This window comes from the organism of the source record quoted next, unplaced genomic scaffold (genome assembly GCF_019419815.1).
Source record: "Pyrus x bretschneideri cultivar Hongxiangsu unplaced genomic scaffold, Pyrus_bretschneideri_v1 Contig51, whole genome shotgun sequence".
Taxonomy (NCBI): Eukaryota; Viridiplantae; Streptophyta; class Magnoliopsida; order Rosales; family Rosaceae; genus Pyrus; species Pyrus x bretschneideri.
Window position 1 is genome coordinate 2396977 of NW_025999789.1, and position 144179 is coordinate 2541155.

At 36.9% G+C, this 144179-nt stretch overlaps 13 protein-coding genes and 2 pseudogenes across 20 annotated transcripts in view; 11 read left to right on the forward strand and 4 right to left on the reverse strand.

Annotated features, from left to right (window-relative positions):
• Positions 1-4035: 4035 nt before the first annotated feature.
• Positions 4036-7812, forward strand: LOC103952258 (leucine-rich repeat receptor-like serine/threonine-protein kinase RGI4). Its single transcript, XM_009363810.3, has 2 exons — positions 4036-7052; positions 7162-7812. The coding sequence occupies exons 1-2, from the start codon at positions 4229-4231 to the stop codon at positions 7623-7625; spliced, it is 3288 nt and encodes a 1095-aa protein (XP_009362085.2). The 5' UTR covers positions 4036-4228; the 3' UTR covers positions 7626-7812.
• Positions 7813-10196: 2384 nt separating this feature from the next.
• LOC103956960 lies at positions 10197-15326 on the forward strand (annotated as a pseudogene).
• A 7974-nt stretch (positions 15327-23300) lies between these two features.
• Positions 23301-31551, reverse strand: LOC103956933 (kinesin-like protein KIN-14F). Its single transcript, XM_009368998.3, is given in 21 exon segments — positions 23301-23495; positions 23498-23625; positions 23718-24427; positions 24598-24789; positions 24879-25042; positions 25150-25403; positions 25501-25665; positions 25779-25957; positions 26061-26153; positions 26155-26168; positions 26366-26545; positions 26625-26720; positions 26848-26929; positions 27095-27322; positions 27482-27550; positions 27675-27740; positions 27742-28032; positions 28154-28297; positions 28731-28894; positions 30720-30933; positions 31305-31551. Coding segments are annotated over 20 exon segments (3405 nt in total). The 5' UTR covers positions 30883-30933; positions 31305-31551; the 3' UTR covers positions 23301-23472.
• A 12132-nt stretch (positions 31552-43683) lies between these two features.
• On the reverse strand, positions 43684-44550 carry LOC103956961 (N66 matrix protein-like). The gene has a single exon (XM_009369018.2). It carries the CDS (start codon positions 44548-44550, stop codon positions 43684-43686), a length of 867 nt encoding a protein of 288 aa, XP_009367293.2.
• A 4364-nt stretch (positions 44551-48914) lies between these two features.
• LOC103956963 (uridine kinase-like protein 3) lies at positions 48915-54613 on the forward strand. Its single transcript, XM_048569988.1, has 15 exons — positions 48915-49071; positions 50089-50249; positions 50364-50455; positions 50628-50697; positions 51047-51165; positions 51363-51459; positions 51849-51928; positions 52342-52536; positions 52630-52713; positions 52840-52900; positions 53000-53060; positions 53390-53483; positions 53602-53674; positions 53831-53913; positions 54021-54613. Exons 2-15 carry the CDS (start codon positions 50093-50095, stop codon positions 54198-54200), a joined length of 1446 nt encoding a protein of 481 aa, XP_048425945.1. The 5' UTR covers positions 48915-49071; positions 50089-50092; the 3' UTR covers positions 54201-54613.
• Positions 54614-55131: 518 nt separating this feature from the next.
• Positions 55132-57558, forward strand: LOC125470668 (fructose-bisphosphate aldolase, cytoplasmic isozyme 1-like). Its single transcript, XM_048569989.1, has 4 exons — positions 55132-55290; positions 55760-56032; positions 56164-56573; positions 57099-57558. The coding sequence occupies exons 1-4, from the start codon at positions 55263-55265 to the stop codon at positions 57459-57461; spliced, it is 1074 nt and encodes a 357-aa protein (XP_048425946.1). The 5' UTR covers positions 55132-55262; the 3' UTR covers positions 57462-57558.
• A 1839-nt stretch (positions 57559-59397) lies between these two features.
• LOC125470685 lies at positions 59398-62995 on the forward strand (annotated as a pseudogene).
• On the reverse strand, positions 60599-62643 carry LOC125470686 (NDR1/HIN1-like protein 10). The gene has a single exon (XM_048570041.1). The coding sequence runs from the start codon at positions 62636-62638 to the stop codon at positions 61838-61840; it is 801 nt and encodes a 266-aa protein (XP_048425998.1). The 5' UTR covers positions 62639-62643; the 3' UTR covers positions 60599-61837.
• Positions 62996-67379: 4384 nt separating the features above from the next.
• Positions 67380-68392, forward strand: LOC103931498 (heavy metal-associated isoprenylated plant protein 47-like). Its single transcript, XM_018643564.2, has 3 exons — positions 67380-67578; positions 67900-67978; positions 68077-68392. Exons 1-3 carry the CDS (start codon positions 67573-67575, stop codon positions 68355-68357), a joined length of 366 nt encoding a protein of 121 aa, XP_018499080.2. The 5' UTR covers positions 67380-67572; the 3' UTR covers positions 68358-68392.
• An 8146-nt stretch (positions 68393-76538) lies between these two features.
• Positions 76539-77358, forward strand: LOC125470662. The gene is made up of 2 exons (XM_048569971.1): positions 76539-76868; positions 76933-77358. The coding sequence occupies exons 1-2, from the start codon at positions 76539-76541 to the stop codon at positions 77356-77358; spliced, it is 756 nt and encodes a 251-aa protein (XP_048425928.1).
• Positions 77359-85520: 8162 nt separating this feature from the next.
• Positions 85521-86604, forward strand: LOC103931499 (heavy metal-associated isoprenylated plant protein 47-like). 2 transcript variants are annotated; one of them, XM_009341011.3, is made up of 3 exons: positions 85521-85644; positions 85863-85941; positions 86061-86604. In XM_009341011.3, the coding sequence occupies exons 1-3, from the start codon at positions 85639-85641 to the stop codon at positions 86312-86314; spliced, it is 339 nt and encodes a 112-aa protein (XP_009339286.2). In that variant the 5' UTR covers positions 85521-85638; the 3' UTR covers positions 86315-86604. The 2 variants fall into 2 exon arrangements, with proteins under 2 accessions (XP_009339286.2, XP_048426068.1); XM_048570111.1 differs by lacking the exon at positions 85521-85644 and having other exon boundaries at positions 85857-85941.
• A 14819-nt stretch (positions 86605-101423) lies between these two features.
• LOC103931496 (heavy metal-associated isoprenylated plant protein 47) lies at positions 101424-102424 on the forward strand. Its single transcript, XM_009341007.3, has 3 exons — positions 101424-101558; positions 101751-101829; positions 101949-102424. The coding sequence occupies exons 1-3, from the start codon at positions 101553-101555 to the stop codon at positions 102200-102202; spliced, it is 339 nt and encodes a 112-aa protein (XP_009339282.2). The 5' UTR covers positions 101424-101552; the 3' UTR covers positions 102203-102424.
• Positions 102425-116079: 13655 nt separating this feature from the next.
• LOC103931497 (BTB/POZ domain-containing protein At1g55760) lies at positions 116080-118535 on the forward strand. The gene is made up of 4 exons (XM_009341008.3): positions 116080-116801; positions 117048-117193; positions 117398-117516; positions 117693-118535. The coding sequence occupies exons 1-4, from the start codon at positions 116683-116685 to the stop codon at positions 118293-118295; spliced, it is 987 nt and encodes a 328-aa protein (XP_009339283.1). The 5' UTR covers positions 116080-116682; the 3' UTR covers positions 118296-118535.
• A 5470-nt stretch (positions 118536-124005) lies between these two features.
• Positions 124006-129583, forward strand: LOC103931494 (subtilisin-like protease SBT5.4). The gene is made up of 11 exons (XM_009341005.3): positions 124006-124206; positions 124308-124417; positions 124506-124603; positions 124697-124861; positions 125650-125758; positions 127013-127562; positions 127874-127971; positions 128044-128289; positions 128379-128493; positions 128567-128780; positions 128870-129583. The coding sequence occupies exons 1-11, from the start codon at positions 124006-124008 to the stop codon at positions 129409-129411; spliced, it is 2448 nt and encodes an 815-aa protein (XP_009339280.2). The 3' UTR covers positions 129412-129583.
• An 8841-nt stretch (positions 129584-138424) lies between these two features.
• The window catches only part of LOC125470681 (endoribonuclease Dicer homolog 3a-like), a 10327-nt gene continuing 4572 nt past the window's right edge, over positions 138425-144179 (reverse strand). Inside the window, exons 2-9 of one of the 7 annotated variants that reach the window (XR_007252988.1) lie at positions 141420-142022; positions 141027-141298; positions 140803-140934; positions 140563-140704; positions 140318-140449; positions 140130-140231; positions 138750-140054; positions 138425-138634 (exon numbers count right to left, since the gene is read on the reverse strand). Coding sequence is in view for 1 of the 7 variants with exons in the window: in XM_048570022.1 (XP_048425979.1) it covers positions 140155-140231; positions 140318-140438; positions 140563-140700; positions 140803-140916 (450 nt within the window). In the remaining 6 variants the exon portion in view is untranslated. The other 6 variants (XR_007252987.1, XR_007252989.1, XR_007252990.1 and 3 more) reach the window with 6 other exon arrangements.

Consider the following 144179-nt stretch of genomic DNA (forward strand, 5'->3'; position numbering starts at 1 on the left):
TCTTTTTAGACGTTCTTAATACCAAATGTTTCTTTCCTAACTTTTCCTTTTCCCTTTTATCGGTAACTTGTATTCACGTCAAGAATGATGTAAGTTCACACATACAGTTACTTGGTGGAGGAGAAACTATTGTGTTACAGTAGAAAAATTCACAAAGACATTTCAAAATTTCAATGGTCATCATCATGTCATTCATTAGCGTCAAGAATCGAACCCATAAGATGTCGTGTGAAATAAGAGTTTAAAATTCGTCTCCAACCACTAAACCATCCCGTAATGATTATGATAGTGAAATACATCAATGTGGAATAACTAGTTTGCTTGTTATATATATTTACTGATACCATATGGATTGTTTATACGATATGACATTATCTCAGTAATATGAGGCTTTACTTCCGGACATGAGTTTCATACCCTCAACATATATACTAATTCTATGCATGTACAAGTACCCATCAGACATGGCCTTAATGTGCACAAGATGTTCATATATGTTGCTTTTGATGAGTTAAACATAGAAGGAGAGAAACTGGAAGTTTCCCATCTTCCTACAAGTGAAGCACACATGAGGACCATAATATTATATCATGGATGATTTTCGTTTCATATAATGTAAGGTGTACAATAACTTATAGAAAATGAATGACAATTTACAGTTGAAATGTGGTAAGGAGATCTCTAATAAAATCAAGAGAGTATTTGTTCTAAAAGTTGTCCAACGTTTGAAGGGTCTATATCAGTAAATATTTCTAAGGACCATGCATGATTAGCTACAAGCAATTAATATTAGGTGTTGATTGGTTTGGAATCGTTTTTAACATGAATGAAAGCACTCCTAGTGAAAATGTTTTTGGAACCAATCCTTAGTATACACAAATGAACTTCTTACATGAAGCACTTCAAGTGTTTTGGAACGCAAAAACATTTTCTTTAAAAACGCTTACAGTCATTTTAAAAGCACTTCCAAACGAACCATGCATTCTTAAACTATAGCAGTACATATGCTCATGTTTCTGTCATTTTAAGGAGAGAATTTATTGATAAAAGTAATTTATGAAAGTCCTAACATAAGAGTTCAGCTTAACAATTTGTTGTTATGGAATTTAAATCTCAATTTACAGTTTAAAAGACTGACCCAGTTGATCAATATTCTTTAACAAGTTCAATTCTTAATCATTTTTTTGTTAAACATGAAAATATTGCAATAAAACTTCTTCTAGCATAAATATACTGAAATCATATCCACACACAAATATTAATCTTTTTCTCCGACTGGGTAGCCACTATCATAAAAAAAAAAAAAAAAATATGCACGACAACTTAGTTATATATGAAAAGAGAGACAAAGAAAGCATGTTACCACCACCCCATTGATCCCAAGAAATTAAACAAGGCACTAATTATAAACTCCAATGGATGCGCCGTGAGCAATAATGCAACATTAGCTTTGCTTTGTGTAGGTAATTTGGGTTTGATTTGTGAATAAATACTAATTAATTACTTAAAAACTCTGAATTGATGCGACTTTGTTCCTTCCAAATGAGGCCAGCATTCCTTTCTTTGTTTTCTTATAATACTTCACAGAAAAGACCCCGACAGCATAACCAGATTTGCAGCTTATTAAAATGGTTAAAAAGAACCATCTTAATTTTCACATATTCCTCAATATTCCATGTGCACTTCACTGTTCAACGACGTGCTTTTACAAAATTACTCTACATTCCCATGCTGTTTCTGCAGAATGATCTGTCCAGATCCCTGAAATTCAAGTAAATTTGCGTTAAATATAAAAAAATTTACTTTCTTTTTGTTTAATTTCTTATTTAACCAAAACCCAGTTGACCTTTTCTAATCATGTTCAATATTTCCACCAAAACCCAGTTGCTGTCATTTACCACAAGTCTGCTGCAATATATGCAGGCCATGCATCTGCTATCAAAGATATGAGTTTACATATTTGACGAAGTCATTAGTTCAACCAAAAACGTGGGGGTAAATTTTAACTAAATAAATGAAATTTTAACAAAAATTGAGTCAATGTTTAAAATATGCACGAAATTATCGATATTTCCGTTGAAATATCCAAAAAATAAAGGATCAATAAATGGGGTGAAATGCAAATTAACTTCACTCCATATTGACGAGATAAAAAAAAATCAATGAATATCGATAAGATATTTATTGATTCACCACAGAGATTTTGCCTAAACACATTGCACATTTCAAACATTTGAATTATTTATATTTTTTAGAAAATTTCGTTGAATTTGAATGCTTATATATATATATATATATATCGACCAATTTGCAAATTTTAATAATTTTCGTCGAAGACAATCGATATATCTATTGATATTTTTATAAATTTGCATATTTTAAACATTGAACTCAGTGGACCTTCACTAATCTTGTTTAATATTCATTTTTGTCTTTCTTTTGATATAACCGATATTAGGATAGTAAAATCGAAAACAAGTGACAATACCTCAAATACAGTAGTAAATGTTTTAACCACTTGAGACTTGGTTGAAATCTGTTGCTACTTGATGAAGTTATTAATTCCAACCAGAATGTGTTTCCTCAATTGAGTAGGAACATGGTCCTCCTCAGCTCCTTCAATCACCACAAAATTGCTGTTTGAGAAAGCTATCAAATTAGATATGGCTGGCTCAGCAAATGTTGCCGACCACTAAAATTCCTGGACCACAATTTTGGGGACAAGAAAGATGTTGTCCTCTTGATTAACAATTCCAGAGCTAAATACATCCAGTTGGTTTTGGTCACTAAGCTATCATAATCTGAAGACTCTGAACAGTGTCATTAGATAATGGGAGATTTGTAAATGTAACGAGAATATGCGCTTTTTTTTTATCTCACTTAAGTGTGATGAGCGAGATAAAAAGAATGGAATACATCATTGGCTACACTTAAGTTTTTATCTTTCTATAAGAGTCATGGGCAGATTTTACTCTTTAACTGTATCAGTCCCACTAAAAGCATGTCCGTTTTTATCGAACTAATTAATACCTGAATATATGGATGAAAACAAATGCCTCAAAAGAGGAAACAAGATAATATAACTGTCAAAATGAGCAGTAAAAGAAAAGGGCAATTGTTCTTTCATGACATTCAGCAACATCAACGTGAGTTCTGACTGTTACAATTACACTTGGTTAAAGTAAGGCCATTTCCAACCGAGTACTGATCAGAAAGCTCGTTTTAGCTCTCTGGTCCTTTACGATATTAATATTTTAATGAACAATACCTGACCATATTTGCCTCCGTCTCTAACCGAGGGCTAAATGATCATAGGACCAAACATAATTTATTATTTAAATTTAAAAACTACAACTTATATTAAAAATTACAACGGTAACTGGCCTAAAAAACCAAAAAAATTAGAACTGAAATTTAATGAATGGTTTAGGTATTTATAGAAAGAAAAAAAAAATAGAATTTTTAAGAGTTTGAAAAAAAAAAAAAAATTGGCCCGAAAAACCAAACAAAAAAACAAAAAAAAATTTGAATACAATGGCTAGTCAACTAGCCGTTGGATTCAAATTTTTGTTTAAGCATTCCTGTCAGTTATAACCGACATGATTTTTTGAATTTCTGGCTAGTCCCGGGCTAGCTGGCTGGCTGCATGCTGCTAACCCTTTGGTATTTTCAGATTCTGTGGGACCCACGAGCCATCTGGCCTAGTCCTCGGTTGAAGAATGTTTTTAGACTACTTTCGGCCTTCTGATCCTCTGGACCCTTCGGTTGGAGATGGCTTAAGTTACTTGTGCACACAAGATAACAACTAGAAGTCTATATATCTAGGAGAAGAACTTATTTACAACAGAAATGTCATTGTAACGGTATTTAAAGTCAATTATGTATTCTCATACTTTTAACTTCTGATGTAATAATATATGATTGGTTTGTGATACCTGTCACAGTAACATTTTCGTTTAAATAGCCTAATTTGAAAGCAAAAACAAAAAAAACTTTCTGCCAATTAAAAGATAAACCACTTACATTTAAAAACCAAAAGACCCCATCTGCATCACCATCTCTAAAATTAAGAAACAATATTAATTAATAGAATAAGAAGTCCTTGGATCCAGATCTTCTGCTATTTTCTTCTATAAACAAAACATGGGGTTCCTCCCTCTACAATCCCAAAACAAATCACCTGCTGCTCTCTTTCTCTCTCTCTCTCTTCTCTCTTCTCTCACTAGCAATGCCTGCAACTCTAAGGAATCTCTTGCTTTCTCCCAATATCTTCTCCATCACCTTACTTCTCTCAATAAACTCTCTCTTCTTCTTTTCTTCTTGTTACTCCATTGACGAACAAGGCCAAGCTCTTCTCTCATGGAAGAACAGCTTAAACGGCTCCACGGACGCATTGAGATCATGGAATCCTTCCGACACAAGTCCATGCAGCTGGTTCGGGGTTCGCTGCAGCTCCAATGGAGAAGTGGAGGAGATAACCTTGAAGGCATTGAATTTTCAAGGTTCATTGCCTTCGAACTTTCAGCATCTCAAGTCCTTAAAGACCCTTGTCCTCTCTTCGACGAATCTCACTGGCACGATTCCAAAAGAATTTGGAGAGTATCGCGAGCTTAGTATCATTGATCTCAGTGACAATTCTCTCTCGGGTGAAATCCCGGAAGAAATATGCAGCCTAAACAAGCTGCAAACTATATCTCTCAATACAAATTTTTTCGAAGGCAAAATCCCTTTCGGCATTGGAAATCTTTCGAACCTTGTGTATCTTACACTCTACGACAATCAACTTAGCGGTGAAATTCCAAAGAGTATTGGAGAATTGAGAAATCTAGAAGTTTTCAGAGCAGGTGGGAACAAGAATCTCAATGGTGAGATACCTTGGGAGATTGGAAACTGCACCAACTTGGTCATGTTAGGCCTTGCTGAAACCAGCATTACTGGAAGCCTTCCCTCGTCAATTGGAATGCTGAAAAGACTCCAAACCGTAGCCTTGTACACATCTCTGCTATCCGGTCCAATCCCTGAAGAAATCGGAAACTGCAGCGAGCTGCAGAACCTGTACTTGTACCAGAACTCCATCACCGGTCCAATCCCAAAGCAAATTGGAGAGCTCGGAAAACTTCAGAGTCTGTTGCTGTGGCAGAACAGCTTGGTCGGTTCAATCCCAAGTGAGCTTGGAAGCTGCAGGGAGATCACAGTCATGGACTTCTCCGAAAATCTTCTGACAGGCCAGATACCGAAAAGTTTTGGTGAGCTTTCAAACCTTCAAGAGCTTCAGTTGAGTGTCAATCAGTTATCAGGTACTATACCTTCTGAAATCTCAAACTGCACTGCCCTGACTCATTTGGAAGTTGACAACAACGACATCTCGGGGGAGATTCCTGCTCTCATTGGCAACCTCAAGGGCTTAACTCTATTTTTCGCATGGCAAAATAGGCTTACAGGCAACATTCCTGAGAGTCTCTCAGACTGTCAGAATCTTCAGGGTCTTGATCTTTCTTACAACAACCTTTTTGGTTCAATACCAAGACATGTTTTCGGATTGCAAAATCTCACCAAGCTGCTGCTGCTTTCCAATGATTTATCCGGCTTTATACCGCCAGATATAGGAAACTGCACGAACCTGTACAGGTTAAGGTTGAATCATAACCGGCTTGCAGGTACTGTTCCATCGGAGATTGGCAACTTGAAGAGCTTAAATTTTGTTGATTTGAGCAACAACCGCCTCGTTGGAGAAATCCCTCCATCGATATCAGGATGTCAGAACCTCGAGTTTCTTGATCTCCATTCAAATGGGATCACCGGTCCTGTCCCTGGCACTCTGCCTAAAAGCCTGCAGTTTGTTGACATCTCTGACAATAGGCTCACCGGCCAGCTTCCTCACAGCATTGGATCATTAACCGAATTGACAAAACTCAATCTCGGGAAGAATCAGCTCTCTGGAAGCATCCCTGCTGAGATCCTTTCTTGCAGTAAGCTTCAACTGCTAGACATTGGCAACAATGGCTTCTCAGGTGAAATTCCGAAGCAACTTGGTCAAATTCCTTCGCTCGAAATATCCCTCAACCTAAGCTGCAACCTATTTTCGGGTGAAATCCCATCAGAGTTCTCTGGTCTTACCAAGATAGGAATCCTTGATATTTCCCACAACAAGCTCTCCGGAAACTTAAACACTCTCACAAGCCTTCAAAACCTTGTTTCCCTAAATGTCTCTTTCAATGACTTATCCGGTGAATTGCCTAACACCCCATTCTTTCGGAAACTCCCTCTTAGTGACCTTGCTGCAAACAAAGGTCTCTACATCTCCGGCGGAGTCACAACTCCAGCTGATAGGATGGGATCAAGGCACAACAGATCAGTTATGAAGCTGATCACATCGGTTCTCATTAGTGTCAGTGCTGTACTTCTCCTGCTCGCAGTCTACACACTAGTCAGTGCGCGTATAGCCAGCAACATTCTCAGGGAAGATGACAGCTGGGAAATGACCTTGTACCAGAAGCTCGATTTCTCTATTGATGACATTGTCAGGAATTTGACATCATCGAATGTGATTGGCACCGGAAGCTCTGGAGTTGTATACAGAGTGACAATTCCGAATGGAGAAACACTAGCAGTGAAGAAGATGTGGTCATCAGAAGAGTCAGGAGCATTCAATTCCGAAATTCAAACGCTTGGATTAATTAGGCACAAGAACATCATCCGCCTCTTGGGTTGGGGTTCAAATCGAAACCTGAAAATTCTGTTCTACGATTACCTCCCCAATGGAAGCTTGAGCTCACTACTACATGGTTCAGGAAAGGGAGGAGCAGATTGGGAAGCTAGATACGATGTTGTTCTAGGCGTGGCTCATGCGCTTGCGTACTTGCACCATGACTGCGTGCCGGCTATTCTGCATGGTGATGTGAAAGCCATGAACGTTCTGTTGGGTCCTGGCTACGAGCCTTATCTTGCTGACTTTGGGTTAGCTAGGATTGTGAACAGCAATGGTGATGATGAATTTTCGAAAACAGGTCAACGGCCTCAATTAGCTGGTTCATATGGATACATGGCTCCAGGTAATCTTTACTTTCAACCATGTATAGTTAGTTCCTAATCTTCTTACCGAATTTTCACCATTAAATCGCTAACTATCATTTTCGCGCTTTCATTTTGCGGTGATTATAGAGCATGCATCGATGCAGAGTATCACTGAGAAGAGCGATGTGTACAGTTTCGGTGTTGTTCTTTTAGAGGTACTAACAGGAAGGCATCCATTAGACCCAACTCTGCCCGGAGGTGGCCATTTAGTTCAATGGATTCGAGATCACATGGCGAGCAAGCGAGACCTAATTGACATTCTCGATCAAAAGCTCAGGGGAAGATCTGATCCTACAATGCACGAAATGCTGCAGACACTAGCCGTGTCATTTCTCTGTGTCAGCACTCGCGCTGAGGAACGTCCAATGATGAAAGATGTCGTTGCAATGCTCAAGGAAATTCGACATGTAGACAGCGCAAGGCCGGAACCAGAGTTGTTAAAGGGAGGAGGGTTGCAATCAATTCTGGCATCCCCTCCTGCTAGGAGAGCAGTTTCACAAGGCTCTTCTAACTGCTCATTTGCTTTCTCTGAAGATTCAAGGTCTCGATGAGAAGCTAATGTGCTTCATAGTTCATCTACTAATGTACATATATCTTTAGGGAGAATCAAAATCCCATAGAGCAAGGAAGAATATTAGAGGATTATTAGTGTAAATTTCCCTTTTTTTTTCATTATTTATGGTTAGATTGAAATAATTAATTGCCTCCCCACTAAGAAAGAACGGCATTTAAGGGAAAGTGGCTTAACTGTCTTTTGGGAGGACTTACATCAGCAGAGACGTCAAGGCCACGGTATGCCCAAACTAATTCAGCGACTTCACATGAGAGAGTTATAGCACACGGCGACGCTTGACAAGTTTCTCTTGTATTTATGAGTGTGAGTAAATGTGGGGTATGTAGAAGTTTAAACAATGATTGGCATTTATGGATTTGAGTAAAATTGCTTATGTAAGACTCATACATGTGTCACATCATTATACTAATTGAGTTTTAGACAAAAGTTAACGAGAATAACCAGTGATGCACTGTTTGGTTAAATTCAAGGACCTCAATTAATGAATTTTTAGTTGAAAAACATAATCTGAACTAGGGCGAAAATTTGAAACTAATTTTAGATTTTACTCATTTGGATTTATGTAATTACATTTAATGTAAGGATTAGGGGAATGAGATTTCATTCCATGACATGACATATTTTTCTTTCCAACGAAGCACTCACATGGTCCCCCCTCCATTCCAACTCCACATCGCATGTCCATGTGCTTATCTGAAAAAACAAGGCTTTCCAGCAAAGAAACAGTACTAATCTTGGATTACAAGACTTGGTGTGTCACGATCAGAAGCACATGTATAAAAAAGCAGGACCATTATACCTCTACATGTACATATAATATATAAATATATATATACTTATGTGTGTGTGTGTATATATATATAATACACCAAACCAAGTAAACTGTTCCAAAACGTTACAACTGCACATGAATTAGCATCCACTTTTTGAGCACATTGCTGAGATATACATTTAGGGTCAGTTCGAAAGTGCTTTTCAAAATAGCTAAAAGTATTTTCATATATTCGGCTGCAAAAGTTAGAAGTTTTTATGGTTGTAATTGTAAAGCACTTGGAAGTGTTTTCTAAAAAAGCACTTAGAAAGTGTTTTCTTGTAATAAATTCGTTATAAGCAAAATAATCACTTAGCTTATGAGCAGAAGAGTTTTCCACATGGGCATTTCCAAATGCACCCTTAGATACTTTCTTAAGAGGTACAAAAACAGGCAAAAGTATTGAAACAAATAGAACGGTTCGAATTTTCGGATTTAGCAACACAAAAAACTGAATTTCATTGAGCTAATTATTCATTTCACAATACATGAAGACATGAGAGTTCCTGATTTCAGCCAGAAAATGTTGGAACCCTATCAAAAAACAGCTAAGTAGTGCCCACTTTTGGGTTGTCTACAAGCTATGTTGTCATTAAGGTCGGCTTCACCCACCTCAACTAGGTGAAGCCAGGCTAGGCTAACGCAACATATGTCCGGCACTGATAACGGTTAAACCGCTAAAGCGATTGTTTTTTGGCCACAGCAACAAGTAACATTACAGACCAAAACACTATCCATACTGTTGAGAATGAGAGGGATCTTACGTGGGCTTATAAGAGGTTAAGCTACTCCTCATATTGCTAATTGGTTTATGATGGAACCCCAATTTCTTCACATACTACACAACTAACATTCCAGTTGAGGGTTTTGGACAGTACCGTTTTGTTCTTAATTACGTGGCATGGAAAAGTTAGGACCTCATTGTGCTCTAGGGTGGGTACTGAAACTCCAATTTCTTTAATCTGAAGTTGATGACACCCTTGATTTCCTTGTTTGTTTAGGCACTTCTAGACCTCTGAGCCACTGCCTTGAGGCCTGAACAACTAAATTGTCCAATGAGAGCTTCGACAGGCCGTGAATTAGCTCCTTATCTTCACCTGGTTCTCCCTCCTCAAAAACCAGTTTAATTGCCTTCTCAGCATTAACAGTACTCACTCCCTTGTTGAAAAGCGCCTAATCCAACAATAACGATTCTTGTTAATTACATATAATCAGACATTTTACCCTTGCTAATGTGGATGGTGGACTCTAGCGATTACGCTTGCTTATTGGTCTTAATTAGATTTTTAAAATAAAAGACTCCAACAACGGCCAACAACCTAGTGCAATATGAACATGACTACTCTTGCTTAAATGGGACGTCACCAAAAAAAAAAAACGAAGTTTAGCTTGTCAATCTGAGTCCTTGAACATATGAATCTAACGATAGTCATCTCTGTCTACGACATTTCTCTTTATACAGAAATAGTGGCTTACTTGCTTTATTTGCGTTGGTCCCCAACTTAAGGAAGACCATCTGGAACGAGAAAATGCTTCCGCATACAAGCTATCATTGATTAGGCCTCTACAATAAACTTCAAGGTCAAACTCACAGAAGATGTAAATGAAAGAATAACTCCAGAAAACACAAACACATGATTGGAGATCAGTTGACTCCTGCATACGATAACACAATTGCAAAATCGATTATATGGTGGTACGAGTCATCCAATAACGACTGGTCCAAAGAAAATAAGGATGGGAATAGATATCCAGGTAATTAGAGAGCCCCTGCGGTGTTACACATGCCATTTTTTCAGATGTTCTTTCTTTTACACAGTTTATACTCTATTTGTTTGAAAATCTTCAACCTCTAGCTAATGAGATTTGATTTTGACAATAATGATTGCTAGCAAGAAGAACTATTTAACGTGTAACAGACTTTCGCGCCACTTGGTTTTCATATAATTGGTGCTTCCAGATCCATTTTATTCTTTTTTTTGGGCTTATTTTAAGTGCTAATAAAGTCATTTATACTCATACTCAATCCTGATCATTGATTTCATTTGATTTATTCAATTTGATGACCATAAATAAGGAAAGGTGTGTGAGAACTAAGAAAGGTAACAGGGTGTGAGAACCTAAGAAAGGTGTACTAAATTGTAGTGTGTGAGATATAAACTCATGTGCATATGAGAGTGTTTTTCTTAATACAATGATAATTACATTAAGGGGTAGAAGATTTAAGCTAAGCCACATAATAGGTCAACTATAACAATTTGATTCAAACTCGTCATCAACGAGAACTGAACCTAAAACCGAGAACTTACAAATGGAAAGAAATACCGCTGCACTGTAATGTTAGTGACTACAAGAACACATTTATTTTAGCCAATGATAAGTCACACAATTTTTTAGCATCTAAAAACACTCATGCTTAATTCTGGGCGTTGATTCCATATGATTTATTCAATTTGATGACCATAAATAAAAAAGTGTGTGTAACTAAATTGTAAAGAGTAAGACACAAACTCGTGCATATAAGAGCATTTTTCTTAGTACAATGATAATTAAACCAAGGGGTAGGGCATTTAAGTTAAGCCACATAATAGGTCAACCATAACAATTTGATTCAAACTTGCCATAAACAAGAATCGAAACTAAAACTTTTCACTATAAGTGTAGAGGAATACGACTAAATTGTGCTAGTGACAATGAGAGCACATTTATTTTAGCCAATATCATGGGCTCAGGTATGCGTTTAACTTGGAGTTTCAACACTTGTATTTAAATTCGAAAATTGATAAAATGTTACGTGACGCAAGTCCTAACATTTCTATTAACTTAAATAACTTGGCGTCTTTTTTTTTTTTTTTTTTTTTTTTTTCAAAGATTTATAAATATAGGCACTTAAGACTCAAGAGCTCCCTTTAGCAGTTCAAGACCCCTCTCGAGTTCCTGCAGGCAGTGCTCGATCGCCCCTCGAGCATGCTCAAGTTCCTCAGACAGTTAAAATTGTAAACTTCTGAAAACACTAGAATAAAAGTCTTTAACATGTTTCCATTTAGGATTTGGATGCAATACATGTTTCTATCTATGTTTTGGTTGCAAACTTATTTTTATTTGGAATTTGGATACAATACTTACATATTTTTATTTGGAATTTGACTACTTTGCAAAATTTCAAAAAAAAAAAAAAAATAAAATCAAATTTTCGAAGATTGACAAAGCATTGTTATAAAGAAGGGAAATCAAGATTTAAGACCTGCAGTATATAAGTAGGGCCATTTTTGTTCACTACCATAAATTAACTATGATGTATACTCACCTTAAAACTTAAATTCTATCACGTATTGTTTCATAACCTGATTAACTTCTATATACTAATGTTGTCACATCCCCGTCCGGGGGGGGGACCACATTCTGGGCCCACTCCACCACTGTAGCATGATATTGTCCGTTTTGGGCTTACCATTCCCTCACGGTTTTGTTTTTGGGACCTCACGAGCAACTTCCCAGTGAGTCACCCATCATGGGATTGCTCAAGCCCTTTTCTTGCTTAACTTCGGAGTTCCTACGGAAGCCGAAGCTATAGAGCTCCCAAAAGGCCTCGTGCTAGGTAGAGTGGGAATATCCATATAAGGATCACACCCCTGGCGATATGGGATGTCACAATCCACCCCCTTTAGGGGCCCGACGTCCTCGTCGGCACACCACGGCCAGGGTTAGACTCTGATACCAAATGTCACATCCCGGGCCGGGGTCCACCACATCCTGGCCCGGGGTCCACCACATCCCGAGCCCGGGGTCCACCACATCCCGGGCCTGCTCCACCACCGTAGCACGATATTGTCAGCTTTGGGCTTACCATTCCCTCACGGTTTTGTTTTTGGGAACTCACGAGCAACTTCCCAGTGGGTCACCTATCATGGGATTGCTCAAGCCCCCTTCGCTTAACTTCGGAGTTCCTACGTAACCCAAAGCCAGTGAGCTCCCAAAAGATCTCGTGCTACGTAGAGTGGGAATATCCATATAGGGATCACACCTCTGGACGATGTGGGATGTCACAAATGTTCCTTATTTTTAATTTTGAAATATTTATAAAAAACAAAACTAAAAAGAAATTCAACAGTAAAAAAGTTTGGAGAAAGTTCCAGCACCGAGAATGCTCAGAAACGCTCGGATCACTGTGGAAAAGTGAGAAGAAACCCCTTGAGAGAGAAAGCTTCAAGGAGGTATGAAAGAGAAGAGAAAGAATATCAGATAAAACCCCATGAGAGAGAGCTTCACGAACTACCCAAGTGCACAAGGATCCCTCTCAATAACTCTCTCTCTCTCTCTCTCTCTCCCTGGGTTTTGGGAGGAGGGAGTCACATTTTCTGTGGCTTTTTGCTTTATTTTTTCTCTCTAACAAAACTGCTCACAAATTCTCCTGCACGCATCTGCTTCTGTTTGTTTTTGTTAGAGCAGAATATAATATGGGAAGAAGAAATTGGCAAAGGATAAATTTGGAAGTAACTAATTGTGTGTGTATATACAAAACTGCCCACCAATTCTCCTGCACACCTCTATTTACTTCATATACGCTCTTAATTTGTAGCCGTTGAATCAACTGAATAAAAGAATATCAAAGGACGAAATTTAATAAGATGTGTGGATAGCACACCCCTATATTTTTTATTTTTTTATTTTTTTTTAATGATTTTAGCTTTTTTTTTTTTTTTTGGTTGGATTTGATTTTTATTTGTTGGATTTGGATACAACAACAATTGAAATCCATATCTACCACTACAACGGACTACTATAGTTTTGGAATAGGACACTTCACCGTCTTCCCTATAAATACAATCATGCACGACTCACTCTCCCTTCTATTCTATTCTTTGTAGTTATAACTCACACTCCCAATCCAACAGATGGTTTAGAAACAAATTAATCGAGAGAGAAATTTATAGGCTTCAATCATGGAGGTAAAAGACCAGCAGAACGAAGTCCTGTCCATGCTGGATACCGCCAAAACTCAGCTCTACCACCTAAAAGCAGTTGTGATCTCCGGCATGGGCTTCTTCACCGATTCCTATGACCTCTTCTGTATCTCCCTCGTCACCAAGCTCCTGGGCCGCATTTATTACCATGTGCCCGGATCTTCAAAGCCGGGCAGCCTTCCTCCAAGCGTGGCGTGCGCTGTCAATGGAGTTGCCCTATGCGGAACCCTAGCCGGTCAGCTCTTCTTCGGGTGGCTCGGGGACAAGCTCGGCCGCAAGCGTGTTTATGGCTTAACCCTAATACTAATGGTGGGTTGTTCTATTTGTTCCGGCCTTTCTTTTGGCAACTCCCCAACTACTGTCATGGCCACACTCTGCTTTTTCCGGTTTTGGCTAGGCTTTGGAATTGGCGGCGACTACCCACTTTCGGCAACGATCATGGCGGAGTACTCGAACAAAAAGAACCGTGGGGCATTTATAGCCTCGGTTTTTGCTATGCAAGGGTTCGGGATCTTGGCTGGTGGGTTGGTGACTCTTGTGATTTCTTCTATCTTTCGCGTCCTATACCATGCCGAGCCCTACTCGGTTGATCCACTTGGGTCGACAGTCCCTCAAGCGGACTATGTCTGGAGGATTATTCTCATGTTCGGAGCAGTTCCAGCCGCACTAACTTTCTATTCGAGAATGAAGATGCCGGAGACCCCTCGTTATACTGCCTTAGTAGCCAAGGATCAAAGCAAGGCGTGCCAAGACATGGCAAAAGTGTTGAATCTTGAAATCAAAGAGCAATCCCAAGATAACAAGTCCTCAAGTTTTGGTCTATTTTCCAAAGAGTTTCTTAGGCGTCACGGTAAACATTTATTGGGCACAGCTATGTGTTGGTTATTGTTAGACATTGCTTACTATAGCCAAAATCTTTTCCAAAAGGACATATTCAGCGCAGTCGGATGGCTGCCGTCAGCAAGCTCTATGAGTGCCCTAGATGAGCTTTTCAGAATCGCAAGGGCACAAACCCTAATAGCCCTATGCGGCACAATTCCGGGGTATTGGGTCACGGTCGTTCTCATAGATCGCATTGGTCGGTTGGCAGTTCAGCTAATTGGGTTCTTTTTCATGACTGTTTTCATGCTTGCCTTGGCAGCTCCATACCACCACTGGATTAGACCTGAAAACAATATTGGATTTATTGTCATGTATGCTCTAACATTTTTCTTTGCCTAATTTTGGACCCAATGCTACAACGTTTGTTGTGCCAGTGGAGATTTTCCCAGCTAGGTTTCGGTCCACTTGTCATGGGATTTCAGCGGCTGCGGGCAAGTTGGGAGCGATTATCGGGGCTTTCGGGTTTTTGTATGCTGCCCAGAATCAAGACCCGGCTAAGGCTGATCCAGGGTACCCAGCTGGAATTGGAATGCAGAATGCTCTCTATGTTCTTGCAGCGATCAACGTTATTGGGTTCTTCTTTACATTTTTGGTGCCAGAGTCGAAAGGAAAGTCACTGGAGGAGATGTCAAGAGAGAATGAAGTTGAACTTGAAGAGCAGTCCAGCATGGTTTAATTATCTAGGTTACTGTTTAGGAATGTGACTGTTAAGAATTGAGTTCAACTTTTGGTGTTGTTTTTTGTTAGTTCTCAATACTTTTTTATTTTATTTTTTGTTTTGAGTACATTGATATTTTTACACTAAGGGGAGGAGGAGTTCGGTAAAACTACATAATGGGTAGTCTAATTTAATATCAAATACGTCATCCACAAGATTCAAACTCACTTCCAAATGAAGAGGAGTACCACCCGTAGTATTGAGTGGCTTCAAATTTTTTCGAACTTTCTATCTTCAAAAACTAAATTAGTGAATAATTTTTTTATGCATTAACCAATTACAAACTTTTTAATCAAACATAGAATTGGAAGAATATTGTGTTAGACGAAGTCAAAGTCAAGAAGTACTCACCGCACTCTGAGTTTGATTCTGATCCAACTCTTATCCTTTCTGTTACTCCTAGTTTATAGGACTTGTATTTCAAATATTTGTTGTACGCAAGCTGTGTATGTAATCTTTGGGTTTCTGTTTGTATTTTGAAAAGCTCCTTGTATCCAGGGTTTTCAAACCCATATTGTAATCCTGAAGTTGTTATAAATACATGCATCTCATTGTTGCATGGGTATGCAATTGAAGTGAAACAACCTGTGTCTCTAAGTTTTACACATTGCACAAACAATAATAATACTAAACCGTGGTTCATGTACGGCTCAAAAACTCTCACTCCATTTTCCTGGCAGAGAGACAATGGCATGCAACCCTCTTTTGGTTGATGAGCTCCCCTTTTCCTTTTGGTGATTTATATTGGCTCTGTGGACTGCCTAAGCTACCAGATGCTACCCGCTGTACATCTAGCTTGCCAGCCTTGAAAAAGAAAAAGTCATGGCTTGTGCCTAAGCTACTAAACAACCAATCATGCATGTCCAAAAGTTTCAACTAGCATTTCATTCAGCATCACAGTTTCAGTCCTTCTAAACCTCCAATTTAAGTTCATAACGAATCTCATCCAAACTAATCACATTTCAGGATCGTTAGGCTCGGGCAACAAAACTTCAATCACAGTGTCATTTTCTTTTTTTCCTTCATCCAACACGGCTTTAGTGCGAAGCAATAATTTCCTGCCCACATTTTCCTCCATGTACATCAACTTAGCCTTTTCAAATAATGAGCATTGCTTCGTTGTACCTTTCAGTTTGTATGTTACACCCGTCCCTGCTTATAAGTATAATTCTGTAATTCTCCCTAAAAATTTATAGAATTATCACTTTAGTCCTCAATTTTTCACCCAATCAAGATCTGGAAATTTAATTTTGACCCTTATCCCTAAGCTACCACGTGGTAGCACCCCAACTCACTTCTCTTTTCTCTTTTTGTCCCCCACATGCCTGTGACTTTCATTTCTTTCTTTTTCTTCTTTTTCTTTTTTTGTCTGCACTCTTTCTTACCTCTTTCGAAACCCTCTCATTTCTCTCCCTCTTCTACACCGTGACAGTGCACATGCACCAGCTCAAGGAGACAGTCACCATCATCACCATCAAACTGCATCTCTCTCTCTCTCCCTTGCTCTCGTCGCTGGGAGGACGTAGGAATCGAGCACCTCCGGTGAGTTTTATTGTTTTTCCGGTTGGGTAAGCTTTGTCTCTTCCCTTTTATTCATGTTAGTCGTTGCCTGGATGTGTTTTACTGAGTTTGGGCTCATTAATTCCAAGGTTTTGGAGTGAATTTGGCATGGGTGAAGGCACACTCATCTCCGACCACCACACGTTGTTTTACGGCGAACCAAAGGTCTAAAAATACTTCTCTCGTCTAGTGCTTCATTTTGGTACCTAGATCGGGGTCTTGTTTGCATGTTTGAAGTTGGCCGGAGCTGTGGAAGCTCTGGCGTCCTCCTCCGGTTCACACCAGGCCTTCAGGTCGTTTCCCCCTCCAGAGGCCTTAAGCCTGTTTTGGTTTTCAGCCCAAAAGCCCAAAAGCCCAACCCTTTTCTTTTTTTATTTTTATTTTATTTCTTTAAAACCCAGGCCTTAGGGCTGTGTTAGCAAAACCCAATACCCTTTATATTTGGGCCTTTGGGCCGAGTGGTTTAAAACCCTAACCCAGCCCACCTAAAAACCTAAACCCATTTTCCCAAACCCAAACCCAAACCCTAAAGCCCAAACCCGGATCCAATACCCAAACCCTAAAGCCCAAACCCGGATCCAATACCCAAACCCTAAACCGGGTTGACCCATGACCCGTTGACCTTGACCCGTTGACCGTTGACTGGGACAACAGTCAGTGTTGACTTTTGACTTCGACCAGTCAACGGTCAATGTTGACTTGACCGTTGACTTTGACCTTGAGGTTGACTTTTTGGGTTTTCGTGCGGGACCCATCGTAGGCTAATTTTGACGTTCTAAACCTGTTTTCGATGTCCCTTTTCCCAAATTCAATCGTTTGAGTAGAGTTTGACTGAAAGTACCAATTGTGTGTTTAGGTGCGATTCTTAGCAGTGATTCCGTTATTCCTGTTTGGTACGTCTTGCACCAACGATGTACGGTGAGCAGACCCCTTCTAAAAGTGCATGTTTTAATGGTAGAATTGCATACATAGAAAAGCATGACTTCACAATTATGTTTTACGAAACGCTTTGAGATAACATGCTTACTGAGGCTAGTTTGAATTATTACTATTTTTCCTATAACTCATGTTCTTATAGAATATCCGATGGACGACGATATGATATTTAGAAAATGTTTAGAACACCTCTTTATAGTATAGATGATGGATGACTTTATACTATGAAGTTGATTTTCAATATATGTATGTTAACTGGTTTTGTACTGACCTAGTGGTCCTTTCGGCTATGGGACGTAGGGATAGATCTGGTCCATCCCGGGCGATGGTTTGGTGTTGGCATAGGGCCTGGAGTGTGTTTCCTCTGGCTATTTAGCACAGGGACGGGGAGCTGGCATGAGGCCTAAAGAGTTATATCGGACATTCATTAGTGTTTATTATTTTATGCAAATTATGATTTGAGGCATTCCACATCATGCTAGGTTTCGGAAAACCTATATTTATCATTATATTTGTGTTTTCATAAAACCTGGGGGTTAGTACGTTGATAACTATTTTTTCTATATTATATATATACTTGCTCCACTCATGTTTGTTTTGCGCCTCCTTCAGGACCTATGAACGAGGAATACGATCTGAGCTACGAGGCATTCTCATACCAGTGATTTTGTGTTATATTCGCTCCGTTTCGCCATCTATTGTAATAACACTTCTCTATCTTAGTTTCTGCTTGTACTCTGTGATAGACTTATGCTTTGGACGTGTTGTGTATTTATCTAATTTCAATACTTAGAAGTTGAACTTTATTCGTGTGATTAGCCCCAATTGCATATTTTAGCTTATTTCTTAGTCTTCATTTTAATTAAATGGCTTTCGTCACCCTTCGTGTGTCGGCCAGCACGTGACCATCTCGATGTCCCTAGGACCTCGGGGTTGGGGCGTGTCATTGTACCTCGTAGTTTCTATTTTCTTATTATGTCTGAATTGAAATCTAAATGGAACTTTTGGTGTATAAAGGTGTCATTGAGTTGAGCTAGTGAATCTCAAGAAAAGAGAGTTAGTATCAAAATTTATAGTCGTAACAAAAGTACTGTACGAACTTTTATGAGAATATAAGGTTATAAGGTTTGGAAGACTTATTTATGGAAGAACAGATTCTTTCTTTGATCTTTCGAAGATCTTCCTATACTTTGAAGAAGTTTATATAAAATAGGGAAACATACTCAAATAGAACTAGTTACAAACTTTTAAAATAATATCAAACTAGGTGGACATTGAACTAACAATACAGAGTGCTTAACCGTAATTTATATATATACACGGCTCAGAGAGTGTCAATCGGTTTTCCAAGCATAGAGAAAGTGGCAAAATCCTCCTATGTTTGATGAGCTCTCTTTGCCTTTTGGTGATTTAACGGAATGTGCTGCAAACTGCAACCGCTGCAGCTTCCATCTATGCAATTTCTACTCCCACAATCATAAACTGAGGATCCTTCTGATCAAGTCCATCGGGCCGTTGTAATTTTATTCAACGGCTACAATTATTATAACTTTTAGAGGGCCCCCCCTGTTTGTAGCCGTTGAATAAAATTTCAATGGCCTGATGGGCTTGGTCAGGAGGATCCTCACCCTTAACCAGGAGAGGATCTTGATCCATATGTTTTGATATGGGTCTAATGTATTACACAGTCATAGATACGGTCTAATAAGTAAAGCAATTAAAGTGTCCATAATTTGAAAACAAAATTGCACCGATTGTCGTTGAATGTTTTATCATGACTCTTCCAGAATTAACATGGAACTTTAAGTTACATATCAAATCTCATTATTTCATAAAAAACTCTCATCTTTTTTAGTGTAAAATATATCGTTGAATTAAAAAAAAAAAAGTTACTCATCAAATCTCGTCGTTTCATCAAAAACTCTACCCGACTCATGTTTTGAAATTTCCTTGCAATTCCTGCAGATTAGTATCCAAATTTGAATTTGAATTCGTATGAAGCATGAGAACTACAAGTAATTTTACATGTTTTCGTTGAGTCGTTTACAACAGTAAGCTTCATTTTTGCTGGTATTTGTTACATGATTCTAGTCTACATGATTCGCGAGCATTATACATTGATTGTCTTACGTAAGTAATTGCTCAAGAGGCTTTTGACATTGATTGTGTTAGCTTCGGGGGCTTTTAACATTACCAAGATGGAGGACTACATCTTACTGTTAGAATCATGTAAAATTACTTATTCCACCATGATAGGTAGTTACAATACGATAGGTAGTTTAGCTTGTACAAGTACTTATATGGCAGGTAGTTTAGACAGTCAAAGTACTTATATAATAGGTAGTTTAGATTATAAAAGATCAGTTGAAATCTAAGTTTATACCGACTAATATTATAATATGATAGGTAGTTTAGCTTGTACAAGTACTTATATGATATGTAGTTTAGAGTGTAAAAGTACTTATATGATAGGTAGTTTAGATTGTAAAAGATTAGTTGAAATCTGGATTTATGCCGACTAATAGGGTATCTGAGTTGAAAAAAACAAAAGAAAAATAATACAACAAATAGCGAGGCCCCCCAAGAGATTTATAGATGTTCGAAATTTTGGAAATGTCCTAAATTAATTTTAGGAAATATGTGGTGCACATAGAATGACTCTAACTTTGGCTTATAGCACATAGTTTTTTGTGAAAAAAAAATTGAAGTTTTTAGCTTTAAGAAATATTTTACGCTGGAGTTAAGGAAAATATTGCAAAACCTTTGGATGTGATCCTACTGATTATTAGGTCCTGAAACTATTTTTTATTGATTCTTAAAGTGAGAAAATAGAAAAATATCTTTAAATTTAGGTTTTAAATCATTGATTACAAGTGTTTAAAAATGAATTATAATATATTTTGCATGGAAAAAATATATTTTGAAAAACACGAATATGATAGTTTGTTGTTATGGTAAGAGAAATAAAAGAAATATTAACAAAATAAAAAATAAAAATAAAAATAGAAAAAAAATTGAAAAGGGCGTGATCGGTATGAAGATAGCGACTCTTTTTCGTATTAGTCGCTAACTTTTTAGCGAGTGTTCTGAAGAAAAATCGCTAAAAAAGTACTGATCGTATCATTTTCTATTTTTTTTCTTTTTTCTTTTTTATTTTTCCATTGAATAGTTATAGTAAAGTAAAATAGTAATCACAATGCAAAGTATCAACTTAACAACAAAAAGTGCTGAGACATGGAGTCCTATTCATGGACCTAAATAAAAAAACAACTAAAAATTGGACTAATCTAATTGTTAGGCCATAAAATTGGGAAATGGATCATTTCTGGATCTCTTCCACCAAATCCACCAAATCACCTAATTCGGACCCTTGAAATTTAGTCTAACGACAAAAGTTATTATAACTTTTAAAGAGACCCCTTGTTTGTAGCCGTTTGATCAAATTTTAAGGGCCTGGATTGATTGCTTGGGTGAATTAGGTGGAAGGGATTCGGAGAGGATCTCTTTCCATAAAATTGGATTTATTTCAAGTTAATTTATTTACACATAACAGATTTGTAAGGAAGAAGTTATTTTAAACCACATATTAATGAAACTCTTTTTGTCAACTATAAGAGGGTGAAAAAATATTTTTGTCTTCTATCACAAAATAAAATTATGGACAATAAAGTAATTTCCACAAACTAAATTTTACAGTTGTTTTTAAAAGCATCATCTACATGTAATCCTAACAAATCACCTACAAGAACTCCGGATTTTTATGGGTGTATTGTTTTATGAAACTTCGAATTTCTATGGCACTTATTTTCAAAACTTCAAGTTTCGAGTTTAAGTACGAACTCTAGGTTCATGATACTTGCAAACAAACACAATATACATATGTAGTGAACGGGAATAGCTTTGGGACTTATGTGTGAAAAGAATGAGTGACGACCCAAAATATGGGGCTGTCATGGCTTGCAGGCCCAAAAGAGTGGTTGTTGGGTTACTATGCAACAAAGGAGAAGTAAATGGGTTAACGGATTATATACCCAATTACTGGGCTAAGAAGGAAAAGTGAAAAACAAGGCCTAACCCATGAATTTGTTATTTTATGCGAGCCAAAAATAAAACAAGGCCATAAAGAAAAAAAAACAAGTGGGACGATTTGGTGCATATGCCTAATTGGGTTGTGGGTCTACTGCAGGCAGCCCAGGTCCGTAAGAAATGTGATACAAAACGCCTTTGTTTTGGACCTTAGAGTTTTGGAGTAGGAATGACTGGGTGGCTCGGGTAATGCGACTTCAGGCTGTGGCTCACATGCGTGTAGGGTTTGAAAAATCCCATTTTTTCATCTCTTATTCATGCATATTCAATTCACCACAATTATAAGAACAATAAATTTAAGCTGAATCTATAATTTGAAAAAAAAAAAATGTAAAATTAGAGTTCATGCTTCATGGTGAATGTTTCATGCAGTCATTGTTGAAAAAATATCGGAATTGAAACCATATTTTATAGATTACTTGGATTGCTTGATGAATATTGTGAACGGCTTTGTAGTAAACAAGCATTCAGTTCCTTAGCTCAGTATCAGGAGCGTGTTTAACAATGCGTTGTGACCTAAATTTAACTGAAGGAGAGAGAGGGGTGAAGCTGCATAAAGAGAAAAGATAGGTTTGGGAATTATTGTGATGATATTTCTCCGTACCTTGTGCGCTTTTTAAGAAAAATAATGGGGTTACTTGCCCTACATGTAATACAAAGTTGTGTCTTTTTGTTTTTTGTAATTAATTCTTGAATTGTTTCTTACTAACATTAGTAGTTGTTGAGACTATAAATACTCAAGTAATAATTTCTGTTGTGAATATGGTGTGAATGCCTACATAAAGAAAACAATCACATATGGCTAAGGGTGGAAAGTGGAAGAATAGAAGTCAAAATTATATTGCTTAAATAGTAGAAGTTTGGTTTTTATTGTTTTGGTGTGTAAGCCTTTTACATGCATTAAAAGAGACGTATGTTTGTATCGTATGGGTAGTACAAAAAGATGAAAAGCATAAAGTAATAAGCATGTTTTCCACATTTGTCCCGCTCTACATTCATTTCTCTTATCTGATATTAGTGAAGAAAATAAACAGAATAATAAATGGCTCCAGTTTCACTTCAATCTCTAACAACTCTAATAATATATATAGGTACGCATCATCTGATAATAACATGTTTCTAAATGCTAAAGGTAATCATTATCTTGAATTAGACAAAGCTCCAAAAGACTCCAAAACAAAACTGTCGAACACTCTAATGTTTTAGCACATTCAATCATATATATTAAACATTAGTCCGTTCTATCAACTATATTTTTCTTTCAAGTGAGGCATAAATATAAATATATATATATATATATATATATATATATATATTATATAGCCCTTTATAATCAAATATATCTCGGGATACTAAACCTAGTTAGAAACAAATTTATTTATTTTTAAGTTTTACATATATTAAAATAAACGGTGATATGAGTATCTGTTTATAACGGCGGGTAATACCCATAACCACCCATTTAAATTTTACGGACAAACGGTTATACCCATAACCGTTTATTTATCTAAACGGTTACCCATAACCGTAACCGTCAAATTTAAGTAGGCGGATAACCGCGGTTACCCATAACCAATGGGTATTTGCCCATCCATATTCATAAAAATTGACATTAGATGATTCCCAATCTACCCTCCCTGCCTTAAAAGTGAAAAACCCTTGGCTTGTGCCTAAGCTACTAAATAACCAATCATGCACATCCCAAAAAATTTCAACTGGCATATCATTCAGCGTAACAGTTTCATTCCCTCTAAACCTCCAATTTAAGTTCATAATCCGAATTGCCACTGTCCTGTCTACGCTAATCCACATTTCAGGATCGTTGGGCCCGGACAACAATTTTTCAATCACAATGTCAAGTTCCTCCTCATGGTAATACTAAAAATTTCGTGTGGACCGGCTCCTTCTGATTTCAGACACGGCCATGTTGCCGCCTTCTTTTTGATTCCGTGTTACACCATTTTGAAGCTTGTTTTCGGGTTTTCCAGCCAATAAAGGTTCTGATGCTTGCATTAGTCCTCTGCATAAAACAGAACATAAGTAACACTGGTTCAGAATGAGCATCCCGAAAAAATAAATTATAAAGGAAAACCATTGCTTTGTCGATCATACCGCGGTTCAAGATTTATGTAGTTCCTTGGCAAGGGTTGCCGAAGCTTTTTTGCCATCAAAGGATTATGCACGGGTGAAGAAATGAGGATACGCTCATTTTCTGGCTCAGAGAAGTCACTCGTTCGAGCCTCTTCCATCTTTTCACCAGCATCCAAGTTAGGAAACATTGTTATCACTGCATCCGAATTTTGAATTCTACCTGGTACCCGGTTCTGCTTGGCCTTAGCTGCCTTACTCTCATTCTTGATTTTTCTAATACCGCCTTGTCTTACGTTAAGAGTTTGCTTAAACTGCTCGTCTTCATGTTCTTGGTAAACTTTCTTGGTGTTGGCCTTCTGGAGGCTGTTTAATACACCGAAAATGTCCTCATGCCTTGTTGGTTCTTGCGAACTGATGCATTCCCTCGAGTTGTTGTCGGTTGATGGGAACACTGGCATAGTTGCAAGGGATTTATTGACAGGTACTCTAGCTGGAAATGGTACTTTCGCAATAGGTTGGTTTTCGGTTGTGTCAGCCTTAACTCTACTTTTGATGAAGGCCCCTCTATCAGTAGATATTGATCTCCTAACTGGAGGTGATGGTGATCTGAGATTTCCAGGGATGACTAATCTGTCTTCAACTAGTAATGGCATCTTCGGTGCAATCTCTTTGTCCGCAAATGCAGAGGGAAATCTCGACCGCCTTTGCTTGCCCGAAGAACAACTTCTAGCCTGAATGCCACCAAATTTAAGCACAAAAATGAGATGAATTTTTATCATCTGCTACCAAATTATTTCATTTGTTTGTAATTAAAGAACCTCCCAAGTCTAATGCTAACATTAGTTCTCAAGAAAAATATAGTACCGAATTTCAACTATGTCATTCGCATGACGGAATTTACCTCAGAAATCTTAGTACTATCCAAGGGTCGATGACAGTTTTCAGGCTTTGAACTGTTTCCAGTACCATTTCTCGGAACACGGAAAGGTGAAACAGCTCTTGACTTGTGGGAGTCCATGGCGTTTTGTGTGGCGCCTTTGAATTGCTCAAGCTCAGCTTCCTTTCTCTCTAATGCCAGTTTTAGATTTGAAATCTACACAGATACAAATTAACTTTTAAGCAAGCATTATAACAAAAATTAGTTGAAAATTTAGAGTAAAACTGAAGAAATGAGAGAGAAACCTCGTCTTTAAGTTCACGGATTTCACCCGTTTCTTTATTAGATCGAGCTGCCCCAAGTTCGATGGATGCAACCCTCTCAGCAAACTTGAGGGTACTGATCGTCTCCCCGAGAGCATTAAGTTCAGGATTTATATGCACAAACATCATGGTCTTTGCATGACCACCTAAACACGGACAAAATTAAGATCATCGACATTTCAGCTCAAATCAAATGCTAAGCACTTGGAATGGTGGATTCTATCAATAAGACTTAATATGTTCTTAAATTTACCTAAAGAGTCTTGCAAGACTTGAGTAAGTTTGCTATTTCTGTAAGGAACATGTGTACTCTTTTGTGCAAGAGCAGATATGACATCTCCGAGTGCAGAAAGCGATCGATTTATGTGTTGGGCTTCCTTTAGCCTCTCGCCAACAGCCTCGGATTTATCAACTCTCTCACTCCCGGCCAAATCCACAAGATGGAGACAACCCCTTAGAATAGATCCAGTAGCCAACTCCTTTCCAAGTACATGAATTGTTAAAACACTGCAGAAGGAATAGCCAATCCAAAAGTCACTAGTTAGAACATAAAAAAACACAAAATGATGCTTAAACTTCACGAAAAGAAATATAAATCATCCACCTGTGAGACCGGCTGCTGCGCTCATTTAGAGCTGTAGCGCCAACAGTGCGATTCTTTTGGCCGATTTTCATCAACTCAAGAACATCTTGAGTACATGTCACTGGAACCAAACTTGCATCAGGTACATTGAGGCCGTTCAGTTGAGATTTGTTTCGTATATCTAACGTACCATATAAGTTAAGGAAATAACATGATAACATTGTTTATAGAGCTTGGGAATTTGTAAGACCTAAACTTGGATTCAAATTGGAATAAAAATAAAGGAAGGGCAAGGATATCTTCTGCTAGAGCCATCGCTGACTAAAAGGTCTCTCACTTGTTCGTTGTATATTTCAATCATCTGAACTGCAACTTCATATCTTATTATGTCTAGCCTCGCCTTCGATATTTGAAATAAGTCACGAAGGGCTCTATAGTTTACACCCCATGTCTCTTCTGTTGTTAAATCAGGGCCACTCTGCGTAAGATAAGGATGAAATACGTATTCAATACTATTTGAAAATCAACATATGGAAGAATGGTCACGTCTATTTTCAAAACTACAATGAGATTGGCATTACCATTGTGTATGTCTTCCCTGAGCCAGTCTGTCCATACGCAAAGATGCATGCGTTATAACCATCTAAAACCGACCTGATCAGCGGCTGAGTGTCACCAGTATATTTGCTCTGCAAAGAACAGTTGAGAGAGATCATTAATAATGTCTTGTTCATGGTTGATGGTATAAACTGCATATTTTTGTCTTTCGGAGACAATAAAAGTAGTAGTGCAGTAACATTTGTTCATTTTATTTCAATCAACATTAACTCCAATTTCCAAAATCATTTTACGACAGCGCTTTGAACACTTTGCTACAATAGAATACCTTGTGTGACATTTGTTCTGAAGACTTTGTTAAATGTAAAAACCCTTCTTTTATCCTTGCTCTGTTTAAGGGGATTGACAATCATTATGGTTCCATTTTCTCCAATATAATCCACAGTCGACTGTTCGTTTGATTGCCCCGGTAAGAAGGGTCTGATTCTGCAATAAACTCTGATTGATCCTGCAGGAAGTCAAATCTTCTAAATAAGCTCCATATCTAGAATGCTAAATAATTAATTAAACTGGGATGAAATGAACACCTTTAAGGTCTTGCACTTGATTGTAAAGAACTCGGTTCTCTTCGATAACTTGTTGGTAGGACGAGGATGCCACTTCGAGGCCTTTAATATGATGCACTGAGACGGAACAAACTGAAAGTGTGAGGTCATCCAATCCCTACTAGTAACATAATGCAACTAAATGAATCCTTTTTGTATTTGAAAGAAATATTCTCAAGGCAGATCATATCTTCGGAATTATTACCAAGCCTTCTGAGTTCCTCCTCCCAGTTTGAATGAACTTGTTTGACATCGTATTTCGTCTCTTGGAAAGATAATTTGAGCTCCTAAAGATATCCAAGACAGACAAAGAAAACACTTAGCAAGAAGAAAATCCATGTCTTGCATTCTGCCGAACAGGAAAGGGAAGAAAAGCTATGTACTTGATCTATTAATTCACCTGCTAAATTTTCGTAATTCTATTTGCAGGAAATGGAACGTTGTGTGCTCACCTCAAGCTGTTTCTGTTGAATGTTAATCAGTTCTTCATGAACAGACGAGTGACTACTACTACGCTGAACAGCTTCTCCACCTTTCCCACCACAAATACAGAACTTGGATAGATCATTTGACACCAGACCCCTTCGTTGACCTAGATATTGTGTAATAGCTTCTACAAATTCAGATTTCGAAAGACCACCCAAGTCTCCTTTCAGTAGTTTCTTTAGAAAAAGGCCAAGCTGCAGAAAATTTGTAAAAACAGACAGGGATATAAGATTATTTCCATGCGCTGACGAATAACATCTGCTTAAGTTGAAAAGATGATCCAGTGAAAGTACTTCAAGAATCAACACAATGATAGTAACAGAAATACCGTGGGGTGAAGATTCTTAACATACCTGAGTGGCTTGTGAAACAAGCAGTGCTGAGAAATCCTTGACTACCTTACTCAGTAAAGTATCGATTACCTATACGTTTTTTGTCACTAAACTGAATCAGAATCTATTTAGCAAGTATAAAAGAAGTATGCAATATACGCGTGTTCTATAATTGTGAAAATAGAATCATATTAATGGTAAGGATCTTACCTACCATTGCATTCAAGGGCAAGTCTTTGATTCCATTAGCCTCTCGAAGGTAAGCTTGTATAAGTACCAAGTCCAAAGCGATCGAAAAGGAAAGCCAGAGCATTCGCAGTTCTGGATTCTTCGGTTGACACCTCACTGGAAAGATGAAGAAATTCCAATAGTTGTTCAAACTGTGATGAGTCCGATTCGTCTATTGACTCATCAGCACTTTCACTCCCTAAGGAGGAAAGTGACCCTTTTGGGAAGGATGTGATCCTCACAGTCCCTCCATACCTCCAAACTCCAATTCCACCGGCTTGCTTCCATTCATAAAATCCTTTGAGACAAAGAATGCAGTCTACAACTTTGCTCGACGAGCCTCCCTGCAAATCCAAATCCTCAAAATCCCAAAAAAGAGACAGTAGAAGCTATGATTTATTACGAAATGTTGCAAACTATGATAGAATCCAACCCTTCTGCAATTTTTCTACAAGGAAACCAAACCTTTTCGAGATCAGATGCTTCGAATGTCAAGAGCTGCATGTCCTTAACAGCCTCAAGGAAATTCCTCATGTTCTCAAAATACTGAATTGCAGACTGTGCAGCCCCCTCCGTTGACTGAACGGCAATGATAGGATTTTCCACCACCTATTTGAAATCCAGCAAAGAAAGCAACCCAATTAGAACTGCGAAAACTCAAAACAAACCCGCCACAAAATAACAACAACAAGCTTTATTCCACTAAGTAGGGTGGACTCTATAAATTCTAGAACGCCACTGCATGGTTTTGTGAAAACTCAAAACAAACCCGCCACAAGTTCTAAAACATAATCAAAGTTGTGAATTATGATGACCATAGATGTAGGACAATTCCTTGCAAAATGAAACAACTGGGGGTCATGCATATGATATAACACCTTGTTTGGTATCTAGGATTTGACTGGAATGGATAGCCATTATATTCGCGCAATTTTTTCATTTCTTTATTCAATATATTGAATATAGTGGACTCTGTCCATTTCAATCAGTCCAAGAGACCAAACGAGGCCTAACTGTCTAAATTGTGGATACGTGCAATAACCTTAAGAACAGCACCAGGATTGACTTTGTTGAGGACGTTGCAGAGAATAAGGCCATTGCGGAGTGCAAGGCGGAACTTTTCTTCAGAGGGCTCTTTGGAAAGTGTTCCGGAAGCGCCATAGTCCATCTTCCGCAGCCATTCTGCTGCTTGGTATCTCCTTGAAGCTAAAATAACACAAACACGATCAATGTTCTGAAAATCGCAAGCTAGTAGTCAGGCAGCGGTTAGGCGGGTCTAGGCAGTTTATAGGGCCTAGACAGGTTTTTATTTTAATTGAACTTAATATATAAGATATAAATAATTGTCCACCTATACTTAAAAAAAATGAGAGTTTTAATGAAAAGCCACGGTATTGTTCATTTCATTTAACGAAAAATCACATTTTTACACTAAAAAGTCGATCATGGTACTATTCACTTTACCCTTTATTTTGTCTTTATCATTAAAACTCAAAGTTGTCAAGCCTTTTTCATTAGTTTTTCTTAAAAAAATATGTACTTGTATTCGTAAACGTGAATTACCAAATAGAATGATACATAAATTATAAAGTACTATAATATATTGAAACTTAGGAAACAAATATATAATAAATATTATTCACCAAAGTATCTAACAAGTCTATTACAATTTAACGAAAACATAAAATGCAAAAATGCAAGCACCTAGGCATTTCCAAACGCCCTTTTTTTTTTTAATTTTTTAAAATGCCTAGGGATTAATCTAGCTGTGGTTAGTGGCCTAGTACCTAGGACGTCCTAGGCGAGAACTTTTAGAACAATGAACACAGTTAATCACCATTATTGGAATTTAAAAAACACAAAGACACAATAACAAACGAAATTTAGGTTAAGACTTAATTGCAGAACAAAAAATTTATTTAGTGAATTTTGGATTTTATTTTCTTTAAATTTGGATTGTTTTTGGTAGTTTGTAAGTTTCCACAGCAACTTCATTTGTAGTTAGTAGAGTAAATTTTCAGCGTTACCATCACCCTCCGCTTATTACACTCTCGTTTAAGTCGATGACATATCAATCATGTCATCTACTGTAATATAATGTGGATTAATAATACCACATAAGAGTGTGACCATCACACTAAAAATTCATGGCACTTCCAAACTTCCTTAACGCCACCTCCAGTTCATATCAAAACAAATTTTATGTCCAAGATTTCAGTCAATTTTTTTTAACAAATTACAATTCGTCTCAGTCATTTTTCAATCCTGAATTTCAAATTTGAAACAAGTTCACACTATGGCTATCAGTTGAACTGTTATTTCCACCAACCCCACTAAAAAATTAAAAATAGTGATGCTTGAAGAGATGGCCTTTCCCGCATAATTAAAGAGTATTTTTGCAAATTAATTTATGCTAATCTAAATCCTTCTTTCGGCAGATCAATATGTATATATCAACAAAGATGGGTAATTTTGAACCCACCCAATATTGGTAGGTCCAAATCATCATAATTCGTAAGTGATCGATATATGAAATCACTACTTACAAAATACTTCATATTGGCTCTTCCTTTTACTTTTTCTATTTTATCACATACTTTATATTTGGTCCCAGAGTTCACAAATTTTTTAAAAAATTGTAACATGTATCACAATGTAGAAATGATATCACATACACCGTCCGATCAAAGATCCAACTACTCAAACATTGTAACATATATTTTTATAAACTTCTTATTTAACTATCTAACCTACAAGAAAATGTTTAGTGTAACCGATTGTGTTTCTGGCACAATGAAAAATCTCTCATAACCTACCTCCGCATGAGTCAAGTTTTAAAGATTCCAAACCGCTGCTCCCAAAGCATAGATGAATTGAGACAAATTATTTATTTATTTTAATGAAAGAGCTAAGACAAATTTGAAAGTAGGAAAAAAACCACTACCCCAAAAACATTAATATTTTGAACTAAAACTCTGGAAGAGAAGTCTCCTAATTTTTTGGCTAAAATGTAATTAAAGAACAAATATACCTGCTTCTTCAGCTTTCCTTTGAGCCAATTCATAGTCATTGATGAACTCCTCAGTGTTTGCAAATGGAGGAGCCTCAATGTTGGAGACTAGACCCTTTAAGCCTCTTATGTTCTTGCTAGGTGATGTGAAGAATATTGAATTAAAGTTGCTTTCTTGTGGCATTTTTTAGTTCTCCAAGAAATTATATACTACTTGTTCTTTATTCTGCAACCACTGCATAATTCAATAAAATAACAAAAAAAACATAGTTAGAACTGCACAAACAAGGAACCTTGATAACTAAAACTTTTTTTTTTTTTTTTCTTTTGATACAAGCGACATTGTCGAGGAGATTCAAACAAGGAACCTTGATTGCAGCCTAAGTGCTCGTAATCATTTCAACTACAAACGCATTGCGTGATTAAGAGAAGGGTAGTCAAAAATCACTTCCGTTAAGAGAACTTACATTCTTTCAAACAACGAAGGAGTGAAAGAGGCAGAGTTTGGTGGCATAACTTAGTGAAAGAATGTATCACACAGAAAATGAAAATTTAGAAACATTGATCATGATCTGAACGAGTGCAGTGCGTTTGTGAGGCTCTTACCTTAAAAGGGTCTTGAAAACTCTGGAAATTAAACCAACCCAGGAAATTAAAATGGTATTTTGTGAGTTGGATCAGTAGTTGAAGTTGAGCTCAGCTTGGCATTGAATACTTTAGATCTGATCCGAGTCAGAAATGGAAGGTGAAAGCAAGCTTCTCGTGTGCTTGTGATAAAGAGCCTTCAAAATTGAGTATGACCTCACTGGATGCTTTTCTATGTGAGAGGAAGAGAGAGTGAGAGTCCAGTTGAGTGAAATATTAAAAAGACTCTGCAAATTGAAACGTTGTTGTCTCATGGGGTTGAGAGGGGTTAGCTTAGCGAAAAATATAAAAACATATCAAAGTTTGAGGGTGAGTTTGACTTGGATCTTGTCCCTCCGTGTGGTGAAATTACTTATATGGAACGTGTTTACCGTCACTGTGGTGTCATGTTTTAATAAAATAATGATATGTGTAAGTTTTTCAACACATGACATTGTATTATTAAATTAGGACGCCACATGACGGTAAACTTGTTTTATGTAAGTTGCTCTTCTCCAAGTGGCTAGGGTGAACCCAAATCAGGCTATGGGAGTCCCAGACTTCACAAGCTTTGCTATCAATACAGTTAAGTATTTATCTTCACTTGTAAGTAGATTGTCTCAGGTTCAACTGCTGTGAAAACAATATTGATACTTGATTAGAGCTATTACATTAATTTGCAAGTATTCCAATATCCTAGTGGACAAGGTATTGAGTTTCTACCCATGAGTCCCTGTTTAAAATTCCCCTCTCCCGTAATTAATGTAATTAGAATATTTCTCCCTCTCCTTAATAATAATAATATTTAAAAAAAAAAGTTATGTAGTTTTGTCCAAATCCTCTCAGTATCATAATATTTAAAAAGAAAAATGATAAACACATATATATTTTTTTAACCTCTGACACACACTTGTTTAAATTTATCAGTTTGATTATTCTATCCGATAACCAGAAATAAATTTAAAAAAAAAGTGAGAAGCTAAAAAATTTGTGTGAAATCACTTAAAAAAAGAGTAGTTTGTTGTGGGATCATAGGCTAAAATAAAACTACTTTTATGAAAGTATTGTTTCTTTGTCGACTTTGGAGGTACCATAACTCATGGTTTGGCCTCTATTATCCTTCATGGTGCTGTTGGCCATATACGTGGCCTTTTTTTTGTTTTGAATATGATATGATCGCTCGCTAGTGGTAATAGTGATACCAATTATATGTCTTCATCATTAAGCTTGTAGGTTCATTAATCTTAATTTTGCCCATAATCTAGCCGACTTATCCATTTTAGCGTGACTTTCAAGGTTGGTCCTGTGGAGTGGAACAACGATAATTCAGGTCGTCAATACAATCATAGAGTATATAGTCATTATTTGAAGAGAACTTATCTCTTGTTAGGTAGCCATCTACTGGAGAGTTAGCCGTTTCTACTCATTCTGAGCAAAATGACAGTAGTTTATTTTGTAGTTGATGGCTAATCTCGGAGTCTTGATTCTTTCTAACCATCTTGTGTGGGTTTGGAGAAGAATGCTACTATTGTAGTTTGATGATCAAATCTTATGTGTAGTTCGACTCGTTTAATCGGTTATCATCCTTTAAAAAAACAGTCATACAAGTTATGTTATTAAATTTCAGGTTTAGATTGTTGATCAAGTTTCCTTTTAAATGTACGGTACATATTAACAATCTTACAACACAATGTACCAAATTAATTAAGGAAATCTGTGTTTTAGTGAGCCCCATTATTTTCTAATTAATTGGCGATAATTGTTCTAAAAGTTTTGAGCTGCAGGACCTGCCAAATATGTCCATTACTTTCTTTAATTTCACCGATATCCTAGTGTTTTGTGAAAAAGAAAAGGATGGTTTGATGAACAATCCCAGCAGATTGTTCTGATTTAACTCAGAATAGATCAATTAATTATTAATTTAATTGTAAGTTACTATTCATTCATTTACATAGATTTAATTATTTAACGTGCATCTTAATCAAATGACACATTTGCCATATTGATGTAGTTGGTGTCAATCAGGAAAAGCAAGTATCAGCTTTCAATAAATGTCCTCAGCTGGTGGTGGCCGGGTCACGTTTTGATGAAATAAAGGCAAAAATTATTGAAAGTATACGTTCGGGTTTTATTTTTTGAAACGAAGAAGAGGCAAAGTCCAATATATTAGGTCCACTTTCGAACGTTGGATCCCCCACTTTCAAATGATTGCAGAGGGAAAGCTTTCCAAACCTTTTTTTGCATTTTGTACCCTATTTAATGGACCACTTAGTGGAAGGGTTCTCTTTATCAATGGTCTTAGATAATAACTTTACTTATTAACTTTTGTTTTGGTTAGTTAATTAAAGCTATGTGAGAGACGGCTTCTCTTTTAAGCATGTATTGTGGTCAAAATTGTTAGTAAATTAAAGGTAAAACAAGAAAGAATAATTAGTATACTGGTCGAATGCCAATTATCATGTTAAGAGATTTTTCAATGTATTGGAAACACGATTTAGTACACCAAGTGCATCAATAAAATTGGTTTGAAACTTAAAAAAAAAAAAAAAATTCAACCAATTGGTCGTGTGTTCCGGCAGTGAAAAATTTATCTACCATATATCTCCCTTATTTCCCTGCTGCACATTGCATTAGATGTATAACTGTTCAAATAGTTCTGTGAGATTCATGGACAACTCAATGCTCATGCAAATCTCAGATTCATACAGAATTATAATCGTATATGTAGTACTTACACGTCGGTTAGTTTCATATTGTTGGAACTCAATCTGTCCCACATCGAACAGAGGGAAGAAGAAAGAGGCAGTTTATATAGAATTACTCAACTCTAACTAACATTGAGGCATTTTGTGATAAAACCTTACACCTGATGAATTGGGCATGTGGTAAAGTAGGGACAGTATCGGTGTTGTTGGAGTGGGCCCTTAGCTCGTCAACCTGAAAAATTCTACATGGTATCAGAGTCAAGGGACGGGCTCGTACTGCCACGTGATTGGGTGGGTCCCCTTTGACCCCGCGTGATAGGTGAGTCTCGAAATGGCTCCACGTAGGCCAAAGATGCAACCTGATTAGGTGGGTCCTCGTTTGGCCCCGCGTGATGGGTGAGCCCCGACATGGCTTCACGTGGTTGCTGATGTGTGGATCTCCACATGTGACCCATAAAATGAGGTCTTACGTGCATAGGAGTGTTGGAACTCAATGCCTTTTGTGATAAAACCCCACACCCGACGGATTGGGCAGGTGATAAAGTGGGGACAGTATCGATGTTGTTGGAATGGGCCCTTGGCCCGTTAACCTGAAAAACCTGGAACTCAATGCCTTTTGTGATAAAACTCCACGTAGGCCAAAGATGCAACTTGATTAGGTGGGTCCCCGTTTGGACCCGCGCGATGGATGAGCCCCGACATGGCTCCATGTGGTTGCTGATGTGTGAATCTCCACGTGTGACCCATAAAATGGGGTCTTACGTGCAGAGGAGTGTTGGAACTCAATGCCTTTTGTGATAAAACCCCACACCCGACGGATTGGGCAGGTGGTAAAGTGGGGACAGTATCGATGTTGTTGGAATGGGCCCTTGGCCCGTCAACCTGAAAAACTTGAATAGTTCAGATTATGAAGTTTATACAGTTAATATACATTATGCGAAAGAAGTGGGATATACGGATTCCTCATTAAGGAAAGCATTATCCTATTGAGATTGTATGGCATAACCCTTATTCCAAGCTATAGAGAAGGGGGCATAGGTTAACACCAAGAAATGAGTACTCATTCTATGAACTAGGTTAACACTAAGTCAGCTCTTTTCTTAATTTTGACGGAAGAATGATGTTATCTGGCATGAGAGAAAACGGTTATTTGGGTACCCCGGCCATTATATAATTCAGGCATGCTACTCCTTTTGTGTGCGTGGTTTAGAGGCTAGGAAGCTCGACTTGGGCCAAAATATTATGGAAATAAACACAAAATAAGGGTTTGGTTTGATAATAATTTCGATTTTATTTTTATTTTTATTTACGTTTCTCATATCTCAAATACAAAAATGTAAAAATTAAAAACTAAAAACGAAATATTTACTTTAGCTAAAAAATCGACAAGAAAAACACGAAATGGTTACAAACTTGTAAGCAACTGCACGCCTGGTGATGTTGTTGAAGAAAGCAATTTCTGTGAAGTCAAAAAGGACTATAATTCCTATAACATGCTAATCAAAACCGAAGTTTCCACTGTCCTTTGCCTTTCTCTTTCTTTCTATCTTTTTATTTTAAGGTGACGAAAGTGTTCCTTCCCTTTTGGGGCTGTATGCACATATGCATAATCAAAGGTGGAGTCGATTAGTTTTAGCCAAATTTATGGGCTGAATCATTTCTCAAGTGGGGTGAAAGTTGCACCCAAGAAGTTCATACACTGGAGTTATATCATTGGAAGGATTTTTTACTATAAACACTTTTAGCAGCAGGAATGCATACTTGACACCATATCCCATTAAGTCCTTGCTCTGATATAGCCCAAATCAAAATCAATGGATTTATACATTTTCCTCCCTGTATTTTGAATGAGAAATGGTTTTAACACTTCCTTTATTATCTATGCAGAAGCAATGATTTATACATTTTCCTCCCTGTATTTTGAACGACAAATGGTTTTAACACTCGCTTTATCTATGCAGGATATAAGGTTGTTATAAATACTTATGGAAATAGCAATTTCACTTGTAAGTAAAATGTCTCATGTTCAAGTCACATTGATATTAATAATAGAAAATTAGATTTTAATCCTTAAATAAGATGACGTTTAGAAAAATATCTTATACAAGATTAAAATTTGATTTTAGTCCCTAAACTCTATTTAATGCCACCATATGTATTCAATGTATCTCTTTTTTTATTTATAATTTTATCTTATATAGAAAATATTTTAGTAAAGATTTTTCGGAACACTTATATTTTTGCATATTTTCTTATGTGCTACTAATTCATTACAATATATTTAGGTACGAACATTTTGGTACACTAGATTAGTAATAATATGTTTAGGTACAGACATTTCGGTACACTATTTTAATATAATATATTTAGGTACTGACATTTCGTTACACTAGTTTAGTATCATATATTTAGGTACAAAACTTTTGGTACACTTATGTTTTTGCATATTTTTTTATGTGCCACTAATTCACTACAATATATTTAGCTACGGACATTTCGGTACGCCAATTTAGTAAAAAATATTATGATACAGACTAATGAGAGGAAGTTAAATAAAATTAATGAATTAAAATGTGTATAATAATAAATTTAAAATTTAATGTATTAAATAAGATATCTATTAAATATTAAAGCAAAAATAATATAATTTGAATTTGAATTAAGTACTTGAAGGACTAAAATCAATATCCAATCTAACACCAAATTTTTATTAAATTTTAATCTTCTTCAAGAATTAAAGTTCAAAAATCCCTATTAATTAATAATATATAACATTTGTGTCGAGTAGTTATGATTGACTCGTTGTACATTGTAGCCTAGCCTAATCAGCTCTGTAAAATATATATTCACTTGTATTTCTTAATATTAGACTCTCAACAAAATAACTTATAATAACATACCTGGGTTTCCTTTCTTGGTGTCATATATACATCATCAACTTAATTTACAACGTTTACTATTTGTGTATTGTTTTATGAAGGTGAGATTCACGTGTTCTAAGTACGTCGTGGAGAACATTCATAAAACAAAGTCCGGACGGACAGATTACAAAGTAAATAGCTCTAAAAAGGGCTGGCATATAGAAAGAAGGTGTTACTTGTGCAAACAAAGTATGATGATTGTTACGTGCATCAATTACAAAATAGTACATAAATAAAATAACATAAAAGATTTTCAACCCATAAAGAAAGATCCTCTCCATAGGGGCTCAAACGGTAAAGGCACAAATATGGTTAGTAGAGTAAACCCTAGAAACCTAAGCGAGGGTTGACCTGTCGCAGCTGTCTGGAAATCAGAAGCGGCCGACAACCCAAACTGCTAGCTCCGCACCACAAAATAGCAATTGTTCACCCTTACATCGTAGACCTTCAACTGTATATTGCCTCTTTTTGTTTGTTTATTGAGTTAGTAGGCCTTTATGTGTATTGATTGCCTCATTTTGTTTGGCTTCATTCTATTTTTGATTATCTGATAATTAACTGAACCTTGTTAATTATCAGATAATCAGAACAATGACTGAAGCCAAACAAAAGGGCCATCAATACAAATCAAGGCCTACTAACTCAATAAATAAACAAAGAAGGGCCACCACAAATCAACAAAAATTCTAAGATTAACCTTTAAACCCTAGATCTCAGCCTGATCCTCGGCCTCCCCTTTGGCAGCCTCCTCCTTGACATCCTCCACGGTCTCATCGGTGCCCTCCCGTCCATCCCCGACATCAGACCCGCCACCACCCGGATCAAAAGTCCTCCTTGACTTGGATAGATTATTTGTGGTCGCTGGAGGTGCCCCGGAATCCAAGAACTGTTTTGCAGTCCCATTCATGCACAAAGATCCATTGTGATCATCATTTGGTTAGCAGGAATAATCGACAGCTTCCTTCTGCTGCTGGTTAACAATGTGATAATGTCTCACCCTTGCGAACGGACCCAACCCAAAAAATGCCCCGATGACTAGAATGACTAATACCGGGCACAATATAAACATAAGCACCCTGCACATCTTTAATCTACTTAATTGCTTCTCCAATTAATTTCTCCCTCTCTCTCTCTCTCTAGATTTCTTTCTTTGTTTCAGACCCTACAGGTTAAATTCTCTTCGAGGTTTTAGACTTCTGGTGAATGGGATATTTTGGTTTTGAGTCGAGCTTTTTATGGTCTTCCAACTTTATCGGATGTTGTTCGAGACTTCTATTGGTTGTCTTTCAATAAAAGAGAGAACATAATGCTTTATTTGACACCATAGTTTTGGATTCAAATTTCCCTACACATAATTAATTGATAATGATACAATTAAGAATATAATGGTCACTAAGTACTACGGATTAGTGATATTTCTTTTCACTTGTAAGTGAGAGGTCTTGGGTTCGAGCTCTCCAGAGACAAATTTGAACCACATTATTTTTTTTTTGGTCAAACAATTAATTTTATTAGATTAGTCACCAACATGATTTGAACCCCCACCATTATCTAAGTGTTCAACACCACATTATTATGACTTGTCCATTAATGCACAACACACACAAACACCCCCCCCCCCTCTCTCTCCCAACACTCTTTTTAGTGTAGATACTATTATTTATTAAAAAAAAAATTAAGCACATATTGATAGGGAAATAATTCGATACACGTTTTTTTTCTTCTTAAGTATACAGATGTTTATTTCTTTTCCTAGATTCTTTGATTTTATGATCAAGCTAAATGCCATAATCAAACGTGGAAGTTAAAGCACTACATAAAAAACACAAAGCTGGTTGGAAGTGAGCTACAAGTCAAAATTCTACGGTTGCGTGGTGCATATAAAAACATGTGAGCTTAGTTTACATGGGAATATAAACGCGATAAGAGTGGAGAAATTTTTCAATGTGTCGGAAACATGACTTAGAAGAACAAGTGTCATAATACAATTATTTGTAATTTTTTCTTCAAGTATCCAATTACTTGTTTTATGACACTTGATGTGCGGAACCGTGTTCTCAGTATACTGAAAAATCTCTCTAAAGATGTTGAAAATTTAATATTATCTTTATTATATTAAATTAATTAATTGAATGGAAATTAGAAGTGATGCCTTTTGGTGGAAATATTTGTCTGTCCTAATGAAGAGTTGTAATTTTTTACTCTTCATGAATGATCACATGTTTTCCAAAGAAAGTATCTCAAATTCTATAAATAAGTAAAATAACTTTTCATTGTTTTACATAATCATACATATAGTGCACTAAATATTAGAGAATCTCATTGAGTCCATATGAGAGAGTATTCAACACAATTGTGATTCATTGGAGCATTGTGATTTGGAGTGCTACTATTATAAAGACGTGGTCATTGTATCTTGAGAGACAAGTGCCGATCAATAATAAGCACCGTAGTGGGGCATAAACTTGTCTTAAGAACAAAGTGTCTAACATTTGCCTCAACCATGTTTTTAAGTTTTTCTAATCCATTATGTCGCACTCATTTAACATTGATTACTTGTGTGCATGCATTACTTTGATATATAATTGCATGAATTATTTTTTATTTTTTATGTGATTTAATATTGCAATTAGACCCTATTTTTCCATAAAAATTTGACAACATCGTGAAGGAAGACAATTACTCTACAACAAAATTACCCACGGAATTCCAAGTTATACCTAATTACTGCCTTCTCACAAACTTTAATCTGATTGGTTAAAAAGAATAGCCACATGTCCCACAACGAAAGAAGTCTCTAGACCTTAATATTTGGCAAGTGTACCATAATCTGAAATTGGATTCACTTGTTAACAGACTATGAAGAACGCATAAAATCTACTAAGAACACTATGAGTGTTTAGAGAGAGAAATAAAGAACTAGAGAGAAAGAGAGAGAGAAGCAATTGATTGTATTAATTCTAAATCAATCTTTACAACTGTGAGAATACAGTTTATATAGCCATTGTGACTATCTTGCAGTCTAAGCTATTTTAACTAACTAATTCGATAACAAATATAACAACTCAGCCACACTCTTAACTGTTTAACTAACTATTGCTGAGCTAGAATGATGAGGTGGACTGATGAGCTAGCATAGGTGAGTCATAGATGTATAGTCAGCATTCCCCCTCAATCTAAGCTGGGATTCCTAAGCTTTAGATTGTAACAATGCTTGAGAAACAAAGAACTATGCAGCCCCTTAGTTAGAACGTCTGCAGTTTGTTCTTCTGTTGGAATGTAGAGAACCTCAAGATCTCATTTCTGCACTATTTCCCTTACAAAATAATAATCTATATCTAGATGCTTGATTCTGGAATGGAAGACAGGATTTGAACTTAACGCTATTGTAGACATATTATCACAGTGGATTATTGCAGGTTGAGGCACTGAACATTTCAAATCTCTGAGAATTTGTCTAATCCAAGCTATTTTTGCAGTATGAGTAAGAGCTTTATACTCAGCCTCTGTAGAACTTTTGGACACAGACGTTTGTTTCTTTGATTGCCATGAAATCAGATTTCCCCAAGATAAACAACATACCCGATGACAGACCCCCTTGTATTGAGATCTACAGCCCAATCAGAGTTTGAGAAAACTGTGAGAATAGGTTGTGAGTATGCAGAATACACTATCCCATTATGCATTGTTCCCTGCAAATATCTTATAATCCTTTTGACAGCACCAAAATGTATCTCAGTTGGGGAGTTCATATATTGACACACTGCATTGACTGCAAATGCAATGTCAGGCCTTGTAAATGTCAAGTATTGTAGAGATCCCACAATGCTTCTGTATGTACTAGGGTCTGCAAGGAGAGTACCTTCTGAACATAGGAGCTGACTATGAGGCTTACAAGGAGTAACAACTAGTTTACAAGAATCCATTCCTGATTTATGAATGAGATCCTTTATATACTTTGCTTGATGAACAAAAATGTCCCTATTTGATTTATATTGAATCTGTAGACCAAGAAAGTAAGTGAGCTTTCCCAAATCTTTCAAATCAAACACTATTGACAATTATTGGACTACATTTTGAATTTTAACTGAGCTTGATCCAGTCAAAATAATATCATCCACATATAACAGTAAAATGATTATATCTGCAAAATCTGTTTTCATAAACAAACTTGTGTCGGAGACTGATGTAGTGAATCCCATTGCTTGTAGATAGCTTGTAAACTTTGAATTCTAGGCTCTAGGTGCCTGTTTTAAACCATATAGGGACTTCAACAACTTACAAACATGAGTTAGATGACTGGGATCCACAAAGCCTTGTGGTTGTTTCATGTACACCTCCTCTTGCAACTCCCCAGGCAAAAAACACATTCTTTATGTCAAGTTGTTTCAACTCCCACCTGCTCATAGCAGCTAATGCAATAATGATCCTTACAGTTGTATGCCTCACAACTGGACTAAAAGTATCAGAATAGTCGATTCCATGTTCCTGTGAAAAACCTTGAGCTACAAGTCTTGCCTTGTATCTTGAAATACTACCATTATGGTTCATTTTCACCTTATACACCCATTTGCTGCCAACTATAGATCTATTTTCAGGAACAGGTACTAGTTCGAAGTACCTTGAGCTCGAAGAGAATCATACTCTTCTTGCATCGCATTTTGCCACTGAGACATGGATGCTGCTTTTCTGAAACATGATGGTTTAGATGAATCTGTAATCTCAGATAGAAAAGAAAACCCTCCAACAAATGGATCTTCAATTGTGACTTGTAAACTTTGAAGTTGAGGACAAAAAAACACCAATGTTGCATAATTCTTTCTTTCTATAGCTTCAGTTCTTAACCTTGTTTGGACTATATTTTCTAGTATTTCAGCAAGTAAAGACTCAGAAGATGAACTGGTTAATGGAGAGATGGGCAGAATTACCTCAAGCTGAGAATTGTGATGGATAGGCAACATAGAAGAAATACTAGTTGAGATACCAGAGTGATGGTGATGGGAACTATCATGTTGATCAAGACTGTGAAAACCATTTCTGTGTGAAGATGAAGGTGAATTTGCACCACTGAATTCCTGTGATTCACTTGCTTAAACTGATGTATTATCATTCCCATTTTGTACTTCGAAAACCTGTCCTGCATAACCATTGCCATTGGGAAATGGCATCTGCGTCACAATTGGAACTGAAGGACTGTGTGAACTATCCTGTGTTGATTATGAAGACTTCTGCATTTTTGTGACTGATTTTACTTTGTATGTGGGAAAACCTCCTCATCGTGAATAACATGTCTTGATATGATTATTTTACCAGTACTAATTTTGTAACAAGCTATTCCCTTATATCCATCATAGAGCCAAGAAATACACACTGAATTGACCTTTTCTACAACTTGTTCTCATTATATGGTCCCAAAAATGGATAAACTATAGTACCAAACACTTTTAGATGTTGAATCTCAGGTTCTATTCCAAAAACTACTTGTTATGGTGACTTCATACTTAGATTTCTACTTGGCATCCTATTAATGAGAAATGCAGCATGTGTGTATGCATGATACCAGAATTGAGTTGGTAAATTTGCTTCAGTCAACAAAGTCACAGTAGTTTCAACCACATGTCTATGCTTCCTCTCAGTAAGGCCATTTTGTTGGGGAGTATATGGACAAGATATCATATGAGAATTCCTTTATTCTCCAGAAAACTGATAAATGTCTTACTTAAAAACTCTCCCCCCTACATCAGATTGTAAACACTTGATTGTAGCATTGAATTGATTCAAAATAAAGGCATAAAATTTCACAAATATATCAAAAGCTTGTGATTTATTATTCATGGGAAATATCCAAATGAACCTAGAATATTCATCCACAAAACTAATATAGTACCTATATCCTTGTACATACACCTTTGGAGAGGGCCCCCATACATCAGTATGTATCTTTTCATAAAGAAAAGTAGCTTCAGACTATTTTACATGAAAAGGTTGCCTAGTCATTATACCACTAATACATGAAGAACATAAGGATTGTGAACAATTTGCACTAACTATCACCTTTGACTTCTTTAGCATTGCAGCAAGAACCTCCTCAGATGGATGTCCTAACCTTTGATGCCATACTAAAACTTGAACTTTCTTCCCCAGAAAAGCTGAACATCTTCCCAACTTTGCAGCAAATGACCCAGCAAACACATTCACTGTTATCGTAAACAAATCCCCACCATCACTCTTTCCTTGGTAAAGTATTTTCCTAGTTGCCTTGTCTTGTATAAAAACACAATATCATCACATATAAACCAGCAACCATTATCCTTACACATCTTTTTAACAGATAACAAATTGACAGCAATTGTAGGTACACAAAGCACATTTCTTAACAATATAGCATTATGAGGCACATATATTGAAGTTGAACCAATATGAGTAACTGATAAACCTGTACCATTCCCAATAGTAATTTTCTCATTATCAGTGTATGAAGTAACATTATTGAGATGATTTAGATTAACAGTCATATGATGAGTAACCCCTGTGTCAATGATCCAATGATCTTCAGTAGAAAAACCATGTCCATTTTCATTTGGAAATACTGAACCAGTAGACGCATTTGACTCAATGTTTGTCTGAGCAGTCATAACAAGAGAAGAAGGTGATGGATTACCTTGGTAAGCATAGTTGTTCTGGTGATAGCATTCAAGAGCAATATGCCTTTTTTTTTTCCACAAATTTGACACATCACAGGACCAGAACTCTATACATTCCCATTATCAGATATGTAATAACAGTTTGGTGTAGTATGTCCTCTTCTTGAGCATATTTGACACTCTGGTGATACAGAAGACTTAAATTAGTATTTCCAGCCCAATTTGACTTAGAGTAGCAGCTATTTGAACTCTCATTGCCACCATTTAGACTCCCATTGCCAGAAAAAGAACTTCCATTTCCATAATTATTACCAAAATAGCCATTTCCTCCACTCTGATGAGCTTTTCCATTTCCAGAATAGCTATTGTTTCCATTCCCAAAGTGATTGTTATTACCCCAATTTCCATTCCTGTTATGAAATCTGGAAGATGAATTCTTAAAGTTGTTGTTTCCATTCCCAAACTTCTTGAAATTGTTACTGTTATTTCTAGTATTGTAATTAGTGTTGCCATTCCTGTTATTTCCATTGCCTAGAAAACCAGAGCCACCTTGAAAGCTATCTCCAAATTGCTCTCCATTGTATCCTCTGTGCATTCCTTGTGTATTTGAGCTTTCACCATGTTCACAGCCCTGATATCGCTGAGAGTTAGATCCTTCACCTTGGACACACATTGCAGCAATAAAACTTAACAAAGATTGCATCTTGGACTCAATGCTCCCTTCTGCAACAAGAAGTTGAGCCCTAAAATCTTTTAAAGATAGAGTTGTATCCCTTGCCAAGATCATTGTCCTAATCATTTCGAATTCTACAGGTAAACCAGATAGCACATCAATCATTAAATCATTATTTGAAATTCTTTCTCCTACAGAAGCAAGTTGATCCCTTATATTCTTCAGCCTCATTAAGAACTTATCCACAGATTCTCTTCCTTTTTGTGTTGTATGTAATTCAGTCATTAACTGATTAACCTGAACAACTGAGATTGATGCAAACCTTTCTTATAAACATGTCCAGGCTTCATGAGATGTTCTGCACCCAATGACATGCTCCATAGCCTCATCAGATAAAGTAGTAATAAGAAGACTCAGCAATGCCATATCTTTTCTTACCCATTCTTTATACAGATAGAGTAACTTCCTTTGTTACACTAGTGTCCGTATTAACCCCAAACTTAGATGGACAAGGATTTTCTCCAAGAAAGAAATCAAACAAATCATATCCCCTTAAAACTGATTGAAATTGATAGCTCCACTTAACAAAATTATCATCTTGAAGTTTTACAATCAATATTCCCAATAACCATTCAATCTTGACATTTGAATCAACCATTGTATCAATTTTAGCAACAAATTGAATCTTCGTAAGAACTTTTCAACCACTTTTGGCTATCGGCCTTTCTGAAGCGATAAAATCTCAACTTTCGTATGTAAATCACACAAAGAATTCTATGCACACACTTTTGGCTATCGGCTTTTCTGATGAAATGATGAAATCTCAACTTTCATACGTAAAACACAGCAAGAATACTACGCACACTGCTGGCTATCAGCCTTTCTGAAGTGAAACATAAAAGGAAAATGGCTATCGGCCTCTCTATCCCAACAAACACCTCATTGATCTATACATTCCATGATTTCAACACTTATGGGTATCGCCTCTAACAATTATGAAATTTGAAGCAAAAAATTTGACTGCGACATTCCATCAAACATATAGAGTGCAAGATGTCATAAAGAACCATGAACCTGATAATACTGCTTTCTTGAATCTGTACCCGAACCAGAAAAGATATGATCGAAGAGCTTTACCTCCGTTTCGATCACAAATTAGCGGAAAAAGGTCACCAAGAATCGACTCGATGATGATACCATGTTAACAGAGAACGAAGAATGCATAAAATCTACTAAGAATACTATGAGTGTTTCGAGAGAGAAAGAAAGAGAGAGAAGCAATGGATTGCATTAATTCTAAATCAATCTTTACAACTGTGAGAATACAGTTTATATAGCCATTATGGCTATCTTGCAGTTTAAGCTATTTTAACTAACTAATTCAATAACAGCTATAACAACTCAGCCACACTCTCAACTGTCTAACTAACTATTGCTGAGCTGGAATGATGAGGTGGACTAATGAGCTGACATAGGTGTGAGTCATAGATGTATAGTCAACATCACTCTAGATTTTAGTATTTAGAGCCAAATGATCAACATATATGCGGCGCACAAATTAAATTCGACGGTTTTCACTAACTCATTTCATTGACCTACCATACAAAAATCAACAACTCTGATTTCTTTTACACACCAATCAAAGGCTCAGATGTGTTGATGCTTAGGTGGGTTAGTATAGCATGCATGCATGCATAAGAGTCAGACTCGGAACGATACATCTACCATGACTTGCCACTTCCACGAAGTTCAGGTAGTGAAATGGCCGAGTGTGTGTATTGGGTGATATCATGGAGGGCAGCGTGACACAAACTGATGAGATCTCTCACTGACCGAGGCTAAGAGTCGAACTCTTTTAATATTAGAAAGAAAAAATCGAAAGTTTCATTTGCTTTTTCTAAAACATGCATGTTAGTATATGTCGACCTTTCTTAACACTAAAAAGAAAAACACCTATACACTGAAATCTAGTTAATTTTCATTTTTTTCTAAAACACTAGTATGTCTCTTTTCATACCAAAAGTTTTATTGATTAAAGTATTTCAATTATGAATATATATAGATTGTTTTTTTTTAAATGATGAATTTTGTTAAATTAGTCATCAACGGGGTTTAAACTCACGCTGTCATGTAAAGATTCAACTCTTTTTTCCACCATTATAGTAAATGACTACTTGCGTATAGATTGTGGATTTCAAACCAAATGCATCACAAGTTGATACGTCATAGTCAGGCTCTAAGTCCTTATCAATTTATTTTATGCATATGCGTGGTATCAAATGAGCAAAACCATGTTCTCCATTTTAGTATGTTAAACACATGCATACGTAATGTATGAAAAGGACTGCTCAAAACTAGGCAAATTCCAAGCGTTCTCTATACAACCTTTTCTTTTCTTTTTCTAGTTAAGAGTGTGCGTGCATTTGATTCTTTTTAACTATGCATGTAAGTGGAGCTTCCTGATTATTCTAAAAGTAGACAATATCATTTCTGAGATTAGGATAACTCCTTAATTTGGTTTCTGACAATGAAACTCGATAGAAATGGTCATTGAGTTTGACCACGTGACCATCTTTTTTAAGAGTATATTCATGGATACCAAAATGATTTACAGTGGATAAACTCAAGGATCATTTCTATAATTCTATCGATTTTTACTGTCAGAGATTAAAACAAGGAGTTATGCCAATTTCGAAAACCATTTTTAACTAAAAAACTTAGTTTGTTTATAGGCAAGTTAGGTTCACCAAGTAAATTTCTTTCCATCCCCATTATTGTCTTATAGAGAATAAAATGAGAATCGAAAATCTCATTCTTACAAGTAAAAGGGCAATTTGTGGCTGTGCAACTAACGATCATCAACCTTCGGATCACCCGTATGCATCTTATATTCTATAATTCGAAAATGTCTTGTTTTCAGTAGTACTAGTAGTCACGTTTTCTCTAAAAGCAAATGTGAAGTTCGATATTCTACCTTTAAAGTATCTCTGTGTGTGTGTATATGATCTAGCAAAAAATATATATTTTTGATGAGTTCATATCTCAAAGGTGACGTAATTTTGTTATGAGTACCTGCATAAGGTTCAACGTATTAAAATATATTTTGTCTTTTATATTTTTCTCTCACATATGTGCATGCATAACGTTTATTGTGCTACATGCATAAAATATGTGTGAGATTGCAGTACACTCGAGGGTGGTGCACCTTACCTGTACCCTAGCAATCAAGTGATCCATGCGTGCAAAAAGTTTCCACCTTCAGATAAGAATTCACCTTCTATTATTAGAGTCTTGGATAAGATTTAGAAATTTGAAACGAAAGAAAACGTCTACCAGTCCTTTTCCTTGGAAGCAAAAGTTCAGAACCTAATTGCATTAGTGAGCTAAAAGTATGAGAGAAGAACACGGGTATCGAAAACTCCTCGTCGCTATCTTTTTTCAGGAAGCAAAACTCTATCAATCTTTATCTTCAAATGGATAAAGGTGACAAGAACTTCAAGCATATTCTTTTTCTGTAACATTATGTTTGGACGAAGAAATTTAAGATTACTAAGGAATTTTAAAATGACTGAAATTGAAATGACGAGATTTTATTTTTTAGAATATGTGAATTTTCTTGTTTGGTTAACCTAAAAAAACAATGGAATTGGATACAAAATTTGTTATTTTTAAACTCTCAATCTAAACTTGGGAATTTGAGGTCTCAAATTCTAAGTTTTTGTTTTATATGGGGAAATTCTAAATTTTTATGTTTATGAATCCAAACGATGGAATTAGTGCATGTCAATTTATAAATTTTGACTTTTATTCAAATTTCAAGTTTATTTTCCTCATCCACTTTATTATTCAAAAGCTAACTGATTTTTTTTCAATTTACTTTTACCAACTATTGTATTAGAGTAGGAAACTCCCATATAGATTCAAGGAAAATTCCTATTTTTCTTAGGGTTTGTCTGTTGAACACGAAAATGGTTTTTGTAGAGAAGTCTTAGAGAATTAAAACTGAGAGTTTCTCCAAGAAGATTTCTCACAGAACACATTGCTGTCTTTTTTATATTGGTTTTAAAAATTTGAAAATGGAAAATATCTTTTGCGTTGGCAAAAAAATCATCATTTCGCGTATCAAGATGTTATTATTGAGAGTATAAATGCTTAAAAAATCCTGGTCAATCTCCACTGTTGCCGATTAATTTTGCGTTTGATGCTCAACTAAAAAATAAAAAAAAAGTTATATATTAACGTAAGAGAATTATTTATGTTAGAAAAAAAAAAACAATGATGTTATTCACATGTACCTTTTCACTGGTTATATACATCTTATTAATTTTTATCTTTTAATATTCTTCATCCCATTCAATTCGATAGGCGACCCAAGAAATACCCTAATTTGCTGTGCACCGTAAAGACCGTGTTGTGAAACACATGCAATAATGTCTCTCACCTCTTAGACATTTCCAAAAGACGTGGGTCCCGCTTCTGATTCAGTGCCACGATGGATAAGGCCGGACAGCTCAATATCGAGGCAGATCCAAGCTGTGGACCGTACGAACCCAAAAATATCAGAGATTAAAATAGCGAAGTGGATGGCACAATCGTAATATCCGCCAAACCCAGGACCATTTTCGTAATTTAAACAACCTTAACTTCGGTGCGAGGTCCGCTCTCCGGCTGCCACTATTTAAACCCATCGGGATCGGTCTGATCATTCTCTCTCTCTCTCTCTCTCTCTGGAATTTCTTTGAAACTGCTTGCGTTCGTTCGAATATCTTTCTCTCTCTCTCTAGAAATCTCGGCGGAGTTCACCAGGTATCGCATTGGTAGATTCCTCCGTTGATATTTTCCTACTGAATCTAAATTTTTGGAAATTTTAATATTTTTTTTGTTAATTTTGATTGTTTGATTGGGAGGTTTTAATTGGTGGATTAAAGTTTGAGTCTTTTGATATGCACATTGGATCCCTGAATTGAAATTTTCGATCAATTGCTGTTTTGGATGCTTTCGGCGGAAGTTGATCACTTCAATTTCTTTTTTTTTTTTTTTTTTTTTGCATGAAAAGCTTTGTGTTTGTGTGTGTTGGAAGTGTGAAATTTGGAAATGCAATGATTAGGGAGTAAAGATTGAGTTTTTTTAGCTATTTTTGTTGCTGCCGTTGTGATTTCGTGCAATCGAATCCGCTTTTTCGATGCCATTGTGGTTCGGAATCTGTTGGTTTCGTGATTATTGTTGTTTTGAAGATGAATGGTGCACGGAACAAAAAAGGAGTGTGTAGTCCGCACGATCGTGGTATTCCCTTATTGTATTCGTATTGTTGTTATTCGTTTTGAGGTTTGATCAGTAATTTTTAGCTTAGTTAATAGCTTTTTAAAGTGTTAGCTACTATGTAGTTATGATTAGATATGCGCAGTATACAACATTGATCCAATATTGTTTGGTTTCATAAGTATCTTATTTGTTTGGTCGTTCTAGCGTGTTAAAGTTTACAACTTTACTTGCATATTAGTATCATCGTCTTAAAATTTACTACTTTTCTTGCTTATTAATATCATCATTTATCAACTTTACTTAATATTGTAATCTAGAATGGATTGCGTAGTATAAACGGTTTAATTTGATACCTTGGGGAGCTATAAATTCACTTCAGAGTACTTCACCTATACAAGATAAATAATAGATCCGCTCTTCTGAAATAACTAACCAGCTACCTGTACCTGAATTTAACACAAGCTTGGCTTAATCAATTCAAGTTTTAGTGCCAAAGTAGAGTTGAATGCTGCTTTCTATTTCATGACCTTATAAACCTTTTCTTCACCTCTTTCTATGCAGGTCTATGAACATGGGCTCAAATTCAGTTGTGGATATGATAGAGGCCTCCTCAGGGGTTCATTTTTCTGGATTTCACATGGATGGCTTAGAACAAAGACAGAAGGTGGAGCAACCAACAACATCAGCACGTGGAAACATGCATAAACAGCCCTTTGTTATTGGTAAGTATGGATTTACGGTTTGGTTATTTCGTTGTTGTTTCTAAGTTAGGCGTGGTAGCTACTTTCTTTAACTCTGCTTTCAAATGATCCATCATTTTGTACATATTGTCACAGGTGTTGCTGGTGGGGCAGCTTCTGGTAAGACTACAGTTTGTGATATGATTATACAACAGCTTCATGATCAGCGTGTTGTTCTTGTTAACCAGGTAATATTCCTTGTTCAAGTGTAGAATTTTGTGGTCTATTAGGGTAGTTGTTACCTTGTTACGTATTCTTTGCATGTTTTTCTTTATTATTTGGTTCTCCTGTATTTCACGACTGAGAATTTTACCATTTTCCAAGTTAGTATCTTATATATCATGGATGATATTATTACAGGATTCCTTTTATCATAATCTGACTGAGGAGGAACTTAAACGTGTACATGAATACAACTTTGACCATCCTGGTGAGGGCAATACTGCAACTTCAAATTTAAGGGAATGTAAATGGACAAATATCTATATGAAAATTTCGTGATTTTAAAATGAAACATGTGCAATCTATCAAAGAATTCCATGTTGCTACAGTTTGAGACACTAAAATGGTAACCAGACAGTAGTAATGTCATGCTCTTAGTTTTCTGAGTAACTCAACAAGTTGGTTCTGTGTAGTTTTTCTTTAGTGCTTTGCACATGGTTGGATTATAGAAATTTAAAATTATATTGTGACCTTCAAAGTACTTATGCGTGCTAGTTGTCTCTGTTTTATGCTGGCTGTGTTTCAAATTTTAATTCATAGTATTTGGGTATCATCAGATGCATTTGACACCGAGAAACTGTTATCTTCAATGGACAAGTTGAAGCATGGGCAAGCAGTAGATATTCCAAACTATGATTTCAAAAGTTATAAAAATAGCGTGTTTCCAGCTAGACGGGTAAGTTTTGAAATCTGTGGTATCTATTAGACATATTGTCCAACATCTAGTTACCTGTTGTTTTGAGGCCGTATTCTTGCGGAGGGATAGTTTTTGGAATTATATCAAAACACATGTCTACACATTCTCATTTTCGTGTATCTTGTGTAATTCTCTTATGCACTGAAATGCTTATCTTATCTTATCATCCTTAACAGGTAAACCCTTCAGATGTCATCATCTTGGAAGGCATTCTTGCTTTCCATGATACTCGTGTACGAGAGTTGATGAATATGAAGATTTTTGTTGATACAGGTCATTTTTCTTTTACCTACTTCTTCCTTTCTAATTGATAATTTTTCTTTGCCTTTCGAGGATATAGTGCGCTATCAAAGCTTATGTCACCACAAACGACTCTCATAGTCTCACTTTGTGAAAAGTTTATCTGTTTCAAATTCTAGTATATTCGTCTAATTTATACGATTTGGCTTTCATGTTAAATTTTTTAACTTGATCAGCCAGGGTATGGGGTCTCTGGCGTTGCATGGTTTTATTGCTTTTCGTTTAATATCTTCTGATCCTATGTTGAAATCAATTGTTCGTAATAGTTTATTTTTTAAGCTACTGTTATAAGTAGAATGGTATATGTCACGTCATATTGTTACTAAATTAGGCCACTTCACATTGTAAAATTTTCAGTGCAGATGCTGATGTTCGGTTGGCTAGGAGGATAAGGCGTGATACAGTTGAGAAGGGAAGGGATATTGGGCAAGTTCTTGATCAGGTTTGCAACTTTCCATTTCATTGTTATTAGATTTATGTTGATTTTCCGAGCTTATACGTAGAGTTCTTTTCATGCTGTGAATTCATAAAAGAGTGTATGTGACTATTTTTTCTCAGTGAAAATAATTGTTAGAATTCTCTTCTCGTAGATTGTTAGTGCTCAGTAGCTTGTAGAAAGGAATTCAAGATAAGTGGTATACTCTTGAATGAATTTGATAATTTTTTCTACCTATTGTACTCAAACCATTCTTAGAACTATTTTACTCAGGGTGTTAAGGGTTTCTTCTTTCGTCTCTATTACCTCTTCTTACCTTTGTTCCCTATGATCACGTGATTTAGGCAACCAATTTAATGCTTACAGCGTACTTATTTTATGGTGCCTTTTCTCTGATGGTGCTTATCATTTTAATGCAGTACTCGAAGTTTGTTAAGCCGGCTTTTGATGACTTTATTCTTCCAACGAAGAAGTATGCTGATATCATTATTCCTCGCGGCGGAGATAATCACATAGCTGTTGATTTGATAGTACAACATATTCGTACTAAGCTTGGTCAACATGACCTTTGTAAAATATATCCCAATCTATATGTCATACACTCAACCTTTCAGGTGCCCATCCTATATGTTTTCATTCAAGCTTCAATATGTATTTGTATGTTTAATTTTTTTGGCTCACCAATTATTGTTGCTGGTCTCATGCAGATACGGGGTATGCATACTCTCATACGTGATTCTCAAACAACAAAGCATGATTTTGTTTTCTATTCAGACCGGTTGATTCGTTTGGTGGGTATTTGATTCTTTGAGTCAAGGGGATGATTTGATGGTTTTAAGATCATAAGTGAAATAGGGCCATAGGGCCAGTTATTTGTCAGTTTAAACCACTCATCATAAGTTCTTAATCTTGAATAGGTTGTTGAACATGGCCTGGGACATCTACCATTTACCGAAAAGCAGGTGATCACTCCAACTGGTAAGATGATGTTCATTTGCACATCTTATCATAATACCGTTTTCCCATATTTGATTTTGGTTAATCCTTTTCTTCAACGTTCCTTTGGTCTGAATGCAGGGTCTGTGTATATCGGTGTGGATTTTTGTAAGAGGCTGTGCGGTGTGTCTATCATCAGGAGGTACATCCGTTCCTTTTAAGGCATTTGGTTTTTCTGGATAGAAAAAAAAAATATCCTCTTATGTTTCTTTTTAGTTTGGCTTTCTTTACGCATGAACAAACGGTTTTGCTCAAATGCATTCTTGTGAAAACAAATGATGATTATAGATAGATAGAGGCATTAAGTAGATCTGAATCGAAACCCAACCTTGTCTTTATGAACCATATGGTCTTGTAATTATCACGTACAAATGTTGTATCTCCCTGTTGAGATTGATTTTATGTAAAAAAAAAAAAAAAAATGAATTGCTATACGTTTTCATGGTTTGATTAACATTCTCCTTTTACCAGTGGCGAGAGTATGGAGAATGCTTTGCGAGCATGCTGTAAAGGTATCAAGATTGGAAAGATTCTTATTCATAGAGAAGGAGACAATGGTCAGCAGGTTCACACCTCTCTCTCTTCTCACTCCCACCCTTCGTGTTGGTCCCACTGCATGCATTTGCATATCTGCATTTCTGTTACCCCTGATTGTTTTTCTTATTGCTTTATTGTCTGAACAGCTAATTTATGAAAAACTACCCAACGACATTTCAGAGAGGCATGTATTACTGTTGGATCCTATCCTAGGCACAGGTTCGTTTTTTTCTGATAATGTATCGTTATTGTTTGGACTTGCTGGTTCTTCGGAATCAACTACGATAACATAGAAAAGAAATGACTGTCAAAAGTGGTTCTTTTTAAAATTGTGTTGAATTATTGGCTATTGTACGATCATACCTTTGTCTTTAGGGAACTCAGCTGTTCAAGCTATTTCTCTAATTTTGGAGAAGGGCGTGCCAGAGTCCAACATTATATTTCTCAATCTCATATCTGTAAGTTAACTGCTCTCTGACGTGCTTCAGGTTCCTCTGACTCTTAGTTTGATTTTGGACTACCCTCTGACTTTTACTCCTAATGATGTTTCATATCAATTGGCCAGGCACCTCAAGGTGTGCACATGGTCTGCAAACGCTTCCCCAGAATAAAGATTGTGACATCTGAGATTGAAACTGGTCTGAACGAAGATTTTCGTGTAGTACCTGGCATGGGTGAGTTTGGGGACCGATATTTTGGAACTGATGATGATGATCAACAAGTGGTAGCTCCTTCATCAGTGTAGTTCCAATGAAAACTGCTAGTTGGTCCAGCCCTTTGATCAACTCGAGTTATTTTCCGCAATGATGCTGGGTTCTACATTTCAGGGTTGAAAAAATTTTGACTTCATGAAACCGAATTATCATCCTTCGAGTCTTTGGTAATTTTGTTTTCGAACTATTTGGCTTATAGGGAATTTCCTTCGCAAATGATACTCTTTATAAAGTGATGATGCCGTCGAAAGGGTTGGACAGCTAGTTGTCATAGCAGGCAGTGAGTGTGTGCCTAGATAGTCAAGTTCCCTTTGAACTTCACTTTGCATTTGTATGGCTTAAAGGGGAAGCGATATACGGGCAAATGAATGACCCTCCCCATGATATGTATTATGAACCAGGACATTTACCGACATGATGATAATATTTTTTTGTTGCTTCGCAATTTTCTTCTCATCGTTCCTCATTTTCGCAACTCTTGCATACAGCGGGGTATACCCCTCTCAAGATAACTCGTCACATGATGAGAATTGTGAAGGATGTCAGAGGTGTGGTATACACTCGTAACCAAGAATTCCTTGAAGACATGTACCTAAGGCCAGCCGTTATGAATGTGATTAGTTTCAACTACTGATTTTGATTGCTTGTCAGCCGTTAATGTGTGTGAAATCAATCGAGATGGAGACATTACCGCTGACAATCGGGCGACTGTCCTTCCCATTCCATTTACTAATAATGAACCGAAAACAGAAAACCGAAATGGATAGGCACACATCATTGGTTAGTAGAATCCAAAATCTTCCTTCGGTTGTCTCTTCAACTTCTGAGTAGTTTGGATGAGGATCATTAGGCCTTCCACACAAACTTTTGCCCAAGGATGAGTTGCCACTTGGCAAGGAGAGTGATCACTCGTTGCTCTATCCTAGGTTGATAACTTTCCTTAGGCTAACCTTTTGACACGTGTGTCTCTATATGCCATGGTGGATTTCTGATGGCATATTCCGCCGGAGCTGTCTATATAGATTGTTGGGCGTGTAAGTTTGTTTTTGCACTTTCGTCCAGTGTTATCTAATACCCATCCTAAATCCTCAACCATGTCAGCCTTTGTTGGCAAGTATGCTGGTACTCTCTCTCTCTCTCTCTCTCTCTCTCTCTCAATATGATTTTCCTAATTACATGTGGTATTGTTGGGTAACATATGCATGTCTCCTTCTCATGCACGTATAGTTATGATGAACTTGTTTAGTACTGCTTTTGAAAAGCGCTTTTAGATCATCACGAAGCATTTTTTAGAAAAAGAAAAGTTACATGTCTATATATAAGCACTTTGTAATAAAAAAAGTTGCAAATAAGTATAAGTACTTCTTACATAACCAGTTGCAAATGAGTTCTTCTTGTGGACGTGAGTCCTAATAAGCACTGCGTTCAAAACAATTTAGGTCATTGACCAAGAAAATTTTCAAAAGAAAAAAAAAATAATAAAAAAGGACAATTTCCTTAAGAGAACATTTAGGCATATATAACTCATTGCAGTCATACTTTAACTTGTAAAAAGTTCGAATAATACTCAAGCCCTTTTGATTTTGTGCAGAGGAGCTCATAAAGAATGCCAAGTACATTGCCACCCCAGGCAAGGGCATATTGGCAGCAGATGAGAGCACGGGCACCATTGGCAAGCGTCTATCCAGCATCAAGGTCGAGAACATCGAGTCCAACCGCCAAGCTCTCCGAGAACTTCTCTTCACTTCTCCCAACGCCCTCCCTTACCTCTCCGGTGTCATCCTCTTCGAGGAGACCTTGTACCAGAAGAGCTCTGATGGCAAACCCTTCGTCGAAATCCTCCAGGAAAACAATGTCATTCCAGGTATGGTCTAAGTTAAATTTCGATAAATAGAAGCAACATAGTTTTTTTCGACATATTTTTTTTGACACTTCTCTTCAAGTTTCCATATTTTGGTATTTTCATTGATGTCAATGTTTACCACTTTGATTCAGGGATCAAGGTTGACAAGGGCACCGTTGAGTTAGCTGGAACAAACGGAGAGACAACAACCCAAGGCTTTGACTCTCTGGGAGCTAGGTGCGCACAGTACTACAAGGCGGGCGCGCGCTTTGCCAAATGGCGCGCGGTGCTCAAGATAGGCCTAACAGAGCCCTCGGAACTGTCCATCCAGCAGAATGCGCAGGGTTTGGCTCGCTATGCGATTATCTGCCAGGAGAACGGACTGGTGCCAATCGTTGAGCCAGAGATTTTGACTGATGGAGACCATGACATTAAGAAATGTGCGGCTGCTACTGAAATGGTTCTTGCAGCAGTTTACAAGGCACTCAATGAGCAACATGTTCTTCTTGAAGGCACACTCCTTAAGCCCAACATGGTTACTCCAGGCTCTGACAGCCCAAAGGTGAAAAAAAAAATTGATTATTCTCTAAATTCTCATGAGCTCTCTCTCTCAAAGAAATTATTACTTACAATAGTTGTATATATACACGTGTGTGTTGATATATTATGTATAATGTCTCTTGCAAAGAACTTCTTGCATACAACTGTTGTATATATGATAACTTGAAGATGTGGAATGTAAGAGTTTACTGTGTGTATAAAATTAACCCAATTTATTGTATCTTAAGTTTAAAATTTCACCATTGAATGTTATATTAAATATTGTAGGAATTGTGATTTAGATGACTTTGTAATACTATGATAGCATGACATAGTGTATCGTATACATGTTATATTTATTGTTGGAGTTACGATAAGGGTTGTAACATAAAAGTTCTTTTCTCATAGATCACATGCTTGTTGGTCGCAACATATAATAGTAGTTTCGTGTAGACGTATTGAGAGAGGAATGTTATATATAACCGGCACATACAACATTGTCAACATAGTTTTTCTTCAAACTGAAATGGCTTCAATCTTTGCACAGGTTACGCCGGAGGTGATTGCCGAGTACACAGTGACTGCACTGCGCCGGACAGTCCCAGCAGCTGTGCCGGGGATTGTGTTTCTGTCCGGAGGACAAAGTGAGGAAGAGGCAACACTCAACTTGGATGCAATGAACAGGTTGGATGTGTTGAAGCCATGGACCCTTTCGTTCTCATTCGGGCGAGCTTTGCAAGCAAGCACACTCAAGACTTGGGGTGGGAAGAAGGAGAATGTTGCGAAAGCTCAGGAGACGTTCTTGACAAGGTGCAAGGCAAACTCAGATGCCACTCTTGGAAAGTACTCTGGAGGAAGTGCCGGTGGACTGGCTTCTGAGAGCTTGTTTGTTAAGGGATACAAGTACTAGAACTAGTACTAAAGCCCTTAACTGGATGGCCGGTATAAGATCAAGAATAAAAAATATTCAGTGTAATTTTATTTTATCAACTCTACTTATTGCTCTATACCTTGAAGTTAGTCCGGTCCGATATAATTCAGTGCAACAAATGCACACTCCAAGAGAAGTGCCATACAACAACAAAGACATAACGTTAATTGTTTCCTCGTGCAACTGCTACTGACGGCATACAGGTCATAGTTTCATGGTGCTACAAAAGATCTCATACCTCAACCACATTTCCCTCATGCTAATTTTGCCACGTCCATCATCCAAGGATATGACCAGCCCCAATAGCACACTCTGTTGAGAGCATACTAACCCAACATCGGAAGAAAATGGACTTTGAATGTGCTTATAAGAAATGGAGCTATTCTTCATCCTGTCAATTGGTTTTATAGTGGAACATCAACTTTCTTCATGATATCAGAGTAGGTTGTCCTATATATGAAGCTCAATGGCCACACGTGCTCCACATCTCCTGATTTGTGTTGTTCATGTGCTATGCTTAAAAATTCATCGTAAGGACATGTTATAAGTAATTGGGTATCTCTATATTTCCAATTAAATTTATGGTAAAACTCCAACTTTTTTCACACTCACAGCTGCTGTGGCTATATCTGGAGCCGCAACAGATTTGGATTGGACGAGTTTGTGAACCGGGAGGATGCCCAGAGAGCAGTCAAGAAACTGGATATCACCAATTATCGCATGAAGATGTTGTCCTCAAGAATATGTGAATGTTTTTCCAGGATCTTGGTCGTTATATAATGTTAGTTTGTTCAAGTATATGATGCTGAAGCTTTGTTGCTTATTTTGTTTATTCAAAGTTGTTTTCCATTAAACCCTTCAAAATTGTTCTGCTTGAATTCGTTTTTGATAATTTAATTGTGCTGGAGTGCCTGGTTGAGGTCTTACGTTTAGGGTAACTGACACCGTGGCTTCAACTACATGAACTCGAAACCTTTGAGTTTTGCACATAGTTGAGCTTTTCTATCTCGTGGTATCTATTTTCTTAACGTTGAACGAGGTTCCAAGTTTTATGAACAACGTTCTCATGACTAATATAATGCTGTGATTGGACATAATCTCTACAACGAAAATGTTTAGGTTGCACAAACGAAAGATGTTTAGAATTGTGCTTAGGTTTTTAAGTTTTGCTAAAAAAATTCCAGAGAAAACAGCCGCCTTTCAAATAGTACAAATGATTATATCCTAGTAACAAGACTATTCATGAGATTCCAACTTTTGCTCGTACTCATATTATTTCCTGCACGATTTGATATCTGTCATATTTTTCTACGAAATTAGTCACATAACAAGAAAAGAAAATTCAAGGTTAAATGAGGAGTACAACTTTGATAACAATCATTTAATAGAAAAATTAGTTATATTGGTTTGGACATGTGAATCAAAGATCTACATATGATTTCATTAGAAGATACGACCATGAGATATAGACACAAGGTAAACGGAGCAAAGGAATATCTAGGAAGATTTGAAAAGAGACTGGAAGAATATAGATTACTTGAAGCTAACAGAATACTTGGCACAAAACTGAGCGCAGTAAGTTCTAAGATTCATACAATTGACTTCATTTGGTGATATAAAACTTAATTGTTGTTGTTGTAAATATCATGTTATCAAACTAGAGACAAATACTTATGCAGTAATGTCAACGTGCCCGCTTAACCAAGAATGAACGTCATGCAGAGAGAATTTATATCAAACCCTATGTTCTACTGGACTTATTTTCATTTTTTTTGGAACTATGAGACTCAAGGCCCAGAAAACATATAAACAACTCATTAGTAAAAGACAAAACGGGGAGTTTTGAGTCCATCTTCTTCAATTCTCTGAATCTGCCACTGTGTCCCTCTCTTCTCTTCGCTCTCCTCCTCCAAAAATGTCGTCGTCTTCTTCAATCTCATCGTCGTTTCGATTATTCACCACCAAAATCCCTACCTCAATTCTCAATCCTAAGACCCCAAAACCCCCATCTCTGTCTTTCCCCCAAAGGCACATCACTTTCCAAAGAATCCCCACCATATCCTCCTCCTCCCCTACGCCGCCGTCCGCATCCGCCTCGAGCTCCACGTCCCTGCAGCCGGTCGAGGACCTCCCTCCGAAGCTCCAGGAAATCGTCAAGCTTTTCCAGTCCGTAGAGGTCCCCAAGGCCAAGTACGAGCAGCTCCTGTTCTACGGCAAGAATTTGAAGCCGTTGGATGATCGATTCAAGACGAAGCAGAACAAAGTGGAGGGATGCGTCTCTCAGGTGTGGGTCAGGGCGTATCTTGATTCGGACAAGAATGTGTTTTTCGAGGCCGATTCCGACTCGGTCCTCACCAAGGGGCTCGCTGCTTTGCTAGTTGGCGGGTTATCGGGCCGCCAGGTGGATGAGGTTTTGCGGGTTTCGCCCGATTTCGCGGTGCTTCTGGGGCTGCAGCAGAGCTTGACGCCGTCGAGGAATAATGGGTTTGTGAATATGTTGAGGTTGATGCAGAGGAAGGCGAAGGAGTTGCTTGTGGAGGAAGAAAATGGAGGGGAGAGTGAGCGTTTCACAGCAAAAATTGAAGATAGTGTCAAAAGTTTGGAGCTTGGAGTGGATTCTGAAGTGGGTGGGGAAAAGAATTCGAATTCGAATTCGGGTTTGAGAGTTGATGGTGGGATTGAGGGTGAGGATATTGGATTGAGTTCTGGAGAAAATATTAAGCAATTGGAACTGGTAGCGAGTGAAATGAGCGAAAATGTGGCAGATTCAGGTGACTTGGGAAGCAGAGGGAAGAGAATTCAGGAGAAATTGATGGGAGAGTTAAGTCCTGTGGAATTGGAAGTGGAAGACATCTCTTATCAACATGCCGGGCATGCCGGGGTTAGAGGAAGTGGTGATGGGGAGACGCATTTCAATGTGAGAGTTGTGTCTAAGGAGTTTGAGGGAAGAGTTTGGTTAAGAGGCATAGGCTTATATATGGTTTGTTGCAAGAAGAATTGCAAAGTGGACTACATGCATTGTCGATTGTGGCGAAAACACCGTCTGAAGTGAGTGGAGGGTGAAGGCACGGCTCCGGGTTTCTCATGTAAAAGAGGTTCATATTTTTTAATTTTTGTTCTTATATTTTGCTTGATGATCGTATAATGAGGCTGTTGGTCTGAATTTTCAGAACTGTTGTACACATAGTGCTCATAAGATTTGTTAGAATGTGAACATTGCTGCCTTGAATCGTTACAATGCATAATTGAATTACATATTGGTGACAACATTCTAGCGAACTAGCTATATATTTTAGTTGTCTTTGTGATTCTTTCGAACTTTGATTGACTTGGTATATGACAATGGATATAATGAAACGTAACGATATAGCACTTAGGGAGATCAATAATTGTAATGGTAACCGTAAATTTGAAGACTAAATCTCTTTGTAAGGCAGTTTAGATATGTATTGTTGTCTGGTAGAAATTCTAGTACAAAGTATAGAGGTTGTGCTTGTTTTCATCTGCTGGCTACGCTCCAGCCACAGGCTGTCCATTACGTAACATGATTGATTGTCTAGTACATAGTCGTATTAAACATCGGACTGTTATCTTGTGGTGTTTCTTTAAACTACAAATCAATTCCTTTATATCTTTTCTGATTATATAAACTGCTGATGGATCTAAAAGTTGTAGTGTATTAGGTGATTTCTGATTAGGACACTTTGGACAGGAGCTATCTAGAAAAGTACCCCCCACAAACACAAACCTGTTGCTGGATTCTCCAACTGTTGTTGTGATTCGTTGTCTAGCTAACTTTCTGTAAAAATTTGAACCGAACATTGCTTTTCATATGAATTCTTTTAATTAAGTAAACATATGAAAGCGGTAGTGCAGTGATGGAACACCATAGCAGATAATGTGTCAGTGTTAAAACAAGGGAGAAGTTATGTGTAAATCTTTGCAGGATCCTATTTGAATCTCCATACATCTCTTGCTAGAGTTTTCCACAAGTAGAAGTCTAGTGCTTCCACTTCCTCAAACAGAGTTCCAATTCAGCAGACCTTTTCTTTTTCCGTTCTACAGACGAGGCTATCGGGTTTCCTTTGTTCTTTAGTCCCATATGTTTAGCACCTGTATTTGTTCTAGATGATAAATTGTGTCCTTCTTAGGTTTTATTACTAATGGATTTGTGATACAACCAACCGAATGTCCGAATGCAAAAACAGAAAAGAAAAGGACTTTCATAAGTTTGTAGAAAAGAATGCTCATTTATTATATTTATATAGCTCGTATGACCTTTACACATTTAGGTTTCAAAGTAGACATACTAGGAACATAGAAGGAAGATACCAGGAAAGAATGCTCCTGGATCTTCATCTTTTAGATTTGCAACTTCTTGCAACTAAAACACCCCTCGGCGGACCTGTCATCTGTAATTGGCATCTGCTATGCAACCAGTAAGAAAAATGGATCATACCTAGACTGGCTCTCACTTTAAATGTTCCTCTCATATTATAGTTAACTTGATTGTTCTGCACCTGCGTTTGAAGTGCCACAGCATGATTGACAGGAAGGTAAACCAAGCTCGATATCAAGCGAACTGATCCCACTCTTCCTTCTCCAGGTCTTTGTGTGAAAGGTGCAAGAGATTGAGTTGCTATGAGCCTGTCAGAAAAGAAAAGCTCCAAATCCAGATACTCAAATCTTATATCGAGTTTCCGATTAGGGTTGGAGAAATTTGCTAGGAAAGTGAAGTCACCGTTGAAATATTCAGGTGAGTCGAAGTAGATGGTGTTGAGGCTTGCATTGGGGATGTCAAACGATGGAGTTTTTGGTTTAACGACTAAGAAAAGTATCAAAGTTGCAATTCCAAAGAAAATAAGAATAACACTAAATATGAGACATGCAATTGCACAGCACCATACAAGCGGATTTGTCCGTTGAGGTTGCCGGAGTATTTTTTGCTTTGTTGGTTTACTTGAATTAAGGTTTTCTGCATCAGGTGCTGGAGCTTCTCCATTCTCAGCACGCTTTGATATGATGATTTGGCTGAGGGAGATTGGTGTCGTTGGCCTTGGGAATAGGGGCGGGCGTCTGCTATGCCGTTGGGGTGGAGGTTGAGGTAGCGGTGAAGGTGGAATTGGGGACGGCGGTGGACGTGGAAGGGCTAACATCTCTGGAAAACAACGAGAAGCAAAACAGCTGAACCAAGTAATGAAGGGGGAAGATGAAGATAATTGTTTGTTTAAATAAAATAGGTAATTGGTTAAAGCAAGTAAAGGAAAAGAAGCATTTGATTGAGGGGTAGAAGTGGGACCAATTTGTTTGTATTGGTATTTGTAAAAGGGGGTTTAGGTGGAGCTAAAGGTGGGAAACTTGTAGATGTTTGTGGTTTGAATGGTTTTGCTTTTGAAACTGCTGATTTCAATTTGCAAGCACTGTGTGGAAAAGTCCTAAACAGAAGTGGCCTTGTTCTGCAAAGTGCTTTGATTATAAGCACTTTTGTCATTTGATTGGTTAGACCAGTCGAAGTTGTGAGTGGTTAGATGTAGTGCCTGCTTGCAACTGATTTAAGAGGGCTAAAATTTTTTTTTTGACAACTAAAACAGTTTTCCATTGCGTTTAGCATAAACAGTTATATTTTTTTGACAAGTTAAATATTTTTTTGCAACTGAATTTTTTTATTTTTTTATTTTTTTTTAAATTTATACTTGTTTCTAATGAAAACAATTATACCATAAGCACATGTGAGCATAAGTGTTGGCTCTCGAAGCAATCCAAAAAGATCAACCAGATCAAGGGGTTTGGAGCTTATGATTTGTTTAGCCACTAAGGAAGGTCGAAAGTTAGGCCTTCTATAAAGACAGCGCAGAAAATATTAGACAAAAAGATTCAAAAGTAAGCAGGTCATGTGTAATCAACTAACTATCATGGGAGCATGTACTATTTGTTCTTTTGTCTTTTCCTTCTTTTTTAAACATAAGCAACAGCAAAGTTTCATTTTACTAAGTGGGATCAGTTGGATGAATTTTAAAACATCACTGCGTTTGATTTTGCGTCAAGTTTTCCGTTAATTCTAAGTACTCTATGTCTTTTAGTCTCTTTCCAAGTCTTTCTAGGTCTTTTTCTATCCATTTTGCCTAAGCCTCTATTTCATAATAACATTTTCTAACCGGAGCATTTATAGGTTTTCAGTTCACATGTCCAAACTCCTACTTTACCTCGGATATCATCGTTCTTAATCATGTCCTTTCTCATGTATCCACACATTCAACGAAGCATTCTCACCTCCGTTACACTTATTTTTTGCATGTGTTGATGCTTAATCGTCCAAACATTTAAAACATTATCATGTGATGGGTAGGACACATAATTTTCCTATAAGACAAGCAGATTTATCACTCATTTCTAAATTAATGGCACTCTAAATTGAATATTTTCGGATGACAACAAGCTAAACAAATGCGTTAAAATCACCCACCAAAAGTGTACCGTTAAGTAATAGAACTAGTGCTGCATAAAGATCCTTAAAATTTGTAATTTCCTTGATTCATATACCCCAAAAGCCATGCCAATCATGAATGCTTTAGGTTAGGCTGGCAGCTGGGTGGATTGGTACAGCGGAACTGTACTCTAGTGCGATCTGCCTAGGAAGGTAGGAGACGGGGCCATTCACGTTGTGAATAAGGAGAGAGTTTGCGCTCAAAATACGGAATTGTATGTTAGTGTTATTATACAAACAGAAGAAATTTTTATTTCAAGTATCTCTTTATTTGTATAATAAAATATGATATACATGCACATGTTTCGAATACACAAAAAATCTCCCGTGAATAAGTTATGTAATGACTCTTTCGACAAAAAAAGAAGTTACGTAATGACTCTTGAAAATCCCAAATAGCCCCCCTAAATTAATGATAGATCATAGATCAACACGGCACCAGATTTCGTGGGTCGAATTGAGTAGCCCATTAACGTTTAGCTACCCAAATCAAGTCCATGGTAGTTCTACTCTCATTCTAAATGGGGCCCACATTGAGTTACAAAAACACATTAAATAGTGAGCAAATTCTAAGGTTCGACTATCGGAGTAACCACATGGATACAGACACAAGACGTCCCGCTTAGGTGCAACTGTCGGACAAAAGAACACAAAAACAACCCGAAACTGGTACAACTTCTAGCGTCCCTGCACCTCGACAATGTGGCCTTGCAGGCCCAACCACACGTACGCCCCCGTCTTTTTTTCTTTGCTCAAGAAAATAAAATAAGTATTAAATAGTGTGACCATGATTAAATCCAATTCCAATACAATCAAATAAGAAAGTTTTCATTGCCACTAAGGGCAAGGCTCTATCCCAATTGTGGAAGTTACTAAAACTAAATCAGTCCTAGAGACTACATTCGTCAAGGAATTTGTCTCCATAAGCACATAAATATGGAAAAGAGTCAAAGGAAGTCACCAACCACTTAATATCTTCGACCTCCAAGGAGTTGAGTAGGAGCCTTTAATGGCGCCAATGACTAATTTAGTCACCTTCAACACACGCTCTTGTATCCCCTTCCTTTTGCAGTCCAAAAGGCGTCCTGAGTGCCAGAGCTTTAGCCACAAAAATGGTGTTTTCCCCAGATATCTTGCGCCAACAACGATAGGGTTCTCTTAAGTTGTATACAGCAAGTCAACAGAAGTCTTTACTCTAAAATGAATTCATTTTGAGTTAGACAAAACAACCCGAAACGGGGACACCTTGTAGCGTCCCTACACCGGGACAATGTGGCCATGCGAGCTTACCCACACATAGGCTTATGGAGATTGAGAGTGTATTTTTCATTAGGATGTCTATTTATATGCTTATGGTTTACTTGGTGGATATTTCTAAGTTTTCCTATTTTACCTATAAAAAAAAATCATTTAACTATTACACAATGACTAAACTGGAGAATTATGCAATTAACAATATTTACAACAATAGTTTACGATTTTGTTATTGACATTTCAAAAAACTCAATGTGCATTCCTCATAAATGTAATTTTCGTTCTAAATATATAAAGCTTGAAGTGCACAATAAATTTTTAGAATGACAACAACACCTTATGTTCATTATGATACATAACGTCTTACTGGATATTAAGCACGTTGTGTTGTTAGAAACTAGATGAAATTACATGTCTTTATGTACTCATACATAGTTTGACAACATATCGTACATAGACAATTGTAAAGAAAATTTCATTATCTTAATCTTTTCGATATATAGGATAGAATGATTGGTACTATGCAGTCTATGCTTCCACACGTCGTCAAAGTAGCAAATGGTGTGAGTTGGTGCATGCCTGAGGGCATAGAATATAGCAACTGAACAATTTAATATCTCACAACTGGTTGGGGTCATCATCCAACTAAAATGTGGCCGTAGGCATGTGGGAGATATCCTATATTGTGGAGGTTGTCTTGTTTGGGAGTCAAGAAAAATAATCAATCACTTTTTACTGTCATATTGCATTACTTATTGTGAATCATATATATGTTTATTTTTACAATTTGCATATATTTATGGGAATATCTCATTTGACACAGTCACAAATATGTTCGAAAATCTGTCCCTGGGGGCTGGGAAGTATGGATCTTCCTCCACCCCATCCCACCTCCCCAAAATAAAATGGATCTTCCTCCACCCCACCCCACCTCCCCAAAATAAAAAATTTCCACTCAAATTTATGATCGTGCCATATTATTTTTTATGTGGAAAAATAAGACTTTTGACTTTTTTTTTATTTATTAATCAGAAAAAGACCTTGACTAATATTTTCTTTTCCATATATATATATATATTGCTGTTGTATGTAGAAGGTGCATTGCAGGGTTTGAAAAATGAACTTGTAGTCATGGATATCCGGTATGCTGGAAAAAAGGGGATTTCACACTGTAAAAGATCTTTAACGAGTTTTTTTGGATTATTAGAAGACTATATATGATTACTTCACTATATATGTCTAAAGTAAATCGTGATCTCATCAATCAGTATTGTTAGACCCCCGTTCGAACCTTAACTCATACACAAAGAAAGTATACAAGGATCAAAACCACGTACAATCAATTCTTTCCACAGCCTGATATGTACGGGATGACGCTATCTGCACTCCTATTTGTATCTCTCACACATCTCTTGTTAATTTTTTTTCTTTGATCTTCTTCAATTTATTTGATCTGGCGACCAAAAATTAAAAAAGATAGGTAGAAATACAAAGCTGTGTGTGGATAGCTTCCCACCAGTTGTGAGTTTGCAAAGCTGAACCGCCTACCAATGTCTCGTCTAAAAGACCATTAATTCCCTGAGAGCTGAACCGCCTACCAATCTCTCATCTAAAAGACCATTAATTCCCGGAGCCATACAATTAATTAATTAACCTAAGGCAATGAAACAAAATAAGGAGTGAAAATTCTAGATTAGTTTAATCCTCTAACAAAGTAATTTTTTTTGTGGTCGATCGAACCGTATTCTTGAAAATTTACTGACGCTACCAAAAACCCTAGTAAAACTGATTTACTCAGTCTTTGGGTGTTGAGACTACTGATCAATCACTGGAAACACCCTAACAAAACTGATTTAAGTGCCAGAAAATGGAAAGGAAAAAAATCTAAAAGTGATACAGAAAAATTCTTTGGGTTGCCTGTATTAATACATAGAGAAAGTTTAACAAAAAAGAGTTACATAGAGAATTAAGAATTAAGAATGTTCATGTATAATCTTTTATTTGCCAATAGCTGAGCGGACAGATCAGGTTTTGCAATACCATTAGCAGGACTAAGTCTGCGAAACCGCGGAAACTATAAATCTGACTTTTTGTACCTTATTCCGAAAAAACCTAGTCTCTATATGCTCCCATGTAATTGGTAGGATTTTTTTTTTTTTTTGTCGAATGTAATTGGTAGGATTGAGGTCGTTATAAATACAAGTCAACGGGAAGGAAGGAGTAATACTCAAGGACTAAGGTCGTTATAAATATGTAGTTCTACTTTCCCAGATTAATTCATTCATAGATTCATAGAGTTTTCCATCCCAACAAGCTTAAAACTTATTTCGTACATTCTTTCAAGTCACCAACATGAAGGTAAGCGTTTTAATTTGTTCTAAAACATTTCATTAGTATTACTCTTACATTTTATCGAATTGAAAATTTAGAAAAAGTTATCGGTCAGTTAAGTCTTTTCACATGCAAAATTATAGGATCAATTGTTCCTGACGGGGTCTCGAGCAATAATAACTAGTCAAAGCGTTTGAATGCAATCAAAACTATGGGGTCTGTTAGGTTTTTACACATAAAAGAGGCAAGAATACATTTTTTCTAAATTTCCCGATTAAAACGTTCTCTATAAAAGATCTAAGATTTTAACAACATATGTTTGGCATTAATTTATACAATATGATGCAGCAAAAGATACTAGTGAAGGTGCAAATGCACTGTGACAAATGCAGAACCAAGGCCTTGAAGATTGCAGCAGCTGCATACGGTAATGCAATTGAGTTTATTTTATATCAATTCTTCATTCATATTTGATTAGGGTTGGATAATCAAGTAATTAATTGATGATCGTTAAAATGAAAGTAGGTGTGAGCAAAGTGTCATTAGAAGGAGAAAACAAAGATCATCTGGAGGTGACAGGAGATGGAGTTGACTCCGTTCGCTTGACGGGGTTGTTAAGGAAGAAGGTCGGCTTCGCCGCCATAGTCCAAATTGAACAAGTGAAAGCCGGTAATGCGGATGATGGTGAAAACCCAATTACTATTGAATACACGTCATCAGCAAGCTATTATTGCACTCCGCAATGTCCTCCAATGTACTATGAAGTGGTTCGTGAATATCCACAACCAACTTGCTCCATTATGTAATTGTCCTTTGACACACACACACACATGTATGTATGTGTCTATATATATATATATATATATATACCCCTTCCGTTTAATGATTTCTTAATTTTAAATGTATTTTTGTGTGTGACTGAGATTCCAATTAAGGAGAAAATTGAACTTCAAATATTTGCTGGCTTTTTTTTTTTTTTTTTTCCCACAAATGATCCTTGAAATTGACCCACACCATTAAGATGGTCCCCGAAATTGAAAATCGATCAATGTAGTCTCTGAAAATTGATGTCTCAAATCAATATGGTCATTCCGTCACAATTCTGTCAAAAATTCTGTTATGTGCTGATGTGGCACATAAATGGGTCTCACAAGTCTTTTTTTTTTTTTTTTTATCACAGATGGTCCTTGAAATCGACTTACACCATCAAGATGGTCCCTAAAATTGACTGACACCATCAAAATGGTCTCTAAAATTGAAAATTGATCAATGTAGTTCCTAAAAATAGATATCTCAAATCAATGGGGTCATTCCGTTGTAATTATGTCAAAAATTTTGTTATGTGCTGAGGTGGAATATAAATGGGCCCACAAGTCTAACTAAATAAAAAATAAATTAGAAATATGTCTAATAATTTAATAATTAATTAAAAAGTTGTCAACCCAGAAACTCAGTCCCGCAATCACCTCCGATCCCAACCCATACTATTCTACCTTCATCTATGGTAGCCCTTGTTGTCTCTTCTCTAGAAAAAAGGAAAAAAAAAAAAAACTTAAAACACTCATTTTCACATCCTTCATCAAATTGGATCAGGATCGAGACAACCTTCGGCGACAACTTGGATTGGTGATGACTTTTGTGACTCTACGGTCAATATTTGGATGATCGACAACCTCACAACCTTAACTTTGGAGAGCTTGTTAGGCGCTCCCCCAGTGATCTTGGTGATGCGGAGAATTGTGAGCTTTGCCTTGAGATAATCTCTTTGTGCAAAGAAGTTTTTGACAACTTTTTTAATCAATTATTAAACATCAACATATGACAGAATTGTAACGGGATGACACATTGATTTGCAACACCTATTTTCATGGACTGCGTTGATTGATTTTCAAGTCCATGGACCATCTTGATGATGGGTCAATTTCAAGAACCATCTTGATGGTGTGAGTCAATTTTATGGACCATTTGTGATAAAAAATCTTATATCTTGTGGGCCCCATTTATGTGTCACGTCAGCACGTAACATAAGTTTTGACGGTATTGTGATGGAAGGACCACATTGATTTGTGACACCTATTTTCAAAGACTATATTGATTAATTTTCAATTTCAGGGACCATCTTAATGGTGTTGGTCAATTTCAGAGACCATTTGTGATATAAACCCTTTTTTATAAGAGACAACATAAATTTCATTCAAAAAGCCAGAAATAGGCTACTCAATATAGGGCGAGAAGATATCTTCCTCAAGTAGATGACAGTTAACAATAAGAAGTTCGTCCAACCAAGTACAATCACCACTAGAATAAAGGGCAAAATAAGCAAGCCTATGTGCTAAACATTTTGCTTGGTGGCGGATGTAGGAAGCAAGAAACTTCAGCCACCGATTGCAGCAAACACTTAGCATCTTCCACTAAAACCTAATATGAGACACATTCGTAAAATGCTCATGCAAAGATGAAATGATCTGAGACACATTTGCCCGTTCTACATACATGTACCGTTTGCATTCTTTGAATTATGGCCCTAACTTTATCTCAATAAATCAAGGCTCTAAAAATTTCACTAATAATTTACAATTAACAGAGCATTTAGTGATGACATCGTTTTAGTTATCCAAAGTTTTAGTTTTGAGTATAAAATATTCACTTTTCATATGTGATAACAACATTCTTCGATCGCCACGGAATGTTGTTGTATGAAAAGAGAATAAAAAAAAAAAATCCCGTAGCTTCTTGCTGTTGTATTGAAAAAAAAAAAAAAATTCAGGAAAACGTAGTGATGGCAAGGATTTCGTTTCCTTTATTTTTGGGACCAATGTTTCATAGCAAACACACTATGTGTTGAGAATGAATCTCAGATTGATGGGAGAATTGATCTTGTATGGGCTTATAAGTAAGTTTGGTTACTCTTCATATTACCAATTGGTTTTATGATGGAATCTCAACTTTTTATTGTATCAAAACATGTTGTCTAACATGTTTAGCCAAATAGACACATGCGCTCCATGTCAACCCGTTATGTTGTCCACATGTTAGGCTTGAAAATTCGATATATGTGAGGGGGCGTGTTGAGAATGAATCCCACATTGATGAGAGGAGAGACCTACATGGGCTTATAAGTAAGTTAAGCTACTCTTCATATTGTCAATTAATTTTATAGTAGAATTTCAACCTCTTCCCATGCATGATATTTTACGTTATCTATTTTTGAAAATGGTTAATAAAAGACAGAGCACATGGAAATTATATAATTGTGATTTAGAGTCCCTTAGACTGCCCAAGCTACCAATTATATAAGGAACTGTCCCTACTTTCACAATACTAAACCCTATTTAGTTTAGTGCCATGTTAGTTGATTATGGTGGCTTGGCCGTCAAGAAAGAATTCATTCAAAATTTGTGATAGTGCCATATATATTAGTTTTCGTAAAAACAGAAGACTGAGACTTTGCTATGCCTTCTATCACATTTGTATTCACAAGATATATAACAAAGATAGCTACAGGTTGGACTAACAAATAAAGGAACGAGGAAAATTTTCAGATTCTGGAAACTGCTTTTTACGATCAATTTGTTACGATTACTCAAAGACTTTGACTTCGATTTGCCAATAGGGATGTACAACAAGATCTGATCATCGATAACAAGATTTGTAGAAGTATATATATACACGGGTTAAAACGCACGCGCGTGTGTGTGTATTGTTTTTAGAAAGTAAACGTACATATATATTAACACAATTTGTGACAAAGTTTAGGCTTGAGTATATTTGTCACTATTATATTTTATGATTATTTTACTTATTATAACATGAATGAATTACAAATTTATGCAACAGTGTGACGGCTAGAACAAAAAATTACTCTACATACCTTTAAGGCAATGAGCAAAGGTGAATTGTGAGAATTAAATATTGCGCTTTCATAAACATCTAGGAATTGTGTTTAGTTTTGACGATGTATTATTCTAAATTTTTGAAATTTATAATTTAGTCTTGTACCATCTCTTATAGGGATAGAGTCCACCAACACATGTGAATTTTATATCTACTAGAGAGATGATACAAATATGATATAAAAAATGTGGTAATAGTAACATTTTTATTCTAGTAATAGTAACTTTTGTTATCATTATGTTGTAGATCAAGTGGATTAATCATACCTACCTGGGGTGCTACAGAGTAATATAAAAATAGATGTTGTAACTAATTTTATCATAATGGAAAACCTATTCAGTTCAGTATCTCTTCAGATCTGACTGTTCTTGTATAACAATAAACAAAATCTTGTCCATATGATACATACGATCTCATATTTTTCACACCAAAAAAAAAATGAAAAGAAAAGAAAAAGAAAGATACGATCTCATGTAATTGGTACGGAGTAGCATGTATATGGACTTGTAACACAAAGTCAAGAAAAATATTAAGGGTTCCTATCTGCTTCCTATCTTTTATAAGTACCATAGTAATCGATATGTAGTTCTACTTCCACAGATTCATGGGGTTTCCATCCCAAGAACTTAAAGCTTCAATGTTTCAATATGCCGCTGGTAAGCCTTTTCATATATATTAGGTCCTTTATGCAAAGGGATCTTTATTTTTTGAAAAAAAATGGGGATTAGGTGTGGAGCTCACTCCACATCAAACTTTAACGATCCGAACCGTCTATTTTATAAGTCTTGATTCATACATCCTTGCAAAAATTCAATTCAATCCGAAACCATTTGCATATTTAATTATCAAGATAAAATTTCATTGTTTCTTATATAACAAAGTATTCGTTAACTTTTTTGAACTCAATTAGATGTCTTAAACATTTCCGATTTGGCTAATATTTTGCAAGGATGATCTACGAGGTGCAACTTGAAAAATAAACGGTTTGGATCGTTAAAATTCGATGTGGTGTGAACCCTACAACTAATCTACATTTTTATAAAAAAAAAAATAAGGATCCCTTCCCTTAAAGGTTTCCTATATATATATTCTTCTGCTCTTGCATTTTGTTGAAACTATATATTTTTTTCCTTTCATCCAACTGAAACTAATTAAAAACGAGAAGGTTTTCTTCAAATTAACTGACATTAATTAAATGTATAATTGATCACATTATTTTTATATCTTGTACACAAATTGATGGTGCAGCAATGAAGATAGTGCCAATGTACTGTGACAAATGCAGAACCAAGGCCTTGAAGATTGCAGCTGCTGCACAAGGGTACGCGCCTTTCGATATTATCATTCAAATTTTTTTTCACCTTTTTCATTGTTAATTATAGTTGGCATGTAAATAATTAGAGTATCAAAATTAATGAAAGCAAGTGTTACAAAAGTGTGATAGAAGGAGCAAACACAGATCATATGGAGGTGATCGTGTTGGTGCATAAGCATGGTAGCTGGATCACTGAAGCAATGCAGCTGCAACATGGAAGAAGAAGTTGAAGATCGAATTGTTCTAAGTGTTAGCTTTAGTTGAATTTAAATCCTTGTAATGAACGCTCAAGATTATGTCTCTATGCTGTATATCTTGCCACATGTCTAGTTTGTTAGAAAGTTAATGAAAACATGTGTTGAGTACGTGATCATAGTCACGCTGCTACTGTGGGTGTGCATCGGCTATAATCCCCACTTTGTAGCCAATTTTGGTGGATGGAATCCAACGTAGATTCAAGGAGCTATGAACTCCATTCTTTCCTGAATTTCACCTTCTTTACATCATCTTCAATCTCATTTCAATTACTTGTTGATTTGATAACAATTGCACTGAGAAATTTAGTCTAAAACTAGCCTAAACACTAACAGATCGGGGATGATGTAGACTCCGTCTTCTTGACGAGGTCATTGAGGAAGAAGCTCGACTGTTCCTGCACTATAGTCGAAGTTGAAAAAGTGAAGCCGGCAGTTAAAACTGAGGAAAAGCCAACTCCTTCAGTTCCTTCGGCAAGCTGTGTTCAATATTGTTGCACTCCCCAGTTTCGTCCAGTGTACTGTGAATTGGTTCATGAATATCCAGAACCAACCACTTTCTCCATAATGTAATTGCCTATGACATGAATTAGTTGAACTTGATTATGACCATTTTCTCTTTTCCCTACATGTAGATGGATCTGAAGTTCACAAGAAATATTTTTTAAATCAATTGCTTTTCTCTCTGAAAAATTCCATCCCCACCAAAAAGTGTACCTCGCTTAGTAATACGAAGCGTAAGTCTTAATATGTGTGTGAGAGAATTCGGGTTAAAAATTGAGTTGGGTTTGGATTGACATAAACTGACAAGACATCAACCCAACTCAACCCAATAAATGATAAGATTGAGGTCGGGTTGGGTGTGGACGGATTTTTATAAATTTCAGTCTAACCTGCCCCATCGGATTTGAATTTGAATCGAAGATGATAAACTTATATGTAGATGATTAAATAATCTCCAATTTGAATGATTTTACTTTGGTTCAATCTCTTAATCTTTATTTGAACACTATACCTGCAAAAAATCATTCAAATTGGAGATTATTTAATCATTTAAATGTATCAAATAAATCAACGGTATAGGTATCAAGTATCGTATTCATGATGAGTTATTGATTTATTAATTTGATATTGTTGGATGACTAAACGATCTCTGACTCAAATAATTTTGTAGGAATCACTACTACAAAAAACACTTTGTGCGACGAAAATTAAAAAAAAACAAATATTTAGAGATCAAGTAACGAGACAAAACTTTTCGACGGTTATAAATGAAAAATCACGATTTAACGGTTATTTAACTCCGATTTTGATGATGTTTTTTATAGTTACACTCCTTGACCCTATATGAATACAATGAATGAATTCGATTTTCAATTTAAAATATTTACACTAATGGACACCACGAAATCTTATGTTATACTTAATGAAAGTATACATAAACTCTAAGTGTTAGTGAATCTATTGTTTTGATGGGATACGCATTCTACGAAATTAGTTTCAACGATCCAACTGTCAAACTTGTTTATATATAGTTCGAGATCATATACGCCAAAAATTGCAAAAAACAAATATTCAGAGATCAAGGAATGAGACAAAACTTTTCGACGATTATAAACGAAAAATCACGATTTAATGGTTATTTCAACTCCGATTTTGATGATTTTTTATAGCTACACTCCCTGACCCTATATGAATATAATAAACTAATTCGATCGTCAATTTAAAATACATTTTTCTAACAAAAATTTGATCGAAACTACAATAATATGTTTTTCTAACAAAAACCCAATCTGAACTACAATAATAAATTTAAAGCTACTTAATAAACATATATACCGTTCAATTTCTTAAGCGTTATATGTACAAAATAAAAAACGAAAATAAATTTGTTTAGGGGATGAAATATTTGAATTACGTCGCACAAAGATTTAAAAAAAAATGATTTTATTTTATTTATTTTTGTAGAGACTTTGCATGACGAAGTTTAAAGTTTCGTTGCGTAAAGTACGATGTGTTTTTCGTCGTGCAAGACTTTGCACAACGAAATTTATAATTTCGTCGTGCAAAATCACTTTACGCGACGATGTTGTTTTGTCGCGCAAAATTTTGTCGCACATAGTAACTTTGCACGACAATGTGTTTTTCGTCATGCAAGACTTTGCACGACGAAGTTTACAATTTCGTCGTGCAAAGTGACTTTGGGTAACGATGTGTGTTTCGTCTTTTTTTACTAGTGAATGATCCCAAATTAAGATTAAGATATTGAATGTTTATGATTATGATTCTAATGTGTTGAGAATGAATTTCACATTGATGTGAGAATGGACCTTGTATAGGCTTATAACTAAGGTTGGTACTCTCCATATTACCAATATGTTTTATGGTGGAATATCAACTTTTTCATGGTATTAGAGCAGGTTGTTCCACATGTTCAGTTCAACCAAACAAACACACGCACTCCACATCACCCCGTTATGGTGTCCACGTGTTAGGCTTGAAAAATACATGTGAGGGGGCGCGTAGAGAATGATGATGTGAGGAGATACCTTGCATGAGCTTATAAATAAGTTGTGTTATTCTTCATATTATGAATTGATTTTATGGTAGAACCTCAATTTCTTCCTATGCATGATATTTTAAGTTAGCCATTTTTGAAAATGGGTAATAAAAGACAGAGCACATGGTAATTATATAATTGTGATTTGGAGTCCCTTAGACTGCCCAAGCTACCAATTATATAAGGAACTGTCTCTACTTTCACAATGCTAAACCCTATTTAGTGCCATGTTAGTTGATTATGATGGTTTGGCAGTCAAGAAAGAATTCATTCAAAATTCACAATACTAAGCCCTATTTAGTGCCATGTTAGTTGATTATGGTGCTTTGGCCGTCAAGAAAGAATTCATTCAAAATTTGTGATAGTACCATATATATTAATTTACGTAAAAACAGAAGACTGAGACTTTGTATGCCTTCTATCACATTTGTATTGACAAGATATATAACAAAGACTGCAGGTTGGAAGTATTAACCATAAGAATGCCAAGTGGCATAATCTTTGCTATGACATGTGTAATGATCCTAGAGTGTTGGTTTTAGTTAGTTACAAGTTTACTTGCTAACTAAGTATCCTAGTTACTATATATAGTGAGCTAAGTCATTTTCCAATATAATGAAAAACTGTTATTGCTGTAATATCAAAGTCTTCTTTCTCTCTTCTGTGAGTTTTCGCATTCCTTCTCTTTCTTCATCTCTATGTGTTAAGATGGTATCGAGCCCAGGTTTCGTAAAATTTTTTGGGAACAACATTGTGTGGCAAGGGTTCTGAGGAGTTTAGCGAGATTGATTCCAGCAATTCTTGGAGTCGATCGAAAAGGTGCAATTGGGAATCTGAAGGTTGATGAGACTAGTCAGAAAATTGCGATGGGAGATCTTAGGAGTTGTGTGAGTTGTCTTGGCTTACGGAGTTGATCGGTTGCTACGATTGATCGGAAAAGTTGCTGCAGAAAATTAGTGAGATAATGGGAGGTTCTCCACTCAAGATTGAGGGCCTATTAGGGATGCTTACAATTCGTTTACAAGAGGACAACTTTGTAAAATGGTCATTTCAATTTCAATCCGTGTTGGAAGGTTATGATTTGTTTGACTACTTTGACGGTACCAATGTTTGCCCTCCGAAGTATGTTGTCTCGTTAGAAAGTAGGGTTACAACAGAGATTACTGCAGCTTATCGTGAATGGATTAAGGCTGATAAAGCATTTCTCAGTTTATCGATTGCTGCTCTTGGAGATGAGGTTATTGAATATGTTGTAGGAAGTAAAACTGCTTATGACGACTCAACTCACCGACAGGTATGCTACAGTTTCAAGGGCAAGAATCAATCATCTAAAGATTGAATTGCATACTACCAAGAAGAGAGCAGATTCTATTGAGAAGTATTTACTCAGGCTCAAGCACTTGAAAGATCAATTACTTCCTACAGGAGAATCAATTTCAGATAATGATCTTATTGTTGCAGCTCTGGCAGGTTTACCCTCAGAATATAATATAATCAAAACAGTAATTGTAGCAAGAGAGTCAGTAATTACATTGAAAGAGTTTCGTGTACAGTTGTTAAGTGTAGAAAGAACAACTGAAGAATATACCTCCTCTCTGCAATTTCCTATGATTGGAATGTTCTCTCAAGGAGATTCTTCTGTTATGGGTATATCCAGACAGTACTATCAAGGTGACAATTCAAATAAAGGTGGTTCAAATGGTGGTCATTTTTATCAAGGGGAATCCTCTACAACATGTGCAAGTAGGCATTTTATCAGGGAGATTATTCTAATGGAGGTGTAGGTTTTGTGAGTCAACTTCCAAGATCAAATGGCACTGGACCAAGTGGTGGACATTTTTCTCAGGGTAATCTATCTCAACAGTTTCAAGCCCATAGAAACAACAATGGTTTCAATGGCCCTAGGTTCAACTCTAGACCTATGTACAATGGTCATAATTCTGGGAACTTCAACAACCGCAACACTGGTGGTTTTAATAGTTCTTCAGGCAATAACAATGGAGGCTCAACATGGGGAAATTGGAATGACAATAATGGTCAGCGATCACACATCATTCCTAAGTGTCAGATTTGCAACAAAAAGGGGCATACTGCACCAAATTGCTATTATAGAAATGAGGAATCACCTACTTCTAATCAAGCGATTCCTGAATGTCAAATCTGTGGAAAACGTGGTCACACTGCCTTGAATTGTTTCCACAAGGGCAATTATGCTTTTCAAGGAACTCAACCACCATCATCTCTTAATGCTATGATTGATCAGTCTTCAATGGAGTTCAATAACAATCAGGCTTGGATAATGGACATTGGAGCTATTCATCATATGATTGGAAATATTGGCGATTTAAACATGCTGACACCATTTGAAGGAGATCAGAAAATCACAGTGGGAAGTGGTGAATGCTTTCCTATCAAAAACATTGGTTCTTCCTCTGTCAAAACATCTTCTAAACCACTTCATCTTTATATTGTGCTACATGTTCTAGATTTAGCTGCTAGTCTTATTTTAGTTTATACTTTATGCAAGGATAATAACTGTTATGTGATTATGGATGAATTTGGATTTTGGGTGCAGGATAAGGCAACAAAGACAATTCTCATGAGAGGAATGAGTAGTAGGGGATTATACCATATACCAAAGTAGCTCTTTTTCAACTATAATCGTCTAATAACATCTTCACCAAAGGTATTGCTTGGTCAGCTTGTGAGAGCATCCTTATGGCATTATAGGTTAAGGCATCCTACCAATGAAGTATTTCATAGTCTGTTGTCCAGTTCTCAAATCACATATAAGCCTGATATAAATAAACATGTCTGTAGTCATTGTCTTAGAGGCAAGATGTCTAGATAGGTTTTTGATTCTATGATTGTGAGGTTTGTACAACCTTTTGAAAGAATAAGTAGCGATGTATAGGGTCCATCTTCAATTGTATCAATTGAAGGTTACAAGTACTATGTGAGCCTTATTGATGAATGTACAAAATTTACATGGATATTCCCATTAATATACAAGTCTCAAGTTCTAGACGTGTTTGAGAAGTTTTATGTCTTTATTCAGAATCATTTTCAAGTTGTTCCTAAGTTTTTTCAATCAGATGGAGGTGGTGAATATATGAGTCTTGCTTTCAAGAGGTTTCTGGAATCAAATGGTGTTGTGCATTTGGTTTCCTGTCCATATACTTCTCAACAAAATGAAACTGCAGAAAGAAAATATAGACATATTTTAGAAACTGCAGTAACCATGTTATCCACAGCTCACTTACCACATAATTTTTGGTTCCATGCATGTGCTCATGTGGTTTTTCTTATCAACAAAATGCCTTGTAAATCATTAGGATTGCAGTCTCCATTTTTTGAACTATTTGGAGTTCAACCAGTGTTATCTTCTTTAAAAGTATTTGGGACATCCGTTTACCGCTATCTTAGACCATATAATTCATCAAAGTTAGATGCTAAGACAAATCAATGTGTATTTTTTGGATACTCACTAGGATACAAAGGGGTCATTTGTTATCATAGAGCCCTAAAAAAAAATTGTTGATATCCAGACATGTGATTCACGATGAACAAACCTTTCCTTTTCATCACAGTGAGATAAAGTTTCAGTATTGAAAAGATACTGGGAACATATTTGTTACACGTTCAATCCTTGTTCCTTATGTTTTTCATTCTATAAATAGTGACAACAGTTCATCACAATCTGGAACAAGGTCTCAATCAGTTCATACAGTGGATCAAATGAGTTCTCATGATGCTGTTATGCTAGATTAGTCAGTTCCAGTGGCTTCAAATTCATCACAAGATTGTTCCACATCTCAGAATCAAGAAATGTCTTCATGTACTCAGTAACAGGTTGCTTCCCCTCACACTATTCCCCTTTCTACATCAACTTACAACTTTTTGTTGCATGTCCAGAGTTCAGCCCAATTAAAGGTAATTCATTTCCTCAATCCAAATAATGATTCAAGTTTAATTCATCCAATGCAAACTAGATTGAAATTTAGTGCTATTTAGAGACAAGATTATAATGCTTACTTTGCTTATGACTCAATTGCTATTGATTGTGATGTTGTTCATAAAGATATATCCATGTGGTTATATGGCTCTTCTAAGTATTACTGAGTTTTCTGAACCCACATCTTACAAAGCTACTGTTCCTTGTGAAAATTGGAGAAATGCCACGCTTGAAGAGTTCACCGCTTTACAGAAACAAGGAACCTGGGAGTTGGTTCCTCTACTTTCAAATAGAAATGTAATAGGCAGCAAGTGGGTTTATAAGGTGAAAAGAGATCAGTTTGGCAAAATGTCTAGGTATAAAGCTCGTTTAGTGGCTCCAGGGTTCAGTCAAGAACAAGGTTTGGATTATGACAAAACATTTAGTCCTGTTGTGAGACACATCACAGTTAGAATTGTTTTAGCTCTGGCAGCATCAAACAAATGGTCTCTAAGGCAGCTTGATGTGAAGAATGCATTTCTTCACGATTATTTACAGGAAGAAGTATTCATGAAACAACCACAAGGTTTTCAAGACCCTGAGCATCCAGAGTATGTTTGCAAACTGGTGAAGTCTCTATATGGAGGCTCCTCGAGCTTGGAATTCAAAATTTACAACTTATTTGCCAACTTTGGGATTTCAGGTTTCAAAATCAGATCCAAGTATGTTCATTAAGCTCACAATCATGATGTGGTTATACTTTTGCTCTATGTTGATGACATCATCATCACTAGTTCAAGTCCTTCTTTGGTTCAACAAGTTATCACTGATTTGGGCGATGTATTTGATATGAAGGACATGGGTCTACTCACATATTTTATGGGATTGGAGATCACATATCAAAAGAATGGAGATTTGTTTATTTCCCAACCAAAGTATGTCAAAGATCTGCTCAAGAGGGTAGGTATGGAGTCTTGTAAGCCATGTCCAACCCCCTACAAACCACATACACAACTTCTTAAGGATGAAGGTATTCCATTATCAGATCCCAAGTTGTTTAGAAGTTTGGTGGGAGCTTTGCAGTATTTGACATTTACACGTCCTGATATTGCATTTGTTGTGAATTGTGCATGTCAGTTTATGGCAACACCTACTGATGAACATTTTCATTTAGTTAAAAGGATACTTCGATACTTGCAAGGAACAATGTCATGTGGTCTCACATATTCAAGAACAGATCGTATCGGAATCACTGCATTCAGTGATGCAGATTCGGCATCTGACATTAACACATGGCGGTCAACTACTGGATATGTGGTGTTTTTAGGACAAAATCCCATTTTGTGGATGTCTAAGAAACAAGGGGTGGTCTCCTGTAGCTCAACCGAAGCTGAATATAAAGCATTTGCCAATGCTGCTGCTGATATTGCTTGGGTGAGCCTTATATTGAAAGACTTGAAGGTCTATCTACCTGATCCTCCTCTCTTATATTGTGATAATATATCCACCTTGGCCTTATGTTCAAATCCAGTTTTTCATACTCGGATTAAACATTTAGACACTGACTTTCACTTTGTTCATGAAAGAGTTCACAAAGGAGACTTGCAGGTTGAGTATATGTTTACAAAAGACCAGGTTGCTGATCTATTGACGAAGGGATTACATGGTCCGGCCTTTCTTCATCACTGTTGCAATCTCAAACCGGGGTTCCCCAGTTGAGATTGAGGTGGGGTATTAACCATAAGAATGCCAAGTGGCATAATCTCTACTATGACATGTGTAATGATCCTAAAGTGTTTGTTTTAGTTAGTTACAAGTTGACTTACTGACTAAGTATCCTAGTTACTATATATAGTGAGCTAAGTCATTTTCCAATGTAATGAAAAACTGTTATTGCTGTAATATCAAAGTCTTCTTTCTCTCTTCTGTGACTTTTTGCATTCCTTCTCTTTTTTCATCTCTGTGTGTTAAGAGGAAGAACAAATAAAGGAACGAGGAAAATTTTCAGATTTTGGAAACTGCTTTTTACGATCAATTTGTTTTGATTACTCAAAGACTTTGACTTCGGTTTGCCAATGGGGATGTACAAGATATGATCATCGATAAGAAGATTTTTGTATGTACTTTTATAGAGACATAAATTATTTAAACACATAAAATTGACACATAAGCGTAATATACTTTCTAACATATGTAGGGCTTAAATTGATGTTTGAAGCCAATCAAAACTAGAGAACATTCGTGTATGGTACTAGGGTGTATTATACTGTACTAATTAATGTATTTTTGTTAAACCACTTGTTAATATCATATTCTCTTCCATGGTAATACTTACATTCTCCCAAATAACGTACTTTACTGTAGAGTTTTCATAATTGGAGTGGTTCAATCCCTTAATCTTTATTTGACAACTATTTCTATAAAATATCATTTAAACTGGAAATCGCTTAATCATTTAAGTGTATCAAATAAATCAACAATGTAGGCATCAAGTATCATATTCATGATGTACCATTGATTTATTAATTTGATAACGTTGAATGACTAAACAATTTCTGATTCGAATTATTTTGTAGGGATGGTCTCAAATTAAGTTAAGATATTGAACGTTTTCGATTATGAATTTCTAATGTGAATGAACGTTATTCGCTAGTAGATGAATGAGCTCATCCGCTAAGAAGAAAATGCAAGCATTGTCCAAAAAAAAAAAAAATATATATATATATATATATATATAAATAATACCCCTCTCTCTTAATTTGTATTCCATCTGAAATCTAAGCACGGTTTTGACTCAGTCTGTGGCAATGTTGGAAACTCTCTCTCTACCAAATTTGAATCTAAGCATGGTTTTGTCTCAGTTTGATGGCGTTTGTTTGGCCAAGTCGTTGAAGAACAAGTTTGGCTTCACCACCGTAGTCAGTATTGAAGAAGTGAAAAACCCGGAAGAAAAGCTAGCTGAGCCAATTCAGTTGGTGTCAAGATATATTCACTATTCACAGTATCCAGCTGTGCAGTACCACTATGATAGATTCTGCAGGTACTAAATTAGGCACTTTAACTTAAAGTTAGTATAAATTACATAAAATTACTACAATTATTGGGTCAGTCACAGTTTCATACCTTATCTTTAAAACATTTAAATGTCATACCTTATCTTACGAATTTGTTACAATTTCATACCTTCCGTCAGTTTGTCTGTCAATTCTTCCGTTAAATAGTGACATGACTTGAGACGAGACCCACTCTCTATTAAAAAATTAATTAAATATTAAAAACTAAAAAAAATAAATCATTTATTTATTTATTTATTTTTTATTTTTGGCATGGGGGACTTTCTTCCCCATCTTTATCCACCTCACCTTGTCTTCCCCCAACCCAAAACCAGAACCACCCCAAACCCAAGTCCCACCTCGCCAACATCTCCCTCCCCCATCCCCCAACCCTCCTCGGCCACTCATCCTACTCCCTCACTCTTCTTTTCTCTCCTAGAAACAAACAAATTTTGAAACAAAAAACCCAGAATTTTTTTTTTGTAGGTGATCGATTCCATCGATTCTCTCCCCACTCTTCTCTTCTATTCTGGCCAATTCCGCTATCGCTCCCCCTCCCTCCGACGCCAACGTCGCTCCCTGCCTCTTCTCTCGAACCCCAAACCAAAACCCAGAAAAACCCGATCGAACTCGCTCTCCTTCGACCCCAGAACCTAAGCATAGCTGCCTCCCGTCCCCTGAACCAAAACCCACAAACCCTTGAGCAAAGCCTGAAGCTTTCTCCGAAACAGGTGAATTTGAAATTTAGGGTTAGGGTTTGGGTCAAATTGGGGTATTTTGTTTGAAATTGGTTACAGGGATTAATTTGGTAAGGGTGATAGGTGGGTAAGAGGAGGGGAGCGGGAGGAGCACCATGGGAGGGAGGTGGAGATGGAGGAAAAGACGGTGGCAAGGGTTCTGTTTTGGCGTTGAAGAAAGGTTGGGGGGACAAGGGTGGATGGGGAAGAAAGGGTGAGGGGGATAAGAGGTGGGTCCCCCATGCAAAAAAAATATTAAATGATTTTATTTTTTTTAGTTTTTGATATTTAATTAATTTTTTAATAGAGAGTGGGCCCCGTCTCAAGCCACGTCACTATTTAACAAAAAAATTGACTGACAAACTGACGAAAGGTATGAAATTATAACAAATTTGTAAGATGAGGTATGACATTGAAATGTTTTAAAGATAAGATATGAAACTGTGATTGACCCAATAGTTGAGGTAATTTTATGTAATTTACCAAGTTATTTTCTTCCAGATTCGTTGTAGCAAATAGACTACCCAAGTATAAGCACTTTTACCTAAGCATATGTATATATATATATATATATAATTAAATACTTTGAATTTTTTTTTATTATATATAAATGAGAATGATGAAGGATCAGGCAAGTCGAACTACAAAAGTAGCCTTATTCTTTAACACGCACAAAGCAGTCAAAAAGAATCAAAATCCGAGAATTAGCCTTCAACTACAAAAGTAGACTACTTCATTTACGCTCAAAGCGATTTGAAATTACTAATTCCAAATAGAAAAACGCATTGCTCCAGAGATGCGAGAGCATTTTTGTTTTGTTCAATTTATACTTTCGTCTCGCATCTGCAAAATCCATGACAACCAACAAATTTGGACTTTTTCGACGTAACCTTATAATATCGCTTGCATAAAAAATAAAAAAATAAAAAATTAAATGGGAAGTTTAGATTACTTTGTGTCAACGTACTCATTATCATTGTATGAGGATTAATTATAGCACAAAACAGATAAAGCCCCAATAAATAAGAATGTGTTCCAGATATGTTGGGTCTTCCCCTCATTTAAGTGACAAAGACTGAGCGGGTGGTTCAAATTAACATTGCATGCAAATGCACAGTTGATCAATTGTACCAATAGCCAATTAGACTCCACCATGTGTTTGATAGACACACACCATCCACACTCACATAGATGATAATGTATATATCCTCTATCTTTAACACAAAATTTAAAAACTAAAAAACTGAAAATTACAAGTAAAATAGATATCAAACGGGTCTTTAAATTTTGCCCACATGACAGTATTTTTTTTCGCATTAGCAAGATCTATGATAACAACGAGCTTAGACTTTTTTTCGATTCTACCCTCATAATATCCCTTTGTAAAAATTAAATGGAAAGTTTAGTTTACTTTGTATTAAACCCATGTACACGTATTCACTATCATTCAAGTGATTAAGAACGTTTACCTGCACTCAAAATGCTTTAAGACTCAAAGTTTTGATCGATAAATTTTATCTATTAATTATCTCTCATTTCCTACGGAACTAAAACCAAACACACAAAGCTCAAACAACTTGGAAGTACCCAAGGTTTCTCTTTGAATTAAGGTACTTCTTTCTCAAAAACACAACAAAAAAACATAAATTAAGCCCCAACAAATAAAAATGTGTTCTATATTTTTTGGGTCTTCCACTCCATTAAGTGACAAAAACTAAGTGGTTGGCTCAAATTAAGATTACATTCAAGGTTTTGGTAAAAGATTTTTCATTGAGATTACATGCAGGGTTGATCGATGATAGTAGTACCCGATTGGACGCCACCATAGTTTTTTTTTTAATCTGAAATGACTCACAAAACAGCGACACCATAAAACTTTTGCAATATTTAATCAAGTCTTGGTCGTCCACTTGAGGCATATCTTTGTCTTTAACCAAATGCGCAGACGTATTACAAACTTGAAATTAATTTATATTTTTTCAAATTCCATATGAAATGTAGGATCGATGCCCCAATCATTAAGTCAAATAGCACACCAACCTTACAGGTGACTTGCCAATTCAATATCTGTCTCTTGTACACCAAATGCATACCGCGTCTGACCCGGTCCAGTGTGAAAATCTTGGTTTTCAAGCAGATGGTCCTTTGTACGTATTAACCCTACTTTAAGATATACTCGTTTTCGTGGGGACACACAAGTCAACAAGAAGTAATACTGTATAAAGATTAAGCTCCTATAAATACCTTATCATTGGTTTTTAAGTGGCATCCAAGTAGCCCAAGTTGAAATCTAGAGTTAACAGTTCATAGATTCATAAGACTCATTTTCTGCTCCCGAACATGAAGGCAAGCGTTTTCATTTGTTCAGATATAACGTATATATATTTAAGTATTCCATTTCTTTAGAGAAACGATTTTGTCAAACATGTTTTTTCGTCAAAGGAGTGTGTGCGAGAGAAAAGATTGTGCGAAATCACTCCGTGTTCTTTATTAATTTGAAATTTTCACCTTTGTTAAGCCAAATCACAAAGGTTTTTAACAACATATGATCTTTGTATATGCAGCAAAAGATAGTCATGAAGGTGCAGCTGAACTCGGAGAAATGCAGAACCAAGGCCTTGAAGATTGCTGCGGTTGCCAAAGGTATGCATCATTAAAATCAAGAAGCAATCTGGTGACTATCCAAATGATCATTGATCATTCATATGAATTATTGAAAATTAATTAAACAATCAACTAATGATGAGTCACTGATTAAGCAGGTGCGAGCTCGGTGTCCATAGAAGTAGAGAAAGAGCATGTGGTGGTTACCGGAGACGGAATTGATGCCGTTGACTTGGCTAAATCATTGAAGAAGAAGCTTGGCTCTGGCACCATAGTAAGTGTCGAAGAATTGAAAAATCCGGAAGAAAAAACAGCTGAGCAGCCTGAGCCAATTCAGTGGGCATCAAGCTATTTTCACTATCCACAGTATCCAGCTGTGCAGTACTACTACGATGGATCCTACAGATGGTAAATTCAGCAATTCAAAATTAAGTGAGTTTGACGACTCAGCAATTTGTGGCCCGTAGTTTGAATCGGCTTCCTGCAACAGACCTCAAGAATCATGTTGTATACATTTGTTTTTTACCGCAGGCCCTCTCAGTGCCAGTGGTTAAATAACTGTTGTGGAAAGTGTAGTTTCCCCCTTCTTGTAATTTTACTGTTAGTGTAAAATTGGCAATTTCTAAAAAAATGCCCAAGTCTATAACGTCTTAGACTAGTGTATGTTTTTTGTTGAAATATTTAAATCTAAATTTGTCTTCAGTGCTCTCGAACTCACAAAATGTCAAGAGTTTTATAAACATTCACTCGAATAAGTTCGACATTCATATGCATTCATATGGTCTCAGTTTGTGTTCAATACACTATTTAGTTTTGGGCTTTACACGTTAATTAGTTTGTTTAACTAAGATTTTATTTATCTTAATTAAAAGCCCATGTCATTTTAGTTTGTATCCATCCGGGAAAAGACAGCAGCTGGTGAATTCATCTTAGACAATGATGTCATTATTGTAGCTTTAGCTAGGTTACCAAAAGAATATGTCACTATTAGAAAATGTTGGTCTGGAAATACTATTTCAATGACTCCTCTACAACCTGAATGCCATGCTCCATAGAAGAGGACATACAACTCCAAACTGCTTCTTCAGGAATTCTAATGGTGTTTCTTCTGGTTGTGTTCAAGAATGCCAAATTTATGGAAAAGAGGGGCACATTGCACTGGAATGCTATCATGTGAGGAATTACTCAGTCCAGCCACAGCCACCATTTTTCTTCGCTCCAACTTACTCTGTCCAGCCACAGCCACCGTTAATACTTTCAGTTCCCTTTGCTTATCATTATTCATATCAGGTGCCTTCTCCACAAGGATTTACAGTACCACAAAGTTTACCAATTCCTGAGAATCATTATCAACCTTCATACATGAATGCCATGACTGCTCAAGGATCTAAATCTTTTTCCAATCCTACCTCTTGGTTTATGGATACACAAGCTTCTAACCACATAACTTCAGATATTTCTTAATCAAGTAACTAATTTTGAAGGTTCAGAGAAAATAAAAATAGGCAATGGTCAAGGTTTGCCTATTAAGAATCTTGGAAATACATTGACTTACACTCCTTCTCACTCTCCTATTTTAAAGAATGTTTTACATGTACCTTCCATTGCTGTGAATCTTATGTCGTTTCCTTAATTGTGCAAGGACAACAAATATTGGTTTGTCTATGATGATACTCAGTTTTTTTGTGAATGACAAGTTGACAAGGGTAATCTTTTACAAAGGTAAGAGTAATCCTGGTGAATTGTTTCAGATTTATGTTTCTACTTTTCAAAATGCAAGTGCTTCAATTGGACAATCGGTGAAATCTTCTGTTTGGCATCACAGATTGGGTTATTCAGCAAATAAAGTCATGTCTATTATGCTATCTAAGTCGCAGATTTCTCACACCTTAGAGGCTTAGATTATACTCATAAAATGTGCAGTGGTTGTATTCAAGGAAAGAGGATTAGGAATCATTTTCATGTTGAATCTACTAAGTGTTTGTTCCTTTTTTGTGGATTCATACAGATGTATGTGGGTCATCTCCTATAAAATCCATTGAAGGCTACATATATTATGTAGTGTTTGTTGATGGTTGTACTCATTTTGTATGGAGTTTTCCTCTATTCAATAAATTAGAAGTTTTCTCAATTTTTATCAAGTTTTATAAGTTTATAGAAGTTTAGTTTGGAATGAATATTCAATGTTTGTAATCTGATGGGGTGGTAAATTCACAAGTAAGTTCCGCCACCAAATTGTAGTATAGAATCATCTTCAAAGATCTCGATCAAAGCAAGCATATGCCACTGGCTTGTTTAAGCCAGGGGAGAAGCAAAGCAAGCTTGTTAGAGTCTAGCAGGAAATGCTATTCGGACAGTAGTGGATCAAGGTATGCAATGGGCATTTAAGGATTTCCCAGAGCCTAAGGGTATGGTTCATAGGATTTCATGTCATTATAGCTTGTCATTATGTCAAGATCACTTTGTAACGACATGATTATATTGTTATACTCAACTTGTCATTACTTCAAAATTACTCAGTAATGACATGATTATACAGCCATGCACTCAGCTTGTCATTACTTCGAGACTACAATAATGATATGATTATATTAACCAACTTACACTAGCCATGGCTAGTGTGTTGTATTGTATGCTATGCCACTAGAGTAAGTAGCAATTTTGGTGAGCACGTTTGATGTGGAGACATCTTTCCGAAGCTTTGACAGATAAGTTACTTATTCATTTTTATTAGAACTTCTATTTTGACAAATATGCTCTAAACATGTTATCAGGTATGTAACTAAGGGTCAGAGACCTATTAGATGTGGCCTTTCGAGGGATGTGAGAGAAAATTTGTGATACTTGCAGGTGTTTTAATTTGGGCTTATCACTATTTTTAGGAGACGTACTGCCGAATTTCGATAGATTGTAATAGTTTCACAGTCTAGCTGTGATTTCATGTGTATTATGGCTTCATCACCCATCCAGGTGATGTTCAACACACCTCGGTTTCAATGCCCACTGGACATCAGGTCGGGGTGTGTCAGAGAATATGTGAAAAATAGGTTGCAGAGCTTTTAGAAGTATTTTGTATGTTAATTTGAATGTCCTTTTCTTTAACCTTTTTGCTGCCTTTTATAGAAACCCTTCATTCTTCGAGATTAAACCTTTCATTCTCAGTTCATTGCCCTTGACTCAAGTGGTTGATGTGATTATTGCCAGATGATAAGCTTCCACTTGGATACTTAAGCTCTGATCCTCTTGGAACTATGAACTTGCCACTGAAATGTACTTTTCCACTGCAAAACTCAACTGAACAATCCTCCTTTAAAGTGAAAGAGGGCGATCAAGCCGCCCATTCCTGCTACTTCAAAAGTACTTCTGAACTTTGGGTCGTCCACTGTTTATTCCTATTAAAATGAGATACCCATTAAGAAATAAAAGTGATTTGTGGGATCATGGGCTTAGGTCAGGCCCAATGTCTATTTTTAGTCCAAACATGGCCTATTGGACGTAACATTTTTAATAGGTTGTGTACTTTTTTGGAATGTTTTGAAATGTTGAGACCAATTTGAAATAACACTAAAAAGTTGGATAGTTTTCATTACTTAATCCAATAATTAAATGGGAAGTTTAGTTTATTTTGTGTACGTGTACTCATTATCATTTAACAAGAAATTTGTAGTTCAAGTAATTAAAAGCATTTACTTTACACTCAAAATACCTCAAGATCCAAAGTTTTGTTCCATAAAATTTCTCTTAATTATCGTCTCATATTCTATAGAACTAGTACAAAACAGATAAAGTCCCAATAAATAAAAATAGAGATGTATTCTAAATATTTTGGGTCTTCTCCTCATTTAAGTGACAAAGAATAAACTGGCGGCTCAAGTTAACATTACATGCAAGGTTGATCGATTGTACCAATAGCCAATTAGACTCCACCATATGTCTACCATGATAGACACACATCATCAACACTCAAATAGATGATAATGTATTTGTCCTCTATCTTTAACAAAAAAAATTAAAAACTAAAAAGCAGAAAAGTACAAACAAATGAGTTAGATGATAATGTATTTGTCCTCTATCTTTAACAAAAAAATTAAAAACTAAAAAGTAAAAAATTACAAACAAATGAGTATCAAACAGCCCTTTAAAGTTTAAACTGTTATTTGAATTGACTCACGTAGATGGCTCCAAAGACTTACTATACGCATATCAGCAACACCATAAAATTTTTGCAATATTTAATTATCACATGAAGCACATTTTTGTCTCCTAGACCAAACGAGCAGACGTGTTACAACTTACAACTTGGAATTAGTTTATTTCTTTTGTTCTTTCAATTATTGTGGTTGTAGTTTGTTAAACACGAAAAAGGATCTTCGTCGGATTCTTTTCTTGGGGATCTCGGGGATTCTGCGATCATGACTGTTCATTGTATATCGTGCGGTCAGTTTTCGTTAAGTACAATTTATATTTAATTTTAAATTTTAAATTTAAATGATTTATGACTGCACGATATACGATAAACGGTCACGATCATAGAATCTTCGGAATCCCTAAAAAAAGAATCCAGTGAGGATCCTTTTCCATTAAAGACCACCACCAATTAACCTTATTGGATGACTTGCCAATCCAATATCTGTCTCTTATGTGCTAAATGAGCTTTGCAGCTAAAACAGAGAACTAGCGCATTGTACTGTGTCTGACTGAGTATAGTGTGAACAGCCTAATTACCCGATGATTTATTTATACCGTTGGATAACTTGACGATCTCTGATTCTAATGATTTTGTAGGGATGATATTAATTAAGATTAAGATATTGACCATTTCCAATTATGAATTTATATTGTGAAGATACATTATTCACAAATGCAAGTATTATCAATATGTATATAATATCCCTCTCTCTCTTAATTTGTATTCCATCTGAAAATATAACCACGGTTTTGATTCACTTTGTGGAAATGTTGGAAACTCTCTCTACCTTAATTTGTTCCATCTGGAAAATCAGAGTATTTTGGAACCAAATTATAATGTTCTAAAAGCCAGTGGAAAACTACTGTTCATTAATAGTGTCCACCCAGCTTTGTCCCTCATTTTCTTCATGGTTTTCCGGTTTTATTGGGATTGTGCAGTGAAGTGGCGATTTGCCCTTCTTCATGCATGCTGCGTGTGCGTGTTCCCTGCGTCCTCATCGTGCGCTTTTTCGTTGGATTTTCTTCCTGCTGTACACGTGTTGCTCATCGTGGAAGAGAAGAAACATGGAAAAGCAGGCTCCTCCATTTGCTCTCACAGATTTCTCGAGCTCTCTCCCAAGCTCCTAATCGCTGGTCTCCAGAAAAAGGTGAGTCTCTCTCCCTCTCTCTCACAAATCTCGGCTTTGACCAAGCCAGTAGATGCTTTCAGTTTGATTCGAAGAAGATTTTTACCCAGAAAAGCTAGCGTTTCTTGGTTTGTTCTTGGGATCTTACATTTGGGTTTTGTTTTGTTCAAATATGGGGTTTTTGTGATTTTGGATTTAGAAGTGGGTTTTCTGTTGAAATTATTATTATTATTTTTTATTATTGGTGATTTTGCGGCAATTGCTGGTGGGAATTGGATCTCCGATGAGATCCAAGGACTAATATCAGGATTAGAAAAAGATATTGAGAGATTTTCCAAACTCTCCAGCTTTACCAAAATACTAAAATACTATGAATTTTTTTTTTTTTAATATATAAATGAGGAGGATGAAGATTAGGTGAGTTGAACTACAAAAGTAGCCTTACTCTTAACACGCACAAAACGGTAAAAAAGAATCAAAACCTGAGATATAGTCATTAACTACAAAAGTGGGTTATTTTCCGGCCTAGAGTAATTTGAAGGGCTAACTTCCCGATAGAATGATCCCTTGTCCCCCATCACCAAAATTTTATTCAAATAAAAAACAAAGAAATACAAACGGGGACTAAAGCCAAACCGGCAAATAGAAGACAAAAAAGAATTGGTTTAATTTGTTTTTTACGTGATGTACTATGATTGCATACATGTCAATACAAATTTTAGATATCAAGCTCTGTGAAACTAGGAGCGTTGAAGACTTTTTATAAGTGTAACTCTTTTTCTAAAACTCTAAAACACTGAGGGATTGGTTTGGTACAATTATTTTCTTATTTTGTGCTAGCGAAGATGTACAATGATAAAGTCATATTTTCTTATCAATTGGGGAAATAATATAAGTGGGGCTGGCTCTGAGGATTTGGGATCCTAAACGAGACTTTGAAGTCCGGCCTAGAATAAACAAGGGTGTTTATGATTTGGAGTTTTTTGGGGAATGCCATAAAGGCCAATGGGTTTAGTTGTTTAGGGTTTGGTGTTTGGCACTTTGGGGAGTGCGACAAAAGCAGTAAACAAATTTGTATTTCAAGTCAATAAGACATGTTTGAGTCGCTTGACGTTTTACCTTTTATATACAAAAGAGGTTTGTTGTTTTTTATTCAATTGATTATATAAAACAATTAAATCTTACAATTGTAAAACCCCTCCCCAAATTTATTGTGAATTTTACATTTCCCCTAAAGATTTACACTTTTTTTACAAATTTGTCCCCGTATCTTTAACCAATCTGGATCCTTTTTAGATTTTCTCTCGTCTCTCTCTATAGCTGCCACGTGGCAGTTCCCTAACCCTTTCCCTTCTTCTCTCTTTCCCCCACCCGAGACTTTCTCTTTTAGCTCTCTATCTCTCACTCCTGAATCTCTCTCATTCTCTATTTCCCGATCGACGCAGCACCACCCTCACACCTAGAGGCATCCGATGACGTCGTAGCACCACCACCACTCTCCCGGACTTTCTCTCCCGCTCCCTTTGTCTCTATGGAACCCCGAGACACCCAGAGGGCACCCAAAACCCAAGTCCGGCGAACCGTGGGTGTGCGAGCCCAAATCTGGCCACTTCCGATCTTCTTGACGAAACAAAGGTAACAAACTTCTTCCCTTCTCTTGTATCTTCATGTTCATAAGTAGATTGGAGGGTAGATCAGCGAAATGGCGTCGACCGGAGCTTGGAAGGCTCCGACCTTCTTCCCCGATGAGGAAAGGGCCTTCAAGCCCAAACCAAAAAGACCAGGCCTTCGGGCTGTGACCAACATCGGGCCTTTGGCCCGCTAAATCCCCAAACCCAACCCATTTATTTAATTGATTTGATTATATTTTTTTTAAACCCTTATTTTGGGCTGGGCTTACAAGCCCAAGGTCCATTCGAACCCCAAAGCCAAAACAGGCCTTCGGCCTAGTGAACCTCAAGGCCCAGTTCCTTGGAACCAAGGCCTGGGCCTTAGAACCCTACCTGGTTGTGAAGCCCAAATCCTTAGGCCCTTTTGACCCAATACTCTAGAACCCAGCCCAGTTGACTAGATTGATTTGACGAACCCATTTTGACCTGATCGTTGACTGGTTGACTTTGACCCAGTTTGATAGTTAACCCAATCATCGATCAACGTTGAATTTGACTTTAACTTGTCAATGTTGACTTTTTGACTTTTTTCGACTTTTCGTCTGGAATCCTTCCTAGGCTAATTTTGACGTCTTGGACCTGTTTTTGACGTTCATTTTCCCAAATTCAATCATTTGAATATAGTTTTATTAATTGTACCTTTTATGTGTTTAGGTGCAATTAATAGCAGCGATTCTGTTATTCCTAGTTTGTACGGCTCTACTACGACTGAGTATCTATGAGTCGACTCCTTTTAAAATGCATGTTTTAATAGTAGAATTGCATATATGAAAAACATGATTTAATGATTACGTTTTATGAGATATTATGCTTACTTAGAATATTTTGGAATATCATATTTACTGTTGAACCCATATTCTTTGTAGGATACCTGATGGATGACAATATACTATTTAGAACATGTTTTTACACATTTCATTATAGTATAGATGGATAACTTTATGCCATGAAGATGTTTTTGAGATATATGTACCTATGTTTGGAAAGACTATATTCAATGTTTTTGTGCATATCTAGTGGTCATTGTTATGTTTGTTTGGCAATGATACTTATATTGGCTTCGGCCGGGCATAGGTTGGGCCTGTTTAGCAATGATATTTATATTGGCTTCGGCTGGGTGTAGGTTAGGCTTGTTTGGTAAATGAAGGACGTGCTCTAAATGGCTTGTTTGGCAAACAAAGGGTTCTAATTGAATAGATACTGATGATGATACCACTAGTTAGCACTGTATATGAGATATGTTTTGTGAAGGTTTTATGGCATGCTAGGGTTTTCGGAAAACCTACTAAATACTATGCCATTTATGTGTTTTGTTTAAAACTTTGGGAGTTGGTATGTTAATAACTGTTTCAGTATTGTATATATCAACTTGATTCACTCATGTTTGTTTTACGCCACCTCAAGACTTAGAATCGAGGTGTACAATTCCAGCGTCAAGACACTTCCGCATCGGCATCTTCAAGTCCTTTTAGTGTAGGACCCACTCCTTTGTTCATTCAATTTTTTTTATATTAATTCTTTTAGTGTTTTAGATTAGATGTGTGCTCTAAACATGTTCCTTAAACGCATATTTATTATACTTAAATTTATAAGTCTTATTTATTCCTTGTTCTCAGCATTTGCATTAATAAATGACCTTGAACAAAGGTTAGAAAAAATTTGTGCATCGCTTCTCAGTATCGGTATTGTTCAATTTTCACCGACGCCAACTGCTAGGGCAAATATTTTGGTTCCTCCAACAAGCAATTATCTAATTTATGTTTGTGAAATAGGACACACTATCTTTGTCTCTGTGGAACCCCAAGACACCCAAAATGTGACAGCCCGTTCCGGAAATTTTAAAACATACGTGTGAAAGGACGATTTTGCCCCTAGTGTGATTTTTACGTTGTGTGGTTGTTTTTAAGCTTGGTTTGGGCTGGTTGTGGACCACACACATTTCCCCACACACATACTCACCCTTTCCCTGCCCTGCATCATGTCCCGTGCCATTTCCCTTCTCCCATTTCCATTCCCATTGTACGGACACAACCCAAATCTCCCCAAATCTTCACAGATCGAGGAAACAAAGTACATATCCATGCTCGTGAGGACCGTAGGAGTCCAACCATACCCATTTCAGGTAAGGATACCTTCGTTTTCACGTCGAACTCGGGATACCTAATTTTTGTCATTGTTCATGCACACGTAAATTCTTATGTTTTGGGAATTTCAAGCTTGTAGGAAGCTTGGTGAGGTCCTTAAGAGGCTCAGGGTGGTTCGTTTGAAGGTTTTGGATGTCAGGATAGTAAGTTTCGAGGTTGGTCGGAGTTGGTGGTGTTTTCCCGGCGAGATTTCGTGGATTTTAGCACTTGAAAGTGGTATGAACTTGTTCCTCTCGTTGTAAGCTTCAATTGGTACCAATTTTGTGAAATTTGGTTGAAAAACAAAGAAGATATCACGATTTGAAAATTTTCCAATTTTCCGGCGCAGGCGACGACGCTGGAGCCTCGCCAGAGAAGACGACGGAATATTCCTAACGGTGTTAACGGAATCCGTTAAGGTTAACGGAATATTCTTGAAAGCGTTAACTGAAGCCGTCAGCGTGCCAGGCATGTGCCTGCGCGTGGCCGGCGCGTGGGGGCTCGTGCGACGGTGAAATTTTTTTCTAAAAATATGGGGATGTTCCTGAGGTTGAGTAGATCACGTTGGTGTATTCATACACCCCATTTGAGCATTGAATGAGAAGTTATTTCATAAGGTTGGTTATGTGCTTTAAAATTAACGTTTTTGTAGTTGTTTCGCATATAGGTGAGACGTATCCCGAGGACGAGCGTGGTCACTCGAGGCAAGGGGGTTACGACCCTTCTACATACCAGTGAGTGGGCTTTTGGTTTTCCGTATATACCTATATACTCATGTTTTCCCAGGAATTGATTTGAGATGTTTATTCGTTATTACGCCATAGTTATTATTTGCCATCATTTACGCATTATTAGTTGCATGTGTGTGTATATATATATATATATGTGTGTGTGTTTGGCGCTGCGGACGCACGGGTAAGTGCCAGGTGAGTATGATTTATATTTACGTTCAGTAGCGATTCTAGATACATAGAGAGCTCATAATCTGCATCCCCGGTGTTAGTGCTCCTGCCCAGAGTAGGGCACAGTCCTTCACGTAATGTTCACCTCCCGCACCATACGCTCATCTTGGATCCAAGTTAGATGCACAGTCCTGTCGTTCATACCACTTTAGGTGGTTCCAACTCGTAGGTGACCCGCGATTATTCACCCAGCCTTCACGTGATCGTAGCACTTGAGCGTACCTATATTACACCCAGGCCTGTCGTACAGACCACTTTAGGTGGTTCCGACTTGTGTGTAGGTATAGTTAGTGAGATAGAGATTTGAGCTCTAGATTCAGCCGTACAGGTCACGTTAGGTGACTCCGGCTGACAGCTTTCATAGCCTTGATTTTGACATTCCTGAGCACTTGCATGTATTCGAGGCATTTGACATGGCACATTTTCCGAGCATGATTATATATATGTATATTATGTTTCTGGGAAGTATACAGGTTTTACGGCGAGAGGTTAGAACTTGTTTTGAAATGGTTTTTGAAAAGCTTTGTTTTTGCCCACTCACGTTTTTGTTTTGCACCTCTCCAGGTTCTAGTTGGCTAGCACGTTTGGTGGCTTCCCTGAGGATTTCCTCGGCATATCTAACAAACTGTCACCAGTGTAGGACCACCTTCAGGTGTACTTTTGTTGTGTCGTTTTCTCCCGGACTGCATTAGGTCTTCGTGCTCTGAACTTTGTTTTCACACTTTGCTTGCACATGTATGTCATTACCTTGTGTTAAGCCGGATTTTATTTATTCGTGTTACTTTTATTATTATTTTATTAGCTTCCGCACTGTGCGCTCGGCTACGTCACTTCCACGTGTCGGCCAGCATGCCCTGATCTCGATCGGGGTGTGTCACAAAGGGCACCCAAAACCCAAGTTCGGCAAACTGTGGGTGTGCGAGCCCAAATCCAGCCACCTCCGGTCTTCTCTCGATGAAACAAGGGTAACAAACTTCTTCCCTTCTCTTGTATCTTCATGTTCGTAAGTAGATTGGAGGGTAGATCGGCGAAATGGCGTCAACCGGAGCTTAGAAGGCTCCGACCGTCTTCCTCGATGAGGAAATGGCCTTCAAACCCAAACCAAAAAGACCAGGCCTTCGGGCTGTGACCAACATCTGGCCTTTGGCCCGCTAAATCCCCAAACCCAACCCATTTATTTAATTGATTTGATTCTATTTATTTTAAAAAAAAAAAAACCCTTATTTTGGGTTGGGCTTACAAGCCCAAGGTCCATTAGAACCCCAAAGCCAAAACAGGCCTTCGAGCTGTGTGAAACGGGCATTCGGCCTAATGAACCTTAAGGCCCAATTCCTTGGAACCAAGGCCTCTGGGTCTTAGAACCCGTCCCAGTTGTGAAGCCCAAACCCTTAGGCCCTTTTGACCCAATACCCTAGAACCCAGCCCAGTTGACTGGATCGGTTTGACTGACCCAGTTTGACTTGGGCGTTGACCCGTAGACTTTGACCCGGTCTGATAGTTAACCTGGTCAACGTTAACTTTGACTTTGACCTGTCAATGTTGACATTTTGACTTTTTTCAAGTTTTCGGCCAGAACCCCTCATAGGCTAATTTCGACGTCCTGGACCCGTTTTTGATGTTCATTTTCCCAAATTCAATTGTTTGAGTATAGTTTTATTAATTGTACCCTTTATGTGTTTAGGTGCAATTAATAGCGGCGATTCTACCATTGCTAGTTCGTACATCTCTACTACGACGGAGTATCTGTGAGTCGACTCCTTCTAAAATGCATGTTTTAATGGTAAAATTGCACATATAAAAAGCATGATTTAATGATTACGTTTTATGAGATATTATGCTTACTTAGAATATTTTGGAATATTATATTTTCTATCGAACCCATATTTTTTGCAGGATTTCTGATGGATGACGATATACTATTTAGAACATGTTTTTACACACTTCTTTATAGTATAGATGATTGATGACTCTATACTATGAAGATGTTTTTGAGATATATGTACCTATGTTTGGAAAGACTGTTTTGCCTATTTGGCAATGATACTTATATTGGCTTCGGCCGGGCGTAGGTTGGGCCTGTTTAGCAATGATATTTATATTGGCATAGGTTGGGCTTGTTTGGCAAATGAAGAAGTGTTCTAAATGGCCTGTTTGGCAAATGAAGGGTTCTAATTGAATAGATACTAATACTGATACTGATACCGCTAGTTAGCACTATATATGAGATATGTTTTGTGAAGGTTTTATGGCATGCTAGGGTTTTCGGAAAACCTACTACATATTATGTTATTTATGAGTTTTCTTTAAAACTTTGGGAGTTAGCATGTTGATAACTGTTTCAGTATTATATATATCAACTTGGTCCACTCATGTTTATTTTGCGCCTCCTCAAGACTTAGAATCGAGGCGTACAATCCCGGCGTCAAGGCACTTCCACATCGGCATTTTTAAGTCTTCTCGGTGTAAGACCCACTCCTTTGTTCATTCAATTTTTTTTATATTAATTCTTTTAGTGTTCTAGATTAAATGTGTGCTCTGAATACGTTCTTTAAATGCATATTTAAATTTATAAGTCTTATTTATTCCTTGTTCTCAGCATTTGCATTCAGTAAATGACCTTAAACAAAGGCTAGAAAAAATTTGTGCATCACTTCTCAGTATCAGTATTGTTCAATTTTCACCGGTCTCACCAACTGCTAGAGCAAATATTTCGGTTCCTCCAACAAGCAATTATCTAATTTATGCTTGTGAAATAGGACATACTATCTTTGCTTGCCACCAAAACGGCAAAATTTGGAGGGTACGACCTACAAGAAAACAGTGTGACAATCAAGTTAGTCCATTTGTGGTAAAAAAGATTGCTGTAGAGTTGACAAAAATTAATGTCTTACCATTTCCCTCCCTTGTTTGTGAGCTTAAGTGGCCCTATGTGAACATTGAAGTCTTAAGTGGCCTTTATCTTTTGTTTAAAAAAAAAAAAAAATGGAATCACTTAGTATTACGGTCTAGTGATATTCTTTTTCATTTGTAAGTGAGAGATCTTAAGTTTGATTCTCACCAAAAGCAAATTTGAATCATATTATTATTAACATATTCTGAGGCTAAACTTACATTTTCCTTTTAATATAAATAATTTTGTTTGTTCCCCAAAAAAAAAAAAAAAAAAAAAAAAACAGCGGCCTTTATCTCTCCGCTCTTGTTGTAAATCCTAATTCTTCCATACATTTGTTCTCTAATTCTAGCCAAATAATAATAATAATAATAATAATGAAAAATTAAAAGCAAAATAGGTATCAAACTAAAAGCAAAATATTATTATATGTTCAATTTATACTTTCGTCGTCGCATTTGCAAGATTCATGACAACCAACGAGGCTAGGACTTTTTCCGGTGCCTTCATGATATCGTTTGTATAATAGAATATTCAAAAATTTAAAGAAAAATCTAGGGTACTTTGTGTACATATACTCATTATCATTTGATAAAAAAGCTCTAAACCCTAGATTTTTCTTTGTGTACATATATTCAGGAACTAATACAAAACAGACAAAGCCCCAATAAATATGGGCGGCTCAAATTAGCATTACATGCAAGGTTGATCAATTGTACCAATAACCAATTAGACTCCACCATATGCCTTTACCTGGATAGGCACTCATCAGCAACTTTCACAGACATGATAATTTGTCCTCTATCTTTAACACACACACCCCAAAAAATAAAAAAATAAAAAAAAAAAATAAAAAAAAAAAGAAGAAGAAAATTACAAGTAAAATAAATGCGTATCAAACGGGTCTTGAAATTTTGCTCCCACATGAGAGCATTTTTGTCAGCATATGCAAGATCCATGACAAACAACGGGCTTAAACTTTTTTTACTCTATCCTCATAATATTTAGGAATTAAATGGAAAATTTAGTTTACTTTGTATCAAATTCATGTACACGTATTCATGATCATTTAGCAAAAAACATCTGAAGTTTAAATAATTAAAAGCGTTTATTTTGCACTCAAAATACCTGAAAATTCAAAGTTTTGATCGATAAGATTTATCTCACAATCATGTCTCATATCCTATGGAACTAATACAAAACACACAAAGCCCCAACACCTTGGGAGTATCAGAGGTTTCTCTTTGAATTAAGGTATTATTTCTAAATAAAATAAAATAAAAATAAAGCCCCAACAAATAAAAATGTTTAAAAATTATCATTAAAATTGACATAATTCATCTCTTTGGTATTTGAGAATTAAAATTAATAGAAGCAGTCCCTGAGTTTTTTCACTATCAATCATTTTTGTCATTCTGAGAAAATCTCCGTTAAATTGAGGGTATTTTTGTCAGATCAACTCCTTCCCTTAAACTGGTGATTTCTCCAATTTAATAAAGATTTGTCATAAAATGACTAAAATGATTAACGATGGACAATCTCGATTTTAAATCTCAAGGACCAAAATAAGAAGTTAAGACAATTTCATATACCATTTTGGTTAAAAAGCCGTCATATATTTTTTGGGTCTTCTACTCCATCAAGTGACAGACTAAGGGCTGGTTTGGTATTGCTGTGCTTTGAAAAAAAGCTGCTTCTGCTGTGCTGTGAGAATAAGCAGCTGTGAAATAAAGCAGCAGAGTGTTTGGTAAACTTTTTTTGTAAAAGTGCTTTTGAAAAAAAAAAACAGTATTATAGTGTTTGGTAAACTTTTATGTAAAACAGATGTGAAAAAAAGCCAGTTTTTCAAAGCTGGGTTTTGCAGCTTCTTGTTTTTGGCTTTTTTTCACCCAAAACTGTGAAAAAAAACTGAAGCTGAATGTTTACCAAACACAAAAACAGCTTCCAGCTTTTTTTGATACCAGCTTTTTTCAGAATCACCTCAGTACCAAACCAGACCTAAGTGGTTGGCTCGAATTAAGATTACATGAAAGGTTTTGGTAAAAGATGTTTCATTATTAAGACTACGTAGGTTGATCGATGATAGTAAACCCAATTAGACTCCACCATAGTTGTTTATATGAATTGACTCACATGGATGGTTCGGAAGACTCACTATGCACAAATATCAGCAACACCATAAAACTTTTGCAATATTTGATCAAAACTTGGTCGTCCAGTGGACACATTTTTGTACTTGACCAAATGCGCAAACGTTTCAAACTTGGAGTTAATTTTTATCTTTTTTGTTCTTTCAGTTATTGTGGTTGTAACGTAATGCAGAAACTTTCCATTCCTTTAATTAATTCCAAAAACCTGAAGTCCAATGTATTCTTTGTTTAGACTAAGCTTTCGAATTCCATATGAAATGTAGAATGCCCCGATCATTAAGTCAACCCAACCTTAAGGATGACTTACCAACCCAATATCTGTCTCAAATGCATACCGTGTCTGACTTGGTCCAGATGACCCTTTGTACGTTTAACCCTTCTTTATGATACTCGTTTGCGTGGGGACACAAGTAATACTGTATAAAGATTAAGCTCCTATAAATACCTTATCATTGGTTTCTAAGTGCATCCAAGTAGCTCAAGTAGAAATCTAGAGTAAACAGTTCATAGATTCATAGGACTGATTTTCTGTTCGCGAATATGAAGGTATGCTTTTTCATTTGTTCATATATAACGTATATATATTTAATTATTCTCCTTTAAAACTTTCAAAGGAGTGTGCATGAGAGAAGAGTGTGCAGAAATCATTTCGTGTTCTTTGTTATTTTGAAATTTTTTCACCTTTTTAAGGCCACATCAAAAAGGCTTTAACTGTATATATACTCTTTGTCTATGCAGCAAAAGATAGTCATGAAGGTGCAGCTGAGCTCCGAGAAGTGCAGAACCAAGGCCTTGAAGATTGCTGCAGTTGCCAAAGGTACGCATCAATAAAATCATCAAGAAATCTAGTGATAATCCAAATGGTCATTGATCATTCATATGAAGTATTGAAAATTACTTAATTAATCAACTAATGATGAATCACTGATTAAGCAGGTGTGAGCACAGTGTCCATAGAAGTAGAGAAAGAGCATGTGGTGGTGATCGGAGACGGAGTTGATGCCGTTGACTTGGCTAAATCATTGAAGAAGAAGCTTGGCTCTGGCACCATAGTAAGTGTTGAAGAAGTGAAAAAACCGGAAGAAAAACCAGCTGAGCTGCCTGAGCCAATTCAGTGGGCATCAAGCTATATTCACTATCCACAGTATCCAACTGCGCAATACTACTATGATGGATTTTACAGATGGTAAATTCATCAATTCAACATTAAGTGAGTTTGACGACTCAGCAATTTGTGGCCCGTAGTTTGAATCGGCTTCCTGCAACAGACCTCAAGAATCATGTTGTATATATTTGGTTTTTACCGCAGGCCCTCTCAGTGCCAGTGGTTAGAGAACAGTTGTGGAAAGTGTGGTTTCCCCTTCTTGTAATTTTGCTCTCTTATTTGTCTTATTAAAATATTGTTGGTTACAGTTTATGCGTTTACCTTTAATTTATGTTACTGTTGCCCAGATATCTTTGTTAAATACTGTTGGTGTAAAATTGGCAATTCCTAACAAAATGGCTAAGTCTGTAACATCTTAGATTAGTGTATGTTTTTTATTGTAATATTTAAGTTTAAGGGTAAAGTACAAAAAACTACCTCAATTATTGAGGTCACGACAGTTTCATACTTCATCTTTTAAAATTGACGATGTCATACCGCATCTTACGAATTTGTGACAATGTCATACCTCCGTCAATTTTTCTGTTAGTTTTTCTGTTAAATGCTGACATGTCTTGATTCAGGACATACTTTCTATTAAAAAATTATTAAAAACTAAAAAATAATTATTTAATATTTTTTAAATATTAAAATAATAATAAAAAGCAGAGAAAAAAAAAACCATCAGTTCATCCCTCCCTTCCCCCTCCCCTTCCTCTCTCTTCTCCCCATCTTCATTTTCTTCCCCCCACCTGCAAACCCAAAAAAATAAAAAAAATAAAAAAAATTTTGAAAACCCAACAACCCCCTGCGGAAGAACAAGAAGGAGAAGGAGGAGGAGGAGGAGGAAGAAGAAGAAGAAGAAGAAGAAGAAGAGGAAAAAAAGGAGGAAGGAAAAAAAAAAAAAAATTCCCCCCTGTTGGCGCGGGAGAAGAAGAAGGGAGAAGGAGAAGGAGGAAGAAGAAGAAGAGGAAGAAAAAATAAAAAAATATGTGAAAACCCATCAACACCCCCATGTGGAAGAAGGAGAAGGAGAAGGAGAAGGAGAAGGAGAAGAAGAGAAAAAAAAAGGAGGAAGGAAATTTTTATTTTTATTTTTTTAAAAAAACCATCAACTCCCCTGCGGAAGAAGAAGAAGAAGAAGAAGAAGAAGACGAAAAAAAAAAGGAAAAAAAAATTTTGGAAAACCCATCAAACCCCAAATCCATCACTTTCATCCATTCTCCACATTCTCTTCCGCACCCATCCTCCACCTTCTCTGCTCACCCATCTTCCGGGCGACGGGATCTGGGGATTTTTTTTTTTTTTTTTTTGGGTTGCAGGAGGGAGAAGAGTGTGGGTGGGTGTGGGTGTGGGTGTGGGGAAATTGAGTGTGGATGTGGGGGGAAGACAAATTCGTAAGATGCGGTATGATATTGTTAATTTTAAAAGATGAAATATAAAACTGTCGTGACCCCAATAGTTGAGGTAGTTTTTTGTATTTTACCCTTTTTTTTTTAATTTTACTTTTATTTATTATTTTAATATTTAAAAAATATTAAATATTTTTTTTAGTTTTTAATAATATTTTATTAATTTTTTAATAGAAAGTGGTCCCCATCTCTTGCCCATTTAACAGAAAAATTGACGGATGTATGACATTGTCACAAATTCGTAAGATGCGGTATGACATTGTCAATTTTAAAAGATAACATATGAAACTGTCGTGACCCCAATAGTTGAGGTAGTTTTTTGTACTTTACCCTAAGTTTAAATTTGTCTTCAGTGCTCTCGAACTCACAAAATGTTAAGCATTTTATAGACATTCACTCGAATAAATTCAACATGCATATGCATTCATATGGTCTAAGTTTGTGTTCAATGGACTATTTAGTTTTGGGCTTTACACATTAATTAGTTTGTTTAACTAAGATTATATATATATATATATATATATATATATATATATATATATATATAAAGGGAGAGTACCAGTTTGGTGAAGTTTTCTAAAATATCAAACATGCCAATTTGTTTCCTTCACAATCAAAACCCAAAAAATTCAAAAAAAAAAAAACAAGGACAAACTACTCTTAATCAAAAGCCCATGTCATTTTAATTAGCCGCATACCCTAGTCCTAGGTTAGTACTTATTGATCTACACATTTCATAAATATTAGATCAGTTTGTATCCATCAGGGAATTGACAGCAGCAGGTGAATTCATCTTAGACAATGATGTCATTATGGTAGCTTTAGCTAGGTTACCAAAAGAATATGTCACTATTACAATACTAATTCTTGCAAGGGAAAGTGCTATTTCAATGAACGAATTGAGGGCATTACTTTGGTGCTGAAAGACAGAATGATATGGTAATCAATGCCTTGTCCCGTAATATGTCAGCATTACATATGCAGGGCAGTTCAAGCTCATCCTGTGGGATTTCAGTTTCATAATGGTGCTTCTAGTTTGGATTCCTCTAATGCTTATTCTTCTAGTACTGGTCGTAGAATTACAATTATTCCTCCAATGTCTAATATTCCTCCTCAACCTCCAATATACCCCGAGTCTCAGAATATTGGCTTATTTTTCTCTTCCATGCCATCTACTAATGGGTTTGGTTCTGGTTTTGTTGGAAATATGGATCCTTTCTTCGAGAGTTCATTTAGACAAATGCCTCATTCCAACATTAAAGGAGGTCAACAAAGATTTTAAAATGGAGGTCAACAAAGAGGGAATGATAATTTCAAGTTTAACTACAAAGGAAGAGGTTCCAATATTTCAGGCAGAATAATGGTTGGTTTGGAAATACTATTTTAAGGAATCCTCTGCAACCTGAATGCCAAACTCCATAGAAGAGGACATACAACTCCAAAGTACTTCTTCAGGAATTCTAATCTTCTGGTTGTGTTCAAGAATGCCAAATCTGTGGAAAAGGGGGCACATTGTGTGACATCTCATATCGCCCAGGAGAGTGATCCTTAAATGTATATTCTCATCCCTACCTAGCACGAGGCCTTTTGGGAGCTCACTGGCTTCGGGTTCTGTAAGAACTCCGAAGTTAAGCGAGAAGGGGGCTTGAGCAATCCCATGATGGGTGACCCATTGGGAAGTTGCTCGTGAGTTCCCAAAAACAAAACCGTGAGGGAATGGTAAGCCCAAAGTGGACAATATCGTGCTACGGTAGTGGAGTCGGGCCCGGGAAGTGGTCTGCCCGGGTCGGGATGTGACAAATTGGTATCAGAGCCTAACCCTGGTCGTGGTGTGCCGACAAGGACGTCGGGCCCCTAAGGGGGGTGGATTGTGACATCCCACATCGCCCAAGGGAGTGATCCTTAAATGTATATTCTCATCCCTACCTAGCACGAGGCCTTTTGGGAGCTCACTGACTTCGGGTTCTGTAGGAACTCCAAAGTTAAGCGAGAAGGGGGCTTGAGCAATCCTATGATGGGTGACCCACTGGGAAGTTGCTCGTGAGTTCCCAAAAACAAAACCATGAGGGAATGGTAAGCCCAAAGTGGACAATATCGTGCTACGGTAGTGGAGTCGGGCCTGGGAAGTGGTCCCCCCGGGCCGGGATGTGACACATTGCACTGGAATGCTATCATGTGAGGAATTACTTATATCAAGCTTCAGCATCACCATTTTCCTTGGCTCCAACTTACTATGTCCAGCCACAACCACCATTAATACTTTCAGTTCTCTTTGCTACTCATTATTCATACCAAATGTCTTCTCCTTAAGGATTTACAGTACAACAAAGTGTTCCAATTCCTGAGAATCATTATCAGCCTTCATACATGAATGCCATGACTGCTCAAGGATCTAAATCTTTTTCCAATCCTACCACTTAGGTTTATGGATACAAGAGCTTCTCACCATATGACTTCAAGTATTGCCAATCTTAATCAAGTAAATCACTTTGAAGGTTCAAAGAAAATAGAAATAGGCAATGGTCAAGGTTTGCTTGTTAAGAATCTTGGATATTCATTGATTCACACTCCCTCTCACTGCCTTATTTTAAAGAATGTTTTACATTTGCCTTCCATTGCTGTGGATCTTATGTCATTTCCTTAATTGTGCAAGGACAACAAATATTAGTTTGTCTATGATGATACTAGTTTTTTGTGCATGACAAGGTGACAAGGGTGATATTTTACAAAGGCAAGAGTAATCTTGGTGAATTGTTTCATATTCATGTCTCTACTTTTCAGAATGCAAGTGCTTTCATTGGACAATCGGTGAAATCTTCTATTTGGCATCACAGATTAGATTATCCAGCAAATGAAGTCATGTCTGTTATGCTATCTAAGTCGCAAATTTCTCACACCTTAGAAGCTTAGATTTTACTCATAAAATGTGTACTGCTTATATTCAAGGAAAGAGGATTAGGAATCATTTTCATGTTGAATCTACTAGGTGTTTGTTCCTTTTTTATGGATTCATACGGATGTATGTGGGTCATCTCCTATAAAATTCATTGAAGTCTATATATATATATATATATATATATATATATATATATATATATATTATGTAGTGCTTGTTGATGGTTGCACTTGTTTTGTATGGATCTTTCCTTTATTTAATAAATCAGAAGTTTTCCCAATTTTTGTGAAGTTTTATAAATTCATAGAAGTTTAGTTTGGAATGAATATTAAATGTTTGTAATCTAATGGGGTGGTGAATTCACAAGTAAGTTCGGCCACCAAATTGTAGTACAGACTCATCTCCAAAGATCTCGGTCAAAGGAGGCATATGCCACTGGTTTGTTTAAGCCAGGGGAGAAGCGAAGAAAGCTTGTTAGAGTCCAGCAGAAAATGCTATTTGGACAATAGTGGATCAAGGTATGCAATGGGCATTTAAGGATTTCCTAGAACCCATGTGTATGGTTCATAGGATTTCATGTCATTATAGCTTGTCATTACATCAAGATTACTCCGTAATGACATGATTACATTGTTATACTCAGCTTGTCCTTACTTCAAAATTAATCAGTAATGACATGATTATACAGTCATGCACTTAGCTTGTCATTACTTTGAGACTACAATAATGATATGATTATATTAACCAACTTACACTAGCTATGGCTAGTGTATTGTATTGTATGCTATGTACTAGAGTAAGTGGCTGTTTTAGTGAGCATGTTTGATGTGGTGACATCTTCCCGAAGCTATGACACATTCTTACTAGATAAGTTACTTACTCAGTTTTTTTAACTTGTATTCTAACAAATATACTCTAAACATGTTATTAGGCATGTAATTAAGGGTCAAAGACCTATTAGATGTGGCCTTTTGGGGGATGTCTAGGAATATTTGTGATACTTGCATGTGTTTTAATTTGGGCTTATTACTATTTTTAGGAGACGTACTGCCGAATTTTTGATAGATTGTAATAGTTTCATAGTCTAGCTGTGATTTCATGTGTATCATGGCTTCAGCACCCATCCGGGTGATGACCAACACACCTCGGTTTCGATGCCCACTGGACATCGGGTCAGGGTGTGTCAGAGAATATGTGAAAAGTAGGTTGTAGAGCTTTTAGAAGTATTTTTGTATGTTGAGTTGAATGTCCTTTTCTTTAACTTTTTTGCCGCCTTTTTTAGAAACCCTTCATTCTTTGAGATTAAACCTTTCATTCTCAGTTCATTGCCTTCGATCCAAGTGGTAGATTTGATAGTTGCCAGATGATGAGCTTCCACTTGGATACTTGAGCTATGATCTTCTTGGAACTATGAACTTGCCATTAAAAAGTACTTTTCCTTTGCAAAACTCGACTGAACAATCCTCCTTCAATGTGAAAGAGCGTGATCCTGCCGCCCATTCCTGCTAATTCAAAAGTACTTCCAAACTTTGAGTTGTCGACTGCTTATTCCTGTTAAAATGAGATACCCATTAAGAAATCAAAGTGATTTGTGGGATCTTGGGCTTTGGCCAGGCCCAATATTTATTTTCAGTCCAAACATGGCCTACTAGACGTAACATTTTTAATAGGTTTGGTACTTGTTTGGAATGTTTTGAAATATTTGGACCAATTTGAAATGACACTGAAAGGTTGGAGAGTTTTCGTTACTTAATCCAATAATTAAATGGAAAGTTTAGTTTACTTTGTGAAGGTGTACTTATTATCATTTAACAAGAAATTTGTAGTTCAAGTAATTAAAAGCATTTACTTTATACTCAAAATACCTCATGACCCAAAGTTTTGATCCATAAAATTTCTCTTAATTATCCTCTCTTTGTACAAAACAGATAAAGCCCCAATAAATAAATAAATAATGTATTCTAGATATTTTGGGTCTTCTCCTCATTTAAGTGGCAAAGGCTAAACTGGTGGCTCAAGTTAACATTACATGCAAGGTTAATCTATTGTACCAATAGCCAATTAGACACCACCATATGTCTTTACCATGATAGATACACATCAGCAACACTCAAATAGATGATAATGTATTTGTCCTGTATCTTTAACAAAAAATTAAAAACCAAAAAGCAGAAAATTACAAACAAATGAGTTAGATCATAAAGTATTTGCCCTCTATCTTAACAAAAAATTAAAAACTAAAAAGCAGAAAATTACAAATAAATAAGTATCAAACAGCCCCTTCAACTGTTATTTGAATTGACTCACGTAGATGGTTTCTAAATCTCACTATACACATATCTGCAACACCATAAAACTTTTGCAATATTTAATTAAATATTGGCCCGTTCACATGAAGCACATTTTTGTCTCCTGGACCAAACGAGCAGACGTGTTACAATTTACAACTTGGAATTAGTTTATTTCATTTGTTCTTTCAATTATTGTGGTTGTAGTTTGTTAAACACCACCACCATTTAACCTTATTGGATGCCTTGCCAATCCAATATCTCTTATGTGCTAAATGAGCTTTGCAGCTAAAACAGAGAACTAGTGCATCGTACCGTGTCTGATTGAGTACAGCGTGAACAGCCTAATTAATTATCTATAAACGCAGGTGAGGTCCCTTTTTTTTGGATGTGGGATTCGTTCTCAACATGTTTCTTCACGTGTGATAACTTTTCAAACCTAACACGGGGACAACACAAATCCTAGTGACATGAAGCAAGTGTGGCCATTGAGTTACTCACATGGGATAACATGTTACGATACCATGAAAAAGCTGAAGTTCCATTATAAAACCAAATGACAATAGGGAAATATCTCTATTACTCATAGTCGAAGGATGTTCTCTTGTAACAAAGGATTATTATTAAGAAACTTTGTCTTGAATGGATCGTACCTAAACTAATAAAACTCCATTACTTAGGAAATGGCGGTGATATATTGTTAGGTGACACATTTTCCCTCAACTACACCCAAAACTTCAGCCAATTAGATAGAGCACCACCATGCTGGCCAAACCATTTTTTTGTATCTGTATATGACTTGCTCCTAGGAGTCATAGCATGCTACAACATTAATTAATCAGGGTATTTCCGCTAATGTTTTCTTTATATTATATTTCTCCCTTTTTGTACATTTTTTTCTCTGAAAAAAAAAAAATAGTAATATTGGATCAGATTAGCATCTTCGTTATTAAGAGGTCTTGGTCTAGAAATCTTGGCTTCCAAGAGTCAGTTAAATTCATATTTAGGCAATGGGACGGTGCCTGTAGGCATAAATCAACACGAATAATATATTCTGCAAAGACTAAGCTCCTATAAATACCCTACATCGTTGTTACTTTGTAATTAAGATCCAAAAAGAAACTTTTTTTTCATATTCACAGATTCAAAGAAATTTTTGTTCCCAAAAAGCAACTCATTTGATTTACATGAAGGTAAGAATTTTAATCGCAATTAAGTACTCCATGCATTTTACGAAAGTTTAATAGTGCTTTCTAGGCAAATGAAACAAAAGGCTTTAACTTGCGAGTACTTGGCCTAATGGTACTGCTATTCAGTTGGAAGAGGTCTCAAGTTTTACTCGACATGAGACCCCATTGTGGTTTGTTGGGCTATCAGTCGATCGGTCGTATAAATATATCTTTGTAAATATCATATCAGTCAACAAAAAGAGGAAACAAGAATTTAACTATTGCACGCAGAAGATAGTCATCAAGGTTCAGCTGAAATCTGAGAAATGCAGAACCAAGGCCTTGACGATTGCCGCAAACACCAAAGGTATGCAAATTAGTATTCAATTAACTAAATAATAGGCAGTTTTAATGAAAAGACTTGGATGAAGTTTATTTTAACCAAAAATCATTATATAACTGTATTTAATGAAAATGATTTAGATTTTAATGGAAAGAACTTCAATTTTAATAAAAAAAGGCAAAAGTTTAATAATAAAAAAGACAATATTTCTTAAACTGAACACGTGTATTACATTCTTAAACTGAACACTGACTATTTCTAAAAACTAAATGTGGATACTATCACTTTCTCAAACTTATCACTATTTATTAAACTAAACATGAGTACTGTTTTTTAAAATGAACACAGGTAGATGTGCCTTGCACACGCTTTTGGTCGAATTTCTTTCTTTTGTCATTATCATTAAATAAAATTATTTGATGACCTTTGATTAAAATTTATTGTTTTGAAACATTTTTCATTAGTTTTATAGTGTCTACCCAAACGATCATTCCTAGGAATTAATTGTTGATAATTAACTAACTAATGATGGAGCACAAATTAAGCAGGTGTGAGCAGTGTGTCGATAAAAGTGGAGACTGAACAGGTGGAGGTGATTGGAGATGGAGTTGATGTCGTTAAATTGGCCAGATCATTGATGAAGAAGCTTGGCTTCGCCACCATAATAAGTGTTGCTGAAGTGATAACAACTGAGGAGGAAACACCAGCTAATCCAATTCAATGGGCATCAAACTATATTCACCATCCACAGTTTCTTAAGCACTATGATGATAGGTACTATGGAAGGCGTTTTTAGTCGCGCTTGGTGTTTAGAGTTGGATTTAGTAAGTCACGTTTTAATGTTTAGGATTGGATTAGATAACTCACTAGATTTAAAGTATATTGAAGAAAAAAAAAATTAAGATTAGCTTTAGATCCCCACAAAATTGTAGAATATCAACACCTTCTTCAACTTTCAACTTGAACAAATTTCCATAGGCAGCCTTCATTTCTTACATTAATCTACCTTAAATCTAGTAGGTATCTAATCCAAAACTATCCAATCCAAGCGTGGCCTTGCTTTTTTAAACAATGTACATGTTTTTTGGATGTACGTTTTTAAACCTACTTGTATACTATTGACTTAAAGAATTAGTTGTATATGTCTGGTTTCTGCCGCAGGACCTTATAACGCCAGTGGTTAAATAAGTGTGATATGGAGTGTCTCTTTATTGTTTTCGTTGCTATAGACCTTGCTATATATAAATTATGTGGTCGTTTTTTAATTTTGTTGATTAGGGTTTATGAAGCCTTTAATTTATGATCCACGTATGTTTCCTTTGTTATTTTCCTTATTCACACCTTAAAAGCACCATTTGACCCAACAATAATGAGAAGGGTTAGATCCAACGACTTAGAAAAACAGAACCCTACTTCTGTTTTAGCGACAGTTGTCTTTACTTGTTGGAATTGGTTTTAGGTTCAACTTATGTAGGGTCAAGGAAGATATATGTGATGTGTTTGATATGGATACGTGGATACGGCTCCATTTTATTTGCGTCACAGTATTACAAAACAATGATTTAAGTTTGATTATGTCTCCTTTTTAAACCTATAAGCCCAAGTGTAAGAAGTGGCGGCCCATTTTAAGGGCATGTAGAACATAAACTTAATTAGTTGAGAAAAATTGATTCAAACGGCCGACTTTATATAAATGTGTAAATTGGGTCCAGATCCATAGAAAACAAGAAATGGAGTTGGCCATAAAAATAAATTAGAAAAGAGAAGAAACTTTCCTGGTGCAGGCTATATGGAGTTCCATTCTATGTAACCACTTCCATGCTATGAGACGATGGGCTCTGGAGTATGCCATGACGGTTATAAAATAGTTAACTACATAGTGACTGACTAATTGAAAGTAAACAAATACAAGCAGTCCTATATATAGAAAAAAAAAATTAAAACAAACCTTATATACTAACGAGTATAAGATCATAATCCTTGACACACAAGAAAATTATAAATAATAATAAAATAATTAACTACTTTTCCAACAAATATGATTCAATAAAATTATGTACCAATTTGTTCAAGTTGGGTTCATGCTTGAGATGGTTTGGTGTAATTTCATAATCAGTTTGAACATCTTGATTCTCAATTCGGTTGGCTAATTTCATTTAGAACCTTAGTTAGTGAAGTACTAATAATTTACCTACAAGAGTAACATACTAAAAAAGTTGGAGTAATGTACGGAGAGTCATATGTCAAACCAAAAAAAAAAAAAATTGGAGGAGAAGGTTTGGTGTGTGTTGTTTTTTTTTGAAGAACGTTTGGTGTGTGTTGTTTGGTCCATATGCACTGGTTTGATGGTTTACCCTAGTGCCAATCACATAAGCATGAAGCAGCAGCCGCCGTTTGCCTCGTTAGTGTTTGCTGACCGAAACCAGTATTATTTGCAGTAATATATATTTTGGGGGAATTAGCCATACAATGGATATAATTTTTATATTTTATTACAGATGATCAGCGTTTATTATTTCGTCATTATATAATTGTTGTGTCATCTTTATGTCATCAATATATGAATAATACATTGTCGTTACTAAAAAATGATCATTTTTGTAAAATATGTTTATTATAGCTACTTTCCTTATGTTTTACTCTTCAGTTTTGCTTATGTTGAAGTTTCATTAGAGTCATTTTCAATAAATAAATTTAAAAAAAAAAAATAGTATAATGCGTTACAAAGTTACCATCTTCCCCTGTGACAACTACCATTCAAAGATTCAAACTTTGACATACAGGTCCGTAGGGGCGCCATGTCCCAATTTTCTTTCTCAATGTCATCTTGTAGGCAAATGTCTCTTTCAGTTTTCTGTTCTTGTTTGATCATCTCCATACAATCAACGCCCAGGAAAGAAAGAACCAAGATTTTGATATTATTTGGACTTCTATTAGTTATGATTTAATTTAATTATGAACTCAAGACAAAAGGGTCACTAGATCTCCTTCAATAAACTAAAGAGTTTATTTAGAATTAGAGAAACATAAACAATATTCAAATAAAAGAATGTATAGAATATGCATGCGTAGAAGGTTTGTTGATTACATGGTCTTATATTAGGATATCTAGCTAACTTGTAAGCTTCAACAGAATCTGTATATGGGAACTCGAAATTTCATAGAACCTTGTAGTCACATGGATGCAAATCATAGCTATACCTACCATTATCTATATAATCAAGTAGTAACTTTTCGATATCAAATGTTTACTAGCTACTACTAATTGTGGGTAGGTGTTTCGCCCAATAGTAATTACTTAAATGTGTTACAAGCTCACACTACTAAGCTCAGAATCCATAAAATCATTAAATCAAATTCAGCTTTAACCACCTTTATCCCATTGCCCCTTACTGGTTACTAAGCAAATTCTAGTATTGGTTGCTCACAATCAGATGTAGTCGCACATATTTTTTTACTTTTCACATATATTTCTGAATTTTCATTCATCGAATCGAATGAATTGAAAACGATCAAAAGACAGTCCACGTATTTATCATATAATAATATACATGGTAGGGCCTTGGTACTTATGCCTCATTCTAGAAGATTGACTCAGCCCATGCTCACCATCATTGCCCATATATCTTAAATCTTCACAGGTGATGCAAGTTGCAACAAATATGTATCTCTTTTGATCACATTACATTTCTCAAGGATATGAGATTTACTTGCATACATAATTCATGTGTGAGAGACACATGATCAACGATGCAGATTCAAAATTTTTCTTTACAAGAACAAGATGAAGAAGCTCGCATATATTTTTATAGAAAAAGAAAGTTCATATTACTCAACTCGCAACTGCTCGTTTACACAACTTATTTAACGCACTTTAGCAAACATCTACCCTTAGTTAGCCTCGTAGTTGGGCAAATAATGAAACTCTATTTTTTTGAGTGGGATAACTCGAGCCCGGTGCATGAGAGAATGTTTCATGCACCAAACACGAAGTTATTTTCCACCACCTCCGAATCCGAGACATGACACCCCCTCTACTGATCCGCTCCCATCATATACGTCAATTTCCAATATAAGTGAAAGGGATGTGATCCACACACCCTATTTTACTTCTTACACATATTTTTAATTTTTGACCGTCGGATCGGATAAATTGAAGAAGATCAACGGACAAAAATTATCAAGGAGTGTGTGAAAAGTAAAATGAGGTATGTGGATAGCACACTCCTAAGTGAAAACATCAGTTTCACTTGTTCACATTTCTCAACCCAAACAAGTAGAACAACCCAATTTTCAATTTCTGTGAAAAAATCATCAACTCTATAATCCCAATTGAGTGTCCTACATATACAGTTGGCTTTTGGTGTTTGAACAAATCCACCAATTTGGTTTGTTGCCTACTTATGTGGTTCATGATTCATCCCACTAGCATGCATAGTGTGTGTGCCTTATTTTATATAGAGGAAAGATGGATTAATGTGCCAAGTTACTTGTAATATTGGGATGCTTTATAAGGATTCGAGTTTATATGTCCCACACAAAGATACCGTTCTTGTCGACTTGTATTGTATGCCCTAGCCTCCAATCAAAGAATTTTCATTTCCTAATAATATAATAAAAGAAGGAAACAAACGAACCCAAGATTCCAACCCTTCCTAATCGATGCCCCCACCCCAATTTACTTTCTCCCTCTCTTAATTATCTTTCTAATGTTCTCTCCCTACAAGAAAACTATCAATTGTTTTTACTTTATTTTATCATGATTCACTTCTCATATCGCCAATTAGTTTTATAGTGAAACTTCAGCTTTTTTCATAGTATCAAAGCCAGCTAGGTTATTTCACGTGTGAAACCCAACGGCCACACGTGCTCCATTTCACTCAAGTTGTGTTGTCTGCGTGTTAAACTTGAAAATTTAGCACATGTGAAAGGCCGTGTTGAGAATGAATCGTCACATTCTCACACCCCTTCCATTCGAACAGTTACAATTAAGCCACACCAACATCTAGTGTTGACTTTTTTTATAGAGAGAAAGAAAAAGATAAAAGTGAGATGGAAGTTGAGGGGAGAAGAGAAGAAGAGATTTGAAAGAGTGAAAATCGTACTCTATTTTATTAAGTAAATCATGTTTAATTACATTAGTAAGTAGATATCAGTATATGGTCCGAAAGATTTAATGGCTGATGACGTGTGGTACCATCAAATAATTTAAAGTGTACGCATAAATTCCATTGGTTTTTATTGGATAACAAATGCCGTTGGTTTTGCCTATTAGTTTGCTTGTCCTTTTCCCTTTCCTTTATCTTTTTCCCTTTTGGATATAATGAGACTACCAATAATAATATACTTGTAAATTGTGATTTGTGACTCATGAATTTTAACTTCAAAGTCACCACAAAGCTAGCATACCTGAGGTGATGAGCTAAACATTCTAAAAATACATAGCCACAAGCTTACAAAATGAAACTACCAAATCATTACTAGTCTAGAGATACACTTATCCTTTTCTTGAGGTCTTAATTTACAAAAACATATTCTCTTTCTAATAGTCTAGATATCGGGTCAAAAAGATTGTCGTGACAAATGACTCGCGCACAATCAAAGAAAGATTAGAAAAATGAGTTATTTCTATAATATTTACCCACACACTGTAAATGCTTTAATCATAAACATGTTGAATTTTTTATGAAAAACCCTAGTGCTCTCGAAAGTGTTTTCAAATTGCAAGTTTTGTCAAATATCGACCTAACAATAAATAAGCTAGGACATTACTCAAAAGTATAAGATGCTTTGCTTCAAAGCACCAAACACCCACGCAAACAAACCAAAAATCCAAGCTTGTATGCTTTGTTAAAAAAACCCCCACACCCACACACATAACCCATCACATCCTCTCCTCAACCAGTTTGTAATCCAACAAACCACCCCCATACACAAGAGACACCTCTCCCTCTCTATAGGCCCCTGCCCCATTCCCTCCCTCCCTCCCTCCCTCCCTCGCTCTCTCTCTCTCTCTCTCTCTCTCTTCCAAAACAAAGCTTCACTATCAATGGTGTAAGAAGCAACCAAAGCAAAGCTTGCGTGCCAGAAACCATTGAAAAATCGCAACCCAATGAGATTTAAATAACAAAGATTAAAACCCATATCCAAAAAAAATTTATCTTCTCCTGAAAATTTTGAGATTTTTCACACTGATACAGTAGAAACAGAGGAAAAAACAGAGTCAATCAGTGGGAGAGACAGAGGGAGAGAGAGACCAGAACGGTGTCGTTTTTGGGTTCGTGGCACATGCTAATGAGAAGTAGCGAGCATTGTGGGAATTGTCAACCTGGGAAAGCCGGGAGAGTATCTGTTGGAGGGTATTTTCGACTGCATCCATGAAATCACGACGGCTCTGGCTTTCTCTGCTGCTAATAGGATGAGCGATTCAGCTTACAGAGTCGAAACCACCTCACGCCTCGCCCAATGGAGAATCGACAACTTGGCTTCCTGCACATACCGAAAGTCCGATCCTTTCAAGATTGGCAAGTGGAATTGGTCAGTCATAAATTATTTCCATCTTTTTTTCTTCAAGTTTTCATTTTCTTTACCAATTTCCTCGATTTAATTCAAATCATTGATTCAGAAGCTTAATCAAGAATTACCCTTTAATCTTTCAATCATTTATATGATAATCTGATTTTTAGCTGGGAATTTTGGTTTGAATATTTTCTGGGATTGAATAATTTTTAACCTTTTTTTCCTACTTCTTTTTTTGGTTTTTGGTTTTGGTTTGAAATGAAGGCACTTATCTGTGGAGAAGAACAGAGTGTTGTTTGTTAAATTGTATCCGGAGATATCGAATTTAACGAGAGAGAATCCGCCGATTGCTTCGTTTATTATTCGAGTGGTGTGTTCTGTTGGTGATCGAAAGACCTTAACTCATCCAGGTAATGGAATAGATATATTATCCATAATGTGTCGATATCATTGTCACCAACAAAACGTAGCAACATGTTATCAGTGTGTAGATATCGATGCATGTCCGTTCTCTATCGAGAGAATTTCTGTGAGGATTAACTCGAATGCCGGCTTTTAAGATATTGTTCTTTTTCTGTTTTTAATAGACTCTATCTTTGTTACATATGTTTTAGAAGTTACAAACAAAAAGCTCAAAAGCAATGATGATTTTGTTTGGGCTATTGAGGTTCCCTTAACTGGAAAATTCATCATCGACGTTGAATTTCGTGATTTGAAGACTGCGTCCGGAGAGGTAAGCATCTTTATTGCTGATCTCTTCCAATTTTTTTGGTAATACAACATTGATGAAATTTGCATAGAGCCAACAAAATCACGTTGTTCTTACGGAAATGAGGTTAGGGTAAGCAAAGTGTAGGTGCTGGTTTTACCGTTCCTAATTTGACAATGATTTTGCCATTACATGTATAGGGTGGAGAACCTTGCTCCATTTGGGCTGGAGGATCAACGCAAAAGCGATCAAATGCAACTGCTCTTGCGTCCCTGAGTCGAATGTTAACAGAAGGCATCCACACGGACATCATGATTAACGTGTCTGATGGAAGCATTGGAGCTCATCGGGCAATTCTTGCTGCTAGATCACCTGTTTTCCGGAGCATGTTTTCACATGACCTCAAAGAGAAAGAACTGTCTACCATAAACATCTCCGATATGTCAATTGACGCTTGTCAGGCTTTTCTTAATTACATTTATGGAAACATCGGACATGAAGAATTTCTGACCCACAGGCTGGCACTTCTCCATGCTGCTGACAAGTACGACATCTCTGACCTGAAAGACGCCTGCCATGAAAGTCTTTTGGAAGACATTGATACAAAGAATGTGCTCGAAAGGCTCCAAAATGCATCTCTGTACCAGTTGCCTCAATTGAAAACCAGCTGCATGCGATACCTTGTGAAGTTTGGGAAGATATATGACATCCGAGATGATTTCAATGCTTTCTTGCTATGCGCAGACAGGGACTTGATAGCAGAAATCTTCGGCGAAGTTCTTGGTGCCTGGAAAGGTTTCTGAAGTTAAAGAAAGAAGTCATAAGCGTGGCTTCGTACCTGTCCTACCTATGAATATGTGGATTGCTAGTAAAATTAGTGTCCATGATTTGTTGTCATGATGATTCTTTAGTGCAGATTGAATTTTTTTTTTTATGTCTTCATGTACATATATATTGGCTCTGAACTGATGACATAGGAGTCGTCATTCGTGTTACAGAAACGTATATTCTTGGATTCGACAATGAAATTTGAATGATTTATATCTTGTTCTGTTCCTTTTTTTTTTTTTTTTTTTTTCCCAGATAACTGGGGCCAATTGAGTTGATATGTGCATACTGAAATTACTTCACCATGTTTCCCATCTCTTCGGGATCAACTGAACAAGAACCTAGAACAAAGATTTCATCCAAATTTTAACAAAATGCAATCCAACTATCTGAAATGATATCGACCAATGTCAAACAATATGGTCGAAACTGTATTCAATGGGGCAAAAATAAGCATATACAATTTATGGGATCAATATTAGTTTTCACAAAAAAAAAAAAAAAAAGACACGTTTGTTTGCTGCATAAAATGCGAACATATTCCCACTCTGATATCAGATAGTTTAGTAAGCAACATCAATGTGAATTTAGAGTCCGACAACTCAATCCAACTCTTCCTCAATCCAATTTCTTCTCAACCAGGACTACGGATTACTAATCACGTCATTAATGTAATGCTAAGGAAATCATTAATGTGACGCTAAGGAAAGGAATGAAGAGAGAATAGTATAGAAATTCTCCTTTTACTCAAGTCTTAAAACTCAGCATGAGCAAAGCAACCACAAGGGCAACTGGGCAAGTTTCAAAGCAAAGTTGCTTACCTTGGAGAGAAGCTCTCATTTGGGGTTCTCTCTTCTTCTTTCTAACGTTGATGTAAAGTAAGGGATGCATAAAAATGAGAGCTTGAATTATTGCTAGCAAACCATGACAGAAGAACACCTTCCCGGAGCTGCTTTTAATATGCATTTGCTCATGGAGAGAATATGGAAAGAATATATCAGGACCATCCTTTTATTCTCTTTTTGATTTTTGGGGCGGACTACATGATAAAGTGGGATTTGGGCGCTTGGAGCAATCAAATATATATATCTATAAGGCCAGTACAAACTCAATAATGAACTCTTCTAACATCCAGCCCAAATTATTACAAAAAGAAATGGAGAAAGGTGTCAATAGGTCGTGTTCGAGTTCATTTATTAACATATAGCCGTGTTTATGTCAACTCAGTTAATCAACAACATGCATGACGATATAAAAACAATCATACAACTCAGACTATTCATAAGAAAAATAAGAAAACCATTAATTAGTAATACTAATATCAGTTTTTTTTTTTTGTCAAATAATACTAATATCAGTTGAACGGTGTTGTATACATCAAATGTTATATTTTATAATGTGTTGTATCTGAATTTGTCATCATTTGCATCATGATTTTATAGTTTTATTGTTGCTTTTGTTTCTTTCCTTTCTGTTTACCATTTTGGTGAATGAAGGGTCTCATCCTACAAAATAGCATGTGAAATAATATGATCATTTTACCGGTTGGAAAACGATAAGTTCCCACCCTAATAAAATAGACTTCTCAATAGGAACAAAAAAAGAAATAGATTCCTTAGCAGCAGGCAAATGTGTTAGGTTCTTCTTTGAGGGGAGGCTTGGAGTTATGGCCACATGTTAAAGTAAGAAGGTTACTGAAGGCTAGAAAGGCTTGAAAGCATTGTTTTCTACGTTCTGCCAAGCTTTAGCGTCCCGCAACCCATAAGCTATGCAGCAAACATGTAATAGGCAAACCTTTTTTATATTCAAAATAAATAAAAAACATTAGTATGAGAACGAGTCACTCAATACTACGGTCTAATAGTATTTTTCTTTATAAGTGAGAAATCTTAAGTTCGAATTTTATGAATTTACGAATTCAATACTGATTTGTTCTTCCCATCTCTTAGTGTAAATATATTATTGTGTGTGTATATATATATATATATATATATATATATATATGAAAAGATGAAAACTGTAAAAGGGTTCAAGATATGTATTGGTATGGGTCGAACATGGGAGTTCATTTTGGTCTGAAAAAAGGTGAAAGGGTTAGATGTTCGTTGGTTAAAATAGCATGCAGGTCATTCAAGTGGGTCAGTGCAAGACATTTCACTAAACAGTCTTTCTCTGTATACGATCTCTTTTATTTTTTAAAGACATGACACATTGAGAAAATCTCACATTTACTTAATTTCTTGATCACAGATATTTAGTTGAACTATGCATCAAATAATCACACAACTTGCTCAATTTTCTTCATCCCATTTATTGACACGATTGTTTGTTCACAGTATAGACTTTAGATTTCTAGTCTCATATTGGTTAATCAATTTAATCTTGTAGATTTTATATCCACTAATAATACCTTTCTATGAATTTATACCCTATAAAAAACGATTGTGTCAATAAATAAGTCAAGTTGAAGAAAGTAGAGGAAAAGCTAAGTTTTCTCAAGACACCTTTAACAAATTTGGGAGTAATTTAGCTCAACCCAAGACCCAAAAAACGTGTACATAAAATTAAATCAAAAGGCTAGTCTAATTGTTCCCTTGCTAGCGTCTTGTTAGATTAAATTAAAAGGAACCTCCCGACTTTTAGGCGAATTTATTTGTAATTGAATGTTAAGGTTGATCTGTGTGAGGGCAATTTCGTGTCCCTCCTTGTGCTTGTATGGTGTAATCTCAACCTTTTTCTAAAATGAAATTCTATCGTTGCTCTTCCAAAAAAGAAAGTGCTAGTCTAAATTCTAAATTTCTAATGGTCAAGAGGATCCTTGAGAGCCTCATGATGTGTCATGCAGCAATCATAAACTCTCATTTGTCTAAAACTGGACTACTTTATTCTTATATCAGAATGATGAAGACGTTTTTATCTATTTTGGCAAACCTAGTTGAAGGTTTGCATTGCCCAAAGCAGAAGATGTGTTTGCATTGCATTGCCCAAAGCACGGGGGGGAGAAAAGCATCCACTGGGTTTCTCGGGGCCGCTTGGGGTATCCGAAACAAGAGGGTGGTATGGGGTTCCGAAATTTTCAAGAGTTTAACGATGCTCTGCTCGCAAAACAGTGTTGGAGATTGATTCATGAACCAAACTCGCTTTGGGCGCAGCTGCTAAAGGCCCGTTATTTCCCACACTGCTCCTTCATGGATGCTACTTTGGGGGGCAGAGCGTCTTGGGGTTGGTCTAGTCTCCTGGTTGGGCGTGAGATCCTTCGGAATGGTGCTCATTGGCAGATAATGAATGGGAGAAGTATTAGGTTATGGCAGGATAGATGGTTGCCGTCTATCTCTGCTGGGAAACCAACGGTCATTGGTGATGTGAGAGTGTCTCGGAATATGCGGGTGGATGCAGTGATTAATCATGATTCCGGATCTTGGAATATTGAGGCCATTAGGCCTTTTATTTCTTTAGTGGATTTCGGGGCCATTCTGGACACTCCCATTGGAGATAGGTGCCGTGAGGACAGGATGATTTGGCCGGCTACAAAAAATGGGGTGTACTCTGTGAAATCAGGGTATCATTGGAAGCATGCTAGCTCGTGCTCATTTGTTGGTGGGGCCTCCTCGTCTTCCTCTGTCACCCCGATAAAGGTTTGGAAGAGTATTTGGCATTTGGAGACTCCTCCGAAGGTCCGTAATTTTATGTGGAGGGCTTTGAATCGAGCTCTGGCCACGATGGAGAATTTGTTCAGGCGCCGTTGTTCCCCTTCCCCGTGTTGTCCCATTTGCTTACACCAGGATGAATCTGTTGAGCATATGCTCCTTCTATGCCCGTGGGTTGAACCCATCTGGTTTGGTGGCCCTTTGAATTATCGGGTGATTAGAGCCAATATTTCGAATATCCCGGCCTGGGTGTTGTCTTTCCTTGAGGCGGGGATGGGCTCAAAAGAAGAGAAGGCTAGGATTTTGATGATAATGGCTTTCACTTGCTGGCACATCTGGAAAAATAGGTGTAGTTTTGTGTATGAAAATGTGGGTATTTCTCCAAATCGTGTCATCATGGCTATAACGACTTCGGTGAATGGTTTTTTGGAGGCGATTGATTCTTCCGCCCCTAGTCCTCTGAGGAACCGGTCTCTATCTGGTCCTCCTGCTCGCTGGGGTTCCCCGGACCATCCTTTTGTGAAGGTGAATGTGGATGCGAGTTGGAGCGCTAGGTCCAAATGTGGTTTTGCTGGTGTGGTTATCAGGGATCATGCGGGGTTGTTTGTGGCAGCTAAACGTGGTCGGGTTGGGGCTCCTTGTGTGGCTGCTGCTGAGGCTGCCGCGATCTTGCTGAGGTGTGAGCTGGCCAAAGAGTTGGAGTTAGAATGCATCATTGTGGAGTCCGATTCTAAGGAGAGCATCCTTCATTTAGAAAAGGGGCATTTGAGTGGCAGCTGGGAGGCTTTCCCTGTTATTTCAAAGGTTTTGCGCCTTAGGGGGGTCTTTCAGGACTGTCGCTGGTCTTGGGTCCCAAGATCGGCCAATTTGGCGGCGCATGTGTTGGCGTCGAGAAGTTTTCCGGAGATGTGCGATGTTACTTGGGTAAATCTTCCTCCATCTTCGTTGGTCCATGTTTTAAATAAGGATGGGTTGCCTTGCCCCCCTTAATTTTTGTTTTGCAGGGGTAGGGGGTGACTGGGGCTTTAGGCTAGGTCGGTGTTTTGTTCCTCCTCCTCTGTTTTCATGTTATGGTTTGCGCTGTTGCTTGCTCTCGGGTGAGCTTCTGTTTGCTGTCTGGCGTTGGCCTGTTTCTTTGGGCCAGCTTTCCAAAAAAAAAAAAAGCAGAAGATGTGTTTTTTTTTTTTTTTTTTAAGTATATCGATATTTTTACATTAAAGAAAGGGGAGTTCGTGTCACATCCCGGTCCAGGGCGGATCACTTTCCGGGCCCGCTCCATCACCGTAGCACGATATTGTCCTCTTTGGGCTTATCATTCCCTCACGGTTTTGTTTTTGGGAACTCACGAGCAACTTTCCAGTGGGTCACCCATCATGGAATTGCTCTAGCCCCCTTCTTGCTTAACTTCGGAGTTCCTACGGAACCCGAAGCAGTGAGCTCCCAAAAGGCCTCGTGCTAAGTAGGGATGTGAATATACATTTAAGGATCACTCTCCTAGACGATGTGGGATATCACAGTTCGGCTAAGTCACACAATTAGCAGCCTAATTTGGTATCAAATTCGCCATCCATGAGATTCAAACCTAAGACCACCTCACTTTCATCGAAAAGGAATATTATCATACTATAATACTGAGTGGCACCCAAAGCAGAAGTTTGGCCATTAGTTGACTAAAATTCCTCAAACGACAGGGGAAAAAACCCAAAAAAGCAGATTAATTGATGCTAAATACTGATTTCTTGTACTTAATTTCTTGTCAAATTCAATCACAATCTCAATCAACTTCATATATAATCCAGCAAAATGGTGTTTGACTAATGGAGAACATAGTTATTTGCAAAATAGTCAATTGCCCTTTTTTGAGACCACTGATTTTTACACCAAAAATTTCGAAATCTCATCCAACCATATATCCAGATAAAATAAATACATAAAACCACTGATTTTATTTTTTTTAATTATATCTCCCCAAAATTACTCAAATTCCCTTAAAAGGTAACTTTCAAATTGGAGGAAATTCCACCACTTTCCGTTATTAATGCAGAAGGAGGAAGCAATTTTTGCTTCCAAAAACAGGCAAAAACGGAGTTTTAAAAACAAGAGAAGGAAGAGCCTCTTTCTACGCACACTTCTTCTCTTTACAAAATATTGGCAGATGGGAATTTCAATTCTCCCTTCTTTTCTTCTCTCAGTTCTTCTCATCTCCTTGTTTCATATTCCAGCACATGCTGCCAAAAGTGTATGCATGCATTGCATTCTTTCATTTCGCCGAATTAAGTTTTTGAAGTTTCGGTCTGGTCAAATTTCACTAATGGCCTTGAAATGATTTCTTTGTTTCAGTCTTACATTGTGTACTTAGGAGCAGGTCCTCATGTTCTGGACCCTTTGTCCGCCGATCTCGATAGCGTGACAAATTCTCATTACAATCTTCTTGGAACAGTTTTGGGAAGGTATATGCATTCTGTGTAGGGTTTGAATTTTCTCCCCATGCTAATATCGTTGGATTTTTTTTTTCATTTGTTCCAATTTGTTCAACAGCAATGAAAGGGCACAGGAATCAATATTTTACTCATATACGAGAAATATCAATGGCTTTGCTGCAATTTTGGATGATGAGGAGGCTGCTCAGATTGCAAGTAATATTTCTATTTGCAGCTTCCTTTTCTTTCCTACGTTACTTTTCTTTTTTTCTTTTTTTTTTTTCACCATGCATTTTCTGTGAACTGCAGAGGATCCAAATGTTGTGTCTGTTTTCCCAAACAGAGGAAGAACACTACACACAACTCGTTCATGGGATTTTCTTCAATTGGAAGAAAACGGCGAAATCCGGGCCGGCTCTATTTGGAAGAAGGCACGGTTAGGTGCAAATACAATTATCGGAAACCTTGATACTGGTAATCTTAATTATTTTGTTGCTTTACAATTTAGGTTAAGTTGTACTATTTGAAGTATAAAATCGACCACATTCCTTGCTTTCCTTGATATATTTCTGCACGAATAAATGTTGCATGAGTATTTGACCTAAACACATTAGTTCAACGTTTTTCATATTATATAAAAGTTCAGGGAAGTGATATATGATAGTTTAGGTTCAAATGTTATAATTTTTTAAAAACCTACCAACCCAAATGATTTTTGACCTAACCATAATGATTTTGACCAAACCACTTTCATATTTTAAAGCATTTTGCAAGTTGATGTCAATTTCTCTGAATTATAAACAAACCAAATGTAATCCTTTTTTGTTTTACTTCACTATAAAAAGAGAATTTATTTGTTAGAAATTAACTACAGTAAGAAATGCAGATCAGTCGAGATTGTGCTTCTAATTTCTTCATCATTGGAATTTTCTCGGAAATATGAACAAATTAATGTGGCTGTAGAATTTTAATTAAAATAGAATTGGAAGGATATTCTAAACAGACAAGAAATTGATACAAAATTTATAATTTATATACGATTATTGTCTATTTGAGGTCTTTTAGTTCTATTCCTGAATAAAAATTTATAACTAGTTTTATTTCTGAATATTTCTTCTCTTTGGCATATTTTCTCCATGCGTTCTAGTAATTTTCCATTATGTATAGCATATTATTTGGTCGGCAACACTAGTCATTTGTCAATCATGCTTTCTGACATTTTCTTGTTGGGTGCTATGTTTTCTTTATTGGTTTTGTGATAGGTGTTTGGCCGGAATCAAAGAGCTTTAGCGATGAAGGGATGGGACCAATCCCAGTTAAATGGCGTGGAATCTGTCAGCTGGACACCAAAGATGGTTCTCGTTGCAATAGGTCCATTCTCTTCTCCACTTCTTGCTTTTTTTCTCAGAGACTTCATTTTTTTAAGTAGATTACATCGTTTTAAGGGTTCATTGGTCCCAATTTGTATATTCAGTTAATTTAGAATCTTGATATGTAAGGTGAAAATACCAAAAAGTTGTAATCGAATCGTACTCAAGTCCGTCTCTTATTCGGACGACTACTGACCGTTAATATATGTTGATGCCTTATTGCATAAACAACTAGAAATTACTCATTCATGCAAGCAGTTATCATTAGCGTTGTCCATTAAATACTTGCCCACTTAATGTGTGCGCGCTAACGACCTGCCTTGATATTTCACTTATTAGGCACTTGTTTAAACTATGTGCAAGTGAACGGCTGTTCTTAGCACTTCACTTATTAAACACTTGCCCGAGTAATGTAGGATAGGTTCTCACCAATATGTTGGTTTCTACTACTTAGGAGCAGCTTTCATTCACGTGAAAAGTGATTGGGTAATTGACTTTTGAAAAGTAAAATAGCATACATTGGGAATTGTCGGGCTACATCTATCTAAAACGCGAACTTTGATATAAAGTTTGAAAACAAAGGTGGGTCCTTGGTACAAAGTTCCCTAAAGTTGTGTCTCCCACCTCTTTTTCCAGTATTGTATATATTTTAGCAATTTATCACATATCATGTTGGAGAAAAACTTTTTATTGTACTCAGAACAAAGAATTCATTATATGTTAATAAAAATGTTGAAGAAAGTTTTATTTTTGAAATGTTATTCCACTTGTATAATAACATGTAGTGTATTATTCCATAGTTTGGGCACACTACAAAATTTCTCCAGGTCGGACGGCAAGAATATTTTGGAATTGTGATGGCAAAAATATGTTTTGGGCGTCATCAAAAGAAAATTTTTAGATGACAAGAAAAGCAATTTCCTCACTTATATCCACATTTAGAGGCTTTTGTTTGGCCAACTGTACCCAATAAAACTGGAAAATAAGTCAACTGGATCATTGTTTATTTTGTACATTTGCATCACGTGCAGACGTAATACCAACTATGCTAGTAATGTTTGTATCATACAAAATCATTTGGGTTTGAACTAATCTAATCCAATTAAACAATTATTTACCAGTTAATATCATATTTAGATCTGTTGCTGTGTTTTGTTCATTTGCTTAATGCACATCACATCGTTATTTAATTTCGTTAATGCTGTTGTTTAACTAGGCGATAATGGCTAATTAATTCGGATTAACACCTATGTAGGAAGCTGATCGGAGCAAGGTACTTCAGCAAAGGATACGCCGCGTATGCTTCCATGGTTAACTCCACTGCAGCCAAGTCCATCCAGCCCAACGCTCGTGACCATTCCGGTCATGGCTCACACACCCTTTCAACGGCAGGTGGTAATTTTGTTCCTAGAGTAAGTGTTTTCGGTAATGGCAATGGCACTGCAAAGGGTGGATCCCCAAAAGCTCGCGTGGCTGCGTATAAAGTATGCTGGCCTCCAATCAATGGCAACGAGTGCTTCGATGCAGACATCTTGGCCGCATTTGAAGCTGCAATTAATGACGGTGTTGATGTGCTCTCGGTGTCTCTAGGTGGTGCAGCTGCGGAGTTTTTAAGTGATGGGATTGCAATAGGGTCTTTCCATGCTGTTCAGAAGGGGATTACCGTGGTGAGCTCAGCTGGGAATTCAGGTCCTACTCCTGGGTCAGTGTCGAATGTGTCACCGTGGATGCTCACAGTTGGAGCTAGCACAATTGATCGCGAGTTCACCAGTTATGTTACTCTTGGCAACAAGAAGCATCTCAAGGTACATAAATCTAACACCCTAATCGCTAGTCGTGTGTTTATTGTAACGAGTAATGCTACAGGGGTCACATTAATCTATGACATGATATGGTAGTCGGTGTGCAAATACACAGTTTTATGTAAACAATTAACCCTAATCGCTGTTAGTCTGTTCATCATCATGAATAATGCTAGAGAAATCACATTGATTTACAACACGAACAGTTTAACATCCTTACCATATTCTTTTAGGCATTGTACTTGAAATGAAATCCTTTACAGGTATGAAATTTCTTCTCGTTGTACTGATAGTATTCCAACGTCTGTTACTAGGGAGCAAGTCTTTCCTCTGCAGCTTTGCCAGCTAAAAAGTTCTACCCATTGATAAGTGCATGCGATGCTAAAGCTGCTAATGCGTCTGGTTCTGAAGCGTGAGTAACATCAATTTTCAATGATATGCCGTTCATAATGTACATTAACTGTATCTTCTCGAACTTCTTCAGCCATCTCTGCAAACCTGGAACCCTCGATAAAAAGAAGGCAAAGGGGAAAATTTTGGTTTGCGTTCGAGGGCAAAATCCAAGAGCCGAGAAGGGTCAACAAGCTATTCTTGCAGGCGCTGTTGGTATGATTTTGGTTAATGATAAGCTAAGCGGGAATGAAATCATAGCTGATCCTCACTTGCTTCCGGCTTCACACGTTAATTATTCTGACGGAAAATCTGTCTTTGCCTACATGAAGTCCACCAAGTACATATACTGATCTTTCATTACGTTTTTTTTTTTACCTGAAAATTTCATGATTAATTCTAGCCTCTCATTCAATGAAAATCCACCAGGAATCCTATGGCTTACATTAATCGTGTAAAGACGGAACAAGGAACAAAGCCAGCTCCATTTATGGCTTCATTCTCTTCGAGGGGACCTAACGCCATTGAGCAGTCAATCCTTAAGGTATTCCTTTGACATTATTATGTACTATAAGGCTTCTTCAAATTAGTCTAACTTATTCTTGTTTGCACATCAGCCTGATATCACAGCGCCAGGAGTGAGTATAATTGCTGCTTATACTCAAGCAACCGGGCCAACTGGTCAGAAGTTCGATAACCGGCGTGTATCTTTCAATACACAATCCGGAACTTCCATGTCGTGCCCTCATGTATCTGGAATTGTCGGTCTTTTGAAAACCCTTCACCCGACATGGAGCCCTGCAGCTATTAAATCTGCAATCATGACCACCGGTACAAGTTTCCCCTTCTGATTTAAGGCACCATAATTTTGTCTCACTTGTGTTCGAATGGTTAAGTTTATTCCTTGGTTCCTTCTGCAGCAAGCAAACGAGATAACAGCAAGGGCACAATGCTGGACTCATCCAAGGCCAGAGCAACACCGTTTGCTTATGGTGCAGGACATGTTCAACCAAACCGTGCGATGGACCCTGGACTTGTTTATGACCTAACTACCGATGATTACTTAAACTTCTTATGCGCTCGTGGCTACAATGCAACGCTGCTCAAAGTGTTTTCTAAAGAGCCACACAAATGTTCCAAGGCATATAGTCTTTCTGATTTTAACTATCCTTCTATAACAGTTCCCAATCTCCGTGACACACCAGTGACCGTGACTAGAAGGGTTAAGAACGTCGGCTCTCCGGGCACATATGTAGTTCGTATCAAGGAACCGGTGGGAGTTTCTGTTACAGTTAAGCCTAGTACCTTGCAATTCAAGAGCAGTGGCGAAGAGAAGAAGTTCAACGTTGTTCTGAAGCCTAAGGTTCAAGGGCCTGAAGACTACGTATTTGGAGAGTTAAATTGGATGGATGGGAAGCACAATGTCAGGAGTCCTATTGTTGTCATGCACTATCAGAGATGACAAAGTAGTTCAATTCATGTTCATCATTGTTTAGAGCCTTCAAGATATGTGAATTTTAGGCTAGGAAGATGTATTTATTCGTCTTTTCTTTCATTCGGAAAAGATTTACTTATCGAAAACATCAGTGCAAAATAAGGGGAATAAAGAAGTTGAAGTATTCAGTTGGTTATCATGGTACACATGTTCTATAAATTTCATAGTTATGTCAACTTCTGCAATTCTTGAAGAAGAGAAGAAGAACCCGCAGGGATTGCAAGTACTTAGCTAATTACGCTTACCCCGCGTTTCGATGAGGAAATTTAAGGATTATAATTTTTATTCCAAAGTCATATCTTTATTTATTTTTTCATCTGTAAAAAATTACACGAAGTATGAAGTTACACAACCAACACTCCAAACAACCATATTAGATACTCATACACCACGAACAAACGCCAACCCCGTGTTAAACTTAAGCAACCACACACCATGAACCAAAATAGATAGGAACTTCATACTCGGAGATGCACCACGAAAATATGAAATAGCATCGTATTCAAGTGCCAGAACCTGATAGTTTCATTTGAACACAAGTTTCAGTGTCTTTGAAAATAGAAATACCCTGATTAATTAATATAACAAGTAGAGATGTCAAAACAGATTAGAAAAAGGGAATCATCAGTCAGTAGGGAAAAGAATGAAATAGAAAGGAGGACGGGAAAGAGTAGGTACAAAAACAACAGAAAGTTGACCAGCTCGGAGACCAGTGATGAGATGGCGGTGTTTACTGAGAGATGGTACTGATTCACCAGAGGAAGTAGCAGATTTCGTGGGATGCCGCCATGAAAGAAGAGTTTGGTATCGATTCATCTCTCAGAGAATAGAGCACGATCAAGTACATACAGATTGCAATGCAGGTGGTGTTTTACTTTTTTTTTGGTAAGAAGAAGAAGAAGATGGACAGTTGGGGTGCTAAGATGGAAAGCTCTAATTTATAGAGAGGCTAGATTGAAGTTGACTATGAGTCGAATGTTAGTTGAGCACAAATAATATGTGAGTATATGTTAGGGAGACCAAATTTTTTTAACCAAATTTGCAAACTAAATGATATGGTTGTAGATGATTGAATTATTAGTTAAGTATTGATTAACGTGTTTGTTTCTTATTGGTGACACATCATTTGGTTTACAATTTAGTTTAAAAAATTTGATCTTTCTAGCATCACTCATAATATGTGGACTCTTAAGAGCATCCCCAGCGTGGGGTTTAGCTCGGGGGACGGGCTCCAAAACGGAGGCCCGAGTGAAGTTGGGTTGGCTCCAGCGTGGGGGAGCCGGGGGGAAGGGGGAGGCCCGAGGGCCAGGCCCGTGAGAAATTGACAGGCCTTGAGCCCGAGGTGGGATGACGCCATGCTGACGCCAGGGTGGCGTCAGCGTATTATTTAATTTTTTTTGTGTCAGGCGCGTGCACCCCACCCGCGCGTGGGGGCGCGTCCTGACACAATAATCAGAAAAAAAAAAAGGTTTTGTATGTTACCGTTGGGAAGCCACGTGGCATCCCACGGTACGTTAGATCCTAACGGTCACTTAATGTGGACCGATAGATCTCAACGGTAAAAAAAAAAAAAAAGTGTCAGATTTAATATCCACCGTTCGATCTGAGATCAACAGTGGATATTAAAATGCTTTATAAATTAAAAAATAAATGAAAAAATAGTTTAAAAAATCTGAAAAGTTACCGTTGTGACACGTGGCACAATCTGGAGCGTTGGAATTCAAATTTTTTTATATCCAACGGCAGAGATTAATTAATTGAATAAAATTTTAAAAAAAATTGTAAAAAATTCAAAAAAAATCAAAAAACTATCTGAAAAATCTGAAAAAAATTGTAAAAAAAATTGTTTTTACTTTTCTATAAATACCTTCTCATTATCATCTACCTTACACAACAATTTCATATTTTCTCAACTACTTTCAATCACATTCCTTTCTTTGTCTCAAAGTTTGAATCCATTTTTTTTCAACAAAATGACCACTGGTGCAGGTACGAATTGGTCGCTTATTGAAGATGTTGCATTGTGTACTAGCTGGGTTGAAGTTACTCATAGTTCGCTTACGGGTAATGAGATGCAGTTGTGAGAAATGTGGAGTCTTATTCATACCAATTTTCGGAAAAGAACCAAAGAATCGATGTCCAGTCGTTGGAAATTACTTAGCCAATCGTTTAGTACGTGGAGAGACGCCTTGGCACAAGCTAGTAGTAATATTCGAAGTGGGGAAAATTACTCGGATCAGGTAACAATATATTATTTATTTGATACCCAAATTTACATTATAATTATTTGTTTGTATTATTTATTTGTTATGTACATAATTTATTATTTATTGTTTGTATTATTTATTTGTTACGTAAAAAATTTATTATTTATTGTTACTTATTTGTTACATTATAATTATGTTGTTTGTTACATTATAATTATGTTATTGTTACTTATTTGTTACATTTATTTGTTATGTTGTTTGTATTATTTATTTTTTACTTATTTTCATTAAAATTAATGTATAATATCACTTACATTAAGAAAAAAAAATGTGTATATTTAAGGTTAAAATTATTTACTAAACTTGGAACTCTAGCCCCATGTTATGATTAACATGACATGTATATATATATATTTGCTAGGTATACATTTGCATGATAATTATTTATTTATGTGTAATATCACTTACATTATTTATGTGTTACTTATTTTCATTATAATTATTTATTTGTTACTTATTTTCATTATTTACTAAACTTGAAGCCTTCTTACTTATTTTCATTATATTTGTTACTTATATATATATGTATATATTTGCTAGTTAATTATTTTCATTATAATTATTTATTTGTATTATTTATTTGTTACTTATTTTTATTGTGTAGGAACTTCAAGCACAAGCTTGGTATGCTGCCAAAACCAAAACCAAAAATAAATCATTCAACCGGTGGGAATGTTGGAATATTGTCAAAGATTGTCCTAAATTTAGAGTTGTGCCAGTCGGTCCAGAAGTGCACATGAACAGCACCCCTCTACACTCTTCACCCGATCATGTTCATGAAGATGATGCAGAAGAAGTGCCCGAAACGCCCCTCCCTGAACAAGCGTCGGGTTCGACCCGTTTTCCAATTAGGCCTCAAGTTAAGAAGGCTTCAAAGAGAAAAAGGAGTGCTTCCAAGAACGATTATGCAAAGTTCATGGAAGAACTTACTCGCCAAGGTGAATTGACTTTGGCGAGGGAACTGGCGAAAGATGAGGCTGATAAGGCTGATAAGGCATCAAAAGCAGCAGTTGTTGAGAGAGAATGCTAATGAGAGAGAAAGAGAGCTACTTAGGCAAGAAAGGGAACATGTTAGAGAAGAAAGACGGGCTCAACAAGATCGTGAGATTATGAACATGTCTTTAGAAGGGAAGTCTCCAAATTCTAAATTTTTTTGGAAGTCTCCAAATTCTAAATTTTTTTGGAAGTCAGAGAAAGCGGACGTGGTGCGAAGGAGGCGTGCAAGAGAAACAATAGCAAGCCAAGGTGGTTCTAGCACCGCAAGAGAAGATCATCCTAGTAGCACAAATTGGTTAAGTGATGATGAATAGAGTACTTTTTGTAATCGGAGCCCATAATTTTCCAATCACTTTGGGTTGTAATTTATTATTTATTGTTTGTATTATTTATGTTGTTTCCATGTTCATGAATATTTATTCAAATTAATTTGGTAAGTTATTTATATTAAGAATTAATTTGGTAAGTTATTTATGTTGTTAAAAGTCCATTAAAAGTCCATCGTTCTAATTAAAAGTCCTTTACATAGATTACATATACTAAGAATTACATAAACATAAACATAAAAAAATTACATAAACATAAACATAAACATAAACATACTAAGAATTACATAAACATAAACATAAACATACTAAGAATTACATATACTAAGAATTACATAAACATAAACATAAAAAAATTACATAAACATACCAAATAATAAAACACACCAAATAAAATAACATAAACATACCAAATTCAAAATAACACACTAAAATGAACTTAATTATCTTCAGCTTGTTTCAATGCCCACTGGTGCTCTATCAAGTCAATTTGTCGGGCATTGTGCATGTCTGGCATTTGAAATGCAGTATATCGTTGAATGAGCCTTTCATTGTAACGTCCATCCCTTTGTAATGGCTCATGTTGCACGGGCTCATCGGTGGCGTCATGAGCACAATATATACGTGTTCTTGAATTGTTCATCGGGTCTCGCTCATATTCATCAACAGCTTCATAATCGTACTCATCTTCCACAATCATGTTGTGAAGAATGATGCACGTCATCATGATGGATCGAAGCGACTCTACATCAAACAATCTGGCAGCACCCCTGACGATCGCCCAGCGAGCTTGGAGGATATCAAAACAACGCTCCACATCCTTCCTGCACCCCTCTTGACAGCTTGGAAAGTGTTTTTCCTTCGCACTCCGCGGACGTGGCACTGTTTTGACAAATGTTGACCAGCGCGGGTAGATGCCGTCAGCTAGGTAGTATGGCCCGTCGTACATACGTCCGTTGACCTCATATGTAACTTTTGGTGCCTTTCCTTGCAGGACATCGTTGAACACTGGGGATTAGACAAGAACGTTGATGTCATTTTGAGCTCCCGGGACCCCGAAAAAGGCGTGCCAAATCCATGTATCAAAAGATGCCACCGCCTCCAGAATGATACTTTTTGCCCCTTTTCTGTCCCCGTAAGCGCCTTTGTAACATCCCGTCCCGGGATTTACGTAAGAAAATGAGTATTTTTGTATTTTCACTAAGTTTGGGGGATACTTTCCATTTTAAAATTGTTTTTAGCCTTAATTGGTGAGCCCAAGGGGCCCACCCCCTGTTTTGTTCCCGGTTCCCTATCCCTTTCCCTTTTCCTTTTTTTTCTGAAAAGTCTCTCCTCTCTTCTCTCTTCTCTCTTTCTTCCTCTGTGATTTCTCCATCCCCCCTCTCGGTCCGACAAGAACACACACACACACACACACCCAAGCCCACACCTATAGCTCTTTTCGAACCCCATGGTTGTGTTTTGGACGTCAAACCACGAAGAAACCACCTCGAAGACTCTTTCCCAATTTTCCGGCGAGCACCGTCCCTTTCGAGGCGATTTCCGGCCAAACCACGGCGAGTTGGCCGGCGTGCAAGGTATCAATCTCTTCGTCTCGCTGAGTACTACAACTTTCCTTTTTGTTTCACCTAATTTCATTGAGTATTGAATAAGTTATGCTCATTTGAATCTTACCCAGTTTCCGGCGGACACCCGTGGCTTACAAGCTGTTTTCCGGCCAACTCCGGCCACAATGACGGGAACCAAGGGTATATTTCGATTCCTTACCTTCGGGGCTTCAATTTGGTATATTGAATGACATGTTTTGGTTGAGTTTGGAGCTCCAACGGAGCTTGGGAATTCTCCGGCCGAAATTCGGTCTTCTCCCTCTTTGGACTCCGGCGAACACCCAAGGCCTTTGGGCCTTTCCTGCCAAGCCCAAAACCTGGGCAGCCCAACCCAACACCCTTTGTAATTAGGCCTTTGGGCCGTTTGTTTTAGGGCCTCTGGCCCGTTAACCCTAAACCCATTAGACCCAAACCCTTAGGCCCAACCCGGATCCAACCCAAGTCCAAACCCAATACCCAAACCCATTTACCCTAACCCAAAACCCTAAAACCCAAACCCGTGACCCTGACCCGTTGACCCGTGACCCGTTGACCCGTTGACCCTGACCCGTTGACCGTTGACCCGGTCAAAGGTCAGCGTTGACCAGTCAACGGTCAAAGTTGACTTTGACCGTTGACTTTGACCTCGGGGTTGACTTTTTCGGTTTTCGTGCGGGACCCCTCCTAGGCTAATTTCGACGTCCTGAACCCGTTCCCGATGTCCGTTTTGCCAAATTCAATCGTTTGAGTAGAGTTTGACTAAATGTACCATTTATGTGCTTAGGGGCAATTATCGATGGCGTTTCCTTCTTCGCTAGATGACGTGGCTTTTCGACGGCGAAGTACTGTGAGTGGACCCCTTCTAAAAATGCATGTTTTGATAGTAGAAATGCATACATGAAAAGCATGATTTGATGATTATGTTTTATGAAACGTTTTACGAGATAACATGCTTACTGAGGCTAGTTTGAATTATTACTATTTTTCCTATAACCCATGTTCTTATAGAATATCTGATGGATGACGATATGATATTTAGAACATGTTTAGAACACTTCTTTATAGTATAGATGATGGATGACTTTATACTATGAAGTTGATTTTCAATATATGTATGTTCACTGGTTTTATACCTACCTAGTGGTCCTTTCCGCTACGGGACGTAGGGATAGATCCGGTCCGTCCCGGGCGACGGTTTGGTGTTGGCATAGGGCCTGGAGTGTGTTTTCCTCTGACTGTCTGCTCAGAGACGGGGAGCCGGCAAGGGGCCTGAAGTGTATTTTCCTCTGACTGTGTGCTCAGAGACGGGGAGCCGGCATGGGGCCTGAAGTGTTATATCGGACATTCACTAGTGTTTATTATTTATGCGATTTATGATTTGAGATATTGCACGACATGCTAGGTTTCGGAAAACCTATGTTTATCATTATATATTTGTGTTTTCATAAAACCTGGGGGTTAGTATGTTGATAACTGTTTTATTATATATATATATATATATATCAACTTGGTCCACTCATGTTTGTTTTGCGCCCCCTTCAGGACTTAGAATCGAGGCATACAATCCCGACGTCCAGGCACTTCAGCATCGGCATCTTCGAGTCCTCTCGGTGTAGGACCCACTCCTTCGTTTCATTCAATTTTATATTATTTTCTTTTAGTGTTCTAGATTAGTGGTGTGCTCTGAACACGGTCCTTATTTGCATATTCATTATTCTTTTATATTTATAAACCTTATTTATCCTTTATTTTCAACATTTGCACTTAATAAATGGCTTTCGTCACCCTCGGGTGTCGGCCAGCACGTGCCTATCCTGGTATTCGAGGAATATCGGGGTCGGGGCGTGTCAGCCTTGCCATGCACTTGGACAGTTTTTCCACGTCCAGTGCATACAATCAATGCTTCCAATCATCCCAGGAAAGCCACGCATCTCCGCCTTCTTCAACAGCCGCTCCAAGTCCATGTGTGTGGGTTTGCAGAGGTACTCAGCGGTGTAGATAGATTCGATTGCTCCGCAAAACCTCATCAGGGACTCAAGAATGGTTGATTGCCCCATCCTCGTTATCTCATCCACTTGGTCTGCAGATGCTCCATATGCAAGCATCCGCAAGGCAGCAGTAATTTTTTGCTCCGGCAGTAGACCCATAGCACCAAAAGCATCTTTTTTTTGCACAAAATAAGAATCATGGTTGCAAATAGCAATCATGATTTTGTTGAACAAATGTCGTTCCATTCTAAAACGACGTCTAAAGTACGAATCAGGGAATGCACTATTAGGAACAAAATAATCATCCAAGAGTTCCATACCTCGTCGTTGCCTGCTTCTATCAAGGTTTCCGGAACGGCTGGGCCTGCAGATCTGAGCCGCAGCTTGGATGACTCGACGGGAATGAATGGCTCTGCCCCTTCTTACTTCGTCATCTCTCATTTGACGCTCCTCATCTTCTTCCCTCTCATTTCTTACCCCCTGGTGATTGAACATTGATTCTGATTGGTTAAACAAGTCTTCCTCTTCCTGATTCAATTCCCACATCATCCTTGAGGAAGAAGAAGAAGACATTGAAAGAAAGAAACAGAAACTATGAATATTGATACTGATTTTTGTGAATAAGGAAGTAGAAAGTATGAATAATGATAGAGATCTTGAGAATTTTGGTGTGAGATTTGTGAAGATGGATGGTGGATTATATAGAAGATTCAGAAAGGATTAGGTTCTGCATAATGCCACGTGGCATGCCATCATTCGTTAAAAATCTGATGCAAATCTATCATCAAAGATTGTTAACAGATTATGACACGTGGCATGCCGTCATTCGTTTAAAATCTGATGGAAATCTATCCTCAAAGATTGTGAACCGATTATGACACGTGACGCGACGTGATTGGTTAATAATCTTATCAGAAATCCATCACCAATAATTGTATTATTTTGTATTATTTAATAATACTTAGGATAATGACACGTGGCGTAACGAGAACGATTAAAAATCTTATCCGATATTACATTTAAAATTATTTTGTATTAATTTTATAAATAACAAAAATACTAATATTTTATTGCCTATTGCCAGGGCTATAGAAGTGTAACGGTGGAGATGCAAAATCTATTGCCAGGGCTACTTACTGTTCATTAAGGGCAATTACTGTTCATTAGGTGGATTGAATAGTGTATTGCCAGGGGGAAGGGTTCCAACGCTAGAGTTGCTCTAAGGGTATGCGTAAATACACCTAAATAAAAGAGTTTGCCAACTCACCACTTAGTCTCGAATTTTAGTGTGAATGTTCCGCTTCTGTCAATCTTTGTTAGAATATCAAAATCATCATTTGCTGGCACGTGATAATTTTCTTCATGCGTATTGTCACCACTCCAAGAGCCCTAGACAACTTACGACTTGGGGTAAGAATTTCGTTAACTGTGTACAACTTGTTTTAGAGGAAGAAAAGCATACGTTCACGGTATTAGTCAACTGAGTTCTTTCCCGGCCCTAAGTCATTTAGCGGTCTTTAAGTGGAAAATCTTTGAAAAATGACTCACATCTGTTGTTGCGAATGACACATTTTTTTACTCAAACTTTGTAACGAAAATTAACGGAAGTGGTACAATCACACTAAAACATATAAATACGAACGGTAAATGACAAGAAAATTTGGGTGGTATTTGTGTCCATCCCTAATTGTCCGTGTTTAAGCTATGCATTTGACATGTCCTTGATGATGAAGGTTAGTATAAACCTAGGAGGTCAAAATTAAGACTAGGAAAACGGATAGCCAAGTATGTCTCAAAAGAATAAGCAGCAGCAAGAGATGCTGACCAAATTACGAAATAGCTCAGGCAATTGCCCAACTGTCAATGAATTAAACTTGTTCTTAACTACAATCTGTTAGAAAATTATTTGAGAAAAATGTTACAAGACGATCCTATACACAAATAATTCTGTATTTTCCGGCTACATTCAGCCCGAAAGAGGGTCACTTCCTCAAGAAACTGTTCACAAATAGACTTTGGAAAATCTGCTGCAAAAAAAAAAAAATACCAATTACTGCGAGTATTTTGGCTTCGGAGGACAGTAAATTATCCACTTTTTCCATGAAAAAAGCCAGACTGAAGATTCGCTGCATGAAAACTCACATCAAACATCTCATCTCTCTTAACTTTTCTGTCTTCGTTGCAGGGAAGCAGACATGAAACTCTTTCACAAGCAACCACGTGATTTAATTTCCGGATTCTAAAGGACGATATGAAGCACATGAAACTCCTGCATAAGTGCAGCGTCCGTAGGCATACCCTAGCTTCTTTCACATGGTCACCATGCGAGTCTACAAAGAACTATGATTCCACCTACCAAACCAAAAAAAGGAACAAGGATACACAAATCAATTTCAGGCAATTCTGATTGACGAAACAGATACCGAAGATTATTGCGATGATAAATTACGCACCGATTGTTGTCTTTCAAATGTACACTAAACACTGTTGTGATGATTGATTCACTTGCAATTTGGATTCCTTGAGAAAATTTAAGCAGAGCAGTCCAATTAAAAAAATGCAGCACATAAGAACAAAATTTCACTTGCAAATTGCAATTTGGATTCCTTGAGAAGGCAAATTTCAATAGAAAATCGTCCATAAATGCTGCTAGTATACGAAAGAACGTCATATATCGCTCTAACAAGCCTCTAGAGACCAGTGCCATTGTCTCTAAACTTTAATCTCCAGCAGCCTCCCACACTCTTACTGCAAATGCAAGTTCACATGCCAAGTTTAATAATTAAAGGAAAGCAGAAACAGTAGGAACACAAATCGGCTTGATTCAAACAAGGTATCACTAAATCCCTATAAAACATGACAAGCAAAGAGGCAGGCACATGTTGTGAACATTTGCTCAAATATTTCGAACTGTATATGCCAACCTGTGCTGATCATTAGACATCTAGTAATATTCAATTTGTGATGCTTGTCATGTCGTGGCCAACAACGATGTTCTGGAGTGCCATGATGCAAGGGCTACCATGTCAAGATAAGTTATGACAAGCCATGCTAAGCGTGCAATATGCTTGCCATGGCATGTCATCGCATGCCCACAACGATGTTTTGGTGTGCCACGATGCAAGGGTTAGCATGTCAAGACAAGTAATGACATGCACCTTTTATTTGCAGGTGTTCTTACTGGTAAGAACATGTTCAATATATTCTTCACTGATTATGTGGTTTTCTAACACCAAAGCTTCGTATAAATAGAAATCTGTGGTGCGAAAAGGATTCCAAAGTTTCTTTTTGCAGCTTCGGTGATAGTGCATCAGCTGAACCGTTACCTCCAGTCACGTATGAAACTATCAAGTGAGATAAGTACCGAACTTTCTAACATATATTTCAATCACTTTAGCTGTAATAATTGGCTCTATGAAAATGAGGCGTTGAACTTTGCTACCGGTTCTGCAATGGCAAAGCACTCCAATAAATTAACTTTATAAGAAAATTAAGGACTTGGCCATGCGTAGTTCTACTTACCAAATGACTGGAAAATTAGTAGTTCCTATAACTTAAGAGATATGAAACCCAAATCGCACGCCTTTGTGTAGTCAAACTGAGAGTCTGCATGAAGTTCGCAGCCTGAGCAGTGTGAAGGAAGTAATATCAATTAGAAATAAGTATAAATCCAATGCACCCAATCCAAAAGTGAGAAAAAAAAAACTTACCAATTGGCATGCCAGGTTGAAGAAATCTGGCAATCATAAGCAAGACTTCTTCGAGAAAAATTTTCAACTGCGAAGAACATTCTCTATAGAATTGGCACCGTTCTTTGGCATCAGGGACATTCTACAGACAAACTTTAACAGCCTATAAAATGTGGTAACACCAAACAGATCACATTCCTCTTTTCATCTTTCTACCGCATTTTAGTTTTATTACTCTTTTGTTTTGACTTAGAGAACAAAGTTACCTCATATGCGCATACAATGCCAAGGTCATCGAGGCAGTACAAGTTGTTGTGTAACTTCTTTTGAAGCATCTTTATATTGTCCTTGATGTCTTGGTACTGACTTGGCAGTTGCTCTTGCAACTCCAACTCAGAAGCATACTGTCTATGAAATTAGTGTATTCAGAAGTACAGTAAGTAGAAGCTAAGACATAAGTTTTAACGTATTCTGTGAACGAAAGATATGATACGACGTGGGACTACCTTCGACAGCAGAGCTTCCATCTTTTCTTTCAAATCCAAATAGGCGGACCATGCTTGCTCGTAAAACCTACATTTGTGGACCGCTGAGGGAACAAATGTTTTGATTTCAGTCATGTCTTCTACAGTGTAAACCTGCATCGGGCCGTCTCAAGATATTTAGACAACAAAACTGTGACTAAGTCTAATAATAAATGGAGAATAATCATAACCAAATCTCAAAATACCTGAGCATCCAAGATGCCTTCAAGTGCAGATATTTAAGCCTCAGAATCCATGGCGGACGAGACACTAGAAATTCGAAAGGATCTCTTGAATATTTTGCATAACAGATCGTAGAATTTCACTAGCTATGAAGCACCAATATCCGACCGTTTCTAAGTTGAAGATTGCTGGTAGCGCGATGACATTCGTCAAAGATTATCAAGCTGAACATTTCTAAGTTGAAGAAAGCATTCATCATGACATCCAAGAGAACCTGTGGTGTCATGACCAGTATCTGCAGCATAAGAAGAAAATAAATCAGTGATTAGTTCTAAATCTCGGAAATAGTTTGTACAAAAAAAGCTGATTAAGCATCGAGTAATGATTACCTGAAAACCGAAGAAAATTAAACTTACATCATGTCCGGCACAATCCCATTCGTTGTTGGCCATTTAACATTTCGAGGAAGTTGGGATTATGCCTTGTATAAGGCTGCCATGGAATCTAGAAAATTCATATTATGTAATGCAAATTAAATAATTTGGAATAAGCCAGAAGTGATACAGAAAAGCCAGAAATTATATAAACTCATACAAACTTAATGATTTTGTTTGAAGGGTGACACGCCTCAACCTAGATATTCAAATGACATCTGGATGGCATGTGCTGACCAACACTCGAGAGTGACAAAAGTCATAATTATATGAATATGCAAGAACATAAGAAAACATGTGATTGAGAAGTTGCATGAAAAACAACAATCGTAAAGAATATACAAACGCTAATGAAATAGCAACGATAAAACATTAGTAATAATATAAGGATAATATCCAACTGTTAACAATCTGAAAGAAAGGATGCACGAATATGTTGAGAGCATACAACTAAACAAGAGTGTTAGTGAAATGAAAGACATTAAGTTACAATTATACATAAAAATGTCATATGTTGAGAGGAGAACACAAGATCACTAGAAAGGAAATGCCTCGATGCTTGGGTCGTATGCCTCGTCACTAGGACTTGAAGGGAGCACAAAAACAAAAGGTGAGTCGATTAGAGTTTATAATAATAGTAATAATAAGAAAACCATTATATATCTGAACATACTAACCCCACCATTTTGAAAACAATATAATACTACATAATAGGTTTTTCCGAAACTGTGACATTCCTTGCAGCACAATTTCCTTGTTAATTGTGAAATATTTCATCCTTCTAAGCTTTGTTTTTGGTTTTTTCTCAGAATCATGAATACTCGTGGTGGGAATGTGCCTCGTGGTGGTAATGTACCTTGTCATCCTCGTACTGGTGTTTTGAGTGGAATTCATCAATTGGTTGCCCCTCTACAACATGCATTCCCTAGGAATAGCAGGCAAAACCACACTTATGTGGAAATTGCCCAAAGTCATGGTGTTACTAATTTAAATGTTGTGGGCGCATGTGAGGAGGCCAAGGAATGGCTTGAAAATGTTGAAGATATTTTTGAAAGTGTGGATTGCCCTGCAGAGAAACGGGCGAAGACCGCAGGGTATTTTCTTATGGGTGGTGCAAAAATTTGGTGGGAGTCTACGAAACGATCTCAACCACCTAATCGACCAATGACATGGAGTACTTTTCGGAGACTCTTTTCATATTATTTTATGAGTCCTCAGTATAAAGCAAGTAAGAGACAAGAATTCTATGCGCATTGCCAGGGCAACATGTCGGTGACAGAACTTGATTGTACTTCTAGAGGATTGGCGAGACCCGTTCCCTCTGCTTATGAGCACCCGCAAGAGATGATGAACCAACTTGATATTGCCCTGGATGATGATATCCGCAACTTTATGTCAGTACATGAGTATAATTCCTATGAGAGTATGATCAGAGCAGCTTTGAGAGTGGAACGGTCACTTTTGTATTGCAGCAATCATAATTTGCCTCGAAATCAGTTTACTCGGGGTCAAGGTTTTTTATCTCGGAGCACCAAAGAGCATTCATGTTCTTCTACTATCGGCCCTAGACACTCACTATCATTCAAACGTCACGGTCAGGGTTCGCGGATCTTCTAGTGAAGGATCGAGTAATGAGGCATCGAGATAGTTTTTTAGTCATTTCACACCAGCCGCTCCGATTTGTATGCGTTATGGTAGACGTCATCGAGGAAATTATGCTGCATGGAGTGACTAGTATTTTAGGTGTGGAGGCGCTGGATGTTAGGAATATAATAGAACCTATATGTAATTAAAGGTTTTACTTTACTTAGCTGTTAAGCTAATTGTATCTATTTATATGATACTGTATTCTTTCAGACAGTAAGATGAATTCATTCAATCAATACACTTCTCTTTCTAGAATCCTCTCTCTCTCTACCTTTATCTTTTCTCTCACAGAATCATAAGTTTCTACATGGTATCTTCGCCGATGTCTAACGACCTAGATCCACCGCTTCCGTCTTCTTGAATTTTCTCACCCTTTCTCTTCTCCCAAACAGATCTTATCTACCTGACCTTCTTCAATTTCTTAAAATTTCTTCTCCAATCTTGCTTCTCTGATGGCGACTGGTGTAAATTCTACGGATCTTTCTTCTCCGGCTGGTTCTTCTGGTTCTAATGTCGCGCCCAATGCGTCCAATCCGTCTCTTTCTTCGATCACTGTTCAGAATATCACTGGCATGGTTGCAACGAAACTCACTCGCCACAACTACATAACTTGGCGTAGTCTCTTTCTTCCTGTTCTGAAATGATTCAAGCTTTTAGGGCTTGTCAATGGAACTGATGTGTGTCCTCCTCCATTTGTGACTGATTCGTCTGGATCTCAAGTTTCTAATCCCGCATTTGAGACTTGGTGCGATCGTGATCAAATCCTGATGATTTGGATTAATTCAACATTATATGAAGATCTCCTTCCATTGACAGTTGGCATGGACGATTCTAGATCTCTCTGGCAATCTCTCGAACGGCGGTTTTCTGGTGCATCTCGTACTCACATTCACAGCCTTCGTTCGAAGATTCAGACTATCCAAAAAGGAGATTCTTCAATGACTGATTACCTCAACTCTCTTAAGGAAATCTCTGATAAACTTGCCGCGGCTGGCGAACTGATTTCCGACTCAGATCTTGTGGCCTACATTCTTTCTGGTCTCTCCACTGAGTATGAATCATTTATTGATTCTATTGAAACACGATCTGACTTTG

Bases quoted from the DNA above. Each gene is read 5' to 3' on its own strand.
- LOC103952258 (XM_009363810.3), top strand. From the start codon at position 4,229: ATGCCTGCAACTCTAAGGAATCTCTTGCTTTCTCCCAATATCTTCTCC. The intron at 7,053-7,161 runs GTAATCTTTACT...CGGTGATTATAG, and splicing joins ATATGGATACATGGCTCCAG to AGCATGCATCGATGCAGAGT.
- LOC103956961 (XM_009369018.2), bottom strand. From the start codon at position 44,550: ATGACTGAATTACATACAACACAAAAAGGAAGAGAATCTGTGGATAAG.
- LOC103956963 (XM_048569988.1), top strand. From the start codon at position 50,093: ATGAACATGGGCTCAAATTCAGTTGTGGATATGATAGAGGCCTCCTCA. The intron at 51,929-52,341 runs GTTTGCAACTTT...ATTTTAATGCAG, and splicing joins TTGGGCAAGTTCTTGATCAG to TACTCGAAGTTTGTTAAGCC. The intron at 53,914-54,020 runs GTAAGTTAACTG...TCAATTGGCCAG, and splicing joins TATTTCTCAATCTCATATCT to GCACCTCAAGGTGTGCACAT.
- LOC125470668 (XM_048569989.1), top strand. From the start codon at position 55,263: ATGTCAGCCTTTGTTGGCAAGTATGCTG. The intron at 55,291-55,759 runs GTACTCTCTCTC...GATTTTGTGCAG, and splicing joins CTTTGTTGGCAAGTATGCTG to AGGAGCTCATAAAGAATGCC. The intron at 56,574-57,098 runs GTGAAAAAAAAA...ATCTTTGCACAG, and splicing joins CAGGCTCTGACAGCCCAAAG to GTTACGCCGGAGGTGATTGC.
- LOC125470686 (XM_048570041.1), bottom strand. From the start codon at position 62,638: ATGTTAGCCCTTCCACGTCCACCGCCGTCCCCAATTCCACCTTCACCG.
- LOC103931498 (XM_018643564.2), top strand. The intron at 67,979-68,076 runs GTAATGCAATTG...AAATGAAAGTAG, and splicing joins GATTGCAGCAGCTGCATACG to GTGTGAGCAAAGTGTCATTA.
- LOC125470662 (XM_048569971.1), top strand. From the start codon at position 76,539: ATGGGAGGTTCTCCACTCAAGATTGAGGGCCTATTAGGGATGCTTACA. The intron at 76,869-76,932 runs GTATGCTACAGT...ACTACCAAGAAG, and splicing joins ACGACTCAACTCACCGACAG to AGAGCAGATTCTATTGAGAA.
- LOC103931499 (XM_009341011.3), top strand. The intron at 85,942-86,060 runs GTATGCATCATT...CTGATTAAGCAG, and splicing joins GATTGCTGCGGTTGCCAAAG to GTGCGAGCTCGGTGTCCATA.
- LOC103931496 (XM_009341007.3), top strand. The intron at 101,830-101,948 runs GTACGCATCAAT...CTGATTAAGCAG, and splicing joins GATTGCTGCAGTTGCCAAAG to GTGTGAGCACAGTGTCCATA.
- LOC103931497 (XM_009341008.3), top strand. From the start codon at position 116,683: ATGAGCGATTCAGCTTACAGAGTCGAAACCACCTCACGCCTCGCCCAA. The intron at 117,194-117,397 runs GTAATGGAATAG...CATATGTTTTAG, and splicing joins AAAGACCTTAACTCATCCAG to AAGTTACAAACAAAAAGCTC. The intron at 117,517-117,692 runs GTAAGCATCTTT...TTACATGTATAG, and splicing joins TGAAGACTGCGTCCGGAGAG to GGTGGAGAACCTTGCTCCAT.
- LOC103931494 (XM_009341005.3), top strand. From the start codon at position 124,006: ATGCAGAAGGAGGAAGCAATTTTTGCTTCCAAAAACAGGCAAAAACGG. The intron at 124,604-124,696 runs GTAATATTTCTA...TGTGAACTGCAG, and splicing joins GGAGGCTGCTCAGATTGCAA to AGGATCCAAATGTTGTGTCT. The intron at 125,759-127,012 runs GTCCATTCTCTT...ACACCTATGTAG, and splicing joins GATGGTTCTCGTTGCAATAG to GAAGCTGATCGGAGCAAGGT.